Source organism: Nothoprocta perdicaria, unplaced genomic scaffold, assembly GCF_003342845.1.
Source record: "Nothoprocta perdicaria isolate Ctin4 unplaced genomic scaffold, notPer1 scaffold_12, whole genome shotgun sequence".
NCBI classification, from domain to species: Eukaryota; Metazoa; Chordata; class Aves; order Tinamiformes; family Tinamidae; genus Nothoprocta; species Nothoprocta perdicaria.
Window position 1 is genome coordinate 3,796,402 of NW_020454316.1, and position 114,221 is coordinate 3,910,622.

Sequence of the window (114,221 nt, forward strand, 5' to 3'; positions counted from 1 at the left end):
TTTTTTTTTTTTTTTTTTTTTTTTTTTTTTTAACTCTCCCGTCTTGGCAAGCCGCCCTTGATGACAGAGCCATACAGGCAGGCCTAGTAAATTATCCCACCAAGCATGAAGTCACATATTTTTATATGATTAACAACTAGCACAGCGGGATTCCGAATGAAGCGTTTTATTGGAGGTAGTGCCTCTCGTGTGCGCTGCTGCTCCATGTCCCCCTCGTCCCTCCCTTGGTGTCCCCCAGGGATGCCTCGTTTGCCACACTGTCACCAACACCCCCGCTGCTTCTGCTCACCTCTCACAGGTCATGAGGGCTCATAGTCGTCAGATGTGGCCTTGACTTGTTCTTCCTGGTGTTTAAAACCTCCTTCATCCTCCACTCCAAAGTTGCTGCTCCAAAGTCCTGGTGCTTCATGCTGGTACTAGCTGTAGGTCACATCCTTGCAATCCATCGTGTGTTGGGAGTGTCCCTTGGTGTCACATTTTCCTTTTTCTGGACACAGGCTACATGAATAATGTCTTACAGGTATCAAGAGCTGCTGGTTATGGCTGTTTCCTTCATTATCTCCCTTTTAAGAGCCATGTGAAGCAAACCCAGGTTGTTCCCAAGTGTGTTGAGAACTGAGCTCTAGGGAGTAAGGCTGTGTTGGTAACCACCCATCTTGGTAACTACCTTTGCGTCTTTATCAGTAGTTAATTCATTGTGGCATGAAGAAACTATGCTTATATTTATCTAGCAGTTTTAGATAGGGGTTTCAAGTTCAGATCTGCCTTAACCTTGCCTTAATGAGAGGTATACTCAACTCTTGGTTTTAATTACTGCTGAGGAAGGAGCATGGGAGGAGTGTTGATTCACTGGCTGATGGAAATTTTAGTTTAGGATTTCAAAGTCAGTTTGAGCTGTAAGAAAATACTTAGCGCTTCCTTTTAACTTGCCATAAGGAGGCAGTTTGAGGTGGTTCTATGGTTGATCTCTAAAGATTTTTTACAAAGTTATTGTCAAACAGTTAAGTTTTAAAAACAAGACTTTGCAGATGAGAGTTTGTTTCTATCATATTGTTAATATTAGTGAAAGGATGTTTCTGCTTGTAGTTAAGATGTGATTGTTTGTAACCGTTCCAAACTGTTCAACATAGAAACAAATACAAGAACAGAAAGTTAACCTGTTTTCGTCATTCAGGCTGTGATCTTTTTAAAATTACTTAAATATGATCTTAATTATTTAAATATGGTGCCTTTTATAAGAGGCAGTAACGCAACATTTTGGGCCAAATGTTTTTACTTGGTTATATCCTTATGGCTATGATTAAGTGCCTCCAATTTGTCACAGAGGGAAACAGTGGTGGCTTTTGTTTTTTTCTGTTTTTCTTAATTGCAATAACTCTGTTTAATGGTGTTCAAAGCGAGATAATGACTCTGAAGTCTTGCTATCTGGGTTAGTAAACAATTGCACCATTTTAATACCCCTGCTCTGTGTGGCTACTTCTTCACACATGCACGTAATAAGTAAGGAACCTAAAAAGACAACAGAAAGCCTAGTAAGAAAACAGCTCTCCAGCCCAAAACAAGCAGAAACTACCATCTGATGCTTATGAAGGGAAAAAAGGAGGGGATGAATGTTTTGGAATTGTACTAAGCAAAAAGAAAAGAAGAGCTAATAGAGCTAACTGGATTTAAAGGTGGGCAAAACGAGGTGAACGAGGATTTTCTGTGGTGTTTTGACTGTAGTGTTGTGCAATGATGTATAAATGTTGTAAGTCTATTAAGGGCTGACGACCTTTGTATAACTAGCACAGAATGATGTGACACTTTTTTTACATAAGAGGTGAGACACTGAAAAAAAGGAGAAAGGAATAGAAGAGTCCATTACCCAAAACAGGTCAGCTAATGGAAGGCAGCTTTCTAGCCAAGAAAATAGGATCATAGAACTAATTCTAGAGGAAAATCTCACCAGTGTTGATGAACCTGTCATTAGTTCAATGTTATAAGAGTTTTACCTTGTAGGGCATAGTCTATTAACTGTTGTTCTTAGCCAAACTCCTTTAGAGAGAGCACTTGTATAAATTATTTTTTTTTAATATAAATTATTGAGAGATGAAGGAAGTTGTTTTGACCTAATGTATCTCCTGATGTATCCTGTAGTTGTTACAGTCATTGGCTGCTAACATCAAAGTGGAAAAGTGTAGATCATAGGATACCATTTTTTCAAGCAAGAACTTAGTATAGTTTGCTCACCTATTTTAGTCCTGAGTCATTTTGTTGAAGTAATTATTATTATTAATAATAATAATCACTGGTTAACTTTGCACCAGTATGTTGTATTTTATACTAGTTAGCTTTCTCAGATGAAAAGTTTAACAGGTGAAGTAAAACGTTTTCGACGATAACTTTGAAAATTACAGGGAAAGAGGTATGAGCACTTTAACAGGCAAAATCTTTATAATTCTACTGTAACCTGGAAGTTAATATTCTAGTGAACTGAGTGTCTTTAAAATACTACCATTGACATTTCTTATTATAGAGTTTCGTATAGAAGGGGAACATGCTATGGGTACCCTGCTAATGCTCAGTACTGTTTTTGGTGGTTTCTGCTTACCTCTCTCTTTTCCTTCATTCTGAAATGTGAAGTACAGAACTCAGGGCGGGCAATTGCATCAACTTAACCACATGGTTGTCCCAAAAGATTTTATACTGGCTTTCCTTTGCTCCCCAAAGAGGAAACCAGCTTTAGGAAACAATGAATATATGAGTGGAAAGTAACTTGCTTTCAGATAGAATTGTTTTTCCGCATACCAAATCAACCTGAATGCAGTAAACTACTGGGGGACTGGAGGGAGACTAAAATCTCCCTTAATAAGGGTATATTCCCAAGGGTCACTAGACAGCTGTTCCGCTTTTATGGTGTAAATATGAGTCCGCATCAATAATAAAGATTGGAGGAAAATGAAAAAATATCACATTACATAGCTGGAAATCCCAGGGGAAACATTAAACAATGACTTCACCACACTTCTGGAAGCATCTTCTATAAAGAACACACAAGAACAAGAATAACTCCCATTAAATTCTGCTCAGTTCAAATAATATGATATCAGTTATAAAGCCCCAAAACGCACAGAATGACAGATCTTTCTTTTCTCCATGTGGTTTGAATTTACATAAAAGAAATTAGAATTAGATTTATGTGCTGCTTAGGTCCGATTTTAAATTCAGAAATGCTAGCAAATTCAGAGTTAAGTTTTTGTGCTTAGTGCTGAATATGATTATGTTTAGGAGTCTCCAAAGCAGACAAGGTAAAGTTCTACAGCACAGTGGTAAAAGTTTAGGGTTGAGTGAATTAAAGTGTGTGTTTTGCAGCTTTTATGAGTTTGAGCTGTAACACGGCAGTGTTTATGTTCAGAAACAGTTAAGCTGTGGACATTGCCTGTACAGTGGGAGCAGGGGCCGGGATGGTTTCTGAGTTATCCCATCTTCTGTATTATCCCGCCGTAACAATAGGCTCTCCTATTTAGCTATCAGAGGAAATTCACAATGACCCAGCCACATTGCCCTGCTGTGTCTTATGGAGTAGAGAGTTAGCGAAGTAACATAAAGGATCAAGACAACAGGTTCTGCGTTTTTGAAATGCAGACGTTTGAAAACATTCTTAGAGCCTCCCAGAGGAAGACGACGGGGGCTATAATGACTCTACTCCAGGCAAGTTTGGCCAGAATGTAGAGAGAGATCTTACCCTAAGAAGTCTGTGTCTTCAAACGTCAGTCGATCTGGCTATCCAGCGATGGGTGGCAAGGATTACCCTTTCATGGCTCAGATGATGCCCCAGGCACAGGTGACCTGAGCACTTTGAGGAATGGCTGAAACTGTCCCTAAATACTAGGGAGGACTTTAGAGAAAGGCTGAATCCTTTGGTGGTACCTAACCTTTATGCTTATTGCTGTCATCTTGGTAACTTTCTCAGTCTACCAGCTGATCAAGAAAAAATTAAGCAAAACCTAGGTAAGTACAAAGAAATAGATTCCATTGAAGTGCAGCTGAACCTGCAGTGATAATACTGTTGAAGTGCATTAATTCATCAACTTACATATGGTCGCCCTAGGTCTAGCTTCAGTCTTTCTTTCTCTCTGTCTCTCTCTCTTTTATTTTCCTTCCTTTCTTTCTTTTTTTTTTTTTTTTTTGCAGAACCAAACCAAAACCCAACCACATTATTAGAAAGTCCTGCTTATGTGGGATTGTATTGGATTGTATTGGATATATTTATATTTTCCATTTACCAAGTGGTAACTTGAATGTTTTGGGGGGAAAAAAAGTAAGTTATTGGATGCTTCATAGGATCTAGTGTGATTTCAGTTGGTTAGTTGAGGTCCTTATCTTCTTCTTGTACTAAGATAGTATAAAGATGACCATGATTTTACCCAGGGAGGGTACCAGTACAAGGATCAATGAGCTGAGCAGCCTCCAATATCCTTACCCTCAAAGACAGTACAGACTCAGATAGTGTTGCTGCAGTCCCTGAAAAGTGTTGTACAAGTACAGATTATGTGTTTTTATGAAATGCATGAGTTATTTTCAGATGTGTTATGAACACGTCTTCTGAAGTAAGCAGGGACACCTGTTGAATATTTTGTGATGTGATTGCATCTCTGTGAAGAAAATTGTAGAATAGGTACATAGATAATATTTTAAAAAATAACATCCTCTTGGAGAAATGACAAGTATCAGATGTGATGCCTTCATTATTACAGTAGTGCATTGTCTAACTTGATCACCATGATTATAAGGGAATAATCCTAAAAATATTGTTGATTTTTGCAGAAGGATTGCAAAAAGAGTTTGCAGGAGGAAGGATGAAAAACAATTATGAGAAAGTGAACAATCACACTGACTCAAAGGAGATAAAAACCAATCATCCCAGTCATGTTACTATCATTATCTACAGTTTGTCCATCATAGTAAAATAAACACTTCATAAAATGAGAGAATTCGTTTTAAAACATGCATAAAAGGTATTTATAGTGATTACAGTATTGTTTAGCCTGTTCAAGGAAAAAGCAACAGGAGTCTGGAATAACACTAAGGAACATTTTTTCCCTCCAGATTTCTTACCCTGATTCTACATTCAGAAAATTAACTTTGTCGAAATGCAAGCTGTGAACATGGGGAATACATTTCACCCTTCTTGGGGATTTGGCTTAAGGTTATTAGCACAGTTCAGTGCTTTGAAGGGAAGAATAAATCTTAATGATGAATTTTACCTTGATTTCTGTATCAATTATATGTTGTTTTAGAAGACTAATCTCAAATATTTTTTTCATATGATCTACTTAGATGATGCTATTGCACCATTTATAGAAAAGCTGTGAAGATTTATCTAAATGTGGAATAAGACTCATCTGGTCTGTTTACTTGATTCAGATTCAGAATTTCAGTTTTCACTGGTAAACAAAATACATATTGGGGAAAAAGAGAAAACAAAAAGAAATATGAGATCCACACCACTGATAAAATTACGCAGCAGCAGGATGTTACAATAGCTTTGATTGTAGTAGTTGCAGTGAAGGAGAAATGCTGGAATCAAAATAAGGTAGAACATCTTTAATATATTACAGAAAATAGCAAAAATTAGTGGTTATTTATCATAAATCTCCCTATTTTTTTCCTCAACTACTTTGTAGTCCATCTACGCAGTAATTTGGAATGCTTGTACTTAAAACAGATGCCAGCAATATTCTTCAGAGAATATTCAGACCAGAGTGAATGTGAGACAGATGGACACAGAAAAATCAATAGTTCAGAAGACTATCTCAGATGTCTGTATTTCACATAGGTCAAGTTTGATGAAACCTAAGTTGCACGAGTCAACATTTCTGATGTAAATAATTCACAGTAATGAGGGGGAAAAAAAAGCCTACAGGGGATGAATGTAAATGCAGTATAGTTTTAAAATAGTTATTAGAGAGTTATAGTATGATCTAAGTCTTGTATGTAAATATGACTGTACTGATGTGATTTGATAGGACAGTGAAATATTGGATAGTTAAAAATTAATGAGCTTAAGTGATGAAAAAAATTCTTATAATTCAGATTGAGTGGCATTGCAGTATGATAACAGGTTTTTTCCTTTGTTTTCAGTGATCATATTGTAAAAAATACTATAAACTTTCAAACTAGTTAAAATCTGATCTCAGTCCTGCATATTGTCTGTGTGTGCACCATCAGTTCCTGTGTGTTCCAGGATCACTGCAGCAGCAGCTTCCTTGAGGAGCTGCTCTGCAGAGCTCTCCTAATTCCAAGAGGGAAATAGAAGAACAGGCCACGCGGTGAGACGTTGGGTGACGTAAACTTGGTAATCAGGGCAGCACTCCTCTTGCTTGCCCTATCAGTCAAGTTGAGATCATTACAGAGACACAGAGCTTCATTCTGTGAAGTTCTGAACTTGTTGAACTGATACCACCCCACTGATCTTGGTGTTGGGTTTGCACTAGGAAAACGAAAACCCCACAGAAATTACAGTAGTGACTACGTTGACTAGATTATTATGGAGCCCGCTGTGTATTACACAGGAAGGATATTGTGAGTTTAGTAGATGCAGAATCTTGTCCCAAATAAAAAAATAAAAAAAAAAAAAACTGATTTTTCCTGCATGGGTACGAGGTAGTAACACACCAGAATGTCCCTCGAGGAAAGGTGGGGGATATAAACTGTTATAGTAGTTCCAAGGTCAAACATAGTTCTTTCTAGCAAAGTAAAAGACAGTTGTATTACGTTACCCTGTCAAGTTAATACACTGTGATAGAGCATCTCAGTCAGCACGCCCTGGAAGACTGTAAATGTCTAATAGATTTAAAGAAACTGTACCTCAGGGAATGTATTAGTTTTGATCCACTGATGAATTCTTTCTGTCTTGGAGCCTTACTTATTGGGGATCAGTGCAGTTTTAAATTAATACATGCTCAAGAAAAGCCTCAAGACAAATTTTATTTCTTGTGTTAGCTTTACAAGGATGGGTCAATAATTTCTAATTGAGAATTTTTCCTTTTTTTTTTTTTTTTGTAACACTGGCATGCGCAATTTCAATAATTTTAACTGTAATTAAGTTTTGTGGTTTTTTTCCGCAAAATCATTTTCAAATTACTTAATGTGCTGTTTATATTCTCTCATTCTTTACAGATGAAATTGGGTATATTTGTGAAGTGTCTGAGCAGAGTAACTCCAATAACAAAGACTTCAATTAATATGTTTTTGCAGGTTTTATATTAATCACACATAAAATTAACAAAGTGTAAAACTTTTATGCATGCTCACTTATGGAATATTAGCAAGTTTTCATCCATAGGTATTTTGCAATATATTTAAATGCTTGGAATCAATATTTTAATTGACAATAGAAATTAATAACAGTTCCACCATTCTGCATGCATTAAGTAATTCTTCCTACAAGCAGTCCCAGGAAATTCAGTTCCCCCATATTTACAGTGGGAATAAAGCTGGCCATTGTTTATTTTTCATATACAATCAAATTCAAGTGTAACTTTGAAATTTCTATGAAGTGCATGAAAGACTCCAACTCTTCTGGAAAACTAGTTCCAACTGACTGGCTTAAGATTTCATCGTGTGGTCCTTATTCTGCATTTTAATGCAAAAAACATTTTGCTAGATTCAGTGGAGTCTCACCAATGTAAAAATGGTGTGATAGAAAGGCAGTTCATGCTGTGTGGATGCATTTTAAGAAGTCATGCGACTAAAGAGGAGAACTGAAAATAAATATGCAGAAACACGAAAAAACTCCACAGTAGAAGATAAGGCGTTTGATGATCTACATGCTGATAAATTGCACATGAAGTTTTTTTCCTGCTATAATATAGTCATGATTCATAGATATTTTGTTCTAAATCCACAGGAGAACTTTCCTAAAAGGAACCCGCGCAGATTTGGACACCCAAAGTCTAGATGTGCATCCTTGAAAACTTCACCAAAGGTGCCTATGGTCCCAACAGCATAGATTTGCAAGGTATTTTAAAATCTTCTTTTTATACATGTCGTGTAGTAGGCATGCTTGATTTTGATTGGGATCACTGAGTTCATGTTCCTTTGCTGTCCCCTAGGAAAGGGGAATTTGAACACTCCAAAGGCTACTTCCTACATTTAAATATTGTTGAATAAAATTCACAGACAGTCCCTGGAGCAGAGGTTGGAATTCACATCTCCGAGATTTAGTGCTTGAATTAGTGCTAAATTCTGTAACTAAGTAACAGAATCATGCTCAGTCTTGCCCTCTGTCTTTCTCTTTGACCTAGTTAATTGTTTCTTATAAAGTGGTGCGGCTTCAGCAGGAAATAAGAAGAATGCAACCCTCCTGGAAATGCCTTGAATGTGATTAAGCTTTGGACTTCTTTAGACTAACCCCTGCACAGATGCTTTTCCCATTAGTTTGTTTTATAAAAAGAGGAAGCATAAGAGTCTACCTCTATTAGCATGTTAGCTTAAAAAAGGAGTGGTTTAAGTTGAATCTACCAATTGTCCACAGCTAGCATGCTTCGGTTTGCTTTGTGGAGGAATCTTGCTTCATGTGGGTTGAATTCGTTTTGGGTAGAACTAAATGAAAAGTTATTCTTACCTGCTACTGAGTATTCACTCTTTTATTTCAGATAAGCACAAGTCTGGCGTAACCCCCCGCCAAAATGTGTAGCTGTTGGATCCTCACCATCAGTTGTTTCATTTTATACATCTACTGTTGCATCATGCAAGTTGCAAATTTAGACATAGCCTCATTCTCCTAAAAGCATGAGCATCTGTTCCATTTTTTAGAAAGAACAGCACTTAAACCTAGGAAGAAATGTTGTAAACTATCACAGCAAACCATGGTAAGCATCAGTCTGGAATCCACAATTAGAGGTCTAAACCCTAGAAAGGAATGAGATTTAAGGCCAGCATCTATCTTCAGTATTTTCTACATGTTTGCTTTTGGCAGATCCTTTCGCAATGTATCTGTTTTAAATTCCATGTTAAAGTACTTGTTCCCCCTCCCCAGGGGTTATGTGAAAAGATAAAGCACCTACCTTATGGTCATGGATTCTACTGGTGTTGGGAAATTACAGCTTGAGATGTGAGCACTAAAACAACTATGACTCTTTTTAAGAGTGTAGTCTAAACTAAAGACTTTCTGATTAGCAAGAACTCCTTTAGCAGCTATTCATATGGTAACATTTTGTTTTTCTTCAGCTGCACTTTTCCTTCTCCATTAAGAGCCTGTGCTGTGCTGACAGTCAGCTATGTTAACCCTATTATGTTCTTGCCATTTAAAATCATCATGAACTATACTGCCCGACTTAGGAAAGCTTTATAGCAACGAGTGGATAAATACAATAGGTTAATAATCCTCCAGTTCTGGAGCAATTGCTATTTACAAAGGACAAACTGTGGTCCACTGATGACATCATTAGAGAATTGTTTTAATTAAACTCTGTATTTCCTGTGTCTCACTGTGACTGCCTTTTACCATAATTTGATTTGTATAGGGCACTCATTTGCAAGCTGGTTATTGCTGTGGAATAAGATTTGTTCATATTTTTGCTGGCCTATGTTCCACACAGTAATTAAAACCAAGCTTAGTTAACTGTATGTTTAGCTGCCTTCTTGAACTGATGCCTCTTTTATTATCCTTCATTTAAATTCATGCCTCAAATAAAAATATTAAGGATATGATTCTGTTAATCTTATTGATGTTGAGTAATGAGTTAATTATTAGATTATGTCATTTTGACATAAAGTAATCAGAACAAGAAAATCCAAATCCGAGTTGTTTAACAGAGACTGCTCAAACCTAGAATTAAAATGTTTTGACAGTATCACACAGCAGAGGAATTAAGATTTTATTTATGATGAAATATAAGCCATGGCTTACTATCCTTGGAAATGATTTCACATGTTTCTATTACTTGTTGATTTTTAGTGTTGGGAAAGGATTGATCAACCAAAATAAACTCAGAGAAAAATAGCATTTTTTTTATTAATACCTACAATTTGACTCTTATTTTTTATTCCCATAAAAAGATCAGAATGAGTGAAACTCTGTACTACCATACCATTGCTATCCACTCAACCAACAGAATGAAGCAGGCTGCTATTGCTCGATCTTCCTTGTTTCCCTGGCAAAGACAGGGAAGTGGAATTCACATCTTGCTTCAAAAAAACAAACTTTACTCTTAGTCACTGTCCATATTTTCCCAGCTATAAAAATGATAAAAACAAAATATCCGCTGTTGGGAAATTCTTCTGTATCGTTTATAATTCAGATCATTTTCCCTTGTGGATGCCCAGAGAAAAACAGTACAGCTAGGTGATTCTCAGTACCAATGAAGTATGGTAATGAAGCAAAACCAATCAAGAAGTAAAAAGAGTGTTTTTTTGTTTGGTTTTCAAAATAATGTTTTATTTACCAGCACCTAGTATCAGATTAGGCAGAAAAACAACAGAATCCAGCACATCAAAGAGCTGAGGGACGCTTTAAAATCATTTTCATCTTTTCTGATGCAACCTTATTAAGTACATATAAATGCTGTAAGGCTAGAAAATAGTATTTTTATGGCCTGCAACTTATTCCTAACTAAGCTATACCTTTATTTCTCAAAAACTTTTTTTTATTATTATTGTCCAAATAATTAAGTAGTCAGCTGCATCAAGTAAACCTCTAGTGGTATTCTGAGGTGTGTTTGAATAGAGTGCTTTAGGCCAACAAATTGAGAGGACTTAGACCCCCCTCTGCTATGTTGACAGTACAAATAGCTCATTCCATCTTGAGTTAGTTAAGCTAAAGACAGGAAAGGGATTTAAAGATTGAGGAACATTGTTTTGTTTATCCTGCTGGTGGTGAAAATAAGCCTTTAAATATCTGATCACAACCTGCTATTTTACTGATAAAAAGTGCCTGAACTGCCTTTAAAATAGTGAATCGCTTACTTTGCAAGTATCCATAATCTTTATTTTATTTATTAAAGATATTTTCACAGAATATTTGTGTTAAACGTGACAACTTGATTGCACTGGGGTCTTGCCCCAGGACAGTTATTTGGATGTATCCTAGGACGCAGAATAGCAATATAAAATAGTTTTAGTGGAATGAAAAGTCTCTTTATCATGCTGTCTGCATTTACCATCTCCAATGCACTATTCCACACTTTAGTAAAATTGAATAGTATATGCTCCAGTTCTCTCTTGGAATGCTACAATGTTAGGAAACCAGTGTATCTCTGTGCAGGAGATGAATCTTCATTCTCTAGCAAAGCCTTGCCTAGAGCATTGTAGTTTTTCTCTACCCATATGTTTAATGTATGTTTCTATATACAGATTGCTGTTTAGCCAACCTTCTTCACAACTAGCTTATAGCTATCCCTTTCAAATTGTCATTATGCTAATCAAGCAATTTTTATGTTATCCCCATACAAATACTAAGCCAGGAAGGAAATAAATTTGAGGATGTGTATATATATATATATATATTTATATATATATTAGCATCTCTAAAATAAATACACACAAACATGCACATCCATACATGTGTGATAACCAGGGAAATCTAAGAGTTATTCTAGAAGCCAGAGTTGCATACCTAGAAAATTACATAAATATCTTTGCACTTAAAGTGCTCTGCAAGGCATAGAAAAGAGTTAGAAGACCTAGTAGCGTGTCAGCAGTGCCATGCAGTGAAAGTGAAGATTTCCAGCAAAGAGAAAGATATATGTAGTGTTTTATAGCCTGCCTTCAGAATGGTATGGAAACCAAGGATGCACTTCAGGCTGGTATGCAGCATGGAAACACAGCATTGTCACTCATGCAACAAAAGAAAAAGCTAGCAACCTCTATAATAAGTATATAATTATGATTTTTTAAGTGTTTGTAATGCTGGTTTAGAGAAAATTGAATTTTAAACTTTTATTTTTGAAATATATTTTTTTCTAAATCTGGGCATGCATGTTTGCGTCATGCAATTGAACAGGAAACAGAGATCCCCTCTGGAACCAGCAGCAGCAGAGGACCTGAACTGGACTTTGTCAGTGCTACATTATTCCATGTGATCATTTTATATTGGATTGGCTCCAGCCAAGAAACTTGTGCATGGATCTCAGTTACACCCTGCAAGTGTTCCAGCACTGCTACAGTGGGGCACTTGAGGCTCTTTTGAAACCTTAACAGTAGGTTTCCAGATCTTAACATGTTTGGGTTTCTTTTTAATTTCTGTATTGTTATTGGGACTGAGACTGCTGGATTTTGTCCTTACTAATTGAAATCCATCTCGCAAATTCGGAGTCCTTTCTTGCCCTTTGGAAGTACCATGCATAGTCTAAATTCCATGTTAATATGGAACTCAGTTTTTAGTGTTTTGAATCTGCTTTATGTCAGAAACTTAACAGTTACTTAGAAATTTTCGGAGTTCTTATTTTTTAGATGTAGCGAATAAGTGCAATTGGTTCTGTATAAGTGCAGAATACAGTTCTGTGAAACTATGGAACTGTAGCCTGATTCTCGCTAATTGTCATCCATATGTTTTCTCTGAGCTTTACAAAATAGAGTCTTCTGTTATGTGACTGCTATTTTTTCCACAGGCTTCATGTGCAGAGGCGTGGTCTTGCTTGCTCTAAGTATGTCTGCATAGCACAGAGAGAAGGTATGCAGAAAATCCTGAGTGTATGTGCCTAAACTTAGAAGCAGACAATTCATAGCAGCCAAAGCTGCAACGTCGTTGAAAAAGTCCACTTTGCTTTGACTGTCGTGTGCTCAATATATGTTCAATCTTACTGACGTTATCGTGACTAAAATCCAAGTCCCTCTTTAGTTATGTAAGCCCGTTTTTCAAAGATTTATAGCAACCACATTTGGTCACATTTTGAGAAGAACAAGATCCAGATCCTGGAGGTAACAGGTAATTGCAGTATTTTAGTTCAGTGGTCCAGGATGTGAGGCTCAATGTGATCTAAACTTCCAGAAGGGTGTACAAACGCACTGCTGCTCATTATGTCCTTTGAGCCCCCCTCATATTTTGTGTCAAATTGTATTACATATTGATTGTTCCAAAATCTTTCAGTTTTAGTGCAAGATCCTTCAGTTTAAATAAAAATTAGCACAACCTAGAAAGGGGAATGGAAAGAAACTCTGTGGAGTTAGCTCTATTCTTAAGGATTTCTAAATGCAATCTATTTGAGAAGTTCATCGACGAGTCCAGGAGAAGGAACAGTGACAAGGCACCTGTCTCTTTTAGCTGACATCGGAATAATTAATTTTATGAAAATGACTTCTATTGGAGGTTAATTTATTTTGGCTGACAGACACATACATTGCTATACATGTCTAATGCTGCAGTCAGCCTGAGCTTTATTTAGAACAGTTTATTTATATCTTTGGGTGATTTCATTGTAAGATGGAAGATATATAGGGCCATCAAGAATGAACTTTTTTTTCTTGGTTAAGACAAAATAAAATATATATAAAAAAATTGCTTGAATATTTTGGCCTTCTGATGGAAAATTATTTGATTTCTTACACTGATGAAGCTTAAGTTGTTCCTAGATATGGTACTTTTGGTAAGCAAACACCAAACTCACTGTTCCTGATAGTGTGCGAGTACAGTGAGAAGGAGACATATTGCACTAACTCAGTATAAAAATTAAGGTTTGTATGTGGGTAACTGCTTACCTGCTGTTCCACCATAATTTAGTGTTTAAAACAACCTTTTTTTATACGTGTGGTTGTAAAGCTTACTGACACAAAGATGTCCATCTGCAACAGAAAATGGGGATTACCTTGGCATGATCTTCCGTAGGAGTCAAGGCCAAAATGTAGTAGGAGCACCTTAAATGGCACAGTTGTGTTAGAATGGAATGACTCCGTACTTTAGAAAGAAGAGTGTATGGGAGACTGGCTGCTGGATGCATACGCTGTTCAAGTCTGCAAAGTCCCGCAGTGGAAAACGATCTACATGCCCGTTTCACCTTTGGAGTTCATGGAGTCAATACAATATCTTTTGAAAGTGCATTACAGTAATAATTTTCCAAGAGATAGTGACTCCTTAGGTGCTTTTTTGTGCTCCTTTTCTTTTTCTCTTTGCGTCTTTGTATAGATGGGTGGAGCCTAATGTGATTTTTAAGGTTTAGCTTTAACCAGGTTTGTTCTTGTGTTCTCAGCTAATCAAGGAAAAAAAAAAAGTCAGTTCTGCATTTGTGCAATTTAGGCAGCATCTGGGTTCCTTAGTTTTTATGAAAAGCAAGTAGGCAGTATTTATGGGGAGAGAGAGGATGTGCTTTAAAAGATAGATATGTTGCCTCTTTTGACCTCATCATCCAGTTTTCTCATGCACTGAAAGTTTCCTGGTACTTTGGCATCCTTCCCGGACTAGGAAGTCTTGGGTTATCTAATTAGACTTGGGCAGCTTGTGGAAGGGAAAATGGTGATTCTTCCTACCCCGATGTATGAATGGTATGTGCTAGCTCATCCATTTTCATTACAATTTTCTGTGGCTAGGGTCTAACTATTGGATGTGGTATCCACCTGTTAAATCAGTGTCATTGGTACAAAGTTGAATAATATTTATATACCAGTTAGACAGAATAATGTTTCTGTTGCTCATTCTGCATCCTACAAAAACACATTTAGAGCAAAATGATTAAATCAAAACAGAAGAGGCGAGAGAATGAACATTATTAAAAAGCGTCGCAGTCTGCCAGATTTAGGAATTCATATTAAAGTCGTGAACAGATATCCCTGCAAAAATTAAGCAGAGATTACAATTCAGGAGGTCAAATAAATGCAACAAGTCTAATGTTTTGCTCATGCTTTCCTCCTCACAGATATTTCCTCAAGGATGAGGCTGCAGTTCTCAGTGCTCCTGCCACAGTGCCAGCCATATGAAGTTAAATTGATTGTTTTTAGTTATACTCTAACTTCTGAATTGTGATTTCCTTGAAGAGTCATAATATTCATCCTTCCATTCTCCTTGGTAAGTAATCTGAAAAAAAATCAGTTCATATTTGAGCAAACTTTCTTTAAAGCACCAATAGCCACAGCTCTTGGTATATTCTCCCTTATAGAGACTTTGCAGATTCTATCGTAAGTGTCCAAGGTCACTCCGAAAGGGAGGGAGAGAGAGAGAGAGACAATACTAATTCTGTTGCTATTGAAGTGTTACGTGGGAAATGACCTGGAAAAATATTCCCTGAAGAGCAGTAGGGTGTCAGTGCTAGTTCCCAAATAAAGCAAACAGTGAAACTATTGAACCGTGCCAAGTGCCATTTTTTTTCATCTCTTCAAACTGTTAAAAGACCGAGTAATGTTGTTGACATTACTAGGAACTTAAAAAGTCTCTCCTCTATACTGGTCATCAGAAGAATGAACATTATGAAATTAGTTTGGGAAATCTAATATCTATCAAAAATTGTCCACTGCTTGTCACATAAATGTTTAGAAACTGTGAAGTTTCAGTCTCATTTTAAAAGATGATTCTTAAAATCCATATTCTCCATAATAGTCCCACAGTGTCAGTAAGCAGTGCCATAGTAATGATGTTGATCTGCTTTCAGCTATCCAAAACAGTGATTATCTTGGAGGGAGGAACAATGCAAATAATATAACACGCATAACTTACATCATGTGCACTGACAGTAGCGGAGAAAAGACAGATTAGTGAGAAAGTTGCTAATGAAGGACAGAGATAGCTGTGCAAAGTCAGCACAGCACAGACTCATTCAAACATTTCTAGAGCTGGACTAACTCATGTAAAGCTAATGTGGCTGCCTCTGCTGCTTTTAAGAGTAAACTGCACTTGTCTTCCTGGATACACAAGGAGATCACAGTGATACTGTATCAGTACAAATATGGGAGACATCAATGGGTGACACTTGCACAGAGAGCTTGAAACGCTGCTCAGGTAAGTCAGCTACACATGGTGCTGGAGCATCATGCCAACGTCAACTGGCATAATACAGAGATATTAGGTTTGGCCCTAAAAGCAATAGAACTCTAGTAGTATAGCCCTGACCTATGGCTAATTCATAAAACCCTTCCAGAGGACTTATTCACATGTAGACGCCCTGCTGATTTGGTTACAGTGTGGATTTATTTCCTGGTACTAGCTTGGGGATACTCTGCCCTGTGTTCCATTTCCATTGCAAAATGTTGTAGATTCACAGGTGCTCATGGACCTGAAAAAGAAACGATGTCCTGTTAGTCTGGTGTTGCTGGAGATTTTTTGCAGGCACTATTTCAAACATCCGGGTCTGAGACAGACTTGCTGTATTAAGACGAAGGCACTGGTATTGGCTAAGGTTTCAGGAACTGGAACATCACAGAATCACAGAATGGTTGAGGTTGGAATGGACCTCTAGACATCACGAGTCCAACCCCCCTGCTCAAGCAGGGACACTTAGAGCACGGGGCACAGGGTTACAGTGACCAACATTTTATTTCATGATTAGTAAAAATGTGTATAAGGAAACTTACAATTAGATGTTGCATATTTGATCTTTACGCTTTTGATAAAATAACCTGTAAGGCTACAACAGCTATTGCTATCTGGCAGAGGGCCACTGCTCCTGTCAAAAAGGACAGCAACAGTAAAATGAATGATAACCGTTTTAACCTAAGCTCTGTGTTTGATGAGAAGGGGAACTTTTTTCCTCCCTCCATCCTTATGACTGTGAGTAATTTGCAATTCTGGTCCTCTACTCCTCAAAATATGGTGATTTATCTACCTAGCAAGAGCAAAATCAGTCATGTGTGTGTGGGTGTGTATGCTGGGAATATAGCTTTACAAAGAAGCTGTGGTTACGTACACAGCTACAGCATATCCCACATGCTGAAGGTTAGATTGGTGGATACTTCTGCAAACAGAACAATAGAAATCTGATTTATTTATCTTCATTCGTTCACATTTAGTCTTTTTTTTTTTTTAATACTCACTTCTTTTTTCTTGTTGCCCTGATTCTTTTCTGTTAGTCCTTCCTTGAACTCTCAATCTTAGGTTTTTCCAACTGTAATTTTATATTGATTATGACAATGAAAATCATCACATGAAAACACTGCTTGATAGGGAAGATACTGGCCTACCTTACTAGACTCACCAGAATTCAGCTACATTTTTCTTCCAGTACAACATACAAAAACTTGCCCATGCGGTAAGAGAAAAGTGACCTTTGATCTAAGATGTGTTTTGTCTGGTTCCTCTTAGGTTTTTGCCTTTAAATATAAGGTAGGTCTACCTGCTTTTCTTCCCCTTCAGGAAACATGTCTCATCCTGGTGAACTGCTTCACAAATTCTGACCAGAGAGAATGTATCCCCTTTGGGTTAATGCTTATATGGATGCTGCCTTAGAGTCTTTGTACGCTTAGAATAACAAGTGTTTTATAGCTGAATACTATTCCTCTTTTCAAAAGAAGGTGCAATGCTGACATTCTAAAGGCTGGAGCAATTTATAAATGGCAGCAGAGCCCTATGATTAAATTACAAGCTTATTATTTACCCATGAAACTATGCATTGTTATTTGCCATGTGCCTAAAGAGATTATCAGTAGTTACCCTCCAGGGTCTATAATTTATAATTTACTTTACAGGTGGAAAAAGTTTGTAGTTAGAGAAACTGTGTGTGTGAAATCATGTTTGTGCCATTGTGTATGATGGAGGGGAGGAGAGAGAAAGGCAGACATCAATAAAATGTTTAGTTTAATGGAAAAATCCATGTAGTATATGAATATAAGGTAGAATGATCTTCTCTTCTTTTGTGTTTGCACAGTGCACTGTTATCTGTGTAATTCTGGAGCCATCATAGCATTATGCACTTTTGCAGAGTACTCTTTCATCTGCAGTAAGGCAGTTTCATGCTTGAAAAGATGCCAAAAGGCTCTCTATAAATTTTTCAGTCAGCATTATTAAAATATACATGTAGCTCAAGAATATACAGTACGCTAAAGAACATCTAATAATTGCTATTTAAAAAAATTTGTGTGGTAACATGACAATGGCATTTTAGGTAGCAAAGATGTGAAAATGAATTCAAGTACATTGCACTCAGTTGTCATGTTTACTAAAAACAATTCAGATTGAAAATTCAATTAAATATTAACACCATTGATGCTCTTGCACATCCATTTAAAAACAAAAATAGTTACTGTGTTACTACTTGTTCTCTATTGATTTTGGCTTTCACATGAATATTGCCCAATCTCTGCTAGTCATCCTTTAAAGAGATAATGAGAATTGATCTTAGTAGTAGTTCATTTAGTCCATGTCCTGTATGACATTTGTCAGTATAAAATATTTCAGTAATGGGAGTAAAAAAAAAGCACTAGGTGTTTGTATTAACAGCCATAATAGGGCTTAAGGTGTGAAACATGGAATCTTGTAGCCTTCTTAACAAATGTATCCCATCTAGGGCAATTTTGGATGTTTCAGTGTAAATGTCCGATCCATTCTTTCAATTTACTTTATCTTCAGCCTCTGACGTCCTGTAGCAGTGAGTTCAAAAGGTTGATTTGCATATATTGCCATGCAGTGTCGCTCATGAAAAAGTCGTTCACAACTTATTTTTTAATGTATCTTATTATTTTATTAATGAAGTGTTTTGGTGCGTTTTGCATACATGCTTACCGAGATGCAACGTGCTTGCAAAGGCAGCATCTGTAAGTCAAGTAGATAAGCTTTTAACTTTCTCCAGTGAGCAGCACACACCATCGTGGGCAGGAATCCCCAGGGAGCTTGTGAGGGACGCAGGGATAGTGGTTTAAGAAGCTTCTACTAAGTTGTAGTGAACTATTTCACAGTTGTAATTCTGTGAAATTATTAAATACATATATGCCCTGTGGCATCCACAGTTTAGAAACAAGACAGTGGATTCTGTGATACACTGGAAGGGCAAAGTTGATCTTGCTGTTTCCAACTGTAAATCCTGAATGAGGATTAATTAGTGGGTTTACAATACTTTAGAAATGCAAAATTTTATGTGAATACTTACAGTACTAAGCTACAGATTTTAGTTTTCTGAGGTCTGTACTTCAATTTCTACCTTACTCTCCATTTCTCTGTATGATGTGGTTTTCGATTGTGTAAGACAGTTTTCAGTCTGTTGGCAAGAATAAATAGCCAGTTTGCTGTATCACTGTATTAAGCCAGTGTCACTGAAAGGGAATAATAAGGCAGCTATAATTAATAGAAATAACCCCATCCTACATTTTCTTTGTGTTGCTTCACTGCTTTTCTTCCTCTCTGGCATGGGCTTTGATTTCCTACATATGATTTGACAGTGAATAGTCAGCCAGAGATAACTGTGCATTTCTTTTAGGAATTGTGACATTATGTTGTGTGCTCTAAGACTGTGCATGCTTTTAATACAGTACAGTGTGACATGATGTATATTGCAAGCCAGTGCCAACAACAGAGGAAGAAACCAAAACAGTGTATGAGTATTAGATGGGATGCTGTGGTAGATGAGGCTGCAAAAATGCTATATCCTATTTGTTCTTTGTTAATGTGCACTGCCTTTTTTATAAAGGTTCTTGTGAAGAAGATCAGCATCTACCACAAAGCCAGGTTTGAACACATCACTCTGAACATCCATGAGCTGCAGTCATTGTCCTGAGGGCTTAAGTGTTATACACATAATAAAAAAATCATGTAACACCTACATGCAGAACCTAAAATGTCTCAGGAGTATGACCCTAACCCACAAATCTGTGGTGAGAGTGTTAGAAACTGAGGCAGCTTTGCTTCCTTGAGGAGTTTGTGGGTTTGAGCCCATTGTTGTCCCAGATCTCTTGTGCACTTACAACACTGCAACAGATGGTTCCCTGTGTGTGCACAGCTGCCAGCACCACTGATGATGATAATGGTGTTTTTCTCTTCTGTAATACTTTCCATGTGACACCTCGTAGAGGTGCATAGGTTGCTGCATGTATTTTGTGCCGTCCTGGTGAACGTCCCTTGGGGGTGTAGTTTACTAAAGGCTCAGTAACAGTTGTCACTGTAATACATCTACTGCCTATCAGTAGATCTTTATAGGTTCTATTTTTAATGTTGTGTGAAAGAACAGTGTTATAAAAAAAAAGGTTTATTTGAACTGATGGCCTTTCTAACCTGTTTTCTATTCTGTTAGAGAAAAGACAGCTGTCCATCCCAGTTATCTGTAAGTACTGCCCAGTCCAAAATGAGACAGAAGAGGTAAAAGTAGAACAGACGACAGCATGTCTGAGTTTCATTCCTGAATGATCCTTTATCAGGAAAAGGAGGAGAATTTGGCATCAGATGCCAAATCAATGTGATAAATGGAATGAGCTTTTGATTTATTGCTGCACAACTGCAGCATGGAGTAGGAGAGTCCTGGGCATATCTGGCCAGCAAGGAGTCTGGCCTTAGTTCTAGTGATCTGAAGTCTGTCCCCTGTCCATCCCACAGAGCTTTTCATGTTGGAAAACACATTTCCATGTCTGAGAGCTTGCTTGTTTCTTCAGCCTGCCTCTGTTTGTGTAATAGGAAATCTTCTCTATACTTTGCCTTCGTAATATGAAAGAGGAGATCAGATCTATCCCCATGCTTCAGCTGAGAACTTGGCATAAATTTTACTTTGTTTTTCCTGGTCTAACTTTGTGGAATTTTCTAGATTTTCTTCTGATTTGTAATACCAGAGTTTACTTGTGATGTAATTTCCTTTGTTTTCTGTGGATCATTTTTGTATACTTAAGAACCTTGCAGCTAGCTTTCCTCTTCTCCTCCTCCTCTGCAGGGAAACAAAAATAGTTCTGTGTGCTCTGTGTGAGGTCCCTGAACTACTCATCAACCTGTGCATCATTTTCAGTATTTAAAAAATAGATGAAACATTTGAGGAGAATAGGTTTCATCCTCCATTTTTTAATTGTTATTCCTGTTTATTTCCTGCTTCTTAATTGACTACATTTTCTAGCCAGTGAGCAGTATGCTGAAGGGTTTGAGTGTGTGTGGTTTTTTTCCAGAAGTCTATCTCCAATTTCACTTAGTACTGTAAGCTGAGAGTCCTGAGACTTGCTAATTGGAGCCTTTCAAAACAGACTTCTTTTTTTTTCCCACTGAAAAGCAGTCCTGCTAGTCTCAATGTATAGAAAGCCTCTAAAAAGCAAAAACCTTTTGCTGTCACAAGAGCATCTTTGCTTTGTTTATTTAATAGGGCTAGTGATGAATGCAGCATTATATAAAAATTGTGCACCATGGCTGTAAACCAGCTGTTCTGATAAATGAAAAAGCTCTGGGCACATCAAATATGCAACAAAAGCCAGAGCCTACCTTTACTGTGACATTTTTGGAGGTTTGCCCAGCTGTTACATCATGTCTTTTCAGTAGCCCCAGGTTTGTACATGTATTTTGTACATTTTGGTACATATATTGTGCAATTAACATACACATAAGCATATACATATAAATATATAAACATATACTTTACATATACCTAAGCAACCTATGTATAGAAATCAATAAAGTGAAGGTAATACGACTAGCAATCTAAAATTGAGCTCTTTTTCCTTAAAAGTGCACATCATATTGTACAACTACTATCCATCAGTAAGGGGATATAGAAAAACAAAAATAAAACAGAGAGTAGGTTAAGGCAAAAGAACTCAGGTTGACAGAATTCCAATTGCCTCTATATAAAAGAAAATGACATGTACTTTCTTTTAAGAGCATATGCTGTAAATCATATTAAAGAAGAAAGGGTTTTACAGGGCTTTTAAATATTCCTAGAGTTCTGGAAAGGATCCTGGAAGTAGCTCTGTAATGCTTTTCATCCAAAGATCGCAAAGCGCTGTGTGGAGTGATGAATTAGAACACAGGGCAATATTTATATTTGCTTTCTTGGCTGCAAAGAACCCTGTGATGCTTTAGTGATCAAGAACATCCTATATTTTTAGATACGCAAAGGCCGGAGTTTCAAAATTCCTGCATAACCAGTAGTTTTCAGGCAAAAAAAGGATTTATATGTGGGCACAGAAAGTACACATCATGAGTTTGTTCATTTATTTTGGTCCTGAATTGTTTTACAACTAGATTCTCTGAAATTAAGGCAGTTTGGCAGAAGTTAAGATACTGGAAGGGAAATGGAAAGCATTAATCTATGGGATTCCACAAGGGTCTTGGGCAGTGAAAATCACACAAGTGCTAATTATAGAGTGAATGGGCACAACTGCTGATGGGGATTTATTACTGCATTTCTGTTTTGTGGATGTATGAATATTAGTGTGTCGGAATTGTGTGCACATGCTGGGCTTTCTGGATCTCTGAAATGATGAAGATAGGAGCTTTGCAGCACACTCTATTGCAGCTTCAGAAATGTGTGGACCTCTGCCATATGTCCAGGGTTCTGCTTTCTGCTGCCTTTGGCTCCTTTTGGCCTCACGTTTTGCATCTAGACGTGTCACTCCTGTGCTGTAATGGCTCGTTCAGCTTTCAGAATGTTTGAGCACCGGTGGTTGACAGTTTTTGCAGAAAAATTAAAAGCCACGCAAGGAACAAAAGAGCAACAGTCACAAAACAGATATGTTTGTAAAAAGGAGAAAAAAAATGAAGATGAAAAAGAAAGTCCATTCTTTTTCCTTATGCAGGAGTGGTTATTGCAGCTCTTTTTCCCCTTATTTTTTTCTTGTAATCTAATGAAATGTCCACAGAATGATTGGTGTTGTAAGGGACCTCTGGAGATCCCCCAGCCCAAGCCCTCTGCTGCAGCAGGGTCAGCTGGGGTGTGTTGTCCTGCATTGTGTCCAGGCAAGTTCTGAATATTTTCAAGTGACCCAAAATAAAGTCTTATTTGTGACCTCAAATCTAAATGATGCTGAACAGTTAAGAAGCTTTTAACTGAAAGAAGGAAGAGCAAAATAATTTGTTAGAAGTTTTTGGGAGAATTAGCTCTAGAGCAGAGGAGCTTTGGTGAAAGGTCTGAAAAAGCTAGCTTGCCAGAGGAACATCAGATCAAGGTAGATAAGCCTGCTAGTAAATACTTGATGAATTTTATGGAATTATCCTATTGTAAAGAAGGAGCAGGAGTTCACTTTATCAGGGTTGTATAGTCCAATCAATATAGTAGAGATCATAGCTTCCAAAGGACAGACTCACAGCTACTGAATCCAAGTCATGCCTGTTGTTCAGGAGATGACTTAGATCAATAGCTCTGATGAGCAAGTGTCCAGGAAAGGAATATCAAGTCTCGATTTTGATAATATATTTTAAATGGTCCTAGATAAACTGATCAAAGCAGGCAAATGTAGTTTGCCACCAGGAGTATTAATGAAGTATTTGTAGTCATTCTGCATTTCATGACTCAATGGCAGTTTCATGCTGTAGTAAAGGATGGATTAACCAAGCACATTAGCACTGACAGTAGCGAGAGTTGGTCAGCTTTAAAATGTGCAGACACTCCTTTGCTCAACTTGTGTAACAGATAGACTTCTAAGACACTGTTTGTTCTCCACTAACTGAAACGTTGCTCCATTTATTTTCAGAATGTGTAAAGTGAAAATTGCCGCCAGGCGAAAAAATTATTTTACAAGTCTCTGCCTCCAGCAAATTTTTACATCTGAATTAAGGAAAGCTGATAATATAAACACTGGTGGACTTTTTATTATGACTGCATCAATGTGAGAATATTGCTGAACTCTGAAGGCCTGTTTCTGTCCAATTTAGTTGTTAACAGCTGACCACCTAAGCAGCAAATTACCCTGACGACTCTAGCCTGGAGCTTCTGTGCCTTGGCTGTGTCCGTATAAGAGAATCTGCCTCACCAGGAACAGCTTTGTGTTTGAAAAAGAGTTAAAACTAATCTCAGCCCAGGAAATGGAACTTTGATATGTATATCTCATATAATGTTTCTTAACTAAGCACTGGAATACAGAGCTGGAATTTAAAGTTGAACATGCAGAAGCCTTCAAGTTTTCTTCCATATCCACATCAGCTCAGTAGCTGCCCCCTGCAAGTTCCCTCTGCAGATTTGTCAGCCCCCTTGTATTGCTGATGGTTTGTACAGTGGGGTTGGCTTTATGCAGTGACTGGCAGCAGGTTGACTCTACCATGTATAAAACTGCATCCTTGCTGCAGGGCACTTGCAGATTGAAGGCTTGGGTGGTGCCTGTATTCTGAGGTGCTGAATTCTGTAAGAAGCAGAACATTGAATGCAAGTTAAATGCTCTATACTACCCATTAGGGTTATGGAGTTACATGCAATGCAGCATTTTCATAACTGGGGTAGGTTCCACAGTTCCTTTGCTAAGTCCCATATCCATCGCTTACCCTCTGCACGGCACATCTGCCTTGTGCCCTCCCTTTGCATGCAGCTTTCCAGCTTTATTATCCTGCACACGCAGCTCTTCAGAGAACTTGGCCAGCTCTGTCTTCTTACTGGGGATCCTGGCTGAGAAGAATAATGATAATGAGATGAGAATATAGATATCACTTGCTTTGAGTGAGTGCATAGCGACCACTTTTGCCAAGAGCTGATTGGGAATAGAGCGCTTGGGCTTTCCAGAGCAGGCTCAGTGATGGCTGACAGAGTGCGATCTCTGCCAACTGCAAATTTTGTGAACTAAAACAATGATTATGTTTCAATGGGCTGAAATTCTAATTGAAGCTAAATGCTTGTTTTCTGTGCCCTCCTTCTGCGTCGGCCTCCCCTCTAATTCTTAAAGCGGGAACTTGCATGTACCGTTGCTTGTTCTGATTTGTACTGCGGGAGGAAGTCTCCTGTTCATGCATTAACTTCCATGAATGGCTGATGCTTTAACAATCCAGACTTCTTTTTGTCTTAGGCACTAGCTTTTGATATTCAATATGTGCATTAGAGCATAGTGCATCATATGAAGAAGATTATTATATCCACTTTACAATTCAGGGGCGAGAGCCAAGTGGTGTGATTAGAGTAGCTGCATCCCAGAGGCAGTCTCAGATTGCCTTTATGTTGTTCTGTATCAGTGATATTTGGTGTCTGGTTAGTGATCTTCCTAAGAGGCTGAGCGGGGTGGGGAGAAGACCAGAATAAATTCCGAATTATAGTAAGTACTCAAATAGAGCAATGAGATTTTTCTTCTCAAACATAATGCATAACAACTGAATTTTATCTCGATCAAATCCTGAATGCAGAGAGGGAATGAGGGAGGAGTGTCTGGGAGGGTAAAACAGCCAACTGGCAAGAAAAACACAAAGTCATAAGGAGATGTTCAAAATGAACCAATTTTCAGTTTGTTCTTTAAAAAATAACATCAGCTCTTTCCACATGTTTACAGGCTTTATGGATCAAATGGTAGTGGACTTGTTCTTACTTCAAAGAAGCACCTTTTGTGTTTTGAGCTAAGAACCAGCACAACTCACTCCACTGTTGTGTTTCCTCCTCACCCTCTGGTGTGGCGTGGATTAAGTTCTCCACTGCAGAATATAGTGAGAAAAGTCATGTTGATGCTGCATCATCCTGTGGCCCGAATACAACAGGAGAGAAAGAGACACCAAAGCCCTACACAATAGCAGCCGCATTTTTCATTATTATTTTTTTCCTGGAGCTTGCTAATTAAATCATTAAAATTTTATCTTCACTTAACCATGGATAAAACCATTTGAAACATTTAATTAGTATGCTGCAAGAGATACGTGCGAAGCCAGAAGCTTTTACAGGGTATGAGTGACAAAGAGAAATAGATTGAGAAGGAGAGTGTATGAGAATGCATTTCCTTGCAGCAGAGCTGCCCCTGCTTTCCAACAGGCTGTAGATAAAATTGGACCGTTGGCAGGATTAGGTGCAGTTCTCACCGAAGTAGTGACATTCACATGACAATACCCATAGCTAACATTTAGATTTAAGAGCAAATATATTACAGATATGTTTTGCTTTGCCATCGAGCAGGATAGGAAAAGAAATTACAGTCCCTCGTGGAATTTATGCATCTCACATATCGTATAGATTGCCTTTGTCATAACCTAGAAAAGGGCTGTGGAGGTGGGAAATCAGGGTTGTTTCTGCATGTTGCCCATGGATTCCTGCCTTTATTGTACAGGAAAAGGTTTGAAAGTAGAGTTTGGGAAGAAGAATTTCAGCACAAACATTTGCCAGCAACTGAAAACAAGAATAGCCGTTAATAAAAGCACTTGCCTGTAATGGCTGAGACCGGAATTCAAGACTGTGCTCTGCTAGGGTTGGAATAAGGTTTGAATCTGCTCTCCAGTGAACACCAGTCTACAGTATATATGAAATACTATATTATACAGTACGACATCAGGAAATATTGGTCCCTAAAGAAGTAAACAATATGCTGTAGAAAACCTTGGGATATCCAGGACGGAAAATTCCTATTCTGTTCCAAGTGTTCTTCATTGGCAGTCCTGCTTTTGGGAAGAGTTTTGTTATTTCCAGCCTTATTTCCCTCTGTTCTTTCCAAGATGAAGTTTCTCCATGGCTCTTTTGCTCACAGTCTGGCCTCCCCCAGGCAGTTCTCATATGTCAAAAAGTTGCAAGACTTTTATGAAAACCAGCATTGAAATAAAAGAAGAAAAACACTTCTATTTTCTCTCTCTTTTCCCTACCTAGCCAAAACACTGTCTTTGCTAAAATCTTACAATGTCTACAAAAATCAAAACATCTTGCAAAACACCATTGTTCTTATTGTGTCAGGTAATAGATGTGCTGTAATAGGGATGTGTATCTGTCAGCTCTAACGGTGCATAATGACATAGCTCTCTATTTAGAAATGGCAATGACAGTTATTAACCTGTTCTATTTGTTATAGGATAATAGTAGAGAGTAATCCCTTAATTTCACACAAGCACCAAGAGAGCTTAATTCTGTCCTAAAAGGTGGACCCATTGGGTTCATTTAAAGGAAATTGCAGAAGACTTTTTGCCTACATCCTTATTTTGAAAATCTATACTCAGATTTATAATACTTCAGTTTGGCTGGACCAAGATTTGAATTCAGTGGTGAAGCATCTTCCTCTGGTTTTGTTTAACCTGTACTCTGCTCTTCTTAGTTCAGTCATTCTTTTATTTTTTTTGGTGAAACATAATTTGCATTCTCCATATCTAGTTCCATCCATGGCAACTGTAACTCTGACCTGGCTCCAATGCCTTGGCTGAATCAAAAATTCTTGCTATTTTATATTCAATCCATACTGATCTTTAAAGTCAGAGGCTGCAGATCAACTCATTGTTTCATCCATTGATCTGAAGGTGCATAATCCATTTGCTAATGCAAACCAGCTAATATTAAATTTCCAGTTTCATTCAGCCTTTATATTTTTAACGCCGTATACATTGGTATGAATCTGAGATAAGATGCCTTGGATTTTAAAGCTTATTCATCTGGTAGCAAAAATATTTTACCTGAATTAGGTCAGGTTTGTTTTCTTTGAGCCCGGATAGGCTGATGGCGTAGAGAATCCAGGCACCATTCAGTATGGGAAGCTCTTGCATCGGCTCTTCTCATCTTGTGGGTTGGTGTGGCAGAGATGAGCTATTTCAGCACACCCAGGAGGCACGACTAGAATGGGGCTTGGGGACGGCAGAAACCCCAGCTTTTCTGAGTGCTCTCTGGATGGCAGAGGCTTCATCACAGGCAGGCTTGAGAGCAGAGCAAATGAAAGACTGTTTGCAGTCCATCATGTAGACATGGCCTCTAGTTTTCCTTACTATGTGCAGAACTAGGTTCCAGTCACAGTCACAATATGGGGCTGAGTTGCAACATTCAGAAATGAGAACAGGATCACCACTGTACTCTGCTCCCATCAGCCCGGGAAAAAAAGATCAAAATCTGCCTCTGGAAGTTCCATCCAAACTCTGCACTTTTGTTTCTACCACATATTTATTCACATTGGCTCTTCACAAACACAATTTGCTAGTGTGAGGTAACTTTAATAACTTTGCATCAGGCTGCTTGAAGAAAGAAAACAATTCTAGAAATACCTAGGTGGTATTTTTATCAGGTTCTTCTGGATTCCCCTAAGATTTTTTTTTCCCAAGTAAAGGTGATTTAAAACAAAACACAGACAAACAGACAAAAAAAAATCATTTGCAGCCCCCCTGAGATTTATCTTGCTTGTGCATTCTGTCACTAGTGTATTTACTCATATCAGTTAGAGGCTCACAATAGAACAGCTAAATATCAACCCAACACAGCTGCAGACCGCAGCGGAATATAGGATCATTTATAAATTGCTGATCAAATTCTACCCAGAATTATATTTATGCAATACTATTGATTTAAGCAGGATTGCCTGGAAGTGCTAAGAACAGAGTCTGCCCCTCAAATCTTTCATAATGGTGAGACATTTATCCTTTGGTGACATCAATTTCCCTGCATATACTGTGGAAGACCATTCCTATTCATTAAAATAGCACTAGAAAATGCTATTAGGGGTTCTTTTTCTGCAGATAGTAAAAATATAAATAGAGTAAAAATACTACATTTATATTTGTTTTGTGATGTAGTTTATTTTGGGGAAGATCACACTGCAAGTGTCAGGAAAACCATTCGCCCTATTCCTGATTTTCTCTAGAGTAAACTCCTGAGAACCAGGAGGCTTTTCTATCTGGCAAAGGCTCTTCCTGCCTGCTCAGCCGACATCACCTCTGTTTGACAATTATTCTTTCCCTTTTGTGATGCTCCAGTCACAGCTTAACAGGCACAGCTGCTGGTCAGGATTAAAACCTAAGTTCTTCTGAAACAGCATCTGTAGTTAGCCACAGGTTTCAATTCCTGATTTATTAGCCTGGACACGGGGAGAAGCCAGCACCATGAGACAGCGAGAACAGGGCTGGTCAAGCTGGCTGCAACACTGCAGCACCTTGGGAGGGGTTTAGGGAGCACGATGGATCCCAGGTTGTTCTTAGGACACATCACCAAGTGCTTCTGATGCTCTACAAGACCCATCTAGTATTGAGGCTGTCCAAGCTACTGCCCTTCCTGAGGAGACACCAGCACTCTGCAGCCAAGGAGCCTGACTCAGCTAATGTCTAATGTACAAGGGTGGTACAAGGATGGATCAACTAACTAGCTGAAGTACTAGGAACTGTGCATCCTGCAAGTTGTTGCTTTTAGGGATCTTGTAAATACTAGTATCTAGCATTTTACTCAGGAATCTCCGCAGGCTTTTCCCTGAGATGATAACACAGACTGTTCTTATGGGAAGTCATTCCCACCTGTGGGAATAGGGTTTTCTTAGCCTGCTCTTTTCTGAGAGCAGCCACTGCCAGAGCAGTGTAGCTGCAGCCCTGGTGCATCCATTTACGCAGCTTTATGACTACAATCTCATAATGAATGGAAAATGTTTTGCTAGTTCCATTCCTCTTGGCTTTTCTTTGGAAGAAACTGTTGCACTGTCAAACTGAGATGCTTCCATTGGCCCCCACCATGGCAGAGAGTCCTGGAAGGATCAGCAGGCTTAGCAGGCACATGTGCTGAAGCAGGATTCTCCGGAGTGCTGACATCCTTCTTTGGGAAATGAATTTTGAGCTTACCTGTCACAGAGGAGGGAATGAGTAATACTTAGGCAAGTAGTGTGAAAGCTTACAGCAACATTCTGTAATTGCAAATCCTGTTCCACTGAGCTGAAATGGATTATTCAGATAAGATTATTTGATTTCAGGATCTTTGGAGCATGATAGAGATGGAGGAAAATCTAACTATTTGCTGTTGACAAGAAGAAGCCTGGCCCATTACCCTACCTTGGCAGATATGTCAATGCTGAATTATTCACCTGTTTTAGTGACTTATTTTGCTATGAAGTCACAGCCATCACTGTGCAATTACTTCTACATGCTCAAAATACCAGAACTCAGTGTTGGTCCTCTGCTTTGCATGGAATAATTTGCTAAGTCTGATAAGGAATCAAATTCCAGCTTCTCAAGGACAACTCCATTTCCAGTCCCCTCATCTCAACCTAGTGTGTCACGCAGTCTTGCTAAAAAGTGTCCTAGATCAACTAAAAAACAGATTATATCCTTTGTAGATATCATAAATATATGTTGAGCTTTTGTGGGGTTTTTTTTTTTTCAATTCTTGTTCTGAATTAAGGATATTGCTAGTGAATTATTTATATGACAACAGGAAATGAGAGGGGGAGTGATGAGAAAAATTTCCATGCAAACCTCGTACAGATTTCAGCAGATTTCACTAAAAATATATTTTTTCTTTGCAAGTTTAATTTATATCTTGTCACTAGAGAAAGCTGCCATTGATTTATCGTAAATATTTACACAGAATTACAATGGTAAGATATACACACATATTATGGGAGAAGGCGATGTATTAAGGAAGTTTATCTCCAAATAAAAAGTTGGAAAGGTTGTGCCTACAAACATCAACTGCTTCATTCTCTGCTAATTACTGACACCTGCAGCAGAAATCATTCTCCACTAAAACTAAGCATTTCAGTCAATTCCAGTGGTAATTAGAAATCTAGCAAACACATCTTCCAGTTAGCAAAATATGCCAATTGCAGAATGCATAGCTGATGAGGAATGAGATGGGATGGAAAGATTTCTTATTCCTGTGTTCCCAATAAAGCAAGTGTTATAACTTCTTGAACTGCAGCCATTCTGAGTCTTAACGAAGCCAGTTGTGGAAGAGCCTTGATTGAACCGTGTTTTTTTCACACTGCACTTGCCCAGAAATGCCTTGGCCGTGACTTCCTAAATTCTCCTTGGAAAATATCCTTGGATATTTTCTACTTTTTTTTTTCTTTTGGTATTTTACAAGCAATTCTGGGACAGCAATTTGCATGCTAATATGCTCTCTCTTTGGCAGCCTGTCAGAGAAGTGAGAATCTGAAATGGAAAGGATCTTGCTGCACAGAGGTGCCAAGATTAGATGATTCCGTATGGGATTGTCCATGTATCAATGTAGAAATGGGAAGAAAAGGAAGGAAAAGCCCAGGTATCAACTCAGCTCTGTCATCTACTCAACTCATGAAGCAAGTCTCCTCCTCCTGCTCCTCTCAGGAGTTGTTAGGCAACATGCAGCATGTTACATCAGCTCCATTTTATGAAAATAAAGTAATCAAGAACTTGTAGGAAAAGAAGAAAGAAATCTTTTCCATTGCACATTCTTTTGTGCCCTGGTACATTGGCAAATTGAGAATTCTATGGCTAAACTGGAAAAGGATGATTTGATGGAAAAAAGTCTTTTGCTCCTTTCTTAGAAAGGAAGCCAAATATGCATGGCCTTCTGTCCTCTGTGTAATTTCTGATTTTTGCTTTGATGAACAAGTTCAGTTCCATACAGCTTAGACAAACCCCAAAATGCTCCTGGAATGGAAATGAAATCCAGTGATACAGACTAACTCTATTGAAAATGGGGGGTAGAATTTCAGGTTTGCTTTAATATTTGTTGAGGAACAGCATACTTGGGATGAGGGACATAAGCATGGTTTAAATCATTTACTCTGCTCTTTCCCGATATAGATTCCCATAGTAGCCCATTTCTCTGGAGTTTGGAACAAGTATCTCATTAGGGGACCGTTGTATAAGTTTAGCTGTGTGTTTTATGGCTTCTAAATGCCACAGTGAATAGAATACTCCTTTGTATCTTTTTTTTTTTTTTTTTTTTTTTTTTTTTTGTACTACTATTTGCTATCAGACTCAAGCTTGCTGAAAGATCTTACCCGTGTACTGTAATAATATTGACTTTTCCAGGAGAACTGAAGAATATTTTGAAGAGCAGGGTCATCGTGTCTGAAATCTTTTTCTCCAGCAGGATTTCAAAATACATGGAAGGTAGAAAAAATCACTATACTTAGAGTGGCTTTTTTTTCCCCCAGGTGCTCCAAAGTGTGCAGAAGAAGGTCACTAGACTTGGAATTAAAGTGTATGCATTGAAATATATAAGAATGTATAATGCCTGTGTTGGACTGCATGGAATTTTGAAGGTTCATTCTACTCAGCTGTGAAGTTCCATTGCATCTCAGCTCGTGGTAGTCTGCAGGGAACACATTATATACAAAAGCATTTGCTTATTGCTATACTCTTTTTTACTGACACAGTCCACATATTTCTTCAGTAAGTGATGCTCCTAAAGCACCAATTAGGTATCCTGGAGATATACTTTAATGTTATTTCGATAAAAATATAAAAATATTGTCTTTCCATAGAGATTTGTATCTTATAATATATAGATTTAGACTTGCATGTGTTAATGAAAAGGAAGCACTGAATACATAAGAAAATAATGTAGATGTCAAGGGCTATTTCCTATCCCTTGTTCATATCCTGGGATATTGCGTTTATAATAAATCATTAACCCATTCTTATATAATTATTTTCTGAATCCTTTCAACCCATGTCACCGGATATCCAAGTGAGAGTGAACAGGAAGTGACAGCAAATTATTCCGATATAAATGTAAATTCCAAACCTCCTTGTTAGAGCTCACTTTCTAAGTACATAGCCAAATAAGTAAGTCATTTACTTCACTTGTAACCCTTGCACCATGTTTGTCATACTTGCTTCTCTAAGTGATTATGAAGGAGCTGTGATTCCCAATATAGACTAAGTTATATATAACAATATCTCTATTTCTCCTTATTTCTTTGTAGTATTTTTAGATTAAAGAACTTTCTGGGTTGGACAGCTATGTTACTGTGATATTTCTTTTATAATACAACTGTTACATCCTCTATGGATTTACACTGTTGCTTCTGTTGCTCCATAGCTCCTCTAGGTATGTTTTTTTCCTTATGATCCTTAAGGCATGAGCCCGGCTTGACTATAGGACTGTATTGTTAAATAGGGCAGGATCAGCCTGCCCTGTGTAGGCATTTTAATAGCTAAAAGAAATAACACATCTATGTAGCAGGATGACTCTGTATTTCCACTCACTACAAGTACATTTGAAATTACAGCCATTTGGCAGTGAGACTAGGAGCAAATAGAGGCAACAAGGGTACCAGCGTTTTGGGGCAGCTTCTAACCTCTCCATTTCTAACCTAATTCTATTGCTGGCAACCTCTTAGTGGCATCGTCAAAATGCTTGCTTATCTAAAATCCTAGGGTGCCTTAAGGGGACTCTTAACTTGGGGGCAAGAGTCTTTGATTTTATTTCATCACACACTTTCAGAATTACTTCTGAATTGCAGTGGATGTGCTCTTCAAAAAATAATGCCTTTCCTCCCAACAAATGAAACTATGCTTTCTTTAGATTTTATTTACTAAATTAATGTTATAAATTCATTCTTGACTCCAGGGCCATTAGGTGGCACACTTGGGCTATGGGTTTGACAGGGTGTGCCATGAAATTGTTTGTAGAACCCAGATTGCATCAGATTAACCACAGATTCTTTTTAATTTATAGGGAGTAAAGCAGGGAAAATACAATGAAATAATGATTACACATGAAATGGGGAAAAGAGTTGGTCGGCTGGAAACCAGTAAGGTTTCAGCAACTTTCTTTTTAGGGCTTTATGAGGGATGTTGCCAGGAAATCTGCATTCTACCTTATACTAGTTTTATGGATTCCCTTCCTACAGCATTTGTGCATCCTCAGGTGCACAATTAACACTTAAGTGCACAGTTTGCAGTGAAATCAATGGCAGTTAGATAGCCATATACTTGGGAGGATCTCCAAATGCCTAGGAAAGTTTTTATTCTTTACAGGCCACAAGAGCAAAACAACATGAGTCTTCTTCAGTTTGAAAGTTTGTTTTTAGTACAGCTGTGTCAAAAGAGTTACATAAACTATACAAAAATGCATCCTTAGGAATAGGTAGGATTGTTGCACAGGGCTAAGTATTTCTAAAGTTCATGAGATTCAAGTAAAATGCTGTCTCAGGGGAAGAAGCTGAGAAGTCAGGATAGTTGCACATGTATCTTTGAGAGCGTTGGCCAGTCTCATCCAAAGTGCTAATGATTTCTATAGATCCAACTCGTGTTAAATCTCTATTTCCTGTTCACACAAGCCTCCTTCAGGTGACTGACAGTTGCTTTGTTCCAGTGGGCTATAACTGTCATGTGAAGCCATAATTATGTGCAAATTAAGTGTCAGTATTTCGTATTCACCTCAGAAGGGAATGTGCACGCAGACAGTTTTTGCAACCTGACTTTTGGGTAGCTCAGATAAAGCTAATTGAGAGCTCCTCTGAATACCAGGACAGACACCTGGAATTTCACAGGCACCTGGCTTTTTATCCTCTAATCAAAGGGCACTGATACCAACAGTGGAATTCTGGGATGACATTTTAATGGTATCTTGTGTCTTTTGGGTTATGATACTTTGCTATAGTTGGAGGTTTTTTCCCAGTTTTCGTTAATAATTGAGTGAGCTGCAGAAATGAAACCTGAAAGAGGCGGCGTGGGGATGACTGCTAGCCAGTGGATGCGATCAAAGGAAGTGTGGGTTTTCCTGGAGTGATCATCCATTCTCTTTAGAAAGAGAAAGAAGCCCAAAAGTCTTAAGTTTGTTGAAAAATCTAAGGAATGTGGCAGTCCATAGTGAAGAATTTGAATCTTGGACAAGTTTCTTTGATTTCTTTGTGCCAAAATCCTTTTAGCTTTAGTTAGGCTTAGTATTAGCCAGCTGTCTTGTGCTATATGATCGTAATGATTGGGATCCAGCCCAGATGTGCCTTGTAGTGCTACTGTACAAGAAATAATAATAATAGAAACATCCATCTCAGTTTACCTGCATGACTATGAGCTTCTTTTGTGTCTGAAGAGAGGAACTTGAGTAACTATCACTCCTGCACATTCCTAGAGTGGCACACATGTTCTTCTCCAGCTGCATTCTGATGTGAGAATTAGCTGCTCTGCTTATATGGACTTTGGAATATTTATTCACATTTAAAATTTGTTCAGTTTTGGATGAATGTGCTTGAAAACAAATGACTGGTGTTGCACTTGCTTGGTGAAGGTATTGCTTCGCATGAAAGTTGTGTTCCACTTTCCGATTCTTTCAGAAATAAGAATTCGTTTCCAGGGAATATCCTGATGGGAATGTAAATAAACAATAAGCATACAAATAGCTTTCTATTGCTTTTCATTGGTAAGGGAAGGTTTTTAATTTATGATCACGTTACAGCTAGTAATTTAAACCTCATGAAAGATTTAGAAGGAATTCTTTGAAATATTAAAATACTTTTTTAATATCTAGAAAGTGATAGTTTTCCTAAATTCCTAGTCGCTCTGATGTTTTTGCTATAACTAGAAATAAGTAGTATGAATGTAGCTAAGGCGGTGCAGGCTAAACTAAAGCAAGAATCAATAACGACAAAAGCAGTGTCCAAATGATAAAATTTTCCATCTAGCTGCTTTGTTCTTCAATTTCCTTACCACAAGGAGCCTGTCTAAGAGAACATAATGGTCCAGCAGTGAAGTGAACTACAAACTTTAGAAAGATGAATGATTCTTGTAATTTCTACCATAAATCTACCCTGGGTGAAAACAGGGTGGAATTCAAAGTCTGATGTAACTTGACCAAAGTTGGAATCTGCAGGAATGCCCCAAGTGCTTGTTCTGGTGTACTGACAAAATGGCTTGAACGAGAGCCAAGCTACAAATGTTAGCCCTTAAATATATTTTAACATGTGAGAGGTAAGAAGAAGCAGGTTAGGATTGAAGTGGGAGAGCCTGACAACCAGAATGAGCCACGCTGGCCGGGCTCCGTGAGCTCCGGCTTGCAGGGAAGATGAGAGGTTCTGCTCAGTTCCTTCTAACAGAGTTGCTGAAGATGGGGCTAAGAAGAGGTTCACCTCAGGATTAAGGGGTATTAGCAGGGCCCCTGTGGGCTGAAGAATTATCTCGAGACACAGCATGAGCCATCCTGTGAAAGACATTTAAAGCTGAGTTGCCTGTTACAGAGAAATGTTGCCATTTGCTGTATTTGTATAAGCAGAGGGAAAACATTTACTAATTGGTATGCAAATGGTGATTGATCCTGACCCAATTTTTAGCTGTCACTTGTCATCCTTTCCATCAATGGACATTTTCCTTCCAATTCACACAGCTAATTTCCTTCCAATTCACACAGCACAACCAAGGAGGGAAGTTCATGTAATGGGCTCTTCCCCTCTCCCATTGCGTTTTGGCTAGAAAACTGGCCTTTGCTTCTCCAAAAGCTGCTCTCTGGGACTTCCTCATTGCCTGTGGTCAACAGGACACCTGATTTGGTGCTGTAAAAAGGGCTGAGTGCTGTGGTCACAGAAAAGCATTCTTCTAGTAAATAGTAATCATCAGAAATAATGCTGGCTTCTGATGTGTTGCAGCACACATTGAGTACGTTGGATTTGGTTTCTTCCTATGAGAAAGTAAGATCTTGGAGACCCAGATGGTAGGAAGAAGATGGTTTGTGCATTATGATTTTCATTACTCAGTGCTATGCTGATTATTTTCATGACCTCTTGAGCAGTATGAATGCCAAAAGAAATATGACGGTCTTTTTTGTTGGAGATCTAGCTCGAATGAATTTTGCTGGATAAATATGTGTTTGTAGAACCAAAGAAACAAAGATTTTTGTGAATACTGTGGGCAAATATGTTACATGGACAGAGCTATCTTTCTGATCTAAGTGTTCTGCATTCCATGAATGCACAGCAGGGATTAATTTTGCCAAGCATCTTCCAAGAGGTTGCATCCCCTGTGCCCTTGGAGTGTGTGCAGAGGGCACCACAGAGCCATTCAGATGAGCTGCAGTGAGAGCAGGAGCTGCCTTTGCACCACTCAGAGTTAAAAATGGCCTGTTTTGAACATATACATTACTAAATGTGAAATATTTATGTGTGTCATATTTTTGCAGTATGGAAAGAAGTAGGTTTTATTTCAGTGATATATTTCTGTGGCATATGCCATGGCATTGTTCCACAGATGCTATCACCACTGAAGAGTTACAAAAATACAAAGTTTCAAAGCTCTGTGATTGCTCACAAGAAGCCGAGACTTCTCAAAACGACTCAAAGCAATTTGCAGAGGAAAACCATACTTTTATACTAGATTTAGAAGACGACAGCACTTTGCAACTCCTCAGCGTGACTGAACTTTCAGCTTGTGGTTCTTCCTGAGGTTGTTGCCCCTGGACGCAGCGTTGGTGCATCGTGGAACAATTAAACAGATCTGCGTGGTAATGGCACAGCATCCTCTTGTCCCGTGCTGCAGCCATCTGTCTTCTCCCAATGGAATGGGACAAATTGGGAAAATGGTTCTTTCTTTAGCATGTGTCCTTTCATGCACACACACCACTTAAGCCCCTTCCAATTTCTCTGTGCTTGGTGTCTCTTTGGACACAACTCATTAAAGAATGATACATGAAGATAAATACATTCTTAAGAACAAATACACATGCTGTGAGCATGTAGAAAATATTCAAATGAGTAAAAATGCCTGTAGTGATATGCAGGAGCGGATAGTTGTTGCTTTTCTGAAGTGGCAAGGGGAATTGATGAAGAAGAATAAAGACCAGTGGCTCTGTGGTCCTGCTGCACAGTTTTAGGGCTGATAACAGGCCTGGGTTTAGACTTAGTAGAGAGAGTCTATAAATCAGGAAGTTCTCAGAAAGTCTGATCTTATGCTCTCAACCCCGAGGGGGTTTTGCTTGTTTGCTTGTTTTTTATTGATTTTCACATACTTAATGGCTTGCTGGAATCTATTCTTAGTCTGATATGGGATGGAGGGATATCGTATAAAGGAGATTCCTCCTCCCTTCAAATCCCACAGTTGCTGGAGGTAAGGCCTTGTTAAAAATGTGCAGCAAAGGAGGGTTAGGAACAAATTGCCCTCTGTTTTCTGATCCCAGTCATCTGACACAGGTCCAGATTACAAAAAGTGAATGCTTCCTCTCACACTCATAGATTACTATCCATGGACTGCAGTGGCTCCTGTCACTGTAAATTTTACTAAATTTTACTCACTTTGTTATTGCAAATGAAAAGTATATGGTTATACTGAGTGTAGGCATTTCAGTTGTGTCATCTAGGTAATATTTCTGTGAAAAAATGAGAAAATTTTACTCCCATAAAGTGTAAGAATCTTAGCTTCCTTCTTTTCACCTCTGTTAATTATTTGAGTTCGCAAGGAACACAAAATTTTGGCTTCCTCTTATTTTCACTTCTGCTATCTGAGTCCTTTTGTGGTTCAGAGAAGGGAAATTCTTAGATATGAGACAATTTTCTCTTTTGCTTTCATATATTATTTTAAAGTAAATATCACACCTCATCAGATCAGAGAAAACACATCATTACATGCCTATTTCCTCCTAAGAGGAATGGGATTTGAGGAAATACTCACAATTAAGAACTCGATTATATTTGCTCAAATATGAGTTTAGTAAGCACCATCTATTCCGAAGCCAGAAGGACCATATCATTAAAAGAAGTAAATGGGGCTTTTCAACAGTTTCTGAGGGAGGTAAAGAGTTGCCTTCTCCAGAACTGTGGAGAGCCTGGGCACCTCATTCCTTTCATCACCTCTGATTCCATCCTGCAGTGGTAGAGGAGTGTTAGATGCACTTAACAGAGAAAAGATGCAAGGACATCCTTAGCTGTGTCGCTCCTAGCTATGAGATGGTTAGTTTTACAACTTCAGTATTTCCTGGAAGCTTCAGGAATGGAATGTTCTTCATTGCCATGTTATACACATTGCAGTTGCAGAAAAACCCCTCCTAATTCTGGGCTGTCCCATTATACATCCAGATCAGTTGTGCTGAAGTTGTGCTCACTGCCTGCAAAATGTCATGAGCAAGAATATCGTAACTCTGCAGAAATGTTAGAAGAACCAGGAGCAGTGAAAATCAGCTGGCTTGGAGCTTGTCTACTAGGGAAGCAGCAGGAACAGCTGTAATCGCTCTAAAAGGCTGTTGCTGCACAGCTAGAGACAGGGAACGAGATTCCCATCTTGACTGCAAATATCCCCACGACAGCTCCTAATTGCAGGGAAGCTTCTCCCACTCCAGGTGCTGGGAAAACAGTGACAGAAGCTGAACTGGTGTAGGTAATGCTGGGGAATGGTAACCTGGATGTTTCAGGGAAAAGAAAAAAGGGGGATTAGAGGGGGTGCTGCTAAGATTGTCATAGCTTTTTGGCAAGGATTTGCTAATGCGATTATTTAGAGGGATTGGCAGCTAGCGTCAGGAACTCTTGGAGGGAGATGTTTTATATATGAGCAGGTTTCAAAGGGAGTTAGGAAGAGGTAGGGGCAGAGCAGGTAGAGGGTTTGGGTGGAAGAGATAGGGACCCTGCACGGGGATCAGTATTTCGGGTGAACACAGAGGCAGGCAGGCTGAACTGCAGCGCTCTGCTCCATGCCCTGGGCTCTGCGCATGGCACAGGGCACCTGAGCCTTGCTCCCAAAGTCTGTGATGTCCTCAGGCTCCCAATGGAATTACAGCCTTGGAATTCACCGTGGCTTTGTATTATATATGCATATATCCAAACACATGCTGCACACACACACACACCTTCTTTATACTTAGTAGTGTGCATCACCCTGTGTTTTTATTCCTTGTGCATTGGTTTTCTCAACTGAGTATTATCTTATTATAAGCAGAAGAATGAGATAATATCATGTCGTGCCTGGATTTACTTTTCAATCAACTGTACATTGTTGCTAAAAAACAAAACAGAACAAAAAAGAAAAACAAGCTTTTTTAGACTTTTGTCATGTCAAGATCTCTGCTTTTAATGACATTAAAATGAAGTCATTCCCTGGGCACAAAGTTATTATTTTTTTAATCAGTAAAAAAGAATCAAAGCTGGTATAGACAGCTTAGACTTAAAAGTAATAGAAAATTAAGGATGTTTCTTTATGTCCCTTTCTGAATGAAATTAAGGAGCAACCTGGAACTGCATTAAATGTGACAGGTGTCAGTTCTGGGCTCTAGGTGCATATGGTTCCCAGGAACATATGGTTGGATGTATCAGCAGCTGTATAGCCCATGGGTTGGGGAAGCTTTGCAAGTCATCCCATGTAAAGTGATCAGCAGTGACTTTGACTTTCCCGGCTTTTGTCAGCTTAAGTTACATTTTTAATGATGTTTTGGCGTAGTTTTCCAAAAGTAAGAGAATCGTGGAAAAGATATGATACCTTATATGTCACATAAACCTAGATGTAAAAGATACAATACTGCAATAATGGGGCTTCCAACCTGCCAGGATACCTCTGTAAATGGAAATTGATTTTCTCAAGGATCCTTTACTGGGTGACATAAATTAAATATACATTTAGTTCTACTTGTTTAAAGATCTCTTTGTTAAAATAAGAACAGTGATAAGGAAATACAATGTAATAAATTAGAGCAAGATAAATTATACTCTACAGCTTGCTGAATGCCTCGAGTTGTGAGGGTTTCTTTACATCTGAAAAATACAATGGGGGCCTTATAGGAAGAGAGTCTGCAAATGTCACTGAAACACTTTGACTAGCTATAAATTATTTTAGCTTTGATTGTGTAGCCAGTGAGTCTAGACTCTTTTTTCCTCTTTTTTCCCTTATATCTTTTAATTCATTTGTGTGTGTGTGTGTGTGTGTGTGTGTGGACCTTTGAGTTGGAGACTCAGTTTAGCTTAGATCAATAGGCCCAAATGTGACCCTTGAAATAGGATTCTCAACCTCAAAATCCTCCACAATTTCTAATCAGATACTTTAAAAAAGTTAATGGGCTTTTAGGACATAGATGAAGCTCTTATACTCATTTTGCTGGCATAATTTACTACACTGATGATCAAAAAAGAGTGGAAAAAAACAAAGTAAAAATCTTAATTTCAAGCACCATTACAGAAATACAATAAAATAAAATAAAAAATAAGATAAATGTTCATTTGGTGTAAACTGATGGTTCTAAGAGCCAATTGCCCTAAATGGAATTAGGCTTTAGGAATTTAGGAATTAGCAGCAGAAGACCTAGGTCACTATCATTTGTGAAATGGAGATCACTTAATGAGGATTTTTGTCAATGTTTTAATAGAAAAGTGATTTAAATAGTATTTCTTTAATAATGAAGAACTGGCATTGTTATAGTGATTATGTTAATACACAATCCTGTTATTTTAATGGCTAAGGCATTCCTGAATAAATAGGGACTTCAATCTTAGTGTCTTCTGCATCCCAGTCTCTTGCTGCCCTTCCCAGTAGTCCTAGTTAGGAAGATCTCCTTTCGAGCTTCTCACATGGTGGATTTTGGGGATTCGAGCTGTGTGAACATTCTGGCTGTAATCTCTCTGTTTGGAGGCAATACATAAGATCTGGCTTAACTAAGCCCTTTTCTCTGTGTGCTTATTTACTGCAAGAGCTGATTCTCTAGCTGGGGATGGAGAGTTTTATTACACTTCGCTTTTTACCGATTCAAACTTTGTTGCATAATTTGACAGTCACATAACTCTAAGTCTCCCCAAGTCCAAAATCAGATTGCAATCTTTTGCAAGGCTCACTTGTGTAGGAAATGTACAGCGTTCAGGGAACCACAGCAGGTTTTTCTGTAACTTCTCTGTTGAAAATCAGGAATAAAGTAGAAAGTAGAATAAAACAAAGTCTATGAGAATTCAGGGTTAAAACTGAGTAGCATTCATTGAAACGGGGGTCCTTTGAGTGATGTTTCAGTCCCTGCAGCGTTGATCAACTTCAGACACATGTCAGAGCTGCTTCCCTGGCAAGAGCTACAAGTCACCTCAACTGTTGGAAGTTGTTTTAAAACTCAGGTACAACAAGTTTGCTCGGGTTAACACTATTGTACATATTTATATCTCAGTCTAGATCTGAGCCTTGTTAATTGTTTGGTATGCATTATTTATAAATATATGAAAGCCAGTGATAAATCTTTGAAAAGCTAGCTATTGAGGGCTGGAAATGCAGCAGGAGAAATGTAATTTGGAGTAAATACATACTTTTTCTAAATAAAATAACTTCTCTGGTGCTCTTTTGCATAGCAAACAGGCCTAATGATACTTCTGATACAGTTTATGCATTCTGACAGTTTTACATTCCCAGGCAGATAAACATGCAGTACACTGCAGAAGCCCTTGTATTCGTTTCTTAGTTTCAGCACTGCCTATTGTATTAAATAATGGCTTGGAAAAATAAAATAAATCCAGGCCATGCATAAAGATGATTTGAGTAGAATAATAATGTGCTTAAGTTCAGACCTGGCATATAGTACCTTCTAGGAGACACCAGACTCCGTGTTCATGAAATGCCTGTTCCTGTTCTGTTGTGTGCCAGGGAAATGTATTTCTGACAGTTGTGGGAGCTAGATCAAGTTCCACCTTTCAAGATAAAGGCCCAGGCATTTTTTACTGAAGGATTCAATGAAGCCAAACCCCTCTCCCATGAAGACTGAATACATCTTTGGATAGAAAATTTTATCTCCTACCATGATTTCGAGCAGATAATATAGACCTTACAGTCTCCTCACATGTTAGCACACATTGCTTTGGATCTCTTTACATAGGACACACTATTACATAGCAGAATAGCTCCATTTTACTCATTCTGGAGCATTTGCAGTCACGGCCTTGAGGCAGAACATTTTCTTGGTCTTTTTAATCCAAGATTTTTAGGACGCTTTGCAGATTATGGGCCCATATGTGCAAATATCCATGCTGGGAAGCTGAACAGTTTTAATTGGTAATTTGCCTGGATTTCAAGGAGCTGTATGGGACTGGGAGCCTCGGCATGATAGCAAGTTGTTTTAAGAATTAGAGAGTATGGTACATAATTCTGCATCCCATTCATTTTAATAGATATTTTCACTGAGATAAAGTAACAAGATTAGATCAACTAACTTCTGTGGTGCAGAAAAAATACAGTTTTACAGATGGGAGAAACTAAACCAGAAACTAAACCATAAGTATACAAACCTCTCCAGTTTCAGTGTCTGAGAAAGCATATATAGAATGAAACAGAGTAGAACAGAGCAGAGCAGATTAGAATTGACTAGAAGCTTTGGCTTTATTACCTGTGCACATCCATCCCAAGCTCTGAGACTAACTCTGAGCAAAGATTTAAAATATTCCATCTCTTAAAGTGTCTGCAATTAAAATATTGACACCCAATCAATATCTAAGAAATTTTACAAAGGATAACTCCGCAGTACTTTTAATATTTTATAGGATAATTAACATTGGAACAATATGAGTTAATTTAATCATAGGTATTAAAAATATAGGCAGAGACTTTGCAACCTTCAGAATAATAAGAAAAACTTGGGAGAGAAATGAGTGCTCTGCTTTCCCATGGTTCTCACATAACTTGGTGCGTTTCAACTTTCTTGGGCACTCTTCTAGTAAAGGAAGCCCAAAGAGCATGTTCATATCATCAGAATTATTCTTGTTAGAGACTGAGCTGCAAAGGGAAACCTGCCTTTGTCATGAAAAGAATGAGATTAGAAGGAACCCCGTTTTTTCCGGGTATTTATTTCTCCACAGGTGCCTGTATATTTTTGTTAATGCTAGTTGAAGTACAGTTTTTAACCTCATTACAATTATGTAATTATATTAATTTTGAGAGGTTGTTTAAATGTTTTATGTAGGATTTTGGCATTTAGTTTCCATATGCCTCCATCCATTATCCTTTTTTTTTTTTTCCATATGTGAAGTAAAATGCAGAGGTGTTCTTTGTTTGTTTGTTTTTTAAGTATGGCTTCCTGTGACTAGCAATAGTTCTGAGGCAATGTGCTTATTATCCTTTCCTGTGTTGATGCTTTGATCCTGTAATGACTGATTTTACAACCCTGGTATAGTCCAGGCACTGAGCTATGGACAAAGCTTTTCTTATGTTCTCCTGCTTCTTTTGTGTCATGATGGAATTAATTCCCTTTGCCTCTGATCTTGCCAGCAGTGTGGTTGGGTGCTGCCTCATCTTCCTTCTCTTCCATTCCCCAGGAGTGCCACATATTCATTACAGAAAAGACAGATGCTGTCATACCCAAAGGAGTGTCCTCCATGAGCAGTCTGAGTGGGTAAATCCGAAGTCTATAATCAGAAAAAAAAAGAAAGAAAAATAGCAGTTGGCTGTTGCAGGCCCTTTCTTTGCTCTCAGGCTCATGCCAGAAAGAATCAGCAAGGCCTCCCGTACTGCATTACCCTCTCTTCTCCCCTCACAGCATGCAGGGATTTTTTGAGTTGTTAAAAAGTATGTATATGCCTGATTCCAGAAATAATATCTGTTCAGTGTCTATACCATGCATGAGCCTCGCTACATATCCTAATGCTTTTCCTCATCACCACTCCTCTCTTCAAGGACACCTGAGTTCCTCTGAGGTCTCCTGTGTTGATCATCGTTTCCCATTAGACCTGTCATAGCAAACATTGTGTTCCTGTTTCTCTATTGTAAAATTATTGAGATTTTATATAAACAAAAGGAGCTGTCCCTGGTACACTGATTCATCCAAGTGACATAAAGCTAAAGTGTTACAGATAAGCCTGCAGTCGTTTTGTAGGGACGTTGTAATGGGCCGATAAACCACACAGCTCCTGCGCTCTGTGATGGCACTTACTTTCTCCAGGGCAGAGAAAGCCAATATGGGGTGAGCAGTAACGGTCTCTAGCAACTATAAAAGCAAAATGAAAAGTGACACTCTTCAACTCAGCAGAAAATAAAAGTGAGCTCAACTCTTCTGCACCCCTCTGAACACTTGGGCTTTAGCTCCTAGCCAGGCTGTCACTTCTGACTAGCCTCAGCAAAGAGTCTCCTCAAAGTATTCTACCATTAACTTAGGATCTCTTCTTTTTCTTTCGTGTTAATTCACCTTTACTAATCCTTTAGTTACCTACTGTCGTACTTGTTTTGCCATGAAGTACACTAGGGCATCCACAATGGTTTCCCATGTAGAAAAACAACTCAGGACCTTATTTTATACGGACCAAATTATACTAAGTCTTATAAGTCTTAGTTTGGTTTAGGTTATTGATCCATAGGTCACACCAATGGATGGCCCTCTGAATCTAAGGTGTATGATATATTTTTATTATTTATTTAAAAAATCCTGATGAATATTAATGAATGTACTGCCAAAAGACCTCCTCCACTCTGTTTCTTCCTTAGGGCAAGAAATCTAACACAGTATTTGATTTCATTCTGACATAACTTCTACAGACTCCAGTTCCATAATTCAATTTACTCATTTCATCTTCGACTTTTATCGTGACATTTGAAGACATTTCTGTCAACAATAATTGCTGGGACTACAGAGCTTTTTTGAATAGGAATCTGTATTTTTCAGCTGCTCAGAACTCATAAATGGTCCAGCAACTGTTCTAGATTGCTCAAAGAATATTGCTGTGCCCTGACACTGTCTTTGCAAATCCTCTGTTCATGTCTCCCAAATTCCAGCCAGTTCTTCCAGTCTTTCTATTTTTTCCCCTTAGCCTTTGCCTCTCACTTTACCCATCCATTAAGATGAGTGTTTTAGGAAGTCTTGTCTTCTAACTTCTTATGTTATATGCAGCTTATTTCTTGTGCTGCTTGGGTGAAAGGCTGAGTAGAAGTGTGGAATACTCCTATGTACGACATATTTCCAAATTTTTGTCAGAAATGTAATACTACCATTATACTTAGAAACGTAAACTAATTCCTTGGGTTTTTTTTCAAGAAAACAGTACAAAATCTCTGCCTTTGTCTACATATTGATACTTTCAGTATTACTGATTTTCCTGCAGCTGTTCACCAGCACATTGCACAGACACTCGGTGTCCATGACTTGGTTTTGTGCTCTGTCCTTTCACTTTCATCTCCTCAGATGCTCTGTTTATCTTTGATGCCCTCCAGATTCCTTGTTAGAGGCCTTCTCTTCTTGCTTGCCGTCATCTCTATTCCTCTTTATGAAGCCATCAAATGCCAGAATATTTCTCATGCAGTTCTCGGACCAGTGACTCCTTTAAATTTTCCTGAACCCGAGTGTGCCAAGGCTTCAGTTAAGTTTTCTGTAACTTATTTCATGTACCCTTCTGAACTATTCCTCTTTCATCTCCAACTGCTGCTTCAGTACCTGCATCTTTTGCTTGTAGTTGTACACACAGACTGTGCCAAGCACGAAACATTTCCTTGACCTACTGTATTAAAAGATAAACTGAAGGGGATTATACCACAGTGGGAAAATGCTACTTGCTTGCTCATCCTTATGCAGAAAATTGCAGTCCTTCTCTTTGTTACTGTTGTGTCTGGGTTAGCTCTGAACAGAGAATATTTTATGCATGCTCACTGTTACTACAGGATGTTATTCACCAAAATTAATTTTGTTTGTATTACAGTGTGCTCGAAAGTAAACACCCATCTTTTCCATTTAAGGGTACACAGATCTTCCAATGAGCAGTAATATAAATTAAGGTACAAATGGTCAAAAAGTTCAGACACACATTAAAGAGATGACCAGAAATACTGTGAGACAAAGTTGACTCAGGTACAGCCCCATAAAAAGCCACTGTTGGCTTTGGTCCTCTCATGAGAGCATCTGCCGAGGTTTTGATGGGGTTTGTGTCGCAGTTGTTTCAGTTTCAGAAGCTGGTCGCAGTTTTGCCATTTATCTAGCACTAATGCCATGTGCTGGAAATGCAAGCCTGTTTCTTTCCCATTTTTATCCTTTCCACTCCTCTTGCTTGAGCAAGGCCTGAGAGGCAGGAAAGGACTTTTCATTTGACTGGAGCTTTGTGCTTGCTTGAAAGTGAGCCCGAATGCTCGAGCTCTCCCAGTCTCTAACCCACAATCACATCCACAAAAAGTAGTTCAATTTCACTGCCTTGGGCAACCAGCTGTTTTTCTTTGAATTCACTTACTTTTGAGTTCATTCCTGTATTACAAATAATATGTATTTAATTTAAGAAGGTACTATTACTGAAAGGAATTTTAATATAAAAGGACTATTTCTCAAATTAAAAGCCAGAGGAAAATCAGATTCTGTGTTTCAACTGCTCCTTTCATCTTTCTCCTTACATTTTATGAGCATCCTATATGTAACAGTCACCAGAGTCAGACTCTTCAGAACAGAATAGAAAGCAGATTTCAGAGAACACTTACCAGGAAACCAATTCCCTAATGTGTCAATATAAGACTAATAGTTTTCTGAGTATCTTTCGTCTCAGCTTTCATGACAACATATGGGCAATTTGATGGTCTCTCAAGACCCAAGCTGCAGGAGAATTTTTCAAACACTTTTTGCTTTTCCTTTGAGAAACTGGCTAGCACAGCTAAAATGGATTATGGACCCTTCTTGAAGGCAGTCTTCTTGTTAAGTGGATGATGCTAAATAAAACTCAAATCGCCTATTAATGAGCTGTTAAATACAGTGTATTGCAAAATACACTGTATTTCAGATACATTCCCTCCACACACACACATTCTGCACAGGCAAAGAATTACAGCAAGCTGGACTATAAGATGTTCATCACTTCTTATCAGAAGAAGGGAAGGCAACACTTTAACAGCCGGTATGGGACTATATGATGATAAGATGTATGTATGATAAGATATATATGGTGATACATAGTGAAAGAACTATTTCATATTGGATAAATCTTCACAATTAGTATGTAAAACATGGTTGAATTCCTCAGCTATGCTAGAGTAAAAAGAAACTCAATAGCTCAACAATTATAGTATATAGTTTTAAGAATTTGATGCAGCAGTTGTGCAGGGAATATACAATTCCCTAAATCCTAATATAAAATGGTAGGTGCTAAAATAGGATAAATGCATAATTGTTTCTTTTCAGAAATAAGTACTGTAATTTCTTTTTTTATTATTTGTGTATTTTTCCCCATAACTTCCTACAGAGCTGAACAATGCTGTAAATCTAAGATAAATACATTTTTTTTCAAATAAACTCTTACATGGAGGGACTTTGTCCATCTCTGTGCTTCCTCCCTCAGACTTAAAATATATTACACATAGACAAAGGGTTCTGAGTGAACAGAGCTCAGTAGGCAGAGCAGACTTCTTGTGTGTTATACATTATTGAAGCAGATAAATACTACGGCGTCTAGTAAAACTGGACTTTGTTTGGCAAGAGTTGCAAGCTTTAATGGGCATTCCCATCTCTTGCTTGCAACACATTTTATGTTCAAACCTCTGCCTTTGAAAGTGCTTAGGATTATTTTGGCTGAGTACATTTATTGGCTAAATCTCATTTTACTTTACGAAACTAAGGCATAACTACTTGGCAGCATCTCATTCTGACTTCTGATCTCTGATAACTTTTCTGTCAAATTACTGACTCAACCCAAGTTGTTGGGTTTTTTTCTCTTTTTCTTTTGAGGGGAGGAATTCCAGTTTCAAACCATGTATGTGTTTCCTCCAAAATGAACTAAGTTCTGTTCCTGCAGTGGTTTCTTTGCAAGAGAGGAGGAGTGTTTCCTTTTAACCATGGAAAATATGCCCTTGCCTTTTACTCTATATGGAAGAATATATTAATCTTGTTTGAGGTATGGCATATTTATATTATTAAATATTTCTTATTCCGTGAGGTATATTGTCCCTCTGAACCCGTAACAACAGACGTTTTCTTCCTTCTGACCTTTTATAGAGGCTTTACAGAATAAAAGGGAAGAAAATGTAGAGTAATGCAGAGTCATTAAAACTCTGCACTTGTTTTCAATTTGTCTTCATTAAATATGCACATACATTTTTAATTAGAATAAATGTTGACCTATAAAGAAGACCCAAAACCTTCTAATTTAAAACAAACCAGCAAGAATAAGTAACTTGCCTCTCCTTGTTTCTATTAAATTTCGATAGATTATATCCTTCAGATTGCAGATACGCCAATGTCATCCTTCACAGTATAACGGTCAGAATACATATTGACAATTTAGTTATTACATAACAGGGGAAAGATGATCTTGTGTTTTAAGCAAAAGATGACATATGGAACTGATTAATTAATTTAGAAACATACTGTTAACAATACGTTGTTGAACTAAAATTAATTTTTCAGCCTATTTTGCAGTGTACAATACCAGAACTGTGATGTTGAGTTTTACAGTAATATTGATTAGATACCTTCCTTTGCCCTTTCACTTTACAATGAAATGTTATTTTGTAAATGTTTGCCTTCATTTTTTATTTCCAAGGCAGTCCATAAGATATTTTTAAAAATTAAGCTTAGGTGGAAAAAAAAGGTTTTTTTTTTAATCTCTTTTAATGTAGCATCGAATATTCTTTTGTTATCTCCCCAAACTTAGTTTCATCTTCTCACAAGTATGGATCTGAATATCTAACTCCCTGCTTGCTGTGACATTCAATTATTAGTCTGCAGAGCTTGAAGATCCTTGGTTTTCAAGACCTATCGACATACAATTAAGAGCGCAAGGATCAGCCTAAGGACCTGAGCTATGGCTCGTACCCAGTTTTAATGAATAATGCATGTTTGATGAAAAGAGAATGGTTGGAGTAGTCACAAAAATGACTGTGGAAAGAGCGTCACAGAGTCTGCAGCTTTTTTCTTCGGCCCCAAGAGGCGGCAGAACAGATCTGAGTTATTTGTTTCAGTGGAGGGGCAGTGCTTTTGGCAAGGCTCTCTCCACCATGCTGTGGGATGTGAACCCGGCTCCTCGAATGGATTTGAACCAGACTTTCTCATAAAAAACAGGCTGAATATGCTAACAGCTGACACAGGCAGATAAGTCTCATAATGCTGTGGAAGTCGATGGAGATTGTACATTTTGTGCAAAGTGCACCAGCCCCAGCGCTGCCAAATGAAAGAGAGAATTTCACATTCTGTGTTCTTCCTCTGGTATATGCTTGCCTGTCATCTTATTTCATAGTTCAGGCAATAGAAATGCTGTTTAAATGTGTATCACAAACCTATACATAGAAACATATCCCTACTAGATTTAAACCATTACACCCTAAGGTGTTAAAAAAGCCCTCCTGCGTGTTGCTTTTTAAGATCAAGGGGCATTTTTGATGATAATGTCTAGAAAAGGCAGATGAACAGTAACAGCTGCTTATCCACAGGCTGGTGAACTGAACAGGGAAAAACTATTCTGGAAGTCAGATCTCTGGAGAGAAATGATAAATTACGAGCATCTATAAAAAAGAGTGATAGTCTCTAAGGAAAGTTGAGCAAGGTTGATAACATAAAATATGTAAAATGTGGAAAATATTTAATACTTCTGTTTCTTTGCACTAAAGAGTTGGTAGGGTTGTGTTATCAATATATACGGCGCTACTGAGCTCAGGCATCCACGAGGAATGCGATATATTAATTCTCAGATCACTAGTTTGTGAAATGCATTTCTGGTATCCAGAGATTTGCAGGCCTGTTACGCTGATAAGGAGTCAAGGGCAGTCTCTTCATGGTCTGGAATTGCTCCCTTGGGAGAAGGATGGAATAGAAGCAGAGGAGCAGCAGATTAAGAGCTGGACAGTTTAGTGTTCTTCTGCTTCCAACTGCGGATTTTTTCCAGCTCTCCAGCCTGCAACTATTTAAAAATACCTAGCAGCTTCATCTCTGAGTTATGGCCCCCATTCTGAGTGCTGATGTACCCTCGGTAAAAAGATGTTCCGCAGGCAGACATGGTGTGCATGGAGAATTTCTGCTGGATAAACACATGTCACATAACTCCTATGGCATAGACAGAACCTTTCGCTATGACAAAATGTTGTGGTTGGAGGTAGCTGTAAGCAAAAGCCGGGGGAGGCCAGCAACATTGTGGAGGAACTTCTGAGGGGCAAGGTCTTCTGCACCGTGTCAGCACCCTAATAGGATGCACACTCTGACCTTGAACTTGTGCTGGCTGTTTATGCAAGGGCCCCAAAGTAAAAGCCTGGAGAAAGACACCTCAGCATAAAAGGGCTGACAAAATAATTGTTATTCAGGACTTATCATCAAGGCTCAGAATTAGAATAATTAGAGCAACTGGAAGAGACTAAAATGCTCTCCTTTCCTGAAGTCTTTTTGAAAGATAGTGACAGCAAATACTCCACATGTGTCACACCAGATGAATTTCCCTTGCAGACAGGGCTTCAATTTATTGTCTCTTGCACCAGGTATATTGAAAGTAGGCCGAGAAGCTGTAAGAAGAAGGTGCATTGTTAGCCCTTGCCATCGGCAGCTAACCAAAATAAAAGTTCTGGTGGATTTTTTTGCCTGCATAAGGAAACAGATGGCAGAGCCAGGTATCTTTGAGGCAATTCTCTTTTCTTACCAAAAAAAAAAAAAAATCCCCTACCCTGAATGGAATGGGAGTAAAATGACAAAAGACAGTTTAATCCCACTTCTAAGTTGTCTTTTTTTCAGCCAGACAGTTTAGGGAAGCTCTTGTTTTTCCAATGCTTCTTTTAGATGTCTTCCCAGTTTTCAACTCTTAATATATCTGTTTCTAGGTTGTTTCTTGTTGCCGCTGTCTAAAAGATATGTAGCTCTACCAGACAAGGTCCTAGCCCTTGCATTTGGATCAGTTAAACCCACTGATTCAAATTCTGCAGAGATTTGCCAGATACCTGTGTTTTCAGTGGATTGTCTGAGTTTCCTTGAGTTTTCTGGTACCACGACAGAACATTTTCTTCACTTTCCTTGTATGTGCTGATTTGTGAAATACTTCACGTCAGTCTATCAGCTTCAAGGAACTATAACCTAAATCATAATGTTTTTATATCTTGAGAGCATTTTTAAAAACTGAAACCTGGCATGAAGATTATAAATTCTTATCAAATAGGTGGATATGGAGTTTTTGACTGATGCCTAGATCACGCTTGGCTAATTTCAGTTTACCGGGAAAGTCTTTACAACTAGGACTATTTTAGGTCCTCTGAGTTTCAGTGATATGTTCCTTAAGGCTGTTCAGGCTTCACTGGATAGTTCTTTTGCCTCTGAGGCTGCACTCTGGGCCCAGGGAAACCTATGTTCTTCTTTAAAATGTTTTTTTGAGAGCTGCTTATAATCCACAGCATTAAGCAAAACAGAAGCAGAAAGAGGAAGAGCTGCTATCCAACTGCTTGCTTGACTCTGGAGGCCAGTTTTGTTCTGGCTGATATCCCACTTGCTGAAGGACTCAAAGACAGAAGGCAGAACCTAAAATAAGACTTGGGGAGTTTTCAGTTGCATTTCTAGCACATTCTTCCTTTCAGATTAGGAACTGTGTCTTGGTTTGCGCGTGGAAGATCTGTGGTTTTTAAATGGAAGGGAAGCTACAAAAGCCTCCTGTGAGCGAGCTACTTGCTCTGGGGGAGCCGCAAATGGTTCCTCAGTCGCCTGCACAAATCAGCTTCCTCCATGAATGCAATAGAAAGCTTAGATAGAAGAAATGAATTACAGCCCTTTTGATGGAATAACCATAGGCCACAATTCTCACCTGAGTATTTCACTGTCCTTCTGCAAAGTATGGCCTTTCCCCAGTTGGGCTGGTTGTAGGTCATAAACTGCAGATCCTCACCCGTGCAGTTGTCACAGGGATAGATTTCTGGCTGCCCAGAGCAGGAAACTCTGGCATCTGATGATGGCAAACTTTCGTTGCCCATCACATGCAATGCACAGGTTTGATACAGGTGCACAAGAACTGCTCAGAACAGCGTAGTCCTTATTCATAATAAAAATAAACAAATAAGTAGCGTTAGAAAGACAGAGAGGGGTTCTGCTATTGTCCAGGAGAGGCTGGGAGAAGGAAATTCCTGTCTCACTGTTTTTCGAGCTCTTCATTTACAGAATCAGCATGCCCTCCAGAATCCTTTTCAATGTCATCCTTAGGCTAAGCTTAGGTCCCTTATCAGTCCAAAACCAGGTGCAAATACAGGGAGAATTGCAGCAGGGATGCCCCACACGTTTTGCTCCCCTAGCATGTATATTCTGCCTTTTCCCAGTCTTCATGAGATTACAGATTTCAGTTCAGCAAGAACACATGAGGGTTTTTGTAATGGCACTTTGAGCCATGTATTTTCTCCCTTACATTTCTGCTTTTCACTCTCATCTCACTTCCTCCATTCTGTTTTCTTTGATGCTGCCTTCTTTTGATAGCGTTTCCACTGTTCTTTTATACTTACTTTCCATTCGTTGTTTTCGTTTGTTCTCTAACAACTATTTTTAACTTTCTTTTTCTCTCACTCCATTACCATCCTCATACCTCCTCCTTTCTCTCATTCCTAAATTCGTTCTCATTCCTCACTTCTTCTTATCATTCCCAGTCTTCATGCATTTCCTTCTCTAACCGTTTCCCACGAGATACACACACAGATGTGCACATATATGTGTATACACATACACAGCTGCTCCTGAGCCTTCTTTTCCTCTGGAAGTTGAATAGGCAACAGCAGAAGAACCAGCACTTATAGCAGGCGAGTTGTGAGTGATTCAGGCTGAGGATCAGGACGGTACCAGTATTAAAAGTGGTGGTGGTGAACACAGGGCCAGCAAGACTGGGAGAACAGTGAGAGAAAGGGCTGGTTTACCCTGTTCTCACTAGCTCGTCTGTAGTGGGAAGCTCTTATTTGTCACCTAGCAGGTGACTGTCCTTAGTGAGACCCATTATTTTGTGGGCTTGCCCATGGGTGGCCTTGAGTCCAGCAGTAAAGCTATACGAGATCTTTAAGTCCAAGTTAATGCAGCTTATTTACGTCAGTGGAGAGTCTTCCCCTTTTGTAAAATGCAATTTAGGCATAAAATGAACTAATATTCATATACAGTAAATTTTCTTGACTTCCCTTTTAACAACAGCAGCAGCTGTTCATCAAATAGATGTTTCCTCAAAAAGACTTAGAAACCTTGGGAAACCCCAAAACTCCTTCTGCCTGAAACAGCTGTGTCTGAAACTCTCTCCTGCCGGAGCACAGTCCTGGTTTTCTTCCTTCCTGCCCTCTCTGCAGCCAGCACATGCAAGCAGGAGCAAGGGGTGCTTTATGAGCAGCACGGCACCCATAAGGCTGGCGTTCAACATGTCCCCTTTCGCCTGAGGAAAACATGCTCCAGAAACCAGGGCAACCAGAAGGAAGGCTGCAGATAAAACCTCCTTTTCCTGCCTGTGCCCGTGCTCTGTGCTGCTGCCAGCTTCACCCTCTGCCCTCCAGGGGAAGGGGCAGAAGTGCCTCTCTGTTGCTCGCAGTGCTACCGCGGGGCTCTGCTGTCACCTGCAAGCAGAGTCATTTGCAAACAGGCTGTATCACTGGGGAGCAGAAATGTGTTTTTTTTAAACCTTAAGCAGATTTATAGTCTGGTTTCCTGTCAGATCTTTGCATTTTCCTCCTCCGCCCCTCCCAGCCGCTGACACACTTTTTCTTACTTTGTGTCGCTCTTTGCTCATTCTGACACCGGTGCACTTGCATCCTGTATTCCTGATTCTTCCTAAACTTTTTGCACTTTGAAGGCAAAGAAGCTTCTTGTACTGCTGCTACTTTTCAGCAGCTTCAGAGCACAACCAACCTCTCCAGGACTCCTGGAGGGAGACAGTAACAAGTGCATGGAGGCAACGTAGGGAGTTTCAGCCTGCAGCAGCAGCAGCAGCAGCAGCAGCAAAGACAGCCAGTTCCTCATGAGCACTCAAGGTAAGGAAAGCAGCCGTGAGACCAGCTCCACCTCACTGCTGCCTATGACAGCACCTCACTCTGATCCCACCCGTTCCACTTTTACCTTTCACTTTTTGTGTGTGTTCACGCTCAGGAAGGTGTTGCTTTGAGCACGGTTGCGTTAGCTCCTTCCTTGCACTCAACAGGTGTCCTTGCACGGATACTTGGAGCGGAGGGCTCACTGCAGGCTGCTGCTGGAGGTGCTCGTATGGGCTCAAATGAACTGAATTGAACTGGAGGTCTAGAGAGGGGAGATGAAAGGACTAATTGTGAGCAATGGCCTCTAGGGAATTTCTGTTTTTACCCATGGTATGCTGTGTCCTAACCTTTCCTTCAGATCTCCTCACTGGAGATTTATGCTTTCTATTAAGTTAATAAAATCTTTCTCTTTTCTTTTCTTCTGTTTGAATTTGTTCTTGTCACTTCTTTTCTCAACTCTAAGGTATCTTTTATTATCTTTTGCACCGTCTTTTATGTCTGTTTTCCATCAAGCATACTTTCTGTGTAACAAATGTTCCTTTCTTTGCCTTCCCTCCCCCTCCTCTTTCTTGCCTGTGCAATAGACTGTGCATCCTCCCCCATGTTCTTAATCTTTCTCTCCTTCCCCTCTGTCATTTCCTCCTTCTCTGTCTTGTGTTCCCCTTTCCCATTGCTCCTCTAGCTCCTCACACGCACTCCTACTTCCTGCCCCATCTCCTTTCTCATGCACACAGCATTCATTGCTGCCCAGCAAAGTTCATTTTGCAAACACAGGGGTGCTGGCCACTGGTTTGCCCTTGCACGTACCTCTTGCTTGCCAGGCTGCCCTTCGTCTCTTGTGCACATGCAGGATTTGTTAATCAGTTCCCATCCCCAAATACCTGCACAGCTTCCTTCCAATTCGCACACTGATATCTGGTCATTCACTGCAAACAACCCCTGTCATCCTCTCTCTGTTTCTCACAACAGAGAGAGTTAATAACTCATGAACAGAGTTTTTAACACCTATAACACACCATAACTTCCTTTCCACTTCTAAGTAGAGCCATCTCTGACATAGTTCTTTCTATCATCCTACTCCTTCCTAAGCCCTTACCCCAGCCTTCTGCCAAGTTGCTCTATCTCTTTTTATCTTGATGGTGACTTCATATTGGAAGGAGCCACTGCTCTTGCTCTTTGCTGCCTTAGCATCTCCCCTGTGGACCTGCAGGGGAACTGGAGGAAGTGGTGCAGTTTTTCAGCTGCTCTTTCCTTTGCAGAATACGCACGCTGCAGCAGAGGAAGAGCATAGTGGTGGGAGTGAGTGTCGTTGGAGAAATGGGAGAGCATAATGCAAAATGCTTTGGAAAATTAGAAAAATAGTTCTGGATGAGATGCTTTCTTCTCATTGCTTCTAAGTCATTTTATTAGACCAAATAAAACTGCAGTCTTCTTGTCCCAGTGCAGGACTTCTTCTCTGAGACTGAGCTGGTTTTTATCCAGGGGATCCCCTTGAAGTTTCAAATCTCAGAAGCAGAGATTCCCTACAGTAATGCTGTGGTGGGAGTAACTCTGCTCCTGGGACTGGGGAACAGCTCATTTCTTCCCCGCTAGACGTACTAGAGAGCCTCAAAGATCAAACATGACTAAAAATTGCATCCAAGGACAATATCCTTGGATAATAATGGTATTACTGCTTTTTTTTTTTTTTTTTTTTTATAAGTTTGTAAGCTTTGAACCAGATACAGCAAAGAAATAACTTGCTTTGATGAAGCTTTTTTGCCTCACATTCTTAAGCAGGACTATTGAGACTGAAGATTTATTTCTAGGAATGTTCTGATGTGGGCTTTGGAGGTCTGAATGAGGATCACTTATTAAACTCAGTTGAATTAATAAGAGAATTATTATGTAGGAGAATTCTGTTAACAATCTACCCTGTCCATGTCCTTAAAAATTATCCATCTCTTTGTGGGTGAAAGGAGCTAACATTTTATGTTTGCCAGAATAATATATTCTTTTTGATTCAGAGACAACTGCAGCGTTTGAGCTAGGAGCTTTCTCTCCTGAATGCAGAAGCAACTACATTATAATATCTTTGTCTTCAGGATCTTGCGAAAAGTCGTCAAACCAAGAATGGTAAAATAAGAGAGATGTTCGTTTTATTCATACAGGTCTAATATGACTCTTACTCTGTTACAACTCATCCTGTGATAGGAAAAGTTCTTGTGTTCCTTTTAGTCATTGTACAGAACTTTTGTGATGATTTAGTGCTTTGTTTTTATTCTATTCTGTGCCACAGTCTCTTCTGAGAAACCTTAGTATCTCCGGAGAACAAATTGGCTGAGACAACTTCCCTTTTTCTCTTTTCTCTCCCTCTCTTTTTTTTTTTTTTTTTTTTTNTTTTTCTCTTTTCTCTCCTCTCTTTTTTTTTTTTTTTTTTTTTCCCTTTTCATCCTCATAATTTGCCATAGATTGAGTTAAAAACAGGCATTGTTAAGACTGGGTAGTGGCAGTTGCAAGGGTAGAAGGAACCAGGGAGAAAATTTTGTTTTTCCACTCCAATACTTTGGATCTAGAAGAGTGATTTCAACTGGAAAGAGCCTGCACATATTCCATCCTACCAAGCAAATTCCTGTTCTAAGAGGTGCTCTACCTGAACAGAGATTCAGAAACCAAAATGTTTAACTGCCTGGTCATTTGCAAATGCTTACTTCAAATTAGATTTAATTCTGAATTAAGAGAAAAACAAACTTTCAACATGGATGAGAAGACAGCAGACTGGCTGCACGTGCCTTTGTTAGAACTAAAAACAATTGGAAACTTACCTGGAAGGTGCAATCCAAGTAAGTGTGAATATGTGGAAGGAATCTGAATGCTGCAGTGCTGTAGTACTGAAGCTGTCTAATATACCAGATGACCTAGTTTCTACTGATGCTTAGTCAAATTTTTAATCAGTTATAAGGCATGATTGCCTTTGCTAACAGAGAGTGTAATTCGGAGATCTCCGTTTCTCCCAATATTACGTCTACATTAATCAAAAAGAACAAATTACCCACTTTTTAGCAGATATCTAAACTTTCCCTGTGATACAGAAATGGATGTGTCATGACATATGGATATTTCCCCTAAGTGCAGTCATTAGGGTTGTGTAACTGATGGTGGAATTTGACCTACTGTTACTTTCTTTGTGAGTAGCCTCCATAGAAATCTAACATGAAAGAACAAGGAACATGGGGCCAGCTCTTGGGACCAACATTGGTGGGTAGAACCAGCCAGTGGCCTTACCAAATTGTGGGGAGTTTTTCCACATATATCCCCTTTCAGCCTGGCTTTTTTGGCACTGTTGTCCATAGGATCTGGACTGCATTCCTGGAGTGTCAAAGGAGATGGTGTCCGCGGTGAGGGTGCAATTCCTTTTTCAGAACAAATGGCAGGGTTTGCTAACGTGTCCATGTAATAAGTAATTCCCTATCTCCTCCCTTCCCCCAGTGTCTCTCAAATGCCTCTAGTCTGGGTCAGTTATTTAATGGCAATGAACATTTTCAGGAAGATAACCTTTCTGCTTGTGATTTGTTCAAGGACTCTGGAATTATAATGGTTGCTGTCAAATGTATAGAATTGGCTTTTGTGGCGCACATCCAGCAAGTAATAAAAGCTGCTTTCTCTGCCTCTCCCGGCAGGATTCTCTCCCTGTGCTACCCTCTCACTTTCACCCCTCTCAGGCCAAAAGAGACGACAGTGCCAGGCGGTTTTAAGTGCAGTTTGACAGAACAGCACATGTGCCATCTATCCAGACATGGTGTGTCCCAGCTGTGGCCAGCAGCTTATTCCATGTCAGGAGATTGCCACACTGACATTAGTTAAACATAAATGTGTTCTCTGGCCTTTGATCTTGAACACTTCCCTTCATACTCTTCTGCCAAGCATTTGGGCCCTAGGAATGGTAGGAGTAGCTTACCATAAATTCCTGTGCTTAATGATCTGCAGAGGACTGCGTTTAGTATCTTACCAGTAGAGAAAACCATTGCACAAAAGGCAAGCACACAGCTTTTATCCCAAAGTTCATAAAAATACCTTACTTATAGCACCAAAGATTGCCAACGTGTTGTACATTGTGTGCTGTCACTGCTGAACTTGTAGAGAAGTCAATATTCTTGTTATGTAAGACCTCCAAAAGCTACTTTATCTTCAGTGCTAGATGGGGCATTACTTTCTAATGCTGTCTCCTTCAGTGATTCTGTTTAGCAACTCAACAGAAGAGAGGAATTCGTCAAATCTCACTGGAAATCTATCCGAAATGTCAAACTAAATGTTATAACATTCTGTTTTTGTCAAAAGGGTAAATGTATATTCTGCTGTATGTGTGATATTATTGGTAGTAATTGTTGCCTCAGTGAATTTCTCTGCACAAAGTAACACTGTGTAGTACTAGCAGATATGTTTGTTCTGGTCCCTCAGGTCAGTTTGGCCTTACCCAAAGATCTGTGTTGTGTGCACAGTCGGATAGTGCCGTGTTCCCTGGGGTCCAGGGAAGGAGAACGGCTTCATTGGAAGCAATAGGAAGACTCCCCTGGGCCTCCCTGAATGTTGGTTCTTTGCTGGCAAATTTTCTTCAGGTTGGAACTGAGGCACTGAAGAGAATACATTTAACACAGGGTTTCTGTTTAAAATGGGATCAATATTTTTTTTCTATATGAATGCAGAAAACGCTCTGTGCTAACAGTACATATATGGCTATCATTACCACTTAATGGATTATTTCCACTTCATTTTTATGGCTCTGTGTGTATAAATAGTTCTAATCTTGCTGTGCCCATCCTTGTAATCAGTATGAGTGTGCTTAATAGGTTGTTACACACTTCTAATATATTTGAGCACAAAAGCAAGTTCCTCCGGGGTTTGAAAAGGCAATAAAGAAACCTTTCAAATGTTTCCCTCTGTGAATTCTGAATCCTGAGCAAACTGGGAAAGCACCTGAAGGTTGCTGCAACTTTTTTTTCTAAAGATTACAGCAAATACACTGTATTTCTAAACTGCGGTGCAGCTGGCGTTTGAATCTTTTATCCTTGATCATCTGTTGAAAGATTTATCACATCGAAAAGATCAGTTGAAGGCTTTTGGCTTTTAACATCTCAGTTAAAATACCAGTGGCGTTAACTCTACTGGTCTCTTGTTTGAAGTCTGTGTTTAAGAAACACTTTTTGTTTGCAGCTTTGCACAGATGCTCTCCAAAGCCACTGGTACATCCCAGGCTCTTACAAGGACAAGTCACATCCATCCAGCAGCTGCTGCCTGCACCCCTGCTCCTTGGCTTTTTCTGGAAGCAGTTGCCATTCTATGAGGTTTTAGTAATTTATGATGAAGTACACAATGAGATGATCAAACTTGCTATACTAATGACTTGTACTGATTGGAAATATAAAACTCCATAAACATTTTCCACCTTCTTTGCTATTTCCGAGCTGCTTTTCTCCTGGGAAAGCAAAGCTTCTCTGCTGTTACACTGGCACTATCTCCCTTCACACTTTCTGCCAATATAAGACAGAATAAGTCTCAATATTAATTTGTTTTAACAGATTTTTGGCATGTTTTGTCCTTCCAGTAACATATTCCTATATTTCCAGTTAGATATTTTTCAGGAAGACTGTAGGCTAATGTATTTTATTGTAGAAGGTTTAATTTTCTTCTGTCTCTTATTCTCTCATTTTTGCAATTTATGCCATGAAAAATATGAATGCAGCATGAAACCAAAAAAAAAAAAAAAAAATATTTAAGCTTTTGTCTTAGGTCAGAAAAGAGCTTGTTTTTCTTCTTTAGTTGTTAGGAAAAAAAGTGAAGGAAGAATACATTTCCTGTAAGGCTGGAAACACTGAATCAGTTCCTTTTTAATCTGAAATTCTGTGATCAGAAGGAAAAATGAGACTTGTTAGACATTTTCATGTGCAGTGTTACAATAAAGAATGGTGTTTGTGTGACCTGCCCGTATCCATATCAAGAGCAGTATAGGGCGGTTTGCTGGAGGAAATGTTCTTGACGGTAACACCTCCCCTGAATCACTGAGCACCGAGGGCTGCACATCTCGGAAAGGAGACTCTGGTTCAATAGTAGGAGCGAGAAAGGATGGAATGAAGAACCTGCAAGGAACCATTGGAAAATGATAGATATGGTGCATGTGAAGGGCATGTTGGAAGCTGTGAGGTTAAGAACAAACTCCTGGTACATTTTAGACCTATCTGCAATGCAGATAAACTCATTGCAGTGGCAGCGTTGTAACTTGGTAATGTCTGTGGTCCCAGACATTAGTCAGCCATAAGAGTCAGATCAGAGCATGAGATTGTGGGCCATGCAAAGCCATATCCTGGCTGTGCTGTGTTATCTCTTCACATCTACAAGTGGATTGTTTCCCACCTTTCTCCTCACCCCGTATGGAGACAGTGAACTGAGCGATTAAGACCAGAAATTCATTCTGTCCTGAGTTTGGCCATAAACCAAAGAGCAGACCTGCAGCTTTTGGTGTTTGAACCAGCAATCTGTATTTCTTCTGAGAAAAAAAAATGAATAAAGCAGGTTTTTGGATGGCTTGTGAGGCACCAGGGGGGTCCATACAGACCAGAAGATACCTGACATCATTGTCGGCTGAGGGCTTGAAATTTGAATATAGGAATTCAGAAGGAGAATATGGTTGTTGCTTTAAGCTTCCGTTATGCTTTAAAAAATACGTTTTACTAGAATTATCCATTTCGGAACTTCAAATCATGAAGTGAGAAAATGATTCCTTTTTTCCCTTGCCAGAGTGAGTGACATCATAAGTATCAGAAAGAAGCATAAAGACAGATTCCAGGAATTTGAATCAGGATAAGTCTCAGTTCACTGTTTATGGTGTTGACATCATCATTGGAGATGCTGGGGGGTTGTATATGGGTTCCTGACTGTTCAGATATTGGTGCTCCTGAGTCACCTCACCTCACCTCCACAGCTTACCATAATTGCCAATAAACTGTCCAGCAATTTTCAATTTCAACTCATTGCAGTTGAAATTTTGCTGAAGTTTATTTTTCTATTAGAACTTCTATTGCCGAGTGATTAAAAAAGCGCAGAATCTGTGGAACGGTACCGTGTTGGGTGAAGGTTGCAAGATCTCTGCTTTCTGCTCAGGCTCCTTGCAGCTGCTGATTCATTGCCGCTGTGTGGGACTGCTTTCTGAAAGTGTCTCAGCACCTTCAGCCCCAGCACTGTGGTTATGCAGCTCGCAGCAATCCTTCTGAAGACCCAACTTCGGCTGCTTGTTACTCCTTGTGCGCTGCCCTTTGTACTTTGTTGGCACAAGCATTTGTAGGGTGATATGGTGGGCTAGATGAAGAGGCTAATCCTGCTGAGATTTCACCCTGCAAAAAAGTGGGTGGTTTTTGGCTGCATCAGCTCTGCCTTTGCAGAGCAGGAATGAGCAGCTGGATAAGACAAAAGATTCCTCTTCCAGTTTCCAAAAGCTGTTAAACTCCAAAAGGTCTCAGACCTCTATCTTGAACCTCGTGTCTATTAATGACAATGTAGGCTTCTGTTTATATCACTTTTGAAAATAAAGCATAGGTAAGTGGGCTTCTTTTGCAAATTTTATCAATAGTTTTAGCCTTGTTTCTAATATCATTTAAAAGACAAAGAACACAAACATCAGAAAGGTGAGATTACAGTTCAGTGAGTTAAGGAAAATGATAGCCAATGCTACTGTTATATAGTCTCAAGATACTACATTGTATTGCAGTAATATAAGGTTGTCAGACAGTGATTAAATAGCAAAACAAATTTCCAATAGCATTTAGATAAAAGAAGCCAAGCTAGTAATGGAGTGTCAAGGCAAAAATGAGCTTTGGGGGCTCGTTTACTTCTGCCAGATCTTTGATGTTACTTAGATTTAGACTGGCTTTTTTTATGGGAGTTCTCTCTCATGTATTTCTGCAACTTGTAGTGTTTTGCACTGTGCCTTTTGTCCTTATGTGTGCCCATTGCTGTCAACAACCATGGCAGGATCTCCTCAAAGAGATGCCATTGTGGAGCTGTCCCTTTTAAGAAATTCAGGCGTGATAATGCTGCAGTGCGGACTCAAAATCCAGATCTCTGAGAGGGATTCTTGGCATCCAGTTTTCAAAGTATATAACATTTAATAACAATAGAAATCAGTGAAAGCTGCATATTTCACTCCCAGCAAGTAAAAAACTGACAAGTCACTGGTGTCTTTTGGTAGCTCCAATTTCATTACTCCCCTTCTCCAGTCTTGCTTCTCACAGCTTTCTTATGTGTAAGCAGGCAGGGTTAGTAGTAAGGAAGGGGTTAATTCATGGGGCGAGATGTGATGGGAATGTCAAAACAAGGTATATGATTCTACCTCCAGCTTTTTACTTCCTCCGAGCCTGCATTTTTCCTGCTTTATGCAGGGAGGAAAGTGAGGACAGAATTGAGAAAATGAATTGTTTTTAAAGAGGCTCCTTGCTGCTTTTCATCAGAGTATAAATAGAGACTGTCACTCCAGCTAGGGAGCATCGCTGATGGGAGCTGGAGTGAAATACCGAAGGGAGAGCAGGACAGCTGATCAACGGAGCCTGCGGACTGTGCTCTTGGCTCTGACACCACTGTCATTTACCTACTCTGTCCACTCATGTTTACAGCTGCCTGAAAATACTGCTCTGCTCCCTGGGCCTGCAGTGCAAACGCAGTGGTATTTTTAAGGTGTTATGTGAGCATCAAGTGAAAAGCAGGCGGACGGAGCTTCCAAGATAGCTTCACTGTCCCTGAACCACTGCTGCCACGCTACGTAGAGCCCTGCTTGTTTGCACAACCTCTGCTTTCCATTCCTGATCATGAGGAAGAGCTGCTTGTTGTGTCACCTTGCATAAGTTTTTATAATGCTGCAACAACATTCTGGACTTTTCCAGCTTTGAAGTCACATCAGAGAAGGAACAAGAATTAAAATCTTATCTGCTCAGGGAAACCGAGACCAGTGCTATTAACACCCTTTTTTACCCCACTGAGATCCAGGAAAGGGTATGCCCGCACGCAAACTTCCTCCAAAAGCTTTACCTGCAATCCAAGAACCATTAATAATTACTGTCTCTTAGGACAGGTCCTGAAAACAATTACTCCTACACTCTGAACAATTTCAGCATGAGTCTACGAAGAAAGTACAGCTTTGTGGTTCCTGTAGTTTGTCATGCCTCTCAGAGCTCTCCCACGGCACTCGCCGCTGTCCTCCCGCGGCGCTGCGCTGCATTTTGTGTTCCTTCACCAAAGCAACTCCACACTCCAAGACCTCCCGTCTCATTGCCTTCCCCCCAGGTGACTGTCTGCGTTGCTGGGCAGGGACTGTCACACACATCACCCTGTCATACACACGCAGATGGGCAAAGGCAGTCAATGCTCGCGTCAGCTGAGGACTCACCTTCTAGAAATGCTAAGAATAAAAAGACCGGGCATGTATCCTGAAGAGTTTTCCTTTATTTTCTCCCTATATTTCTCCTAAAAGAAATTCTGTTCTTCATTCTCCTTTCATCATTGTGATGTTTGCAGTACCCTGGAGAATAATATGAGTTGAGTGTATTGCTTTTACTGGATTGGAAACACTCCTTGACCAGGTTAGCTTATGACCAAATGGAATTTAAATTCATATCCATCTTGCTCTACCTTGCCCCTGTTTCTCATCCAGGTTGAATTTCCTCTGTTGTTATTCTGTGCTTTGCATGATGCTTTATCATGCTAGAGTAATTACTGCCATAGAAGATAGAAAGGCCCTGTCATTTAAGAAGGGCTTGTAAACATAGAGCATAATTCTTAAAAGAGCTGAAACTTAATATGGGAAAAGCAGGAGTTAAACTGGCTTCTACATAAGAGTTGTTTTGTTTTATGCTTGACGTTCCATCCCTGTGCTTTATTCCTCAATCTTGTCTTCCATGGTGACTTCATTAGCAGTGAGATGCTAATTAAATTTCTTATTTATGATTAGAAAATAAAATCACTGGACCTCTTTTAAATAGGTTTTTATGAGTTTTGGCTCAGTCAGCTGAGTCAGCAGGACAGAGTTTGCAAGGCTGATCTTAGCAGCTTTGGAAAAAAAGGACAAATAGAGCAAATAATGATGGAAGAAGAATTTAATCTAAAATTATATGTAGTTTCTACACTGTATTAGTTTTGGATCAAAGGAAAAAATACATTTTTTTTTCTTTTCCTAGAAATATTGTTGGTGATATAGAAAGAACCTTTCTTCTTTTATTATGTTGAGAGAATTAAAAGCTTCAAAATTCATCTAATACTTAAAATTTCAATTGCAGTCAAAAATAATATGTTGAAAAGCTATTGATCCATCAGCAGTGTTTACCATAATCTTTTCACTAGCAAAATATTTATTTCATGGATTCAGAGCAATGACACAAGGTGCCAGACCTCTTCACCTGGGAATGCTGGAAAGTTTACACAGTACTGGAGATTCAGAACCATCTAAATATTGTTTCCAGACAGATTTATAAATGCAATGTAAAGCCATTTCTTATCCATGTAAAAATCAGCACCTCAGAAAGCTTTAAAGGCCACTTTTTTCACATACTTAGCATTTGAAGAATGCTACAGTCATCACTGAAGATCTTTGAAAGAGCTCAGCTTCAATTTAAACATCTAAGAAAGATCTAATTTTAAGAAGTGTTTAACACTCAGCAGCTCTATGATTCATAAGGTTATCTTAGCCCACACTCTTGACTAAGTCTTGCAGAAATCTGCCATTTTTGATGCCTGATGTCACCTATGCTCTTTGAAAATCTGACCCTAATTACGGGCTGTGCTCTGGCATAGAAATGAGAAATAGGAGAAATTAATATACCACAACACCACATTTAAAACACATGCTGCAAAGCAGAGTTCATGCAAATAGCATATGGGGAATTGCTGTGCTCCAAGGCATGAGGAAGGAGACACACAGTTTGCACTGACTTGCTCTCGAGTGAGGTACTTTACAACCCTTTATATCTTGAAAAATCCCCTCAAGGTCAGGATTTGCAGGAGCACAATTTTGGTTTTGTAGTATTGTTTGTTTATTGATGGCAACTGACCATACTCTAAGACAAGGATGTTCAGAGATGGAGTGTGATTCCGGCATCACGTTACAGTTTCAATTTTTCTAAGTATTTATTTCCACAGTCAGCAGAGAACACAATAAAATGTGCTCCTCCCTCCTGAGTTTTCTCCACAATTCTGTTTATATTGGACTATTCTAAAGAGCAACATTCAGGTAAAGAAGGAGAGCCAGATTTCTATCTACTTTAGGGTTTTATTCCTTCATTTTTTTTCCAAAGATACATATTAACCACAAACTAAACTGGCCAGAGTTTCCGATAAAAAGAGTTTTGTCTCTTTCGGTGGTTAATTAAATCTTCTGAGATAAGCTTTTCACACCAAGGCTTTGCAGCATCCGATTCTGCATCAGCAGAGCAACGGGCTCAGTTACAGATGCAGCTGCCAAAGATCCTTAATTGTTCCTTGCAAATTCTAAAATTGCAATTGTTCCTTGCAAATTCTAAAATTCTAAAATTGCCAAGTATTTGGTATTACCTCTTTCCCTGACTGGAAGACAAGGTGTTGCAGAGTTTCTAGCTTGGAGAAGTGCAGTCCTAGTAAGTAAAGAGATGGGAAGCAATTTGTCCCTTTGCTTCCTGCAGTTGCTTTCCTGCTTTTTCTTGATGTCCTGCCTTGCAGTGGGGCTGCTTCAGTGACATGGAGTTGTTGATCCCAGCTGCAGTGTCTGCAAGGAGGGAAGGTCTGTTGGAGGTCTCCATTCACAGCTATAAGAACTATATATATATAGGCTATAAGAACACTTCCTCTTCGATTTTCCTCTGCAGTGGTGCCATATGTAAAAGTCACCCACAGCCTCTGTTCAGAAGAAAGAGGAAGTCAGGCAGCCCCTTGCACCTTTCTCTCTACTAAATATAGACTATATAAGTTTGTGAAAGAGGATGGTGGGTGGGTGTTTCCGGAGCTACGTGACACCGTCCCAGCACACCAAAACACGAAGGGACAGGTCACAGCAAGAAAAGCAGCTGGCCACAAGCATAGTGGGGAGAAGTCTTTATAAAGAAGTTTATAAAACAGGTACAGTCATTTCCATGTGAAAGAAAAGCTTCATTTTCAGTAACACATCACTGAGCTCTCTTGTATGCTTTTTGTGAAATGGCATCCCGTTTTCTGCTGTGGGCTTTGTGTTCCACTAGCTGCCCATTTCATGCGGTTTTAGAAAGGCTTCAGAAGATGCTGTCAGTTAGCTAATTAAATGACCATCAAGGGCTATTTCCGTGGCACTCTGTGGCAGAGAATGATGCTTCCTTCTAGTGACTTCCAGGTGGAAGCTCTGCTGGTACTTGTTATGCAGGACATGCCTGTCATTCTTCAAGCAGCTGCCCAGCTAGCAGGTGCCAAGGAACAGTCTCTTCTTCAGAAATCAGGTATATTTTAAAGAGTATTTTCGAATAGGTTACAAAATGAAAAAAAAAAGGCTACGTATTTTATCTACCTGAAGCTTTGCAGTTTCATAAAATGAACAAAATGCGTATGCAAATGATAGCAGTCATCACCCCTAGGAGACTGGACAGTGTTTGATCCTGCAAAATAGGTAATAAGCTATTAAAAGCTGTGCACGAATGGGTAAGTCTTCATAGGACTAGTTTTGGAGCCATTATATCTTGGCGTAATGTACTTCACATGTTTAACTGAGTCGTATTCGCATCACAGGCAGCATATGCTGGTGTTACAGTGGAGCAGTTTGCCTTTCTGTTGTTTTTCTTGTGTTTGGAATAGTATTGTTTGCTAGGATTGATGTTCAGATGAGGATTATAAGAGTTGACTTCTTATTTGTGCCTTCTTTGTATTCTGGGTATTTTATCATGCCCATTTTAGTAAAGGGTTCTCTCTCCTTTTCCTGTGTTGTTACAAAGCCCAATATATAAAATGCCGTTTGCAAATTTTCCTGGACGATGGTGAATTACAGTGAGATTACCTAAGAGTTTTCAAGACGGAGGTTTCACTTTTTCTTTGTAAGATTTGCCTACTCATTTACCCTCAATTGCTGCTGAATGTGGCGATCACTAAGCTAGTGTGCAGTCCTCCCCACCGCTGTGTTCTGTGTTCACCTGTGGCTGGAAACACAAGTATCATCCATGAGGAAGGGTTGTCTGACTGCATGGAAGACATTCTTTGAATATTTGATTTTTTTTTTTTTTTTTTTTTTTTTTTTTTGCTATTTCTTAACATATGTAGTATAAGAGTTTATAGAAGCGTGCATTTTGAAATAAACAGACTGTGCCACAGTTTTGTTTGGCACGACTCCATTCCTTTTTCTTTTCCTCGGCTTTATGTGACTCATTGCTTTAATGGAAGCAAGGTATTGGTACTGCTAATGCAAACCAGGCCATATGTGCAAGAGTTATGCGAGTTTCGGATGTATAGATCAGCTAAGGAACCTTGATCCCTATGGGGTTCTTGCATAGCTCAATCTGTGCAAATGACTCATGAACCATGTCTCTTTGTACCAGAAAATCTTCTGGATTTTGTAATGTGAGAACACATTTTCTGGGGCCTAGCCTATGTCCCTCAAAGTCCTTTTCGTGTAAGCCTGGCTTGAATTTGGAATTCAGGTCTCCAGATCTGAGGGCAGGAACTCTCCTAATTGCACACGACTATTTGCTTGCCTCCTGTTGTGCCTCCTTCTCTTCCTAAGATAGCTAGAATCTCTTTAAATTGTAAAAACAGAGTCAGTTACAAGAAAAAAAAGAATCTGGAACCTAGTAACGACTTGTGTAGCATTTGCTGGACCAGCATTTTCACGAGCCCCTGACAGCCTGAGGATAGCAGCATCTTTTTTATATCTTTGCTTTTAGCACACATTAGTTGAAAGGAAATGCCCGTGTCAGTAGCTAATGCTGCACTCAAGGGAAGAAAAAGGCCAGACATATAAATATATTTGTACTACGTTAGCACAGTGCTTTTTTTGTTGTTGTCCTTCTCATCATCATGCATAACCGCATGGAGGATGCGTAGATTAAAGCATTTATTAAATGTCAGGCTTTCAGCTCTACTGCTACTTTGCAAATCCTTTTAAATGGATGCACTAACCACATTCCTGTGGTAAATTATTTATTTAAATTATTGTGCCATTATCTTGATTTGCATGCTCAGAACTACCATTAATTTCTAATGTGTCAGGATCTGTGGCAGGGCCTTTCCTGTTGCATACAACCTTTATCCCTTCACTTGCTTCGGACCCCAACTTCTTTCTCTTTCCTTTTACTATAACCCCTACCCACTTCTTTTCTTCACTTTCATTCTTTCTATGTATTTCTCCTTTCTCTTTTTACATCTTTTCCTGTTCCCTTTTTGCATTTCCTTACTCTTTTTCCTCTCCATTTCTCAACCCCAAATCTGTCCTTTCTCACTCTTCATTTTCTTTCTCCATCTGCCTTCATCTCTCACATTTCTCCTTCAGTTTGACAGATATTATCAATTAATTATCATTCATCAAAATAGTATCTATCTAAGCACCAGTGAGGATCTTCCCACAGGCAAATCTCTCCCCACTGATCCTAGAGGGAATCCAAGAAACTAGTGGAGCCTATAAAACAAACTTTAGAGGGCATTTTAAGGTAGAAATCTCAAATAAGGAGCTGAAGTTCTGCACATGCCCATTTCTTTTCCATTGACTACTGAGAAACTAGACTGCTAAGTTAAAGTTGGTGAGATGAATCCACCTCCTGTCTCTATTTATAAATTCTCTCCTCTATCAGTAGAGCTCACATGGTGATTTTTTTGAGTGAGCTAAAAACATTTCTGGTGTAGGTGACACAGTCGAAACATCATTACTACACTGCCTTATGTTATTTGTAAAGGAGGGTTTTTTTCCTTTTCTTTGTTTATTATTGGTAAAATATGTTCTGCAATCCGATCTGATTGGATGTGCATGTCCAGGGTAGCACAATCTGCGGGGGCTTTGCTATTGAGACAAAATTAGTCACATCCTTCCTGTGTGATAATAAGATAAGAACTCTGAAGTTGTGAAGCTAGCAGAAGTGGGGAGGACATAGATTTGGGTATTCTCACCAGATGGAGAGCAAAGTGAGGAAGCACAGAGCTCAGCCTTTTATGAAGCAGAGGTTGTGCAGGGCAAAAATAATTATTAGCACCCTCATTAAAGTCTTTTGCATCAGTACTTCATTGGACAAAAAGCAGAATGTAATATCAAGTGTGGAATCAGTGCAAGGGTTGCTCCGCTCTTAAGCGCTGTCCTTCAACACGGAGACGCCCGTGTGCCTTCAACGCGTGCCGTGTTCCCCGGGGCAAACCATGGACATACTGCACTAACAGCAGCAGTAATTGATCCTTGCTTTATCTACCCATTACCCTTTCTCATTTGCTAGAAGAGGGTTTTATGTGGATTTGGTCTTAGACAGGAGAGTAAATAAAGGCGAAGGAAGAGATGATTAAGGAGCGCTCCTGTAATATTCATTCTTCTTGTTCTCTTTTGTTAAGGCAGGGGTATTGAATACAAACAAATCTCCTCTGATTTATTTTATTGTTTTCATTTCTTTTCGTAGAACAGGGATACTGAATAAGAACAACATGATAGAATTCTTTATTTCTTTTCCTCTCAATCTGTTGTTATTATGAAAATGAAGGGAATTTTCTTTCCCTCTCGGCTTGTAGTAGCAAGATGAATAGGCCTCCAGAGTCCTTTGAACCAGTTAGGGAGTTTGTTTCAGTTATCTCTGTCTCTTTTCTGCACAGAAAATGGGAATAACATTTATGACTATGACTATCATCTGGCTTCATTGAAGATGTAGCTTTGCCTCGCTGAGCCCTTGCAAGTCTTGTGATGGTTTTATTTTCCTTTGTAGGTTCTGTGTAACAGGATGATTGACTCAGTGGAAGTGGTCATAAAATATTTGTGCTAAAATAATCCCGTTTTATGTTTAAAGCTTCCTGCTGTTCTACTATTTTGGTATCTCTGCTTCTATATTTTTCTTTTATATTTCATTGAAATTGTGGCATTCAGTTGGCTGCTTGAATCTTTTATATGAAGAGGGAGTTCTGGTGCAGAATGGTTCTCTCCATGTCCAGCCTCAGTGGAGAGGAGCCCAATCTATTCATCGATGCTTCAGAAGGTGTTCTAAGGATTAAAAATATGAAGCAATAAAACTGTGCCAGTAATAAATGTTTTTCTAGGGTCTGCCATCTTGGCACTTCCAACTGGTTTGCAGTCTCTAATGAATGAACTCTACTTTTTAATAGAAATACTTCTTAGCAGCCTTGTTTATGGTTGGGGATGCTGAGGTAGAACGAATATAAAGTGCAGATTCTCCAAGGCAGATTCAGACTGTTTCCCCTTTTTGGGTAGCCAGATTTGGATACCTCTGTGGACTTGCAAATATAGGTAAGCAAATCCAGTCTCCAGAATCAATATTTAATCTTTCAAAAGTTATTTTTTGGTACCGTTCAGCACTGTGGCCAGCACAATTAGGAAGCTGGTAGTCAGCATCTCCGAATACCAGGGACAAAAACAGCTCTCCTACCTCCTTATGCAAAGGAATGTAGTTTCTTTATCACACTTCAAACTCTTTCTTCTAAAATTAAAAATAGCTCTAAATCCCTTTTGTGGTTTTGTGGTTCTGATGTTGCAAAACAGCATCTTGACATATGTGCAGCTGTTGAGAAAAAACTCTGCTTTACTTCATGTGAAACTGTTAAATTTGAGGGAGAAAGGGCGTTGGCCCATGCAATCTAGACAGATGCATAGAAAGAGCATGTAAAACAACATGTCCTCTGTATGTTAAGGGCCATTACATACACAATTTTTGTTTCTGTTTTTGCTTTAAAGTGTGATAACTTAAGTGTAATCTTTTTCCATTTTCCGTGTATATATTTGGCATGTAGAGTGAACAAACGTGTTTATATTAACATATAAATATATATAATACATATTTTATATATATATAATATATATATATAATATATATATATAATATATATAATACATATTATATATATATAATATATATATAATATATATATATTATATATATAATACATATTATATATATATATATAATACAGCAGACGTAGCTAAGCCTCCTTTTGCTGCCTGCTGCACAATTTTGTTTTTTTAATTTTGATAGGCTGAGAATTCAGAGCAAGGGGATGCAATAATTAAGCGGCTGAGGGGGTTAATTTCTGCACCATCACCAAATGATTTGCAAAAATGAAGCTTTAGATCTAACCCAGTGATGAGCACTTGAGAGAACCCCCGGTTCCGAAGCCTGGGGCTTTATTCCCTTGATCAGTGGAGAGTGTCACTGACATATGAAAGGATGGAGCCTGAGTAGGAACAGAGAATAGCTTTAACTGCAAGGTGATTTGTTCAGTTGAAAAATACAGCCCCAAAAAGTAGCAAACACGTAGAAAGGTTCACTTGTCTCTAACAGCCAAGAGAAGGATAGTCCCTGCGAGGAAAAAAAGGCGATGAGGGGACTAGAGTGTTGCTTTTAATGTAAAAAGGGATTTTCGCTTTTATTTGTCTGCATCTACAGAGACCTTTGAAATAAATGGACTAAGCAAAATTATTCGTGGGTTAAGATCTCCTGCAGTTAACAGCCATCTTGTATACTAACTACTGAAAGGAGCAGCAGGAAAGCAATTTTTAAACCACTCTGGCAATTCTTACTTCTTTTTGGCTAAGATCTGTTGAAGTGAGTCCAAGTCTGTGACTTCACACCTCTGATTTGTAATGGGCGCCGTAGTATTTCTCTGATATATCACAACTTGTGAATGTGTTAGATTACAATTCAAGCGGTGCAGCAATCAGATACTAGAGAATGGTCAGGAAGATCAAATGAAATAAGTGGTTATGCATTTTAAAGCATTTTAAATCTCTCATTCCTAAGTTTCTAAGTTAAAACATTGTTTCTGCAATATCACTGCATGAAGGAAGGAGAAGGAACAGGGAATAAGATCGTTTAAATACCTAGAAAATATATGTGCTGATGAAAAATCTGCTGTTAAAATTAAGTGACCAATATCATCCCTTTCTTAGTTTCCTACTGGTTTTCAGTTGTCAGATCTGTTTTCTGACCAGTACAGCAAGATTTCAACTAATCACAAGCATTTTATTTATTATGTTAAATAGAGAAGCAAATAAGTACGTGGTCATTAGGAAGGGTGCTGTGCTAATACCAGCTGTCTATCCCTGTTGTGCCTGGAGTGGTAGAGAAGACAGTGAAGTTAGCCCAGGGTTATATTCATCTGACCAAAGATACATATATTCTTATATATTCATATATATTCAGAATATACCTATATTCTTCTGGCCAAAGAAACACTGCAGAGGCAACAAGCCAGGCTCTAGGAAAGAGCAGAATGCCATAATCCTGTAATCCCACAGAGAAGAGGAGAACAGCATAGTGATCTAGAAGATAACTTAACTATTCTGGTGGGACATTTCCAGATGGTAATTCTAGAAGGAAGCAGAAGATTCCAAGGTTTCTACATAGCAATCAGGAGTTTTCCTCTTGTACAGTCTTGAAGGGCTTGCTCCTGATAACAGTCTGTATTTGATGAGAATGTACTGCCAGAAATAGCTTTTCCATTTAGAACTCTCAGCCACTCATGCAATATACTGTTTTCCCATTAAATAGTGCCCCCCAAACAACACTATGGACATGTTCTGCGAGTAAATGAGGGGTAATTTGATAAGGTAATTTTAATGTAATGTAAAAAAATATATATATTCATGTTGAGAATTACACTGATGAAGGAGCTTTTCTTTGAACCTTTTAATGGAGATGTTCCTGAGAGAACTGCTGACAGAGGTTGTAATAATTTCTGGTTCAATGCAGGAAACTAGAAGAGATCTTGCATTCTGTCAGCTTCTGGCAAGAGTTGCTTTTGTGCTCTGAGGTCCATATGGGAGCTTACTGGTAACCTCTCTAAACTCAAAGGGCCTCCAACATATGTTTTGTTTTTACATACAGCAGAATAGTTATGGCCCTAAACTGACTAAAGCTCTATGTGACCTTCTACTTTACTACCTTCTATTCCCAAAAGGTCAGCTTCCCAAATTGTGTAGTGTTTGTTAATTCAGCTTCAAAATGAAATAGAGTGATTTCCAGAATAATGGTGATCATGAGGATCATGAGATGAATCTATTTCATCTCCAGCAGTCCTCACACTGCTATTGCTATTCCTGACTCCAGGCTGGGCTTTAGCACCTAAATACTGGCATGTCATAAGATTTGTTTCCTTGCAATTTCATGCACTTTGTAATGAATTCATAAGCTCAGAGTGACTTTGCCATAAAAAGAGCTATGTCCCTGTGATGCTGGCTCCCGTCAGGCAAATCTGGTCTTCCTTGTCCTTGTCCATTAACAGCAGATAATGGAGTGTTAACATCTCCAAGCCCTGAGCAGAGCAAATGCCAAAGAAGTGGTTCCTGGGATGTGGAAGTACAAATGAAAGAACTCTGTGGAAACTACAAGAGTCAAAGAGATAACAATATAGCTTACCCACTAGAAATATTCCCCTAACCTATCCATAATATGAAAAACCCACCTTTTTTTTATCAAGGAGATATTAAACCTCAGCCTAGAATTTTGGACTGCTTAGGAAGGTCTTTGAAAGCACCAAATAAAGAGCAAATGTTTTTTGTAGGATGACTGCATTTCATTATGATAGAAAAACAATCTCAGATACATTAGTTAGCAGGCTGGCTCTTGCATTTTTAGTTTGCATAATGAGAAGGAGTTAATAGCCCCTAACAATATAGATCAATAGCTGGTTCTGCCTGGTGGTTTTCAGTGTAACAGTCTGTTTTGCAGCTCCGAAGTTAGAAGCTGAGAAAATTTTAACAGGGCCAAAACTCTTCTGATCCAAGGAAAACAATGTGACTCTTCTGAGGTCTCTAGCTACTGATTAACAGCAAAGTCTCATAAAGGGCAGCTCTGTCTCATATGACCAAAGAACTGCACATTTCCTTTAACATGGTCTTGGCGGGGCTAAAGCAGCTTGTGTTGATGTAGGAGCTTAAATTCCATGTACCCCCTGGATTGTAAGATCTTGAAAAAAGCAAGAATTCAAAAATCAGGTTTGTTCCAAACCTTCATATTTATCACGGAATTTAAGAGGGAGTGGATTCCACGTTTGACTTCCTCACGGTTTCTTTACTATTGACTTCCTTTAGTTAGCACAAGTTTTCCAACCTCATTGTTGCCTGCCCTGCAGCCTTCTTCAATGAGCTGATCAGAGAGCAGGAGCTGGCAGGAACGTGCTTAGCAAGCGCGCGGAGGTCATGTGGTAGTATTTGCAGGAGTCAAGACTTCAGTGGTAACGTGTCCTGCTCACCACTCACGCACCGAAAGCCAAGGTCAGGTACTTAGATTTGTCTCCGTCATTGCCACGTGCGCCTGCCAAAGGCAGATATAGTTATTCGCCTGTGAATTAGCTATTCTTAGAGGCTCAAGTGTAGTCATTTACGTGTGTTGGCTCATTCCATATATGTAGGGAAAAGTGCATGTTTGACCAGTACAGCTGAGAAGGGCAAAGGAGGTGAGAATGAAAGCTGAAGCTGCCTGTAAACAGGCTTTTGCTCTGAGCTCCATATATTCATACCATTTCTTGCATCCAACCATGTCCTTTTCCATTGCTTCGATTATGAAGAGGGATTCTCTGTCTTGTAGAGCCCTTCATGGGATTAGCTGAGCTGCAGATTCATCACGAGAAAGCAATGTGCAATAGTTCATAGACTCAAGATAGGACTTCTCTGAACTGTCGCTTTCAAGATGAGCTGTGGACAGGCTGTGCTTCAGTACAAGCTGTTCAGGACAAAAACACAGGGCAAATCCACCACTCATCCGAACTGATTCTAAGCTCATCCTATGTGACATGAAAGCACAAAAAAAAACCAGGATAGAAACCTGCCTTTTCAGTGCTCGTTTGCTCATTGTTTTTCTTGTTAAGGAGGAGAGCCGGAGATGGATGACTGCCTGGAGACATTGAAAGATGAGGAGGAAGCTTTGTGGGAGAACGTAGAATGCAACCGCCACATGCTGAGCCGCTACATCAATCCAGCCAAACTGACCCCATACCTGCGGCAGTGCAAAGTAATTGATGAGCAAGATGAGGATGAAGTACTCAACTCGCTTATGCTGCCCTCCAAAATTAACCGAGCAGGTAATTATTTTGTGAATAGCTACATTTGCACCCTGTCTGAACAGTATTATTCTACTGAAACTAAGGAGGAGTGTCTATCAAATTAGAGGTTATGATGGGGAAACCTCTATCTCATTTACATGAGATTTAGTGTAAAGGCAGGGATCTGCTGCTACAAAAAGGAGCTGTTTTTTGATAATGATTCTTCCAGTGCTGTGCATGCTAGGATTTGGTGAGCTCACATTCCCACCACAGCCTTGGCAAACCTTTCAGTTAAAACAAGTGGCAGCTCTTGCCATTCCTAGAGCAGGCTCTGAGCTGTCCTGCGGTGCATCAGGGTTTGCTGCTGAGGGGTCTGCTATCCTGATGCTTCAACACTTCTGGTAAGGATTGCACTGACTACAGTGTCTTCTGAGATTTCTGTTCCGGAGACCAATTTGCTTGCACTCCACCGGAATAACAATGAGCACAAACATAAAGGATACATGGCATTACTTTATGAGTCCCCCAGAACTCAATTAATGAGCCGTTTTTTCCACACTGCATTGCTGTGGCAGAGACAAACCCTAAGCAGGTTTAACTTCAGGGATACAGTACTTCCTTTGCTACTCATAGTGCTTTTATGTTAGCACTCTTTTTTATGACATCTCTCTTCTCTGTGGGCTCTGCTTAGGCCGACTGCTGGACATTCTCCACACCAAAGGCCAAAGGGGCTACGTAGTTTTCTTAGAGAGCCTGGAGTTTTACTATCCTGAACTCTACAAACTGGTGACAGGGAAAGAGCCAACACGGAGATTTTCCACTATTGTTGGTAAGTAGAATTGGTCTCCAAGTAGGCTGATGAAATGAGGACTACACTGAAGGCTGAGTTTAATTATTTTTCAGATGAGAAATGGTAATAACAGCTATTCTTCTAGTTGCATCCTACATTGCCCTGTAGGAGACTTCAGTTTTTCAGTCCCCTTTAGGTGAAAAAGAATAGCAGTAGATAAGGTATAAAGAAAAGAAACAGCCCAGTTGTCAGAATGAGACTGAGGAGCCTCTAATGAAATGATAGTCATTACAGGAAACCTCAAGAGAAGAAACACTGACAGCTTACACTGATGATCTACACGTGTGCAATAAATTAGAAGCATTCAGGTTAATTGTAAACGTTCAGGTTCATTTTACAAGGTCTGTGCTATTTTCGCAAGCCTGTGGTTCAGCTGAAGCAACGAGACAAATACAAAGCCTTCATGCTCTACCTGTAAAATATGCCTTTATTCTGGGATAATGGCAGTAGTGTGCTGTGTAATATTGGCACTGTTCCCAGTTAAATATGTAAGAGTGTGTGTATGTATGTGTGCACATAATCTACCCTTCTGTGCATATTCTGGAGTGTTTGTTTCTTACTCTATTCTGCTAAATCCTACTCTAGTATTTACTTACGCTATTAGAAGTTGATAAGCTGTTCAAATGTTTTCAGTGGAGGAAGGTCATGAAGGCCTTACCCATTTCCTAATGAACGAGATCATTAAGCTTCAGCAGCAAGTAAAGGCAAAAGATGTGCAGCGCTGTGAACTCTTAGCTAAGTCTCGCCAGTTGGAGGATGAGAGGAAGCAACTAAAATTGAACAAGATGGAGCTGCTGACCTTCCAGGACAGGTACAACAAGATGAAGGAGGAGAGGAACAACTACAATGATGAGCTGGTCAAGGTGAAGGATGAAAACTACAATCTGGCCATGAGATATGCTCAGCTGAGTGAAGAGAAAAACATGGCTGTGATGAGGAGCCGAGACCTCCAGTTAGAGGTGAGAGAAATGCTCTAGGATGCTTTAATTAGAAAGCAGCAATGGAGGATGCCAGTGGCAGCTGGCAAAAATGAGATCCTCCCTCACAGTAGTAAGTACAGTAGTAAGTACAGTGTGGGGTTCTCATTTGTTTTCCAGGTGATTAAAGGCTTGACTTTGCAGAAATGCCTACTGAAGCAGTGTCATATTGGTTTGTTACTGCTTGCAGCTGCCAGTCTCAGGCGTTACCAAAGTCTCTGGACATCCCCTGACATTCATCTCCACTTGTCTCTCTGGCCTCCGTGACTTTTCCACAATTTCAGAGCCTTTCCTCCATGCAAGATCTTCGTAGTCTTCTTTCTAGGACACCTTCTTTTTAGAATTACTTGTGCCTCGCAGAACCCCAAGCCTTCAGTTTTTGCAGTTTAAATAGTCTATGTGCAGAATCACAACACATGATCAGCCTCACATAGTAGTCGTGTCTCATGTCTGTTTATTAATTGGATGATTCAAGATGTGCTATCTAAATTTACAAACAACCCATATCAGTTGTAGCTGGCAAGTAGCAGACTTCTGCTTAAAAGTTCGAAAATTGTGTTTTGGACATTTACTTTTTCCTGCCTCCACCACACACCCAATTTTCTGCTGGTCAGCAGTAACAAATTAAGCTTTTTTTCCCCTTAAGCATTCCTTGCCTCAGCTAAGAATAATTTCTTTGTTTTCCCATTTCTCCTTTTCACTGCTCCCTGACTCTTCTAGATTGACCAGCTGAAGCATCGCTTGAACAAAGTGGAAGAGGAATGCAAGCTGGAGAGGAACCAGTCACTGAAGCTGAAAAATGATATTGAAAGCCGGCCCAAAAAGGAACAGGTGCTGGAGCTGGAGAGGGAGAATGTGATGATGAAGACAAAAATCCAGGAGTTACAGTCCATCATCCAGGTATACATGTAGTCACTTTATGTAGTTTAAAATTTAAAATGCCGAACTTAGACCTTGTCCTTACCCACATGATAGATCAAGCAGGCTGGAGTAATCCCTTCCTCCAGGCACCCCCTCACTCTCCTCCCATGCAGTCTCACATACCCCGCATCTCCTCACAGTCTTCCTTGGCTGTCACACTTAAGGATATAAGTGTCTGGACGAGGCTGTGAGAGTGAGACAGAGAAGCAGCAGATGGTGACAGCTCCCACGTACTTTCAGTAGGTGACAGGAAGTTCAGTCCATAATTGAGAAACTGATAATTGTATGAACAAGAGGAGGTAGCATGGTCTTTACTACCACTCCTCACCTCAAACTCAATAAATGCCCCTGCTATAATACTGGGAAGTGTGGAGGGAAACCTCCACCTCCAAAGCTACAGCGAGCATAAGTGCAAAGTTTAAAACAACAGAAGGATGTATAGCTTCTAGCTGCCTGTATTGCTCCTTATACAGACACATGCAGGAGGAGGAATTGTACAAAAAAAGTTATCATCTAATAAAATAAGCTGTACATGAGAGATTGGCTATTTTAAGATGCTAAGTGCATCTGTTTAATTGTTGATCGTTGAATTCCACATCTTAGCCCCACTGTGGTTTATTGTATCAGTGTGTCACTACAAAACTGCTTTAAATAGGCAGCCTAGACATTTCTGACAGTGAGTCTGTGTACCCTGTTTTGTACTATTGTTGTAGCTGTGCAAAAAGGTCTGGATGAAGAAGAGAGTAAGAAAGGTTTCTGTGCTTGCCCTGGTTACCAGAACGCCCTATAGAAGATTGCTGTAGCTTGTACAAGTTTCTCAAATAACTTTTGTTTGGGCAGGTGGGAAAAAACAGGCTAACTCGTAGCTAATTTAGCACTGTTACACTGTGAAGAGCTTAGCCAAATATTAGGATGTACATGAAAATGTTCAGCATTTTGCTGGAAAAGGCTTGTGTCCTTTTAAAGTGACACTTGAAAAGGATTATCAATATATGTGCATTTCAGAATATGGTGGTGGTCTCTAATGGAGCCTAACATTTCTTAGACCTAATAAAATCCAATTCAAAGGCCGCAGAAGGGTGTGGTATAGATAGTTTTAGTGCATTTAGAATCTCTTATGTTAATAGAAGTCTTATGACATCTAAAGGAGCAGAGAAGTAATCTAAAAATAGTGACAAATAGAATTGAATTAGAATTAGTAGTCTCCTAAGCGAAAGTATGTTTTTTTAAAAAAGGTTTTTTTTTCCCCTTAGAAATACATACATTATCGGGAAGAAAAATTTCAGTGAAATCTGCAACTTAATCTTTATATTTTTAAATGCATTTCATTGCTTGCACTTTGTGTCTTTTTCATCTTACATTTATTGTTACTTTTGGCTGACAATTTATTTGTTGCTCCAATGACCTTGTTAATTTTAAGTCTGAAAGAAAAAACATTTCTGGACTCTATGGAAAATGAAACAGTGGTAGAGACTACTGCAGAAATATTTAATATTCACTGAGTATAGCCCTGTAAAGCCTATGCATTCTTTAAAATTCCTCTGAATGTTTTCTTAGGCCTTGCTCTGTGATAAAGGATGAACTTTGTGCTCAGTGAGAACTAATTAATAAAGAAGAGTTCGAATGCAGGGCTTGAACTAAGGAATTGTCACTGCATCGCAAAGGGATTGAATTATATCCAGTACAAAAAAAAATAAAGCAGTTCCTTCATAATTCTATTCTGTTATCAAGACCGGCTTTATTCACCTTTTCTGACTTTATTTTAAAATATGAACAAAGATTCATCTCTTCTGCTTTTCCATTGCAAGACTATGTTCATTTTCTGTTCCTCTTGTTTATTCTTGTCTTTGTTTCTTTTTCCCCTACAATATTCTGTTTTCTTTCCCGGGATTCTCTCTTAAAAACCTCTTGCCTCAGGCTGACAAACGGAGTTTGCCAGATTCAGACAAAGCCATTTTGGATATTCTGGAACATGATCGTAAGGAGGCACTAGAAGATCGGCATGAGTTGGTCAACAAGATCTTTAATCTCCAAGAGGAGATTCGTCATGTGGAGGACTTGAGAGATAAGGTGAGAAAGGAAAGGATAGTTCCTAAAAGCAATTCCCCAAAGATTCCCGAGAGCGGTGGTGGTTTATGGTGTGTGTCATTTACAGTATCTTGAAGAAAAAGAAGACTTGGAGTTGAAGTGTTCAACACTAGGGAAAGACTGTGAGATGTACAAACACCGTATGAACACTGTGATGATACAGCTAGAGGAGGTGGAGAAGGAGCGAGATCAGGTATCTGCATTTAAAATGTGTGGAAGGGTAAAGGGAACATTAGTAGCCAAAGCCTGTGACTTTGTGTTCCCCTTCTGGAAACTGAGAGTACCCAAAATAAACAGTTACAAGAAGCTACTCTTTCCTGTAATTTGTGTAAATGTAATTAAGCACAAGATAATATTGTGCTGTTTCCACAGTATAGTATCTTCCAGGACCAAGTTCTTAATTAGAACTGCTATAGGCTCTATATTAGAGTCAAGTAATTCTGTTTCTCTCTGGAATATATTGCCACCAACTAAGAGGGAGGTAGAAATGAACCTTCACCATGACCATAATTGTTAATGGTAATGCTATGGCAGATCTTGGTTCTCATTGCTGTGTCAGTTGATAGATGGATGCCTGTTCTGAATCCCTGTTTCAAGGATCTTTCAAGATCTACACCACAAGGAAAAGGTGTCTGCTGTCGGTGCAATACAGGCTTTTGCTCTCCACTGCAGGCGTTCCGTTCCCGTGACGAGGCTCAGACACAGTACTCGCAGTGTCTGATTGAAAAGGATAAATACAGGAAGCAGATTCGAGAGCTGGAAGAGAGGAATGATGAATTCCAAATTGAAGTGGTTCGGAAAGAAGCTTGCATTGTTAACCTAGAGTGCAAACTCCGACGGCTCTCCAGGGACAATAACTTTCATGACCAGGTAGGTCTAAGGAAGTCTGACCCAGGTTCTTTCCTTTAAACCTTGGTCTTAAAAACCATTTCAATATGAAGAGGAGAGCAGGCTGTTTAAATTCCCCTCATAAATTTAGGTGAAATAATGACTGTCTTCTATTAAATGTCAATGTTGTGTGAAGTTCTTGAGTTCAATGGGATTCAAGTCGGCTGTCATGCACAGAGCTTCTCAAAGACTAGCATTCCACGGCTTGATGTTGAATCTTAGGTGGAAGGAAATGAAATACAGGAAGGCAATGAATTTCTGTGTTGGTATAGAAGCTACAAATACATCTTCTGAGGAATGTGCCCCAGGGAACAGAAATCTCCACAGAATCAGAGTTACTAGTTTGGGACAGGAGACACATTTTGCGTGAGCTTTAGGGCTACTGGATTCACAGGCACTTCAAGCCTGTGACCAAAGGGAGGTCTTGAGGAGCCCAGCTCTTCTGAGGAGTAAAACATTTCCTTCTCCTTTATAGAGTTTGCCACGGAATCTGCCAATTACCATTATTTCCCAGACCTTTGGGTCTCCTAGCCCAAAAACCAATGGTCAGGAAGCAGATGATTCCTCAGCCTCTGAAGAGTCTCCAGAAGACAGCAAATTCTTCTTGCCTGATCAAGCTCGACTCAAGAGAAGAGTGAACCTAAAAGGAATCCAGGTGTGTCTTAATATAAGGCTGAAATGATGTAGTTAGGGACCTTTAGAACTAAGAGACATAATGCATGTTGTTGTGCCTCTAAAAATGTTGCATTATAAAGACAGGCATAGGTTTACATATGATAATGAGCTGTCTGTTATTACCCTGGGAAGATTTATATACTGAGGACCATATGTAATCAGGCTCCATAGACCATTTTCTGCCCCTTTTCTCTATTTTGTGCCTTTCCCTTGTTTTTGCTATTCATTCACCCTCCCTAAGCATCTTCATTAAGTTGATTCTTTAGCATTTAAGGAGGTATAATGCCCAACGTCCAACACACAAGGAGTTGAACACTGAAACCGAAGCACTGAGAGAACAGCTTACATCAGCTAGGAGGAATAATAGAAAAAAATGGACAGAGTCTAGAGCAAAATTAAGTGCCTAATTTAGAATTAAATTATGGCAATTTCTTCTCACTTAAGGGTAACATGAGTTAGGTCCTTGATTTCACCGACTGGCTGCATTCGTACAGCTATTATCTGGTACTATAGTCATGAATTGTAAAAAATATACAGTCTAGCATTCAGAGTTTCAAACTCCTATTTTCTTTCATGTGCATTTGAATTCTCTCTGCTCTTCATAACCTTTCTGAGCTTTGACTGTCATTATTACTTATGACAGTAGAGTGACATTTTTTACACTCCAACAGGATGCGTCTTGTATTAGCTGCTGCCTGAAACCAGTCCCAAGGCCCCCACTTCACCTTTTGTCTTTTTGGTCCTTTTGCAGTATCTGGAAAATGCAATGCATTTGGGCCAGACTTTTAAGGTAGTTAGGTAACAATCTCCCATTTCTTGGAGAGATTGTAGCGGAATTTAGATACCTAAATATCTTCTGAATTGTGGGTTCCATTGTTTAAATGAGGACATATATATTTCAGCATAAAAGTGAAAAGTGTTGAAAATACCAATTTACCTCATATAGCAAATATCCTGCATTTGATTTTTTATTTGTTTTCTCTTCTTTCTTTTAGATAAATCCGAGAGCTAAATCCCCTGTCAATATGAACAAAACATCAGAGTTTCAAGGTCAGAAAGATACCCCTGTCCTTATTCCTTTTCTCTTGCTTTGTCTCCTCCACTCCATCTCTTTTGGTTGTTTTAACAAACCTACCAGCACAGGAAATTCTTGACTAAGTCTGAATCTCTAAACTGGGCGGTTTCCTTATGAGTGAAAAAAGTCATAATTCAAAGTGGTCTTCCTGGTTGTTCTTTCCATCCAAAGATACCTCCACAGACACATAACATTTCAATGTTCTATTTACTCGGTTTTTCTTTTAGTTTATGATTTTTCAAGGCATTAGAACAACACCTGCATTAAAAGCCATTATACTGTTCTGCTTTTGCAGCAGGAAAAATCCTCCAAGCTGGAGAGATCCCTACTCTAATTATCATCTAATGACTCCCTTTGCCGTTCAACAAAAAGAAATTCATTTTTATTTGAAAAGATTGCAAAGGTTGAGGGTTTATTGACACATTCATCAGGCAGCTGCCAAACTACCAAATTAGTGGGTGTATCTTCATGTTTGAGTTTCCCCTAATTCCTCTCATTTATTTAAGACTGTTCTTAAATAAAACAACATATAAGCAAACACTTTATTTGTTGTGTGCTGCAGTATGCTCACTGCTGTACCAAATATGATGGGAGGCATTGCTTCTGTTCCAATACTTTGAATATTAAATTGTATGTTTTGTATCAGGGAATGTGCAAACTTAGCCTAAATTGGAGATTCTGAAGAAGGGAAGGCAGAAGTGCACACGAGCATCCCCACTGCTGCCCGGGGCTGCTGAGCTCTCAGGCTCCTTAGTCACTGTCTGAGCGTAATTCAGTGAGCAATCCTTGCAGACTGCCAGATCAAGTTGATGAAGTTAAGACATGAATAAGTATAACAATCTTTATTAAATTTGGTAACTGGTATTCACAGATCTAATAAAAAAATACAGTAAAGGATGAAAGAGAAAAGGTGGGCAAGGGGTTCTCCAGTGTCGTGAGCACTTCTATATTTGCTTGGACAACTGAAAGGGAAGAAAAAGGGGCCAGAGTAGGAAAGTAGAAGGCATTTCCCGAAACTTTTCTCCAGGAAAGAAGGAGGGAAATTTGATAAATAGAAGTGTAACGATAATGCTAAATGTCACCACAAAACTGACAGACTGTATTGAAAGTGATCTAACTTAATTTTTTTTTGTCTCTCATTTTTGAGTGCAGCAGTTAGAGCACACGATGAAGACGGGGCTGAGGCCAGCAACAGCCGCACAGACACTAGTTCCTCTAATCCTGTTTCCATCAGTAACTCCATCAGCAGCTGTGAAGTCAGCAAAATTGTAAGGAGTGTTCAGATGCCCCTTGCCTGTCTGTGACCTTCTCTCTGAATGTGGATCAGAGCTCTTGCAACTCAGTATTAGCACTTCACTAGCATCCCAGCTGTGATCCAATTCAAGGCTGTTGCCAGAAGCTCCCTTAATCCTTTTACCAGCATTGTTCGAACCATGTTATTAACCTTTTCCAAAATCACTTAACTGGTTTATGTTTACTTAAAGATATTTCAAAGGTATTTATGACTTCTTGCTGTCTTTTCATGCTGTTTAACATTTACAGTTAGAAGGAAGAGATGTTCTTTAAAAGCTGCTTTGTAATTTATTTTAGGAAGCATCTTCAAAATTCTTTTGGACTTTTTTTCACGCCAATCTATAGGTAACAGTGAATCAGAAAAGGGGTGCAGAACATAGCTAAAAATTTCTGCGTACCACAGCCAAACCATTTCTCCCCTGCCTGCTGCATCCCCATAATCTCCCAACGTAGATATTCCATTATACCTGTGTGAGCACTGACACAGCAGGACAGGCAGACACAGAGAACGCTCTTGCAGAGTGTTAATAACAAAGGAAAATATATCTTGCTACAACACCATGAGAAATGCTGCCCCCAGGAAATTAAAATTACACCCAGGAATAGCCAGGGAAGAACTCCCTGCCTCTCATAATAAGCTTAGCTGTTTTTAGGAATTCTCTTTGAAATATCTGTTGGGTACCTTAATGAATTACACTTTCTTCATGGTAGTAAATTCCAGAGTTTAATCTCCAAACTGGTGTACTAAGTTAATAATTGAGTGCATAGAGATCTCTAATTTTTGCTCATTCTTTAACCCCTGCTGGATGTCAGCTGTGCAAAACATACTTCACACATGAAGAATAAAGTTAAAATCCTTTTGTAAAGCAACCAGTCATGTTGTGCAGAAAACATAGCTACGACAGTGCTCTAAGTGAATGAGAACGCTCTTCTGTGTAGCAGTCTAGACTATGTTTCTTAATGTTGGATAAGCTTCTTAGCACAGAATACCACTAGCAAACTAGTGAGTTAACATTTCAGGAGGTTAGAAGTGATAGTGCACCTAATATGAACATCCTTTCTGTCACTGTTGCTTTTTTAAAGCAAACCTTGAGAAATCGCAATGACAGCATCATGTCAACCACGCCGGAGCCTCCGGGAAATGACTCAATAGTCCGACGCTGCAAGGAAGACGCCCCGCACTGCAGGTGGGTAGTCATGCTGGTGAAATATGGCAGGAGCCTCTTGTCACAAGGAGGAGATGTCTTGGTGTCTGTCTCCGCTTAGAGAGTCTCTTTTAGGCAGCAGGACATTCATGAGAGTTTTAGGACTGCAGAGCTTCATCTCTGATCTTTTCCGAAACACTCAGGAGCCTCTGATGGCTCAGCTGGGTGAATGATACAGTGATATGATGGCATCGTTGCCTTTTCTAGGCATGTAATGACAAACAGTACTGAAATGACTAAGCACCAACGCTGCCAGAGAATATAGTGTATCTATCTTTGCAGCCTGAATGGCTTTTTCCTGCCAGCCCCATGCTGGCTGTCCTTGTCCCCTTCTTCAAACCCAACTTCTCCTTACTGAAGTGCCAAAATGGAGTGAAGTTGCTGCATATCTATGAGGCCTGGAGTGTCCAGGATGGCAGAGGCAGGCATTTTTGTTGGATTCAGAGCTCTCTATCTCATGATAGTGATGTGGGGAGAGAGATTTATTGCTTCTGTTTCTCCTGCTACCTCAACTTCCACATCTGTTAGATCATGGACCTTCTGTAAATGAAATAAGATCATCTGGGGAAGTTAGTGGCAGGAAGGAGAGAGAGCTCACTTACTTCTGCATCACCTAAAAAGCACTGGCCCTTTTCTAAAAGTTTTATAACACTGCGATACTTGGTAATACTATTTTGGTGGTGGTGTCAGTAGCATCAGTATTTGCATCAGGAACAGATTTTTCTGATATTGGACCAGTCAGCAGATGAAAACATACCCCAGAAAGAGAGTCATAAAAACAAAACACTCTCTGTTCATTCCTTTCAGAGAAAAGAATAAGAAAGCACAATTAAACAAATTTAATCCTCTAAATGTAGAGGATTTACATCTTTATTAGTACTTTTCAAACCAAACTCATCTCTAGCAAAGTGTCACTTCCACCTCTCTTTCTCTCTGTAAGTATTTCAAGGTAGCTTTCCATTGAGAGCACCCTCAGCTCCTTCACAGTTTTCCAGCCTCATGAGGTTTTAGGCAGAGTCTCCTTGGAGCTTACCTACATTTTCTTCCAAGGCCCTTTCTAACTGTATAAATCAGGTTAATTCAAAATGGAAAAAATAAGAATTGTTTTGTTACTTGTTATGTTTTATGTTTCAGTTTGAAAAACTTTTGCTTGCCTAAACATTTAAATATTAGCAGAATATGACAGAAGGCATGAAAGGTTACACAGGTATTTTTCATTCTGTGGCCTTCCACAGCTCTGACTATGTCCTGTTCCATATTTTTAGGCTTTAGAAGACTGAGAGGTACTGAAATTTCAAAATACACCTCATACTAGATGCTCTTTCCCCCTGGCAAGGGGAAGGAGAAGGTACATGGGCTTGGCAAGATGGGAATATGGCTTTATTTTATTAATAATTGGTCAAGTCAGGTATCTCTAGAACATATCCCAAAGTGATTTCTCCATAGTTTATAACTTTATAATTACCCTGCTAAGTTTTTTAAAAAGCTTTTTGTGAATATAATCCAAAATAATTGCTATTTGCATGCCAAGTTTCAGCTTTCACAGTTCTGATTTTGTTTTGTGTGGAAAAAATAATAATTTAGTACAGTAGGAAAAGGTGTATCTTTTCCTTGCTTATGTACAGTATAAAAATAGCTGATTCTCCACAGACTTACTGCAAAAAATCATCCTTCACCTGGAGCCAAATATGCAGAGTATCATCTCCACAGGAGAACTACAAATCATCTTGAATGGGAAAAAACAGCAGTTGTCATTTAAACAGCTTCGCAACTAAAGGACATGCTTTAATTGATCCCTTCTAGTGACATTCACTTGGCTGGACATCCCTGATTTCCCCTTAAGGGCAGAAATTGGTGCATTTTAACTGTTTTTATAGACCAAGCAACCTCGTCACTTTTAAAATTAAAGGTTGTAGCTGACTGATGTCATTGGGAGCTGGACTGGGGCCAGAGCTGCAGAAGAAGAGTTTCTGTGCACAGCCTGGTGCACCATGCTGTTCTGTTACTGCAGGCACCTGAGTGCTGTACGTACCTGAGAACCTACTGTGAGACACCATTAAGCTGCTACAAAACACATCAAGTCCTTTAAATCAAGCAGATAAATTATTCCTTTCCTGCTGCACCTCCTGACATTCACTGTGTCCATCCCGACATTTTAGATCTATAGTGGAAGAAGCCATACTGCAGGTGTTACACAGCCGTTATATCATTGTATTTTAGTGCTGAAGATGTGCAAGTCACCCACAGGAGACCATCAGTCATCACCCCTCTTTGCCTTCAGCAAAGTCTTTACTCGCTCAGTGCTGCCAGCAGTTCCTTCTTGGGAATCTTCTTGCCCCTTCCCCTGCCCATTCCCATATTGACTGACACTGTTTTCCTGCCACTCTCTTACTTCTCCCCTGGGCCCACAGGCATGTCACCATTGCTTATTTCTTTTGCATCTAAGTATTTATTCAACACCTCCAACATCCTCCTTTTTCACAGATTTCTCCTTCAGAACTTAGTGAAATCTGCGGAAAGGTGGAAAGTGGACATCTTCCTCTCTCTCATTTTCTCTCTTTCATTGTTTCAATTCCAGCATGGCTGAAGAGGACAATGACAGCTTTGGATATGATACTTTGGAGCTAGATGGTAAGCAAGAGCCTATCGTGTATAGCATTTAACTGTGATGTGTGATTACCAGCCACCAGAAATAGGGAAGGCATCAAAGTGAGAGGAGAAGGGATAGAGAGGACAGAGCCAGGCTCCTGTCATTGATGCTCAGTTAAAGGACAAGACAAAATGGGCACAAATTGAGACACATGAAACACAAATTTAAGCATAAGAAAAGACATTTCTTACTGTAAGGGTGGTCAACAGGTTGCCCAGAGAAGTTGCCCAAGGGGTCTCTGTCCTTGGAGATATTCCAAACCCGACTGGACAAGGCCTTGAACAGTCTCCTTCTGCTGACTGCTTTCCCCCTGGTTGCACTAGACAGTCTCTAGAGTCTTCCAGCCTCAGCAGTTCTGTGGGAGTGGTCACTGAGAAAGATTGGCCTTCCTTGTTGTGGTCTGTAGACCTTAGTTGTTCCTCTGCATTAGGAATTTCCACATTCCTAATGTGGAAATCCTTTGGCTGGATTAAGCTAAACCTCTCCGTTTCCTTTTCTTGTCTTTGTCACTCTATCTGGGACTTGTTTTTATTTTTGTTACCTTTTTCAGATGACAGTCATGACAGGCACTCACACGGAGCTCCATCAGTGCACTCTTCCTCTTCTTCTCATCAGTCGGAAGGCCTGGATGCCTATGACCTCGAGCACGTCAGCTCCATATTTCGAAAGTTCTCTCTGGAAAGGTATCTGAGATGCCAGTTTAACTGTTTCAGACTGCAGTGGAAGGGACAGGCTACTATATGGGTAGAGCTCACCCATTTATCCATTAGTTGCTGAAGATACAGTGGCAGGAGTATCATGTCACAAGTTGTAGTTTGACACACATCTCATGATACCGTGTTAAGTCTTCACTTTATGTCTGCAGCAATGTAATATGTTATTTTGAACCCCTTTCATAGTCTGTGATCCAGTGAAGTAATCTTAAAATTTCCAACACTTTAGAGCAGACAAAATATTTTAGAGGTTTAAATGTCTTCCTGTGATCTTGTTTTCCCACTGCCAAATGTGGGATACTATTGTACATCTGAGTTACACAGTCAGAGCAGCTGAAGGTATCCCGATGCTCTGCTCCAGAATAATGTTTTAAGTAAGGAGAAAGATTTCTCCTCCGCTGTTTGGTAACATCGAGAGTTCATTTATGTCTCGCACATCATACATACATTTAATTCTGGATTGATAGTCAGGAGCTGAGGTAGTTGCCTAACTGCAAGTCCCTTTCATGAAAGCAGACCTTTTCGCCCCTCCGTCACCTCTGTTGGTCGCATTCGAACCTCCTGCTATACCGTCCAGCGCGTCACCTTGAATGGAGACAGCCTCAACTCGGAAATTACTCTGGTCGGCGGTAATGACAAAGGGAGCTTTATTAGCTCTGTCAAGACAGGATCACTTGCAGAGAAAGCAGGTCTTCGAGAGGGCCACCAGCTCCTTATGGTAAGCATACAGCAAACAGTGCGAGTCCTGCATGCATGCACACTCGTGAAATACTCCTGTTTCTTCCTTCAGTTTGTATTAATGACAAAACATATGGCTGCTGCAGAAGAAAATCTGATATTGGCAGTGAAAATATAGGGGAACAGTATTTATTTTCTGCCCACATGCACACATCATGCACTTCACAGTAACTCTGAATGGAAGAGATTAGAGTAAATCCTTTAACGCTGTCTCTTGTGGTACCACTGCCCCTTTGAAATGCTAGAGAGGGAGTTGCTCTCAGCTTGCCCAGTAGCAGCCTGCCTGAAAGGAGGTTCATGCCACTTAAAATGACAGTTTCTGACCCGTTTCTTAGAGTGGGTTATTCCACAACTGGGCATGTTGTGGGGCAGGAATGGGTACAGCTGCAATATGAATGGGAAGAAGGGCTGCAAAGCTGCATAGCTGTTTGCAGCACCATGCAAGCAGGAGTTAAATGAAGCCTTTGATAAGTCATTCATTGCTTAACATTTTTCTTTCACTCTCCATGTTCCCAAACCTTTCTTTTTCCTGTTAAAGAAGGAAACCTTCCACCAGTGCTTTCTCCTGCCCCCACCAAATTTCTCTGAGAGGGGAAAAATGTCATTCCTGTATGATAACTTCTGCAGCCTCCTACTGAGAAATCTGGGATTAACAAAGAGCTGCAATTCTATTGCCTGCTTATTCCTAATTGGAGAGAAATTAAATCTAAACACAGCATCTGCCTCCTGATAGCAAAGTATCTGGATTGCAGGATCAGGAAAAAATACTACCTGCAACTATTAAAAAGTGGTATAATTGACTCAGAGATTAAACCTGTGCTGGAGAATAATATTTCTTTCATATCTAGTTCGAGGGCTGCATCAAAGGGGAAAATCAGAGTGTTCCCTTGGATACTTGCACAAAGGAAGAAGTTCACTGGACAATTCAGAGGTGCAGTGGTCCAGTAACGCTCCAGTATAAATCAAATCATGAAGGTAAGACCAGAAGCAGGTCTATTATAGGATGTACTGTGGATGGGAACAACGGGAGCAGAATACCTTTGAGAGGGTATTAATTATACGGGTATAAATCTCTGAAGCAAGTCTACTGATGTTACATATAGCTACTGTATATAACAGCACCGTGTTTTACTTCTGTAACTGAGAGCAAAAATAGTCCATACAATAGTCCAAACTCCTCCATACAGGAGTTTGAAGAACTTAGATGGTGGGCCAATAAATACATGACTCTCAGAATACACTCAAACTTATTTCTATATGCTGTTTCTACAGTAAAATGTGGCAAGATGGATCATCTTTTATTGAGCTGAGGTTTGATTTAGCATTTACATGCTGGAGTTTCCCTGTTTATTACCTTTGTGGCTTTATCTTTAGCAGTTTGAGTTCATGCATGGTGAACAGAATTTGATTTTAGTGTTCCTGGCTTGTAATGTTAATTTGGTGTTATGGATCAAAAATTACACCCCAAAAGGCACTTTTAACTGATGCAGATATATTTTCCTTTTTTTTTTTTTAAATTTTTTTTTTAAAGTCTGGCTAGAGAATTCCAGCTGCACAGATCACATAGGAAATGATGTCTTTGATTTCTTTTGATGTTTTCAAAGGTAGCAAAGAGTATTGCAAGTTTTTTGGAGCATCACTTTCCTGCAGATAAGAGAATGTTATAGATTGTGGGAATGCCAATTAGAGCTAATAAGAAAGTGAATAGCATGTCATTTAAATAGGTGAGAGAACTCAAGCTGTATTTATATGATGGAGCTCTAGCTGCTCTATCTGTATCTTTAATGAAAAGTTTTGTTTTATGTTTCATCCGAGTGGAGCATTAAAATTGGAGCTACATAAACATATCACTATATGGGGATCCTTCTTACAGACTGCAGTACCTACAGCATGGCCTGTTCCTAAAGCAATGTCCCAGTAGTGTCTTTAAGCTGCAGACCTATAACCGTGTGTAACGATTGTAAGCAGCATTCAAGAAATATGGGCCATTTCTCAGGAAGGCTGAGAATTTCATGTACTTCTCCCGTTGGGCTCCTAGGAGTGCAGAAATGCCGAGGTTTTGATTCCTGCTTGCTCATGTTTGGCCTCTTCTCTTATTGCTGCAGGTTACCGGAAGCTGCTGTCAGAAATAGAAGAAGGGCTGATCACATCAGGGGACTCGTTTCATATCCGCTTGAATCTGAACATCTCCAGCCAGCAGGACTGCTGTTCCCTGTCGGTGAAATGTGACGAGATTGTCCATATTCTTGACACCATGTATCAGGGGAAGTGTGAGTGGTTGTGTGCCAGAGTTGATCCTTTCACAGACAGGGATCTGGAAACAGGGACAATTCCCAGCTACAGCAGGTGAGTGTAATGCAGAGTGACCATGAGCGGGAGAAGTGGTTCTGGAAACAAGAAAATTAACTGCTCCGAGGAAAGGGCTGTAGCTGTCAATGTTAGCTAAGGCCTGGGGATGTTAAATTGCAATATGAGCTTTAAGGTTTTCGAAAGGAGACCCTGGATGATACCTGAAAGAGTAATACGGGTTTCTCAAAAAGCAGGATAAGAAAATATGCTATAGAGATTCTTTACTCCTTAATTGTGCTGCAGTCTAGCTCATTATTTTGTTCTTTACCATAATTCAGTCAGTCCACTGCTATTTCTGTTTAATCTTTTCTGTGGGCACAGACCCATTGCAGTCCAACCTGCTTCCACGTTGTTTCAAGTTGATCTTGATGGATATGATTCCCTTTTTTCTTGTAGAGCCCAGCAACTCCTCTTGGTGAAGCTGCAGCGGCTGATGCATAGAGGAAGCAGGGATGAGACGGAAAGCTCACATAATAATACCCTTCGGTCGCTCCGGGTAAGGACCTAGAAACAAGGCTGTTTTACCATCTATGACTTAATTGCTATTTGTTGTTCAGTATGTTAATTTTGCATGAAATTCCTGTGTACTCTCTTTGTATGTTTTGATGGTTCCAGGCAGGGTTTGTCTTATGTTTGCATTAAATAACATTGTCCCCAGCAGTGGACCCAGCTCCAGCAAGTTATTAACCCTTCCTGCTTTGCAGGAGTGCGCTTCGGAGGCCTAATATCCGCTCTGCATGCAGTTAATCTCTTTCATTCTCCTCTGCCCGGAAACCTCTAACACGTGTTCACATCTACACGAGGAAGAAGCTGTGTCCTTGGAGTTAATAAGCAGAATTCTTCCTCTCCTACAGTGAACAAGCAGCTAATCCACAGAGCTATCATTGTCCCATATTAGAATTATCTGTCTCCTCCCAACTCCAAGCTATGCAGAGGAGTGGGATTATCAGGTCTTCATGCACAACAGCCCTGCCAATTTCTCCTTTTCCCTCAAAGAAAGCAGTGTGACTTTCCTTTCTATAGCCCCAAGATTTCTTTCTTTATACAATTAAAAATTAGCTTATTGATATATTCTTCCTAGAACTCCTAGTCACCCTTGAGACCACAGACAAATATGCTTCCAGTGCTGCAGAGACACTGGAGCCACAGCTTGTATTTAATCTCCATCAAGGTTAAGTGTCACGCAGTCCTCCTGCACTCCAGTCCTCGCTCATCAAAGGGACAGGGATAACGGGCAGAGACGCTCGCGAAAGCCAAAGCTTTGCCTGCAATTTCTCAATGCAGAAATTACCTCTTTCATAAACTCTGGAGTGCCGTTTCCTGTGAAGAAAGGAATGCGAAGGAACAGTAGCAGGAGCAGTATTTCTCAGCACAGGCAGTGTTATGGCTGTAGTTTGCTTGAAAACATTGTGGAATACATTATTTGGGAAGTTGTTCATCAATTTTTATTGGAAATAGTAAATACCTTCTTTGGCTTCCTCTGATTCTTGGATGTTGTAATTAAAAATAAAAGAGGGTGAGAAAGAAAAAACCTTGTGTGTTTTTTGCTAGAATACACTGCAGACAGAGGAGCCTGCCCCACAGACCGATCCCAAAGCCAGCCCTCGCCTGTCCCGAGCCAGCTTTCTTCTGGGCCAAATCTTGCAGGTAATAAAGCTCAAGTCCTCCATGGGGTGTCTAAAATAGTGGATCCAATCAGTGGATATTCTCAGGCTGTGATAGTCTCCCCAGAAACTCCACCTCCACTGTAGAGGTTGTATCAGGGTCTCTCTCTACCGAAAAGAGACTTAATAAATGAAAAAGAGGAATGGAGTGTGTTTTCTAGCTGCTCTTGAGATATAGGGTGTTTGTTTTAAAGTACATTCGTTCCATTAATAGTATAACCTTGATGATCAAACATGTCTCCCTTCAGAGGCTGAAATATATTTTGTCTGAACCATAAGGACAAATGCATTTGGCTAGGCCAGATCCCCAAGTATCTGCGGTGGGAGCTTCCATCAGAAAATAGAACTTTAATTGTAGGTCAGTGACTCTGAATGCTACAGAGGGTGTCGAGGTGAAGGATAATAAAAACATGTGAAGGAAGATGAAGGTTGTGAGGTTAGCAAACATACAGGAGGAGGAATTAATGTTTGAATAGAGAAATAGCTGGGTGAATGAGGAATGATGGCCCCAAGCACTTCTCTGTGTGTAAAAATCTGCCATTTAGGAGGTTTTGAGTCTCGGTGGTGCAGCGAAGAAGGGGCAGAGCTCTGAGTATCATCTGTAAAACTGTTGTGCTACTGCTCAGGGTGGGTATCTTGCTCTGCTGTGAACACATCAGTGCTTGCTCTGTTGATACCGGAGCTCTGCAAAGAAAGAGAACATGCTGCTAAAGAGCAGAGAACAAAATAAGAAATCCCAAAGGGGATTAACAAAGGCTCTGAATCAGATCTATGATATTTAAAGAGCCTGAGAATTCAGTCAGCAACTCCGTGAAGTTTTGTGTTTGATAGATATAGATAAATCAGATCTTGCAGATAACAAGTGTGGGCTGATGAATACATAGAGAATAAAGAGTGTAAGGAATGAGGGTCAAATTTCTTGGTTCTCCTTTTCAGTTTGTCAGCAGGTCAGAAAACAAGTACAAGCGTATGAATAGCAACGAGCGGGTCCGCATTGTCACGGGCTGGCCCTCCGGGCTGGCCCGAACCTCATCTGAAGCAAAAAAGCCCATGCCTGATAAACTGGAAGGTATGGATATATTTCATAATATCCTTTCTACACATGACACATATAAAGGTCATTATATGACTACGAAGAAACTAGTTATCAGTCTTTCCCATTTACAGCTTCTGTGTTCCACTCTGTACAAAATTTAGACAGTGTCTGTGACCAAAACACTTCCAGGTTTTGCTGCAAGTGCTTGGAGCACCAGGCCCTCAGGAACGGTGTTCGAGTGAACATGAATGTACAGTAAAGGCATCCCTGGCATTGGAGAAGGGAGGACCAATACAAGTATTATAAAACACACGTATTTCTCCTGTCTTTCTCCAAATACCATTGAAGAGGATACCAGAGTGTAAATGTCTTGTTCTTTTACTCAGATTTGGATTCCGAAAGCGAAATTAATAAGAGCGTCAGCCTGATCCCCTACAGCTTGGTGCGACCAATCCACTGCGAGCGCAGGCGCCCCGTGCTCTTCACCCCCTCCATGCTGGCCAAGACCTTGATCCAGAAGCTCCTCAACTCTGGAGGTGCCCTGGAATTCAACATGTGCAAACCAGGTAATGCTACAGAGGAGGGAAGATCATGCCTGTGTATGAGAAACACCGACATACCAATGCACGCGCACACAGAGGCATCCACAGCTGAGAGCTCTCTTCAGATCACAGCAGAGTGAAGTGCAGCTCTAAATCCTACTGTTTTAAGAATTTCTGAGATACTGTGAATGTTTTTGCAACAGCCAGTGCACACGGTTATGAGATTCTGTGGTTGTGAGTGTTATCCCTGTGTGTGCTGCGTGGTTGCTAGGATGCTCCTCGGAGACCGGAATGCTGCAAATGCTCTCTCAGTTTGCGTACTGTTTGCATCCTGCATTTTGAGGCAGTGTGAAGTTTTGATTAATTTGTGTCTAGTATTTGCTATTATGAGGAATATCTTCCCTAGAGCAACTGTAGGTTTCTATCTAGTCCAAGGCTGTGAAGATCATGCATTTGATGTGCTTGAAAGACTGATTTTCTTCCTTGCTAAGTATTTACTATTAAAGCAATATGCAGTTCTGTGATTGCTGTAGGGCAGGATTGTATAGAGCACAGCATTAAACACAGCTGACGTTTCGTTTTTACACTGCTGTTGAATGCCCACTGCATAGTACACAGGCTCACTGTTATCCAGACAAACTGAAAAGTTAAGTATTATAATAAATATCTTCTGTCTTGCAACATAAAAGCTTTGACGCAGCGAGGAAAATCACAAGGGTACCAGTATCACACATTGCAAGCTAAGCCAAATTTTTTGAAAGTTTAGACAGAAAAGTTGGAACACTAAATCCCTGTTTTAGGAACCTATACCAAAGTGACTTTTTTTTTTTTTTTTTTTTTTTTTAGCACTTCTCAGCATCTTCCAGTCCTGAGATGTTACTATGTAATATTAGGTGCAGGACTAGTATTTACTGCTTTAATATGATGCCTTGATAGTGTTCTGGTAATTGCCCAAGGACTCATTGGTGCAGGATACAGCTGAGATATTCAGCTGTGATCAGATTAAGCTTTAATTGAATTAAATGGAAGAAATGAGGCAGCTGTTAGGACCAGCAATGAATTGTCTTCCTCCTTCCTACTCCAACATCCTACTTGAAGTACTATTAGTTTCTTAGTGTATTGTTGTTGTAATCTTGATCTTGTCCTCATCCACTTCCCTTTCCAGATATTGTGACAAAGGAAGAGTTCTTGCGGAAGCAAAGGACAGAGACTGTCATCTTCAGCAGAGAAAAGAATCCGAACACATATGAATGTATCGTACCTGCCAATATTGAGGCTGTCACTGCCAAGGTGCTTAGAGTGTCTTGTACTCCTTCAATAAGTGGTCTGTGAGTCTGCTGCAGTGTGTGTATGTCTTTGGAGTAAGAGAAGGACCATTTTACAGTTGCATGTTCTCCCTCTTGTCTGCCTTCAATCTCAGATTTTTTATTCCTCCAAATGGCTTTGATTTGTGCTCTCCTTCCTGTTTCATCCGCAGCTCTATCTTTTTATATTCTTGCTCATTCCTTGCAGTGACCCACACTGATGCAGGGAAACATCCTTCCATTTCCTATGCTCCGTTCCTTATTCAGGTCCTTTTCATTTCTTAAGTACATGTAGATGTGTGAGGACCTAAGTGGTATAAGGACCTAGACAAAAGGAAGGAGAGCCTAAAACACAGGCAGGAGGTTATACAGTCCACAGATAACAACGTCAAAGACAGAAATCTTATATCAAGTAGAGCAAATTTGATGCACAGCATGGAGAAAAGGAGAATTAAAGTGATGTTGTTTTCTTTGGCAAGTAGCTGTAGTCACAGTGTCCTCGCTGAACAAAGGGTGAGTATGTTTGTTTGTGTATATATGTAAAACTTGTGTTTTATCTTTCTCTTTATCCTTAGATCAAATCATTTCTACTTAAATCTTCCCAGAAAGCTATTAAACTTAACTTTTATTTCACTGACTGGTTGTAAACCGGTAAAAGGAATTTGGACTTTAAATGTGTATTTGATTAAAAGGTTTTAAACCAGTACAATGGTAAATGGAGAGCTATTCAGCTGACCCCTTTATCTTAGAATTCTACTGCTGTGAATGTTCCTTTGTGACACTGTTATGACTTTGTTTTTAGAATAAGCATTGTCTGCTGGAAGCTGGAATAAGCTGCACAAAGGATTTAATCAAAGCCAAGATATATCCTATTGTTCTCTTTATCAGAGTCTCAGAGAAAAACATCAAGAGGTTCAGGTAACATATCAAATCTTTTGAATATTTGATATTCTGTTTTATTCAGTGAATAATTCCAGACTCCAATAATGTTATCACTGAGAGAAATACAGAACTTCTCTCTTCATTTGGTGCCTCTGTGTGCACTCCTTCCTCCCATGATTCCTCCCTGAATCCTTACAACCGAGGAAAGGAGGCTTTCCCCAAATCTAGTGCTTTTTCGCTGTCCCTGACACCAATGAGTGTTGTGGGAGGGTGAGACTAAAGAATATGTGGCTTTCTCTGTGCTCAGCACTCCCTTCCAGCCGCATTCCCTGCGTAATGTGGCTGGAACAGGGAAGGTCATAAACACCTTCTCCCTGTGTTCCGTCCTCCTAAATTGTCTCCCCAGAGCAGGTACCGGGGCAGGAGGAAGGACAGAGCTGAAGTGACTGTATTCTCCACTGCTTTTATTGCTTGTACATGATCAGTAGAAAATAAATCCTTGATGGGACAGCTGGGACTATGAGATTCATTTAAAATTTAAGCCATTTATTTTTGGACTTTGATCACTGGATACAGGAAACTACTGCCAAAGCCAGAGACTGAAGATGAGTTTTTGCGTATGTGCCGCCTGAAGGAGAAAGAACTGGAAGCTCTGCCTTGTCTTTATGCCTCTGTAGAGGCAGATGCGTGGAGCAGCATTGAGGATCTCATCCGAACGATAAAAGACAAGATTGGAGAAGAGCAGCGAAAAACCATCTGGATAGATGAAGATCAGCTATAAAGAACAATAAATAAAATGGAGCTCTGTGGTTACCTAAGGACATTGCAAGGTGGGGCCGAGGCTTTTGGAACTCTCTGGTTCGGTGCTGAGCGCTCCCGTTTCACCCTTGCTGGCTGGGGACTCTTCCTGCTGGCAGGACACGCGTGAGGAATGGGACGGGAGCTGCTTAATAGTGAATGTCTCGGATGCCAGGGAGGCAGGACGTGGACCACAACGTTGCCACCGCTGCTCCTTCTGACCTACCAGCATCTCTCTGGGGACAGCAGCTGTACAGCGTGTGAGAAGGACAAAGATCTCGAGTGGGAGCTTGGGGTAATTTATTATGTTCAATTATGGACTGCATTTGTCTCATCTAACACTGCTGATGAGACCAGATAAGTGGAATCCAGAAGATGTAGAGCATGAGGATTGGGCTAAAGGATCTGAAAAACGATATGTGCCCCACGCTCAGCCCACAGGTGACATTCTGAAATACTCAAGAAAGCTGAGGGCTCTTTGGTAGCAATAAAAAGCCTGCCAGTGATGGCCTTAGCAGCAATGTTATCCTGGTTTCATGTGATAATTTAATCAGAAGGGAAAAAAATAAACATTATTCCTGGCATTAGTTAAAATGACAGTTTTCCTTTCACTTCTAAACATCACTTTAGAATATTTAACATTTTTACAGGTTTCCTTTGTAGTCCTGGCACTTACAGCAAAGTAGACTCCAAAGTCCCAGTGGCACAACAGATCTTTCCAAGTCTGCCAGCGTTTCATTTAGTTTATCCCTGCCTCTCTATTGTATTCATTTATGCATCTCTCAGTTTTTAACATTTTTGTACGGGGAAAATAATATGGTGCCTTCTCTAGACAAGTTTCTCTTATCATGGCAATCTGTATTCCTCTACAACATCATTGCCTGCCACCGTGCCTGCTCTCAACAGGAAGGATGGCACGGAGAAGAGGAAAAGCAGAATTTCATAAGCCAGTAATAGCCATGAGCCACCTGGTCCGTGACCCCTCTGCCATGATTGACAGCAAAGAGACCAGTGAGCATCACTCTCTGCTGTGGCAAGTAGGGAAACGTTTTCAAAAGTGTCTACATGAATTAGAAGACCACTGCCCATTTTCCAAAGTACTTCAGGCCCGGTAGTGTTTAAGTTTCACAGATAATGAGTGGAAGTTGGACTGCTAAAACTCTGAGGGCTTTTAAAATTTTTCCTCTCTACAGCCAAATTGATTCAATAAAAGTGATTGGATAATAATGACTTGCACAACTGCTGATACGGAATGCAATAAAGTCTGACCTGTGGTTGAAAAATTGCACTTACCGTTATCCTTAAGTCCTTCATTCTCTGCCATATTCCTGCCTTTTAAGACAGATTTTATAACAAATTTGTCTTTGCTTCTGTGTTCATCCTAAACCCCCCATCTTGGTGCTTCAGGCAGCTGATAGTACAAAGAGAGAATCCAAGGAAAACATCTGGACTGATGGACCTCACTAATTAGAAGCTGCATTTGTCCTTGAGATGAATTTCTGATGTTGTGGACATCTCTTAGGTGGATTGGCTCACGTTGGCTTGTGTGACGGTGCTTTCTTGCTCTTTCATCTGCATCATTTTTTAAACTAATGGTGCCTTCTAGAAATCATTTATGTCACTTTGCATCTGAACTTTCTGCTGCTGTGTTTCTCACACTATTAATGTTTGAAAGACTGTTCGTAGCCAGCGTGTCTCAGAGAAGAGCTGTTTACCTGCCCCATGCCATCTGCTCGGACGCTGCGAGCGCAGAGATGCTGCTATTTTGCCATATCTTTAAGAAGTGCGGGCTGCGTACGCAATTTGCAACTCCCTCCAGGGCAAAGAATAACAAGCAGGCATCGTGTGTGTAGAAAGCATTGCATGTGTCTTCAGAGATGCTCTGTAGCTTAACAAAAAATAAGAAAGTGTCAGTTAGAGAAGTTAAGTCTTCCAAGAGCATTTTCCAGACATTTCTAACATCCTAATAATGTAGCCCTGGGTAAGAGCTGCTTGTGGTTTGTTGGTGCCCAGCATTTGCTACTTTTGAGCCCAGAGCTGAGCAGGGGAGGCGGCCACGGGAACATTCCCAGCTGCTTGAACAGAAAACATCAGGCAGCTCTTCCCATCCCTTCAGGATGGGACTGACTGCTCTGGGGACACAGCTCACAGATGTCCGTGTCCTCTGGCTGTGCTGCAGGGATCAGCAGCGTCTGGTAGAGCAGCTGGAGCAGAGACGAGGGGAGGCAGCGTCTCACTCCGCTCGAGCTGGTACCCATCGTCTCTCACCACAGCTTTAGCTCCTGAGTGCTCTTTACGCAGGCCCAGCTGTGGATCCATTCGTCTCACTTAGCTTTAGACATGGGAAAGGTACCTGCCAAGGCCTAGAGGAGGTTTCTTCTGCAGTGATAGACCTCCAAAGGGCTATTCATCTAACTTGCTGTAGATGGTTATCTAAGGATGAGATGAATTGCCCTCTGGATCTGTCTGTTTCTTTCCATTGACTATTGGAAGAAACCAGAACATTAGCTTCACCTTCAGCATTTAATTTCCAGATCTGTAATATAGGACAGCTGAATTCACCTTATGTGAAAGGTGGGACTACAGACTGAGACAGAGAATAACAACAGATTTAATTATTTCCGAGAAACGTGTGATGAGGGAGTACGTGCAATGGGTTTGTCAGCTTGGTGGCTGAGTTAACCTCCAATAAGGTGTTGTGCTTTTCAGCTCATTTAATGCAAGGCAACCAGGTTCTGTTCAGTGAGGTGAGGTTCAGTGACAGAGCTCTGCGCGTAGCCTCCGGAACCCGCATCCCTCTTTCATTCAGTAGAGAAGGACTGAAAACCACATCCTCCCTTGGCTTCTGGATAGGGCCTCAAAGAGCAGCTCTGGAGGTGCAGCAGATGCTCAGAAGGGCAGGAGAGCAAAGGGAGCCGGTATCGTTCCCACCAGCTGAAGAAATGCTTCTGATCTAGATCCAAACGCCATCCACCTAAACTGCAATAAACCTCTGCATCTTTTGAAATACATTTAAAACTATTTTTTTTATCTGTAAAAAGGTATGCAGCATGCAATAGTAACAAGCTTTTAAAAAGTGTTATTGGAAACAGCCTCTTTTCCTTAAGAGATCACAAGACCTCATTGGAAAACTTCCGGATGTAGTGGTCATAGGAAAATGGCATTGAAAAATTGGCCACTGGAAAATGCAATTGGGAAATTTTTCAATTGAATGCTCCTCTGTTAGAAAATGTGTTTCCATCCAAATCAGCTTTCTATTGAAAGTATTAATTTTGATAATATTACCATAAAATATTTTAAGAAGTATTTCTGTAATGCTGAAATTGTCTTTTGCATTATTTCACAGATTTTTTACATAGAAAATTCTGAAAAAAAAGAGAAAAGTTTTTTTATAGTTAAATATTTTTAAAAGTCTCCATTAAAATCAGCTGAACGAAACACTTTTCGAAGGAAATCTTATATCTGATGCTTATATATTTCATATAAATAGAGGTATTTGCTTAAAAGTATCAGATGTGCTAAATTTCTGTGACCATGAGGAAAAACAAAGTAAATTTGTCTTTACAGTCTGTTTATCCCGACTGGTAAAGTAATGCTGTAAGGTGGTATCATTTATTTAAGTCAGGTAAGCTGTCATGCAGATATGTCATGCAGTTCAGCACGTTTGAGAATTGTTGCAGGTGAAAATTTCATGCAAACTTTATTACGCAGAATTTGATTTTCTTTTGAAGCGGAATTGTGGCTGGAGGCTAAGCTGTCAGTGGGTCTGTGTGCAGCACGACAGCTCTGGTAGCAGAATTTGCAAGGGAGCGGGAACAGCCAGGGAGCCCTTTTGTCTGTGAGCGCTGAACGGAGATAGTGGACAAAGCTGGAAGAGGCCAGTAAGCCCCGTAGAGGCGTCTGCAGCCCTTCGGGCCAGGCGCTATTCATGGCCTAAGGTTGGAGGACTTCCTAGCACGGACGGAGCCGGGCAGACTGTTCTGGTTGAGCTCTGGCAGGTTAGGGCTCCGGTGTGAGCCTGGAGCTGTCATGGGGTCGCATTAGGTGTCCTGGTCATCTAGGGCTGGCACTTGGAAGCAGCTGCTGCACTGCCTTCCAGGGAGGAGAGGAGCAAGACCCGGCTTGGGAGCTGGGGCTCTAGGAGAGCAGGGAAGGAGCAAGACCCGGCTTGGGAGCTGGAGCTCTGGGAGAGCAGTGTTTGGAGGGGGGTGATTATTTGAATTGAGGGAGAAAGGGAGTCTCTCCTTTGTACCCATGCAATGTGCAAAGGCCTTTTGCCTTCGGAGGGCGAATCCCTGTTGGATTTTTGGGGCCAGCCAGATGAAGGTTGTTCTCTCACCCTGGCAGGCCTGTCCCTGCTGTCACACACCTCATGGCCAGACAGGAAGGGAGCTGACGGCGCCGTGCGAGGGACCTGCCCACACAGGGGCCGGTGCCACCGCTGGCACCATCCCATGCGACGCCGGCCCGGACACACAGCCCAGCTCAGACCATGCAGCACTGCAGGACCACGAAGGGAAACTGGCATTTCACGAGCCCCTCTCGGAGTCTGGGGATCGTCCTGGAGCCTCACGCTAGGTCACGGACTTGCCCTGAGTCTCGTGCCTGCAAGGGCCAACAGAAGGTCTCCCTGTGCATCTACAGAACTACTGCATCTATAGAACTAGTCCATGTACAGAACTAATGCACGTACAGAACTAATGCTGCTCTATGAAGAAGTGGGTGTTGACACCTTTATACAAATGGGGGACCCAGACAGAGCTTGAAGTGGCTCCCTGCAGGTCAGTGACACGGCCTGGCTGAGCCCTGCGCGTTCCCATCCATGGAAACTGCTACAGGCTCAAGCCTCTGAATGAGAGTTTAAGGCAAGGCTGGAGCCTGCCCCAAGGTTTTGAGCGGTGGCTGCCTGTGGTGGTGAGATTTCTAGTTTGATTTGAGAGCTCTACCAGTAAGCCAAGTTCAGAACAACAGGAAGCTCATCCACCCTCGCTCCCCGCCTCCTTTTTTCTGTTCCTCTGCTGCAGAAACTTCTGATGTTCAGATCACAGGCTCTCCGGGGTTAAATGCACCATTAGTCACTGGAAAAAAAAAAAAAAAATCAAGACCCTATAGAAATAGATGGTGGGTGATAGAGAAACTGGGAGTAACTATCTACGCCAGCATGGCTGCTTCATCGGATATTAGCATCAAAAGTTATTTGACAAGTTAGCAACACATTGCAATATGGATTTTCTTCCAAACCACAGACAGAGAAGGTCAAGGCTGGAGGGATGATGCGTTCACAGGATGCCCGTCGTGCCCGGCCACACAACAAAACAGGGCTGCCAGGCAGCCGAGCACCCACAGCGGTTGCCCCAGGTACTGGACTAGTGGTGCCCGCCACCTCAGAAGCAATTCAAGGATTTTCACAAGTTATTCCAGCTCCAAGACAAGTCCAGGTCCCTCAGCAGTGTGGGCAGCAGGGAGGGCTCCTGTCCCAGCATGAGGAACTGGGCCAGGACCAGGTTTTCCCATCACAGAATATGGCAGTGTAAAGCAGCGGGTGTGGGATGGGTTGTGGCAGGGTCCTGGGTAGCAACTTGTTTCTCTTGCTGCTTCCAGGGCAGAGTTGGGTTAACAACCACGAAGGAGTCTGACCAGTAACAGCCACCGCTCCACAAGTCCTGCCGGGAGTCTCTCTGTGGAGAGCAGGGCCGTTCGGGGCAGCCTCAGCCCCGCCAGCACGCTGCTGATCTGCTCATTATCAGATGGCTGTTTATTATTCACAGCAGTAACAACGGGCCACAGGGGCTGGAGTACAGCACAGACCCGGCTGCATTGGTTCCGATTGATTTTCCTATCACATTTTATTACTACTATTTACTTTGCGCGCCTCAGAAAGACTGAGCTGCACTGTGCAGCACGGCGGGGGTGTCTGGATTTCTCTTCTCCTTTGCTTCTGTTTCTGTAGTGACAGTCAGGACTGTGGGTTCTCCCAGCAACCAAGTGATGCCCTTCTCTGATACGGAGATTTTCTGGTAATTAGACTCCACTAGTGGGTTAAGTCCTACATGGGAAGGCCAAGGGAAATGGCTGAGAATCGTGGATGCTGAGCACTTGCAAAAATCACTCCTCCAGGATGACGTGTTGTGAAAGCTCTCAGCACTGATCAGAAGGGCTACTGAGGCTGAAGCAGGTAGAAGGTGCAATGAAAGGGCATGAAGAACATTCATACACACATGCTTAGGCAGTTTCAGGATGAGGTTTTGTTTTTCAGTAATAAAGTAATGAAGATGGCAATGATTATGCTTTTTTTCCCCCTGCTTCTTCCTAATTCTTTGCTAATTGATCCCTGTTTGCAAGCTGGATCTTGCAGACTTCATCCAACACATCTAAGGCATGAAGGGAGACCAGATGACTGCTGTCAGGTAGTATACAGAAGATAATATTTGAGTCACCAAAAAGACAAAGGATGGCAGCTGTTGTAAGTTTACATTAATCATCTCTTTTCCATAAACAAGGCTCACTGAGAAACAAAAGCAACTTCAAAACTTTGCCTGAAAACAACATAAAAATCTGTGATGAAACTCCCATTTTCAGCGCCGTTAGGATTTCACTCTAGAGATTTATAAGCATTTGAGCTATATTTATTCTGAAATTGCCCTATTCAATGAGTACAACAGGAACCTCATGCTTGGCTGCAGCTGTAGGTGGAAGATACAGTTGCGTGGGGAGGCGACAAAAACATACGCGAAAATAGAAGCTTTGTTTTCTACATTAATTGTATAATGAGCCCAATTCAGGAGTGAGGAGGCTGCTAGCAGGTGGCAAGGGCACATGTCATTAATAAAGTTCAAAAGGGAAACCACAGCTAGTCAGCTGAGCTGAAAGTTTCCATGAGTCCTTGCCTGTTACTGGAAATGTGAGGGTCCCTCACGCAGGAATTTCTTTCCTATCACGTGTTTTATCTTGCTGAGAAGCTCTAGAGTTGTACTGAGCTATGACTGTTGGTGTCACCCTTGTGCGTGCACCGCGTGTCTGCACAGGGCCACAAAGGCTTGTGTGAAGCATCACCCCGTGCCCCACCGCTGCTGGTGGAACTGCCCTTTCCCTCTGCTAGCTCGGCTGGGGCTGCTGCCCTTTCTGCCCACAGCAGCCCAGGGATTTCTGAGCTGAAGAGGGGGAGTTCAAGTGCCCTGAGCCCCTCTCCCGAGCACAGAGACTTTTCGGTGGTCTCACGTTGCGTGATTGGAGTGGCCCTGAACTTGCCTGGTGGATCCCCATCCTCCTGTGGCTGATGACCTTGAGCTGTACCAAATAATTATTTTCTCACTAGGTTTTTTGGAGTAGCAGTTGGAGTAATCGAATGATTGTAAAATGGGCCCCTAGTCTGCTAGGAGTTAAGTGAAAGCTAAACTGATGCCATCTACAGGAACATTTTTTAGTCATGCTTAAGGTCACAGCTAGATAAAGGGTTAGGAAATATCAGTCGGAGGCTGCAGCACCAGAAATGGGTTTCTGCAAGCGCAGCTTGTGCGTGTCGGGAAGCAGGGAGGTAGAACATGCAGCACACACTGATACTCATGTGGGCTTAACCTGGACTAGGCTCAGATCCATGATGAGATTCTGTTGATCAGAGCAGAAACATTAAGTATTTTAGTTAATCTGGTGCTGTTTCATTCGTGCTGCAGTATTGTTGTTATTCCAATTGTGTGATTTGCTGTGTCCAGCCTGGATCCCATTCAACAGCTGTATTTCTCAAGATTATTTTTCTGCCCTTTCTTATTTAAATGCATTGATGCCAGCAGAAGTTTTACAGCTTTTTAAAAGAATGATGTCTCCCTCCAGTGGTAAAGTGCCCAAAGTTTTGATTTCCAAAATCAATTGGGTGACCATGAGTATATGAGTGTGAATGACAATGCACTTAGATGTGAAATAATTTTGTGACACATGATGTGAGAATGTGAGATGTGAGATTTGTGATCTCATGTGAGAATGATTCCTCATTATTAGCCACTTATTTTGTAGCGTTTCTTCCAGCTGTCTGTGTCTGTGACAATCCTCTCTTACACAGCAAATCTTAATACTCTTCATTTCAGCAACAGTTTAATACATGCAAATAGTACTGAAGTCCCACTGAATTTGCACACTTCACTGTTTCAGCAGAGTGATGTTCCTCCATGGGATCCATGTGGTGCCCCGTTGCCCTGAGCAGGAGCTAATCAAGTGCTTTAGACCTTTTGTAGAAAAATCTCTTTGGATTAAGCTGGTTTCAGTTCAGAAGAGACGTGCTCAAGCCCCGGTCACCTTGTAACACTTAGTCTTACGATATGTGCGCACTGGGGCGAGAAGCTATTGATTTAGCTTCTGTAAAAATAAATGTAAAGTCAAAGGCCTAAGCATTTTTAGCACCTCTCCAGAACTCTGCCTGACTTGTGCGGCCCCACGTGCAAGTCCCATGGCTTCCACTATCTTCTATTACTCGTGATCCATCTTTCTACTCATCTCTGAGTTACAAAACTTGTGTAGCCTGTGCTGTGAGCCACAATTGCTCCCCTACATAAATTTCATACTCCTACTATAAGTTCTTTTTTTTCTCTGTCTTCACCTTTCCAAATCTGATATGAACTTCATAAACCATTTGTCTTAATGTCCCTGTATCTTAGTGTAGCCCCAGGAGAATTAGTGCAAAAAGTGGAAAGGATATTGAAATAGCAGAGTAATAACTCAAAATTTAGCAGTGTTGTTTTATGTAAATCAGTATTCAATGCTAATTATTCTTTTCCATTCAGTAGTGAATAATCACTCAGTACAGAAACTGGAAGACATTTTCAGGAAGGGTCTGTGTGATTATTCACTTATAGTATGTGAGCAAAGCTTGGAGTTACTACTCTGCTATTTCATGCCAAAATCACTTCAGAAGCCGCTACACAGCTCTCCTCCGTCGAAGTAGTAAGGGTTTCGGCCAAAAATCCAGCTTCTGGCATGAGTGACATTTTAAGTGTCACTTCTGTGCATGAAATTTAACTGCAGTGACTCTAAAGGCTGTATTATCACATTCTCACTACCAATAACACTGCAGTTGCAAAAATTGCTCCAAGATTATCATAAATGAATTAGCAAAAATCATGAAAAATCTCTTAATCTTAGTATTTGTGTATTTTGTTCTTGAACTCTTACACCATCTGTACTATGACATAGAATAGTTTTCTTCCATGCATACTGTGTCGTAGCCATTTGCTGAGATAAGAATATATTTTTGAAGATAAAATGTCAACTTGACTTTTCCTGGAGAATCCATTTGCATTGTTTATTTTGGGCTTCTGCCTGTACGTTGCTCTGTCACCCACAAATATTCGCTGTATGTTTCTCTCTTCTCTTCTAGCCAAGGTTATAAATCGAAATTCGATTTCATTAAAATCATGAATAATCTTTCTCTAGCTCTCATTGCTAGTGATTGGGTGCAGGGGGATCCCGGCTGCTCCCACAACTGTAATTCAGCCGGCCTCACCAGCCCTTGCTCACAGATCGCTTGAGCTGCACTTTCTGCACAAATTTATGGCATCAGCACTGTCCAGAGGTTGACTTACAGCTGGAGCTCTCATCGGGGACTGCATCACTCTGCATCTCATCCCAGCAGCCTGACAGCAGCAGGGGGGAGCCCTCTTGTTTTACAGGAGCTGCGCGTTGTTGTTCTGCTTCTTGTCAGGGGCTGAATTGCCTTCGGAATCAGGCACCTGCCAGCACAAAGCTGCAAGCAAACAAGAAGATCAAGATGACACGGTGTGTAAATGACAGACACGCAGGCAGTGGGAAGCCAGCTGCTTTCTGCCGCGCTCGCCACAATTTTGCTCCCAAATTAATGGGACGGCGACTGCCCATGGATGGTGCTCCTGTGTGCTTGGATGCTGTGTGAATATTCTGCAGCCCCATCTGTGGAAATGAGACCCCCAGCATTCACCAAAAACTAACAATGTTGATATTCACTGGTGATGGAAAGTCACCTAACTATTAATGGCTTACATTAATTATTACAACCATAGTTTTACCATCCAGCTGCCTGAAATGAGGACTCTCAGGTCTCCCTTGGGAACTGCTCTTCACTAGGACTCTAGAAGCAACTTTCCTGACGTGCTTAACCTCAGTTTGGGAAAGCAAAATCTGGTGTCTTGCCTCTGAACTTTAGTGTATCCATACGCACATGCTCCTACATCACGGAGAACTGGCATGTATCATTATCTACTACTCACTTAAGTGAGCTTTACTGTTAAGTAATTAATGGAAATCACTCAATGCCACAATATGGTAGTGTCACCACCGTTCTGCATCTTGTGCCTTCCACTAATTTGCTTGTGTAGTTTTCTGTGTTTTAATAGCAAAACCTTCCACATTCCAGGTTTGCAAGAACCCTGAGAGGCAAATCCTATGGGGTGTGGAAAAACACCCATTGATTTTCATGTGTTCACTAAGAATTTACCCCACATTTTATTTGCAGTTTAAGCTCTAATTTCTAAAAACTGGTTTTAGAGGAAGCTGAAGGTTTTTTGCTTCTCTGCACAACCTCACTGGTTTTTGATGTGCTTTGCTGTCGGATCTGACACGAGACGGGCTATGGGAAATGTCTGCCTCATACGATGGGCTGCAGTGCAAGCGCTTGGCTGCGGGGCCAGGGGTCTCACCTGCTGCCTGCTGCCCTGCTTTGCACACTCCCCTTGCCTGGCTCCCTGGTACCATTTCTCAGGTGTCTTCCAATGGGTTTTCAATGTATTTCACTCCATTTCCTCATTTTTTTATTCCTTTGCAAACTGAAATATATTTTTTCCACTCCTAATTAACTCCCTGCCACCCTGCTTGTGGTAAAGCCTGATTTATTTTCCCCTCTCTGCTTTGAGAGGACAGGATGCTTAATCTCTTCTGGGTGGACGCTGAAACACCATCTGAATAAAATGCTGATCACTCATCTGGGTAGCTCCTGCCAGCTCTTTCCTGCATTCCTGCTGCCCAGGTTTTGCATCATTTGCAGTCGTTTCCTTAAATGACACCATCTTTTTCCTTCTCCGCTGTTGGAGACTAATAATTCCCAAATTAGCCAGCAGTCACATCTAGGTGTGCGTGTGTTTGTCTCTCCTTCCAAATAATCCGTGACACCGTGAACGTTCACAGGCCAACAAAGACTGTTTAGATAAATACTTTGCAAGGGTATTAAGCCAAGGGATACAATTTATTGCGTTTGTTGTTCTTTGTTTTAGAGCTTTCTTTTCTGTTGACAGGGACCCGCTTTTCACGTTAATCTCCACTCAATAGATGCAGAGCAATAAGGAAAGGTTGGGATCCCCCCATCCAGGGAGCAATGAATAAACATGTAGGAACAAACAGGTATTACAGCCCAGTGAATTAGCATTTTGAAAGCCTCTGCGTTTGAAACCCATCTGCAACGTGAAAATCGGCTATCAGATACATGTGGATGCTCTCCTACATGTTTGCAGTGGCAATCGCCTTCAGATGGCAAAGCCACACTGTAAGTGCCAATGTTTTTCACATCTTGAAAATATTTGTATAAAAAAGGAAGGAGAAAAGATTGCCCATCTGCAGCGTGTAGTGAAAAATTATGTGGGCAGAACGCACAGCATGTGCTACGCGAAGGGAGGCAGGTGAAGGAGGTGCAGAAGGAAGATTTTTCTTCTTCATACGGAAGCCTCGAGAGACCCCTTTAGTGACATCTCTAATGTCACCCTTCTCAGATATGCACCCGCTCTGCCGTTCCTTTGGAATAACCTGTGCTGAGAAATGTGATGGCAAATTCACCAAGTGGACTTGGAAGCGTGGCCTGCCAGCCCGTTAATGGTCTCAGGCAAATACTGCGGACCCTGTTCTATTTATTCATCCCAAAGTGTAGCTGTTAATTAAGAAATATGAGGCTGGCGAGCGGGTGACAAGCATGTGCAAGCATGACCTTGGCAATTCAGGTCAGCCTTGGAGCAGGATTGTAAAAAATTGCATCATTTGTAACCTTTTCAGCACCAGCCTTTTTAAAAACAACAGTAAGCAGCACTTTCCTTTGCACCTGAAGAGAATTACTAAAGAGAACATCTGTTTTCTCTCCACATGTGGAACTGCTCTAGGAAGCGATGCAACGGTTATATTAAGGCTTGCTAATTCTCTGCTTCTTTTGGGAGCTACCTGTTACCCACAGAGATATTTGGCTCTGTATCACCAGGTGAAAAGCTTTTTTTTTTAAAAAAAAAAAAAAGCACGCAGAAAAAATGGGCATATTTTGGCAGCAGTCACAATAGGTTCAGCTCTTGGGCAGCTCTTTTCTGGGGGCTTGTTTTTATACTTTTTGAGATTTTTGCCCTGTATTTTTTTTCTCTTAAGTGCTTTTTATAGTGTGGACCTCTAAACCAAACAGGTGGGTGAAAATTACACTTGTCTTCTCCCAGTAATTAATTGTTTGGGGATTAGCATGAGGTTTTGTGTTTTGAATGTAAACTAATCCACTGGTGGGAAATGAAGGAGAACAGGCTACTGTCAAGTAATCTGAAAATAGTGAAAATTAACCGAGTGAGGTGCCACAAGTCACCTACTTCAATGTATATGAATAATGTATCCTCCATGGGATAGAAGATGAAAATATCACAAAGAAGAGAAAAAAAAGGTGACCACAGATGTAATGAAAGGAGCAGTCACACTTTGCCTCACAGCATCTTTTAGCAATTTTATTGCTTGGTAGTGGCGGGGCTATTGCAAGAAAACCCGTGTTTGGGAACTCAGGTGAGGTAAGAACCAGACACTCTGCAGCTTCTGTACTCACAGGGCCAACAGTGGGGAAATATAATTAAAAATCAGAATATGTTGGAATTTAAAAATTGGGATTTTGCTCATAGAGTGAGCAAATTACAATTTGGATCATAAAGACTTGCAGAAAACATCCAGCCAAGGTCTGAGTATCTCTAGCAAAACCACTAATATACTAGTACTGAAAGGAACCCATAACAAATGAGGTTACTAGAATACTAGATCTCTTTGAACTCTTCTTGTTTCATCCCTGCTCTGCAAGGCCTGGTTCAGCTTGTCCCTCTCTTTTTTTTAGGCTGCTATGGAGAATATGCGGAGATGGCCACTGAAAAAGCCACGTGAACGCTCTGATAATTCAATAAGCGGAAAGTGGTTCTTTTGACATTGCAAATCTGCCAGCTTAGGTAAGGGCTTGAAGTGCATTTATACTGCAGCACCTCCTCAGATAAGCAACAAGTGTCACAATCTCAGCAATAGAGAAAGAGCAAAAGGAGCTTAGATGATAAATCCTCAAATCTAGAAGCTTTGCTCTCTAAATGCCCAACAAGAAATTCAAGGGCACCTGGCTCTTCAAATAAGTCACACTAAGCCAGAAGGGCTTCTGCCCCATGGCAACTATCAACAGTTCAATATTTTGACTCAGTTTTATCATCTAGCACAGTGGTCAGAGAGGACAAGGTGGGTGATTTGTCCACTCAGGTGATTCCATTTGTGCATAGTTTATCTTTCTGTTGTCTTAAGGTTGCAGGTAATTGCCAAAGTTCTAAAGTTTAACTCATGTTAGAGCTAGATATGTCACTCTTGCAGAGTGCTGTACTGCAGCGTGTAGGTATAGCCTCATGGTTGTTTTATTTGCTTCCTGTTTTCACCAATCAAAATATTTTTCCTGGCAGGGACAGAGTTTGGCAGCGCTTGGGAAAATGACATCAGTGTCGCAGGAAGAGGCAAGCACTCAGTTTGTGTAGCACTTAGAGGGGCTATCGGCTGCATTCTCAGCTGATAGCACCTCCTCCACTCTGTGCCTCCTCCTCTGGTGATGATAATGGGTTTTTGGAGGACAGAGGGTAGTTTTTAAGCTATGGGTCACATAAGCCATGTGACTGCATAAAGAGTGGGGTACTATCCGGATGAAGCCTCAGAAAAAAAATAATATTCAGTCAACTTCAAGGTTCAAGATGCTGAAATGCTATTGCTGCAGCGCTGCAAGAGCAAACAATATTGTTTTCTGTCCTGTTTTCAGATGGTTTCTGAATGATTAGACAAGCAACAATGATGCTGTGGGCAAATGAGGGAGGGATGGACTTTCTTGACAGTTAGATGGGAGCTACTGAGAGCTGTTTTCATGGATGAATGCATAAAGAACTAAGGATGTCTGGCAAATGACTTGTCTGCTGAGTTGATTGTATACTATAATTTCACTCTTACTTACGGATGAAGCGGGCCTATCATGAGAGCTGGTTTGCATAGATGCTGGAGCTCTTGGCCAGAAACCCGCAGAACCCAGAAGCCTGGAGAGGTTCTCAAATGGATGCCAAACTAGGAAAGCAGGAGTAACTGAGCTAATCAGCAAGTGCCAGTCTGAGCACTTCACAGTTATACAGGGCCTGATTAGCAGCTGAAGATTCCAGCGGGAGTCCTGAGCCCTCAGCTGCTCTGAAAATCAGGCTTATAGAATATGGGGGGAGTGACCAGTTTATCTCCATCCTACTGGTCCGAGTGGCTGCTTCTTGTGGGACAACGGGGACATCCAGTGGGTGAACGTGTGAATTACAGCAGTACTTCGTAAGTGGAATAAGTCTGAGAAATGAGACCATACAGTAAGATCAGGGGAGGGAAAAGCCTTTCTCAGTAACGGGTTCTGTCCTAGAACGAGCAGCCTGTTTTGTGTCACAGCACCTCGTGCTCTTCTCCTTCTGCAATACCCAAAGGTGTTTGCAAGTCATTCCTCTTACTAAAGAGAAAAATTTAAGTTTGGAGGGAGAGCATTGACAACAACATCTCTGATTAACAGTCACACTGAGTGCATGCTTCCCAGGAGGATCTTATTTATTTACTTAATTGCTAAAACTGTGAACTCCATCTCCTGCAGCAGCTTGAGGCCCCCACAGCCCTAACTGTCTATCAGTTTCCAGTCCTGCCACTTATTTCCCTCAGTACATTGTTTTCGTATCCCTTTGCCCACTATATGCTCACACATTTAACCCCAATATTTGATGGTGGGTGTACAGGCCTGGGGCAGAATTAACTAATTGAAGCTTAAATTTGATTAGATGGCTCTGACATAAGTTATTGGAAGCAGAGGCAAAAGAAGCTATATGGACAGGATCACATCATGCTGTTAGAGTGAGTACTTGTCTTCTTCATTTATCACTTCCTTTCGTAGCCAGGTTTCAGATCTCATCTGCTGCTAAGTGATCACAAACCAGCTGCTCTCAAAAATGTTGGGTTTTTTTTCCACCAGTACCTAATCAGGAGACCAGGGGGATTTTCTTTCAGACTTGTACTTTGATACTTTAATCCTCATCTCATCGTTGGCCCTGCACTAGATTGCTTCAATATGCTTTACACGGAATTACACCTGCTGCCAATCAAGGAACTAAACTTCAAGCAGAAAACAACCATCTGTAGCAGTGTCGGTAGAGCACACAGCTCCATCACTCTCCGTTGGCAGCAGCTATTGTTGGTATCCCTGACCTTTAAAACCTTAGCTATAACCTATATGCAGGTATATAATATATATTGTTATCATGTGTCCCCTTCCCTCCCTATTTACATGATTTGCTTTGATTTATGAGGTAAAAACGTCCGTTTCGGGCTCGCGCGTCGCTCCGCGCGCCCTGTTAGGGCGTGGTCGCCTCAGCCAGCCCCTGCGCGACGCGACGCGGGCCCCGCCAACGGTCCCGCACGCGGCGTGACGTCACGCCCCGCCCCGAACGTGCCTCCTTCCACTGCGAGACCTAGGCCCCGCCTCCTGCGAGATCACCCCGCCCACGACCCTGTCTTCTCTTCTCTGATTGGCGTTTCCGCGACTTGCCCGGCCTCCTCCGAGAGGCTCCTCCCCCTTTCCCCGCCTTCACGCCGTCGCTGAGGGCCTAGAGCCCCGTCTCCGGCTTGTCCCCGCCCCCTGCGGCAGCTGCTCCAATCGGAAGCAACATCTGTTGACCGGCATCGCCACCACCCAATGCGCCGCGGACGCCGCGCGCGGCGGGGCGGGGGCCGGGG

The 114,221-nt window shown here is 40.4% G+C and overlaps 1 protein-coding gene and 1 long non-coding RNA gene across 2 annotated transcripts; both read left to right on the plus strand.

The window, feature by feature from the left end:
- Positions 1-54,372: 54,372 nt before the first annotated feature.
- Positions 54,373-99,385, plus strand: CARD11 (caspase recruitment domain family member 11). Its single transcript, XM_026054140.1, has 24 exons — positions 54,373-54,397; positions 75,404-75,616; positions 76,269-76,406; positions 77,061-77,386; positions 78,125-78,304; positions 80,243-80,395; positions 80,481-80,606; positions 81,086-81,283; positions 81,777-81,956; positions 82,972-83,026; positions 84,204-84,319; positions 85,428-85,531; positions 88,128-88,180; positions 88,750-88,882; positions 89,429-89,630; positions 90,499-90,625; positions 91,756-91,996; positions 92,396-92,495; positions 93,551-93,646; positions 94,600-94,732; positions 95,086-95,265; positions 96,407-96,531; positions 97,348-97,463; positions 98,004-99,385. The coding sequence occupies exons 1-24, from the start codon at positions 54,385-54,387 to the stop codon at positions 98,206-98,208; spliced, it is 3,513 nt and encodes a 1,170-aa protein (XP_025909925.1). The 5' UTR covers positions 54,373-54,384; the 3' UTR covers positions 98,209-99,385.
- A 10,987-nt stretch (positions 99,386-110,372) lies between these two features.
- Positions 110,373-112,223, plus strand: LOC112960067. The gene is made up of 4 exons (XR_003251710.1): positions 110,373-110,421; positions 110,580-110,613; positions 111,295-111,403; positions 111,893-112,223. It is a non-coding gene; the product is annotated as an uncharacterized LOC112960067 (long non-coding RNA).
- The last annotated feature ends 1,998 nt before the right edge of the window (positions 112,224-114,221 follow it).

Excerpts from the sequence above, each read along its gene's own strand:
- CARD11 (XM_026054140.1), top strand. Across the intron at positions 88,883-89,428 it reads CGAAAGTTCTCTCTGGAAAG|ACCTTTTCGCCCCTCCGTCA; the intron begins GTATCTGAGATG and ends TCATGAAAGCAG. Across the intron at positions 93,647-94,599 it reads TTCTGGGCCAAATCTTGCAG|TTTGTCAGCAGGTCAGAAAA; the intron begins GTAATAAAGCTC and ends TCTCCTTTTCAG.